At 38.6% G+C, this 144,179-nt stretch overlaps 6 protein-coding genes, 2 long non-coding RNA genes and 1 other non-coding gene across 11 annotated transcripts; 4 read left to right on the top strand and 5 right to left on the bottom strand.

Annotated features, from left to right (window-relative positions):
• Window positions 1-50,352: 50,352 nt before the first annotated feature.
• LOC129446143 (uncharacterized) lies at window positions 50,353-59,766 on the bottom strand. Its single transcript, XR_012372319.1, has 2 exons — window positions 59,636-59,766; window positions 50,353-51,279 (listed from the first exon to the last, which is right to left on the bottom strand). It is a non-coding gene; the product is annotated as an uncharacterized protein (transcript).
• Window positions 59,767-66,254: 6,488 nt separating this feature from the next.
• On the top strand, window positions 66,255-90,874 carry LOC141369103 (uncharacterized). The gene is made up of 14 exons (XM_073874674.1): window positions 66,255-66,300; window positions 66,384-66,497; window positions 66,593-66,643; window positions 66,734-66,781; window positions 66,918-67,007; window positions 67,120-67,200; window positions 67,383-67,466; window positions 67,549-67,632; window positions 67,761-68,056; window positions 70,915-70,984; window positions 78,257-78,321; window positions 78,529-78,601; window positions 89,704-89,731; window positions 90,611-90,874. Exons 1-9 carry the CDS (start codon window positions 66,255-66,257, stop codon window positions 67,796-67,798), a joined length of 636 nt encoding a protein of 211 aa, XP_073730775.1. The 3' UTR covers window positions 67,799-68,056; window positions 70,915-70,984; window positions 78,257-78,321; window positions 78,529-78,601; window positions 89,704-89,731; window positions 90,611-90,874.
• LOC141368920 (uncharacterized) lies at window positions 74,928-78,063 on the bottom strand. Its single transcript, XM_073873752.1, has 2 exons — window positions 77,559-78,063; window positions 74,928-76,413 (listed from the first exon to the last, which is right to left on the bottom strand). Exons 1-2 carry the CDS (start codon window positions 77,977-77,979, stop codon window positions 75,524-75,526), a joined length of 1,311 nt encoding a protein of 436 aa, XP_073729853.1. The 5' UTR covers window positions 77,980-78,063; the 3' UTR covers window positions 74,928-75,523.
• On the top strand, window positions 79,959-81,566 carry LOC141369115 (uncharacterized). Its single transcript, XM_073874686.1, has 6 exons — window positions 79,959-80,073; window positions 80,147-80,448; window positions 80,859-80,897; window positions 81,009-81,082; window positions 81,164-81,241; window positions 81,356-81,566. The coding sequence occupies exons 1-6, from the start codon at window positions 80,031-80,033 to the stop codon at window positions 81,564-81,566; spliced, it is 747 nt and encodes a 248-aa protein (XP_073730787.1). The 5' UTR covers window positions 79,959-80,030.
• Window positions 81,526-84,287, top strand: LOC141369114 (G2/M phase-specific E3 ubiquitin-protein ligase-like). The gene is made up of 6 exons (XM_073874685.1): window positions 81,526-81,735; window positions 81,826-81,988; window positions 82,079-82,185; window positions 82,257-82,401; window positions 82,501-82,621; window positions 83,843-84,287. Exons 1-6 carry the CDS (start codon window positions 81,638-81,640, stop codon window positions 84,133-84,135), a joined length of 927 nt encoding a protein of 308 aa, XP_073730786.1. The 5' UTR covers window positions 81,526-81,637; the 3' UTR covers window positions 84,136-84,287.
• On the bottom strand, window positions 85,743-89,604 carry LOC141368919 (uncharacterized). Its single transcript, XM_073873751.1, has 7 exons — window positions 89,210-89,604; window positions 88,087-88,763; window positions 87,873-87,918; window positions 87,509-87,600; window positions 86,930-87,040; window positions 86,570-86,843; window positions 85,743-86,407 (listed from the first exon to the last, which is right to left on the bottom strand). The coding sequence occupies exons 1-7, from the start codon at window positions 89,303-89,305 to the stop codon at window positions 86,210-86,212; spliced, it is 1,494 nt and encodes a 497-aa protein (XP_073729852.1). The 5' UTR covers window positions 89,306-89,604; the 3' UTR covers window positions 85,743-86,209.
• A 19,272-nt stretch (window positions 90,875-110,146) lies between the features above and the next one.
• On the bottom strand, window positions 110,147-112,153 carry LOC129417086 (E3 SUMO-protein ligase ZBED1-like). The gene is made up of 2 exons (XM_055171540.2): window positions 111,136-112,153; window positions 110,147-110,837 (listed from the first exon to the last, which is right to left on the bottom strand). The coding sequence occupies exons 1-2, from the start codon at window positions 111,605-111,607 to the stop codon at window positions 110,359-110,361; spliced, it is 951 nt and encodes a 316-aa protein (XP_055027515.2). The 5' UTR covers window positions 111,608-112,153; the 3' UTR covers window positions 110,147-110,358.
• Window positions 112,154-116,540: 4,387 nt separating this feature from the next.
• Window positions 116,541-124,517, bottom strand: LOC141368918 (uncharacterized). Of its 2 annotated transcripts, XR_012372318.1 has the most exons (6): window positions 123,867-124,517; window positions 123,656-123,682; window positions 123,436-123,489; window positions 123,198-123,284; window positions 117,047-117,134; window positions 116,541-116,902 (listed from the first exon to the last, which is right to left on the bottom strand). It is a non-coding gene; the product is annotated as an uncharacterized lncRNA (long non-coding RNA). The 2 variants fall into 2 exon arrangements; XR_012372317.1 differs by lacking the exon at window positions 123,867-124,517 and having other exon boundaries at window positions 123,656-123,732.
• Window positions 124,518-130,552: 6,035 nt separating this feature from the next.
• LOC129446146 (uncharacterized) lies at window positions 130,553-138,420 on the top strand. Of its 2 annotated transcripts, XR_012372666.1 has the most exons (4): window positions 130,553-131,091; window positions 137,415-137,654; window positions 138,114-138,162; window positions 138,251-138,420. It is a non-coding gene; the product is annotated as an uncharacterized lncRNA (long non-coding RNA). The 2 variants fall into 2 exon arrangements; XR_012372665.1 differs by having other exon boundaries at window positions 138,114-138,420.
• The last annotated feature ends 5,759 nt before the right edge of the window (window positions 138,421-144,179 follow it).

Raw genomic sequence — 144,179 nt, 5'->3', positions numbered from 1 at the left:
TTACGAGGTGCAGCAAGAAACGACAAGTTTAGCACACATAAAAAACTGAAAGCAGCTGAGCTCAACAGAACTGCCCTGCGTATGCCTGCGCTTCGTCCATTAATTAGCAGGACAATTTATCTTTTATTTCTCAGCGTGAGAAATACAAGGTGTGGCATGTAAACTGACTGAAATGTGTGTGTCTCATGGGGCATGCGTGAGACTTGAGAGCCCTGATTAGATGTATTTCCACTCATATACCCAACAACTGCTGAACAACGCTGACACACAGTCCTCGTCTTTTACACCACTCTCCTGCCTCTACTACTGTAACTGACTGGAAAACCAAAATGTTTCCAAACTTGCGAGCTTAAAGAGGCAGGCAGATCCTATAACTCTTGTGAAATACCACCACTTGCCATACTCGCTGTTGCTGCTATCTCTGACTCACTCACTGGACCGTCAACCTGACAAAAAAATGCAGAGTGCCAGAGAATGTAGACGGGCTGTGATAGAGCGTATACATAGGCGGAGCTTGGCTGAATCGGCACCAATCATAGCTAAAGCGGGCTACAGATTAGCTGTCCCTAAAGAACCCGCGTATCTAACAGTATTTCCGCATTACATTAATTATTTTGCATGCAAGTTTTTTTTATTTTCATACAGTGTATTATCTGTTTAAATTCATGCACCGAACCGTGACATCCGTATCGATTCGGTTCGATATGAATACATGTACAGTTCCACCTCTAGTCCTGGAACTAAAATCGTTTACTTTTCCTGTGGTGCAAACACGCAAAAAAGTGTTTAGTTTCTTAAATAGTTCAGGGCTAGGCACTACAAAAAGGTTTCCTATGAGGACATCATATCTGTCCAATTCAAAGCAGCAAATTAGCAAAGAAAAGAATCCTTGTGAAAGATAAAACTGCCCTATATATTCCCTTAATCTACCAAACACACTGTTCAACTGTTTGATGTACTGATTTACACCAGAAAAGTGTAATATGAATAAAAGCACAAACATTAGACTAAAATCTTTAATCTCCTTAATGTACCTGTTGAGAAGAGTCATGTTGACCAGATTTATCAACCATCTCAGAACGTGACTGGAAGGAAGGATCAGAGTCACCAGCTGTCATCTGTAAAACAAAAGAGTTATAATGACAAGATTTTAAAGTGTGGAAACAAACACCATATGACAATAAAATAAGAACATCAAATTCAAAAGTAAAACATTTCTTCATCTGACATTGAATCATGGTATTTTTTTTTACAGATGATATTTTATACATATTGCCCATTTGTAGCAACATGGTCATTGTATGCAACACATAACTTGAAAGAAATTGGCTCAAGACTTAACCACCCTATTCTTTACTGTATACATTTTAGGAAATAAAAACTTGGATTTTTATTTAAAAAGTAATAGGGATCAAATATATTCATTTTTTCACAGCAAACTCAAATCTATTCAATCACCAGCTTACTTGACACATGTTGCAACGAGCTATTCTGTACACCTTTAAAAAAAACATACTTGAGATCTCCATGGGCAGTCATCTCCTCCATAATCATAAGTTATTTCTTCTCCTTCTTTAATGTCTTTTAGGGCAAACAAGCAAAGGTGTGGCTTCCCATTCACGTCAACTTTCTTCATTTTACAATTTGGATGTTTGTGGTCATCATTAGCTATCCGCCCAAATGATCCATCTTCGCTACATGCATCAATACTTTTAAAAATATTAAAATATGAGAAAATATTAAATACAAGCATTTACAGTATCACCATAAATCAGTGTCTTACTACAGGGAGTGCAGAATTATTAGGCAAGTTGTATTTTTGAGGATTACTTTTGTTATTGTACAACTATGGTGCTCTTGGTCAATTTAAAATGTTAACATACGCTCAAACCTGAACATTTAAGTAGTAAAAGTGAAATTTTGGCTTTCTTAAGAGAATATTTCTATGTACATCATTATTAGGCAACTATTAGTGTGCAGAATTATTAGGCAACTAAATGAAAAACAAAGATTTTACCATCTCACTTTTTTCACCTGTTAAAGTGAGAATAATAAACAAACTCTACATTTACAAAAAAAATTAATAAAACAATAAAGAGTAAAGAAATATATAGACTCAGTGACCAATATAGCCACCCTTCTTTTCGATGGCGGTCACGGGCCTTCCATTGTCGGATTCGGTCGGTTTCTTGGTCTGGTCTGAGCCAGCATTTTGTGCGGACGCAGCCACAGCCTCCCAGACACTGTTCAGAGAGGTGTGCTGTTTGCCTTCACTATAAATGTCCTGCTTAAGAAGGGATCAAAAGGTCTCAATAGGGTTTAAGTCAGGTGAAGAAGGGGCCATGTCATTAGTTTTTCACCTTTAAGGCCTTTACTGGCCAGCCACTCAGTTGAGTACTTTGATGCATGTGCTAAAGCGTTGTCTTGCATAAAAAAGTCTTATTGAATGATGCAGATTTTTTCCTGTACCACTGCTTGAAGAAAGTGTCTTCTAAAGATTGTCAGTAGGTCTGAGAGTTGTTTTTTATTTCCATTTTCAACCCAAAAAGGTCCAACAAGCTCATGTTTAATAATACCTGTCTGTGCCTGCCTGCCTGTAATGTAGAAGACACTTTCTTCAATCAGTGGTACAGGAAAAAGTTTGCATCTTTCAAGAAGACTGATTATTTTGTAAGACAACGCTCCATCACATACATCACAAGTAATCCACTGCATGGCTGGCCAGTAAAGGCCTTAGAGATGAAAAACTAATGCCATGGCCCCCTTCTTCACCTGACTTAAACCCTATTGAGACCTTTTGATCCCTTCTTAAGCAGGACATTTACAGTGAAGGTAAACCGTACACCTCTCTGAACAGTGTCTGGGAGGCTGTGGTTGCGTCTGCACGAAATGTTGCTTCAGACCAGATCAAGAAACTGACTGAATCCGTGAATGGAAGGCTTGTGACTGTTATCGAAAAGAAGGGTGGCTATATTGGTCACTGAGTCTATATGTTTTTTTATTTTTTATTGTTTTGTTGATTTTTTTTGTAGATGTGGAGTTTGTTTGTTGTTCTCACTTTAACAGTTGAAAAAAAAACAAGTGAGATGGTAAAATCTTTGTTTTTCATTTAGTTGCCTAATAATTCTGCACACTAATAGTTGGCTAATAATGATGTACATAGAAATATTCTCTTAAGCAAGCCAAAATTTCACTTTTACTACTTAAATGTTCAGGTTTGAGGGTTTGTTAACATTTTGAATTGACCAAGAGCACTGTAGTTGTACAATAACAAAAGTAATCCTCAAAAATACAACTTGCCTAATAATTCTGCACTCCCTGTATAGCATAAGGCATATAGTTTTTTGGCCTGTTGCACAAAGCTGGTTGAAGTGATTACCCCAGTAAGTTTGGATTTAGTTTTTTTTTTGTCTCAAGAAGGTGGATTGGTTTAAATCTGTGTTCTTTGCCATGGTAACTTACACTACACCGCTAACCTGCTGAGAGAAAGCAAACCCAAACAGGACCAATCAGCTATGAGCAAAAATTAGAACTATATTGTATGGTGGAACAGCACTTAGTTTGCAGCACTTCGACCTCTGGGGCAGTAACATCATCACTCCTGACTACTCCCCCTCTCGCTCAAACTTCCTAAGTCAGGAGTAATGATGTTACTCCGCGCCGAGGTCAAAGTGCTGCAAGCTAAGTGCTCGTCCGCAATATAATATAGTTCACATTTTTTATCTGCTTAAAACATTGCCACATTTTATTTTCTGCCACCATACTTACTCATGTAACATCCTTTAAATAGGGAAAACATGGAAGTGTTTGATGCTTTCTAAATTCATCCCTGTTTGGATCCTAAGGAATGAATGGGGCTAGGCTAAATGCTAACACATACACAACGCACTGTACAAAGATTAAGTGCACGCATTGAAAAAAGATAGGCATGTATTAATTAATCTAAGTTGAGGTAATTATTAAAAAACGGTGGTGTTTTCCTTTAACCCGAATTAAAACTAAACAATTCCAACCCGGGTTGACCACTCAAAACTTACTCTGCCACTCTGAGTTTGTTTAGTTTGCTTTGTGGAACAGGCCAATGATGCAACATGATCTCTTACCACCATAATTTCCCTCTTCATTTGAACTCAAACAAAAATGCAGCACAGGCTGCATGGTAGCGTTTTCTTCTCCTCTGCAGTTCTGCATCATGAGTTAAATCACCCCTGTACTCAACAACAAAATCCCCTTTGCAAAAGGGACCCTTTGCAAATAGACCGCGTCCTGCAAAATACAGCAAACACATTTTCACAAGTAAGAACATCTGGCAGATAAAGGATGCCAATTACACACAAAAATACAAAAATAAAGCTGCTTTACAATATGCTGCAGCAGGGGCTTAATAATACAAAGTTTTGCATCACATGCTCCTAAGATTATGATTGCATATGACAATAATAATTATTTACTGAAAATAGACATCAGACACCTACCTTTCACTGCATAAATAAAATTAACCTCTAATTTGAATGTTTTGTCAGTCTTCGACACAACATGATGCATGGCATCTTTAAGGGGGCTGATGCGTGGTGGCATTTCAGACTGACAAACAATCTATGTGAAAACAGGAAGACATGTAAAATTAAAGTATTATGTTAAAATAATAAGTATGTTACTTTAATGTAACACTGTATTGTATTATTGTAATGTATCAGCACATTCTAATGTAACCTTACTGTAAGACAAAAAAAATCACAACAGTAGTTATGTATCTGGCACAGTGCCAGACACCAACCAAACGTTTAGGCTGTAATTTCTCAGAAAACCTAAAATGTGTTCCTATATAAATCCAGGTAAGATATTTTACATGTAATATATGATACTGCACTTCTTACTCAGAACATTAGTCTGAGGTAGTAGAAGAATACATTTCAGAGTAATTCAATAGAAAATGAATTAGGGCCCGATTTTAAAGCTCAATTTAAGGCCAGTCAGCAGGAGGAACTACACCAATATGCATTGACAGAAGAAACCGAACTGTGTGTAACTACCATTAATGTGTTTTTTCATTTAAGTGATTACATCAGTGAACGAGGACATTCTTCTTACTGAATGTAAGTTTCCGTTAAATATGTGATGCATTGGGTCTTTAAACTTGTGGCAGTAAGCGTACTTGAAAAGTTTGAGAGCAAAAAGCCTACTTCCTGTTTGGCAGTTTCACCATCTAATTTTATCATTTCATAGTGACAACTGTTAATTGGCAGCAGGAAGCCGAAAATGAAGGGCTGGGATTTCCTGAACGCAAGCTATTTAGCATGCAGAGGGAGACAGGGATGCACCGAATATTGGGCCACCGAAAGACTTTTATCACAGAAACAATACGGCCGAAATGTTGTGATGACGAACAGAAACCGCGACATGAACATGCTTGTCTGAAGCAACATGTCTGCGGTGTGGATGTATTTAACCGAAAAAAGGCGCTAAAGTGATCAGTTTTCTGTACGCACAGAGGCACATGTGGTTGAATGTGTCCGGTCCAGACGTGATCATCACAGTATGTCCTTCAAACAAAAGAACTCTTGATGTGTAAACTTTAGAGAGAGTCGCGCTAACGTGTCTCATACTGTAGTTTATTAACATACATTTGGCAAATAAAGCACTGAAAAATGACGTAACGTTTTTATGTAGAGCGACTGTTTATGCTGCGCCGTTTGGGATTCGCCCTCGGTCTCTGTGTGCACGCGTGTTTAAAGGAGCATTTCACCCGTGGAAACATTCATCTTTATTAAAAGTGGATCATATTTATAGTCGAAATGTAACATAAATTTAGAATTTGGTGCCTGTTTTACCGAGAAAAGGAGTGTTTGTAGTCTCACCCCCTCTGCAAAGATAGAGGACTTCCTTCTTTCAATGATGCAAAATGATGATTTTTACATCATTGAAAGAAGGAAGTGTAACACTGAAATCCATATTTCTCCCGTCACAGGGGAAACAGAGGGAATGATGCATGACCATTCAAAAACATGACTGGGTTTCTAACTATACAAAGCTTAATGCAAATGGGTGAAGTGTCCCTTTAAATGCCCTCAATAGTGCACACACGAGAGAGATGCAAACAACCGTACATAAAATCTTTCTGTTATTGACAGGGCACATACAGGGTTTATACAGAAATCCTTAAGTTAAATTTACTACTTTTTACTACCTTTTTTACTACCTTCAGAATATTTTTTAAAACCATCACGACACTGAATTGCAAGTGTTAATCAGCGACCTTTCTATTATTTACACAGATTTTGACATATATAACATACAAAAAAGAATTAAAGTGAAAAAATTCTTCTGACTGAAATATTTTTCAGGCCAAGTCATATTCCTTTACCTAACACTTTATGTAGGCGAGACCAATAGCATTTTAAGGGGAGATTTTTTTGCCATAAATTCCATATTGGAGTCTCATGTGGCATATAGGTAGCTGTAGTTTGCAGGGCATTTCAGATTAAGGCAAAACAGCTAAATAACTCACTATACTGTATAAAAAGAAAACATGAATATCACCACCTTTAATGAATCTTTTATTAATTATTTATTAATTGTAAATGTATTTATTTAAGCATTTACTAATAATTTTTTAATCAAAGTTGAAACTGTTAACATTAGTGAATGCACCATGAACCACCGTCAATTACTGTAATGACATAAACAAGAATTAATTAATGATTATATACTCAATATTTTTCATTGTTTGTTTATGTTATATAATGCATTTACTAATGTGAACAAATACAACTTTTTCATATGATATTATTCAGTACACATAAACAAATAATCCAGAGTCTGTTCTGTTCACACAACAGTTTACAGTCACAGCTCTAATACAGTAAGGTTATGTGTATGAATATAAACCCTGAACGAGTAACTCGAGTCAAACTCGTGTAGAATTCACACAGGATGTCTGTAACCATAGTGACAGTTGTTAATTGAATGACTGTACCTTTATCAACAAATTATGATGTTACAATAGAGGCAGCGCTGATGTGCTAGTTTATGCGCAATGTTTCTGCTGTTTACTTTCTCCTAAGACCTAAATGGTCGTGTTTATATGAGGATATTTGCAAAGACAGGATTTTTGAGGCATATGTTATTTAAGGCCAATTAAGCGGCAAAAATACGTACAACACATGCTCAATGAGAATCGAATGCGCAGCTTGCGTGCTCCTCTGACACAGAAACAGCGGACGCACTGTTGTTTGTGTTTGAATGGCTTAAAATCACCTGTTTTTAAACTGCTGTGCTTAAATATATTTACAAATGTTACGTTTTTGTGACCACACGCAAATGCAACTGCAAGAACCGACAGGTGGATGACATCATAGTCCCGCGGAAGCATTTTGGAAGCAGGCTCCTCTTATGATTCCTCGTCAATCGCTCTCACGGGATTTGGATGCCACCACAAGTTTACCTACGAGTTTAACAAACCCGTTGTATCTGTTAATTCTAATAAACACAACGTTTATTTCAAATGGTTCACTTTATTCAGTATACCACTCGGTACACACGAGAGCACCGTGCAAAACAACAACACAGCGCGCCCGACCACACACTGCGCATGCGCACCCCCACACACTGCGCATGCGCCAACCTAGTACCCAAGTAACATGAACACCGTTTACCGTAAAGAACAGTATACAGGGGAAATGACATGTTAACAGTATCAGCCACTGGTTAAATCAGCATAGCATTAAAAAGCGTGCCGCGGATGATCAGTAACGTGAGAAATCATTTACCCCCAAAATACAGGACCCCTTACGTTAGTAATACTGTGCAAAGACACGCAATTACCTGTTTGGTTTTCTTATCCCACGAACTGAAAGGCTTGCCAATCTTCATCATTTCGCTAAGCCAAGTCAATCGTCTTTTACATCGATCTTCAAAACATCGGAGCCTTCCCGCATTATAAGTTTGACCATGCTAGCTGAAAAAGTTTTATCTCAGCTTAACGTGATACAGTCAGAAAACACGGAGTGGATCCGGTCCGTAGTGATTACAGTACGCTTACAGCGGAGAGAGGAACGTGATTTGGCTCCACTCCAGGCTTTGATCACATCCCAGAGACGAAAGATCTTTGATTATTTGCCCAGATATGCAGGCGATTTGAACTAATTTCCAGGCATCATAACATTACAAAAGGCAATCGAAAATTTACTACCTCGTCAGATGACGCTTACTACTTTTTACTACTTTTTACTGGCCTTAATTTGGCATAATTTAATTTACTACCTTTTACAACCCAGCGGAAACCCTGACATATAAACAAAAATAACTCACAGTATTCTTTTTCTAATAAAAACATTTGTTTATGTCTTAAGTAGGGCTGGGCCGATATCACTTTTTCATGTCTGATACCGATGTCGATACGGATCCAATACCATCTCTATCACTCTTTTAATTAATTAAGCTGCAAATAACACATTTGTTAGCCATAAAAATGTAAAGTAAATGTGTGAAGTAAACCATAACTTAGGTATGATAAACATAAAAAGTATCTCAAAGTCTCATCTATTGCTTTTGCTTAGCTACGGTTTCTACTTGCCGATTTTTTCAGCATGTTGCTTATGTCACGCTATTACGGCATGTTGCTCAGTAAGTCGCCTTTATGCCAAGTTGCCATGACAGTTAAGGTCTGTGTTGGTATCAGATCGGATTATACTCCCCGACTTCTACAATATTCAATCCGGCCGTTTCACCCATATTGGACTAATTTCGATACATAATCTTGGATCGGCCCACCCCTAGTCTTAAGTGTATGTATAGATTACAGTCAGAAACCAGTCTGTGCTTATTTGGTCTTTAAGAGACAGTAATCTCAATTAACCTAATCAAGTCTTTGTCATTAATGTTAATCACCAACCCAAGACAAAGAGAACATCACATCTGTGGCTCTAAAAATAATAGTATATTTAATTTATACAATAAAGACAGTGTTAAAGGAATATTCCATTTTCTTAAAAGAAAAATCCAGATAATTTACTCACCACAATGTCATCCAAAATGTTGATGTCTTTCTTTGTTCAGTCGAGATGAAATTATCTTTTTTGAGGAAAACATTGCAGGATTTTTCTCATTTTAATGGACTTTAATAGACACCAAAAATTAATACTTAACTCAACACTTAACAGTTTTTTTCAACGGAGTTTCAAAGGACTATAAACGATCCCATACGAGACATAAGGGTCTTATCTAGCGAAACGATTGTCATTTTTGACAATAAAAATAACAAATATACACTTTTAAAGCACAACTTTTCGTTTAGGTCCGGTCCAGCGCGACCTTACGTAAATGCGTAGTGACGTAGGGAGGTTACGTGTTACATATAAAAAACGCACATTTGCGGACCATTGTAAACCATAAACTGACACAAAGACATTAATTAGTATCATTTGACATACAACAACGTAGGAATGCTCCTCTTTCACCACATTTGTAAACACTGGGGCGGAGTTTCGCGTTCGTCCTCTGTGACCTCTTGACGTGATGACGTATTGCGTCGGGTCACGCTAGCGCATGACGACCAGATCTAAACGAGAAGTTGTTCTTTAAAAGTGGATATTTGTTATTTTTATTGTCAAAAATGACAATCGTTTTGCTAGATAAGACCCTTATGCCTCGTTTGGGATTGTTTATAGTCCTTTGAAACTCCGTTGAAAAAAACTGTTAAGTGTTGAATTAAGTATTAATTGTTGGTGTCTATTAAAGTCCATTAAAATGAGAAAAATCCTGCAATGTTTTCTTCAAAAAACATAATTTCTTCTCGACTGATCAAAGAAAGACATCAACATTTTGGATGACATGGTGGTGAGTAAATTATCTGGATTTTTCTTTAATATTAATTTAATTTGATTTCTGTACCTAATGCTAATTTCAGACCTTGATAATGTACAACTTTGTTCTTTTTTATAAATGTTTGCAATTTCTTTATTTGTTATTAGATTTTTCCCACCATCTTTTTGCTGATACGAAAAATAATCTGATCCGTGCCTCAAAAACTGTAATGTGATCCGAACCGTGAGTTTTGTGATCCGTCACACACCCCTAGTAAAGTTAGTACACAGTGATAGCCATAAATGCATTTGTACTAATAATTGGCATAATAATTTGTTTCGGTTTTCATGCTTGGTTTCCTCTTTTTCGGTTTCGGCCAAGAATTTTCATTTCGGTGCATCCCTAGAGGGAGAACACACTGAGACAGGCACACACACACACACACACACACACACACACACACACAGACACACACACACACACACACACACACACACACACACACACACACACACACACACACACACACACACACACACACACACACACACACACACACACACACACACACAGACACACACACACACACAAACACACACACACACACACACACAATACACACAGCACAGTCCTATATAAAATGTAAAATAACATAAACATTTAGTTCTGTTAGTTGGACCTAGGTGATGCTGTTCTTTATGTAACGGGCCTTTTTCTGTATTTTCTAGTGCCACAAGATGATTGCCAGCAAAAGACACACAGTGATGAAGGGATGTGCTCTCCTGAATGTAAGTTAATTAACACGCAGACACAGAACAGAGTCTGTAAAACAACTTTGTAAGCAATTAATGTGTCACACACAGACACTCAGTGTCTCTCTATCACAGTTGACGTCGGTTCTTTGTAGGGCTGCACGATTAATCAAAAAACAAAAAAGAATCTCGATACATTCATATTTCCCTTTATTCAGATGCTGCATTCACGCGTTCACATATTTACATTACAATCCAAGATGCTTTAATATCAGTCAAACTTGCTAACACACACTCATACAGGGTTAAACCAAACCTATTCATTCACCAATCAGACCTGATCGTTTCTCTCCTCTGTCATCTCATTTGCGGCGTTCCGCTGTCACTCGCGTATAACAAGACGGCAGACCTAAACACAGTCGTTTACTTGGTGGATTTGGAGCGGCTATTTTTACAAAAAAAAGGGAGGATAAACAAGCATCATTGTGTAAAATCCTGGTGGAGACGGAGAAAGTGACGATGCAACAACATTGGTTCCGAAAGAAGGCAAGGAAATGAGTTACCTCCGGACATTTCTAAATCGGAAGGCTGCAGCCTCCGGAGGTCGCATGCATGCTGTATACGTCATCAAGCCTGGTTCATTTGAGTTAACGGAGCATTACATTCGCAAGTCATAAACATACTTAAACAATTTATGATAAACTAAAAATAGTAGTCAACTTTATAACTTTATAATTGTTAATATTCTGAAATTAGACAGCATGGATTAAAGTTTTCCGTCACTAGACGGATTTCCGAAAATTACAAAATTATTAAATTCACTTTTCAAGACGACGTGTATTAATTGGGATGTGATCAAAGCCTGGAGTGGAGTCAAATCACGTCCCTCTCTCCACTGTAAGCGTTTTGTAATCACAACGCACCGGATCCACTCCGGGTTTTGTGGCTGTATCACGTTAAGCTGAGGTAAAACTTTATTTCAGCTAGCATGGACAAACTGATAATGCAGGAAGGCTCCGATGTTTTGGAGATAGATAAAGGTGTAAAATACCAATGGAGATTGACTTGGCTTAGCGAAATGATGAAGATTTGCAAGCCTTCAGTTCGTGGGCTAAGAAAACCAAACAGCCAGGTAATTTAAGTAATTTACGTGTCTTTGCACTAGTGGACCTGTATTTTGGGGGTAAATGATTTCTCCCATACGTAATCACCCGCGTCCCGTTTTTGACTGCTATGCTGATCTAACCAGTGGCTAATACAACGGGTTTGTTAAACTCGTGGGTAAACTTCATGTGGTGCCACAAGAACCAGGAGGCGGATGACGTCCAAATCCCGTGAGAGCTATTCAAGGTGTAAAAGAGGAGAATGCTTCCGAAATGCTCTCGCTGCATTTTGATGTCATCCACCTGTCGGTTCTTGTTGCATTTGCGTGTGGTCACAAAACCTTAGCATTTGAACATATATTTAAGCACCGCAGTTTAAAAACAAGTGATTTTAAGCCATTCAAACATAAACAACAGTGCTAAAAGCTTGCAAGTATTTTTGCCACTTTATATGCCTTAAATACAAATATGCGTCAAAAATCCCGTCTTTGCAAGTATCCTCATATAAACACGACCATTTAGGTCTTAGGAGAAAGTAAACAGCAGAAACATTGTGCATAATATAGCACATCAGCGCTGCCTCTATTGTAACATAATATTCTGTTGATAAAGGTACAGTCATTCAATTTACAACTGTCACGATGGTTATAGAGATCCTGTGCGAATTGTACAAGAGTTTGACTCGAGTTACTCGTTCAGGGTTTATATTCATACATAACGTTACTGTATTAGAGCTGTGACTGTAAGCTGTTGTGTGAACAGAACAGACCCTGGATTATTCGTTTATGTGTAACGTTACTGAACAATATGATATGAAAAAGTTATATTTGTTCACATTAGTAAATGCATTATATAGCATGAACAAACAATGAAAAATATAGAGTATATAATCATTAATTAATTCTTGTTTATGTCATTACAGTAATTGATGTAAGTTCATGGTGCATTCACTAATGTTAACAGTTTCAACTTTGATTTAAAAAAATTATTAGTAAATTATAAAATTAATACATTTACAATTAATAAATAATTAATAAAAGATTCATTAAAGGTGGTGATATTCATGTTTTATTTTTATGTAGTGAGTTATTTAACTGTTTCGCCTTAATCTGAAATGCCCTGCAAACTACAGCTACCTATATATGCCACAGGAGACTTTAATATGGAATAATGGCAAAAAATCTCCCCTTAAAATGCTATTGGTCTCACCTACATAGAGTGTTAGTTAGCCTGAAAAAATTTCAGTCTTAAGAATTTTTTTCACTTTAATCCATGAGACAGTCTTTGTGATGTGCAGCTTAGAAATGCGACCTCCAGAGGCTGCAGGCCTTTGTGTCACGGCCACAAGTTCCCCATTAGAAAGGGTTTTTTAGCACGAGGGGAACATTGTAACATGTCTGCGTTTCTTTCTGATGCCTCAATTCAATTCAATTCAATTCAATTTTATTTATATAGCGCTTTTCACAATACTCAATTGTTTCAAAGCAGCTTTACATTAATAAAAGCAGTAAAAGCATAAAAGCACAGAAAAACGACAGATAGCATAACATAATACACAATAGCATAAGCAGTCAAATTTGCTGCGGCTATGACGCGACATTATGAGCGAGCATATTACTAATGTAACGTCTAGAAGAAGAAGCTAAGTTAAGCCCAAGCAGGCTACCTCCCCGGGGTAAAAAACCCCCTAGGAGAAAAAAAACAAAACCCCCGGGTTGTTTAGTCGAGGAAATAAAAATAAAAGTCCTAGGAGGGAAAAACCCTTGGGAGATATGCATGTATATACACACATATTAACGGATAAGGAGCTTAAGCAGAGATTAAGCAGAGATTAAGCAGATATTAAGCGGATATTAAGCGGGTCCTGCCGGTGGTCGTTGGTCAGGCATCAGCTGGGCATCACATTGAAGGACGACCAGTAGATCAGAGGTGTGCCGACTTTCACATCTACCGGAACTGGGTCTGTTTGTCCCATTGTCCTCAGGGTCAATGGGACCCAGGGACGAGGCAGGGAGAGAAAAACAAAATCATATTAGCGTAGGGGCCGTTCACATGTAATGCAAGTGTCACACAGTGATGTGGTTGAATCATCTTAGTTTCAGACAGACTAACTATTGCAGCATAATTATATATTATCCACAGTTGAGGATTTTGCAAATTGGGGGCCCACTGCGACGGTATATATGGTAACTAAGGGTCACCTTCCAATTTTTAATAGAAAATGAAACCTGTCGACCCGTTTGACTAAGGCCGTAACCCCACTGTCGTCGTTAATGCAGGTTCAGTGGCAAACGGGTCTATATTGCATACTATTTACAAGATCACGAAAAACCGCCAACATCGCAACCTGACCATACGTGTCAACCCGTTTGACTAAGGCTGGAGGCCCCACTGTCGTCGTTAATGCAGGTTCAGTGGCAAACGGGTCTGTATGGCATACTATTCGCAATAGAAAGAAAGCGCCAAAATCACAACCCAACCATACGTGCCAACCCGTTTGACTAAGGCCAAAAGCCCCACTGTTGTCGTTAATGCAGGTTCAGTGGCAAACGGGTCTGTATGGCATACTATTTGCAATACAAAGAAGGCGCCAAAATCACAACCCAACCATACGTGCCAACCCGTTTGACTAAGGCTGGAGGGCCCCACTGTCGTCGTTAATGCAGGTTCAGTGGCAAACGGGTTTGTATGGCATACTATTCACAAGAACACGAAAGTTCCAAAATCGCAATTCGACTATAGGTTAAGATAAGATTTTTATTTATTTATTTGGTTGGTCTGTGTTATGACCGCGAGTGCTTTGTTCCGTACAGATAACTATTTCGAGTTAAGTACTTTTACTAGACAAATTATGCGAATGCTTTGTTGAAGAGAAAAGTTTTAAGTCTAGATTTAAAATTATCGACTGTGTCTGATTCTCGGACATCGGTTGGTAAATCATTCCAGAGCTTAGGGGCTAAGTAGGAAAATGACCTTCCACTTTTAGACACTTTTGATAGTCTAGGGATAATCAAGAGACCAGAATTTTGTGACCGTAGTGTGCGTGATGGATTGTATTCTGATAGTAATTCTCTAAGATATGAGGGTGCTAGGCCATTTAAAGCTTTGTAGGTGATTAGTGATATTTTAAATTGTATGCGATATTTAACTGGTAGCCAGTGTAAAGATGCCAGAATTGGGCTTATGTGGTCATACTTTTTAGATCGAGTAAGTACCCTTGCGGAAGCGTTTTGAACTAGCTGAAGCTTGTTTACTTGATTTGCATGGCATCCCCCGAGTAGCGAGTTACAATAGTCTATTCTAGAGGTCATAAAAGCATGGATAAGCTTCTCTGCGTCAGATGCGGACAGTATATTGCGTATTTTCGAGATATTTCTAAGATGGAAGAATGCTGTGCGGCAGACGTTGGCGATATGACTATCGAAGGATAAGTTGCTGTCGAACATCACACCTAAGTTCCTAACCGTGGAAGATGGCACCACAGTGCAGCCATCTATGTTCAACTTGTAATCTGACATATTATGTTTGTAGCGATTCGGTTCAATAATAAGTATCTCTGTCTTATTGGAGTTCAGCTTAAGAAAGTTATGTGCCATCCAGTCACTAACATCGCTAAGGCAGTCTGTTAGCTTAGAAAACGTGTGTGTTTCGCTGGGATGTGAGGAGATGTAAAGCTGGGTATCATCCGCATAGCAGTGAAAACTTTTGTTATGTTTCCTGATAATGTCTCCTAGAGGTAACATGTATAACGAGAACAGGATAGGACCTAAAACCGATCCCTGCGGTACACCGTATTTAACCAGGGAGTGATATGACTCTTCCTCGTTTACATAAACAAAGTGATAGCGATTGGTTAGATACGACCTAAACCAGGCTAGCGCCTGACCACTGATACCAACATAGTTTTCTAGTCTATTGAGTAAGATTGTATGATCTATTGTGTCAAAGGCTGCACTAAGGTCTAATAATATAAGAATTGAGATTTCACCACGATCGGATGTTAATAGGAGGTCATTTGTAACTCTAAGCAACGCTGTCTCTGTGCTATGGTGGGGCCTGAATCCTGATTGGAACTTTTCATATGTACTATTATTTGTCAAGAATGTGCGTAACTGGCTTGCCACTACCTTTTCTAATATTTTCGAAAGAAAAGGGAGATTTGAGATTGGTCTAAAGTTATTAAGCTCTCCCTGATCTATCTGCGGTTTTTTAATCAGCGGTTTAATAACTGCTAGTTTGAAAGCTGTTGGAACGTATCCTATTTCTAGCGATGAGTTAAAGATATTTAGAACCGGGGTTGACACTACAGGGAATACCTCTTTAAGCAGTTTTGTGGTAACGGGGTCTAATATACAGGATGATGATTTGGATGATGTAACTAGTCTAGAGAGCTCATCTATTGTAGTAGGTTTAAATGAATCAAGATGTTCGTATGGTAGTCTAGTGTTAAGTGAACTTACGGGTTGAGTGGTGGCTGCCTGGGTAGCTACGATGTTTTCCCTTATAGACGTAATTTTGTTAGAAAAGAAGTTCATGAAGTCGTTACTATTGTGTTGAAGTTTACTATTGGTTTCTGTTTGTTCTTTATTTCTAGTCAGTTTTGCAACCGTGCTGAAGAGGAAACGAGGGTTATTATGATTCTCATTTATAAGCCTGCTAAGATAGGTAGATCTGGCGGTTTTAATAGCCTGTCTGTATTGTTTAACATTCTCTTTCCATGCTGCACGCCATACCTCTAACTTTGTGCTTCTATAATTTCTTTCCATTTTCCTAGTTGCCTTTTTGAGTGCTGCGGTGTGATGATCATACCATGGAGCTGGCGGTTTTTCGGATTAAAATGTTAATCGTTTAGTCTTTTGAAGGTTTAGTGTTTAGTTTAGTGTTAAAGTTTTAAGGTTGGCCAGTTTGATAGTACAAAAGGTGCTGTTTAACAGCTAACAAATTTTAAATTACTCTAAATTTCAAGGTGTCTAAAATAAGGAAAAGAGACTTTTAAGTGCCATGAAACCCCTCTATCCCGTCCAGGCATTCCAAACAGAACCCCTCAAAGTAAGACGTTTTATGTGTCTGTACTTCTTACTCTGTGTTATGGTAGGCTAGAGGCTGAGACAGAGTAGTCACTAGAGTAGCTGGCCGTCTGTTTTGGTTTTAAAGGGCGTGTTGCAGGGTTAATTTCTCAAAGAATTTGTGCAATTTGCTTGTTGATAATAAACATTTAAACTGTTATCCATTGTACTTTATGTTGTTGGGTATCACATAACGGAATAAAATACGAAAAAGTACAGCGTTTGCAATGATTCTTCTTTTCCCCCACAACGCACTGCATTACGTCATGTTGGGGAGAGAATTTACCAAAGCCGCCTTGAGAGCATTGAGAGACAAGTAAAGTACAGTATTTAGATTATAGATTATAGCGCAGATTATAGATAAATACATAGACAGACAGACAGAGAGATAGATGGATAGATAGATGGGCTAGTATAGAGAGATAGGCAGACAGACAGATAGCATAACGTTAGCATAACTTTGTGTAGAACGTAAACAAACAATTAACATACTCATGTGTGCTGGTTTGAGGGGGACCATAATCCTGCCTAAAATGGGTGTATGCTATCTTCAGCACAAACGGATTCAGGCAGCATGACTCTAATTCTGGAAGCTGAGTGAGGCACATCACTTCTGGTTGCAGGGTAAGCGCCTCGAACAGCGACCAAAATGCACTCACTTTCCTATAGCCAGTAGCGGAGTGGCAATCGGGAGAGTCAGGAATTTCCCGGTGGGACGGTCTAATAATAGTTATACATTGCGAGTTATATTAGCAACACCGTCTGTCGGTCTGATGTGCGGCCGGTTCCCGCAGCCCGCTGGTCAAACTGTGCAGCCTCTCTGCTCAACAAAGTATATAAAAGTGCACAACCCGTTCGGCAGGTCCAACCATGTACAGGATTTCTAAAAATACGGGGATCAGTGAGTGGTCCCTCCCCAAATGGCATAGCCTGTCGTCCTTTGATGTAAAAAGCTGCTGAACGCCTGTTTATTGCAGTATGCGGTCAATCCGAGTGCGCTGCTGACCGCTGCTTCTGCGTATAAAATAATCGTGTGATTCTTTATGATTGCATAGACAATATATCAAACCATCCTTTAATTTTACAAAACAATATATTTTAGATATTATATGATAGACTAGTAAGTGTGGATTAAGGATGTTTAAAAATCTCTAGCCTGGTAGTCAGGACATGAATGGATAAAATCAGCAGATTTGCAAAGTTTTATTTATCTCCACATATACCATAAATAATAATTAGCATGGTAACTTTGCAGTATACCACTAATTGTCATGACTGCTGGGTGATCGATGGCTGTGTGTGGGATATATGTGTGTGTGTGTTTGTTTACCTGTGGTGCCGGTTCCTCGTGTGTTCACTAACTCCGCCCCCTTGTTTCGATGATTGTTCACCAGTGGTGTCTCGTTTACCTTTTCCTTTATATTGCACGTAGTCCTGTCTTTCGTTGCGCGCTCATTTGTTTGGTCACAGTCTTGCTACTCTGCCTTGTCTTGTCGGACGTTTCCCTGTTTCCTCTTCTAGTTACCCCAGGTTTGGATTACGGCATCCGGAGGCGCGTCTTCGCCTGGACCGCTCGCTTGTGGATTACACTTCACTCTATTGACTGTTTGTTTCTCGGATCAACTGGTTCGCCTCGTCATTAGGCGGTACACCAGCTGTCTCTGTTTCCCACCGGCTGACTTCATCACCCGTGAGTGGATTATACATTTCACGATTGTGGATTACGTTAACTCTAATGACTGTCTGTCTCTCGGATCTACTGGTTCGCTTCGTCATTAGGCGGTATACCAGTTACTTCCGGGTGGCTACATCTGCATCAGGATTCTTCAGTGGATTACCCCGTCGGTGAACTTGGATTTATCATCTTCCATCTCCGCCTGTCATCCGCCGTCAGGGCGGCGTGTTTCATCCCTCTGTCGTGTGGGTGACAGTGCTGGTGTTCTCGACGGAGAGCGTGGGTGTCTCTCTCTCTCTCAGATCTGTACTGGACTTTTGTAGTGCCGGCTCACTCTTCCTGCTGTGGGCGTACTTCATTCCCACAGTAGTGATTTCATCCAGAGTGAGTCGAGGGTGTATGCCGTGTGTGGATTACCAGTGACTTGCTCTCTATCTCTTTCATTTTTCTAAATAAACTCTGTTAACTTGCATTTGTCTCCGAAGTATTTCCTGACACTATTATATATTTCCTACTATGTATATATGATTTCTATATTATATATGTAAGTATTAAACGGCAATAAATGTCTCATCTATCTCTATGGCTCTGGCTGAGGCTTTCATCCACTTCTTCCCAACGTGATGTCATCGCCGAATTGCGTAAAAAACTTTAATACAAAAAAAAGGTCTTTAAGTCCATTTTTGAGACATTTTTAAAATGATATACATATCTTGAGTGATTTATGTACCCATTAAAGGCGGAGTGCACAATGTTTGAAAGCCAATGTTGATATTTAAAATCACCTAAACAAACACGCCCCTACCCCAATAGAATCTGGACCTTCTTTTAAAAGACCCGCCCCACACGTACCCAACCCGGCAAGGATGTCGGTTAGTAGACACGCTCCTTACTGCTGATTGGCTATAAGTGTGTTTTGGTAGTCGGCCCGTCTCCTTTTCCAAAGCGTTTTTCAAACATAGTGCACTCCGCCTTTAATCGGCAGTGGTGGTTAACCTGCAATGCGCCCTTTAAGGGTAGGAAGAAAAGTCTCTTTCTGTCTCTCTCACTCTATCACAGTTGATACCGGTTCTTTGGAGTAGGCTAGGCGCAGATAGGAATTTTCCTTACACAAACATGTTCTCAGGGCAGAAAGAAATATGATTGGTTCACAAGAATGACCAATGAAAGTGCTTTGTGTTTTAAGCCCTCAATGGAGCCTTCAAGGCAGCTTCTGCAATGAAGCAGTTCGAGCTCACTGTTGGTTTGGGTGTACTTTGACTCGGCGCAGTAACACCCTCCCTCTCCCATTATGAGAGTGAGAAGGGCAGCGGACTTTTCAGGCGAGTTGAAGTACTCCCAAAAGTGCTATTACGCCATAAAATATAGTTCCTCTTTTAAATCCGCTTAGAAAAGCGCTACGTTTTATTTTGTACCACCAAACTTGCTCGTATAACTACTCGTCTTAAATAGGAAAAACGTTGATGTGTTTGGTCACTTCTAACTTTATCTCTAAATGGTACCATTGAATGAATGGGGCTAAGCTAAATGCTATCGAAGCGTCGCAGCGCGCTCCAGCGCTTACGTGCACGCACACAGATGATAGAGGGATGTATCAACAATTCTTAGTTAAGGTAATAACATATTTTAATATTGAAAATGAGTAGACTATTCCTTTAAGTGAACAGCAATATGAACGTGATTTTACAATGCTAATGATAAGCATAAAGAAACAAATTTTAGCGTTTTTAATTCCACAAAGCATTAAGTCATGGTTGTTTTATTCATGCAAAGCTACGTCGTTATTGGGACCAGATTTTATGGATCAGCGTGACTCTGTGAGTTCGTCTCTATTCTTGGACAAGCTGCATACATTGCTTTTAATAAATTAACTTATTTAACATAACATACATTAATGCACAAATAAGATGTGTTATAAAAGCCTCATATGCAAAGTAAGTATACACAAAGACCTTTTAATGAAGTCGCGTCACTCCGCCTTCATATTTGCAGTGCACGCTGCTGTGATTTCCTCTCCTCAGATGCGTTCAGCGCACAATTCTCTCGTTTATCCGTCAATCCGATATTATAAAACCGATATCCGATCATCGGAAAATGCTCAAATATCGGGGAAAATATCGGAAAACAGATATATCAGTCGATCTCTAGTTATGATATGCTAGAGGCTGAGACAGCGTAGTCACTAGAGTAGCTGGCCGCCTGTTTTGGTTTTAAGGGTAGGAAGAAAAGTCTCTTTCTGTCTCTGTCTCTCTCTCTCTATCAAAGTTGATGCTGGTTCTTTGGTGTAGGCTAGGCTGTGCAGTGTACAAAAATGCTGCCCTCATTCATACGGTCATAGGGTATTTTCACACTGATACGTAGAACTTCCGCTTTCAGCGATCTTTGTGTACGGCCGCTTCGAACAAACAATGCCAATCCTACCTAGGTTTTCTTGGATTCCCGACTAGAAGTGGATGATGTGGCACTTTTTAACAACATTGCAGTGTTTCAAAGCAGCTTTACAAGAGAAGAAACCATAGAAAATGGGGAATTATTTATATATAGAATATAATGCAATAAAATAGAAATATATGGTATTTCTGCAAAGTTTTGTGTTCTTACAAATAACAAATAAAAAAACGGTATTAACTAATAAAATGGTATTAACTTTCCTTCGAGTATTAAGATGTATTAGTCAATATGATTAATGACAGGTATATTTATTTAATGTGTAAATGATTGTGTACTATAATCACGGGTTTTTGAGTTTTGAATTTTGTGTTAAAATGTTATGCAAGAAAAAAAAACTCAGTTGTCATTTGCGTGCTGTCTTTACTATTTGGTTGTACTCAGTGGCGGATGCAGAACGTGACATATGGGTGGGCATGGATTAAGTACAATTTGCGAGCCCTGCATAGGTTTGTTTTGTAGAAAGACTTTCTTTAAAGTGAATTTCGTTTTATATAAATTGTATGTCAATATTAATCAATGTTTAATCAAACAATTGCCTCGATTTAATAAATAAGAAGCAAACCAAGAACGTTGGGTGTGGTGTGGATCGAAGTGAAGCCACTATATATTTCCGCAGGCTACGTCTTTATGCTTTTAATGCATTTCTTAAATTAATGTCTCAATTACACAGTAGGCTTATAGAAAGTTATGATAGGCTATTTGTTGCTTAAAAGCAATAGGCTATATTGTATAAAGTGTAGCAATAAACGTGGCGTGACTTATAGTGCTGAGTTAGAGAGCTGGTGGGCTATATCAAACAACATGTGATCAGATGCTTTCTATTTTTTTACCTCGCTGTCATATTTGTTGTGTGTTTATGTTATTGAGAGGAAAGCGCGCAGCACATATTTATAACGTGTTTGTTATTCAAAATACGTTTTCCACTTGCTTGCAAGAAAAGTTCTCAAAGTGATCATGGCTGAAAGCTGCTTGGGAATATTTTTCTCATTAGAACCATATGTAACGCAACATTCAACTGCTTTATAATAGTTTTTAAATAGTTATTATCAGGCTTACTTATAATTTTACTGTTTTTAACATAACATGCTATAAAATACACCACATAAAGTAGTATCCATGTCTAACTATACAGAGTAGTATTTTTTTAGGGCCGGGACTCGATTAAAAAATTAATCTAATTAATTAGAGGCTTTGTAATTAATTAATCTAAATTAATCGCATTTTAATCTCATATAAATATTTGACCTGAGAACATTAAGAAGTATTTTTACATGGATTTTTATGAATAATGACTGAATACATAAGCTTAACAAAATATTGTTTATTTTTGTTCAACCAAGTCGTTGTACCTGGAGTCGGGCTAATGTCCACGCTAGCTGCTTTATGTTTTGCATTGAGATTATACTTGAGGCTCGATGTGCTGCGGTGATATGTGAATTCCTTTTTGCATATCTTACACACAACCATGCTCTTATCGACGCTTACCAGTGATGCGCGGGTCAATGTATAAACAACCCGCCCGCAACTCGGACCGCAAAGAAAAAATATATATATATTATACCCGACCCGCTTCCTGGCCCGCATTTCTTAAAGTAGTTTGTTTAATATTGCAGGGTTCGGGACTTCTCAGGTTTTGACTGTCTGTGTTCTGGTACCTATGTGCGCGGATGCCCCACCTCGCGTATAAAAACAACAAAACATAATATACTATATAGCCTATATTAAAATTAAAATATATAAAAATGTGCATAATATATTTTTTAAGTTGCACATCGTTTATAGGTTTCTTAAGTGGGATTCGGATGTGAAAAGCGCTGCATAATGTACGCGCCTTTAGTGTTACCATTGAAACTTAACTAAATAAAAAAAAAATAAGAGGTGATATATAGCTTTAGCCTACATAAATGCTTATTGCTTTAATGTTGCGAGTTCCTCTTCAGCTTTTCTTGCTGTTATGTTTATAATAGTTCATTGTTCAGAGTTCATATTGATTATCTTATAGTCAATTTAAAAATGTTCTTACAAACTGACTCTATTCGTTTAACTTTTTTCCTTTACCTGCCGTCGCTGTTCTCTGTGCGTGTCCTCCGTCAAAGTAGCCTATTAAAATTAATATGAAGTTGACTTTTAAAAGTCTTAAGCACACCGCGAATCAAACGTGCTGCTACAGTATGCTCTAAATGCGCGTGTAAATTTAACTTCTGGGCACTGCCAGGCTGATTTTTTGAAAAGTAAGTGATATAGGCTACTCACTGCATGTTTTGGCATTCGGTAGCATATGCATCAATGAGATGCACGGTGTTGCTTTTAATGTTCTTTTTAATTTATATTCACAAAACCTAACAACAAAACATTGTTTATAATTACGAGACAAATTATTTGAAACGAAATTCGTTTTAAAGTAGCAAACAAAACTTAAATTAAACTCGTAATAAACTAATTAAATTGAAACAAAACAACATTACAACAATATTTAAACCCAACAATACTCAAACATTTACATATAACAGACATTAGGATACATGTTAAAATAATCTGTAGTTTGTTGGTAGATGTTTATTGGGCAAAACCTCCGTTGCAAACCTCCATTTACCAGAATAAATCATTTTTACTTTGAAATTGATGCGTTGTCACGTTAAAATCAGCTGTTCGTTTAGGTTCCGTCTACTTTTATTTACACTGCATCACAACCCCGGAGTTCTCGAACTAAAACAGGGTCTGCAGCATTTACGAATGACTCTATTAATAAGTGCGATTAAAATGCGTTAAAATGTTTAACGCGTTATTTTTTGTGTAATTAATTAATCTTAATTAACGCGTTAAAGTCCCGGCCCTAATTTTTTTTTATTTCTGATTGGGCTCCGCGCCTGGTTGTACTGCATGTTGTCTGAAGCCTAATATGCGTGTCGGGCTAGCGGTTGAGGGGTGCGAGCAAACAAAACTTATCAAACAACGCATGAGTAAAGTATTGAGATCTGTTTCGTGTTTTTTTTTTTTTTTGCTTTTTTTTTTGCTGCTAACAACACATTAATTTTACCACGTTTGTAATTATCTTACCAATGACAAATAAATCAACTTTTTGATGATATTGTAATTATATGACCGTGACCTGTATATAAAAGGAATAAAATAAAATTTAATATATAGTATTACTATAAACGTTTGTGTTCTCAAAATAAATAAAAATCAGAATGTTATTAACTAATACAATGGTAATAAATTTCCTTTGAGTATAAGATGTTTAGTCAATATGATTAATGACAGGCATTATATTTAATTAGACATGACTTTCCATCTTATGTGAAAATGGCCCCTAACAAAAGAATTACGTGATAGCAGGTTTTTATATTACATAAAGAATTTGCAATAATACCATTAACAGCAGTGCAAAAACATCATTAGGTGCATCTCAGCACCATACGCTTATAAAAAAACTAGTGAGGTCTATAGCAATAAAAGGTATATTAACAGAAATTAATAAACCCTAAATAATCTGTATTTCTTCAATTGAGTTATTCACCGGAAGCGGCCGTGCACAAAGATCTTTGACAGCGGAAGTACTATGTAACAGCGTGATAATCCCCTATTCTGACTGAATCTGATATGATCTGACACTGATTACCTGAAAGAATCATTAATCTTTGTTTTAACCTTTTAATCTTTGTGTTTCAAGTGTCTGTGAACACAAACATGCAGCAGTGTCGTGAAACCCCTCTATCTCGTCCAGGCATTCCAAACAGGACCCCTCAAAGTAAGACTTATTTTAGTGTATGATACCAGATAACAGAAAAAAGTTCTTAGAACGTTCCCTGGAAGTTCCCTAAACGTTCTGCCAACATAAAAAGTGTCCAGTTTTTTTTTTAAGTTCTAAGAACGTTTCTGGATTGTCTGTTACATTTTACCATTTTCAAACGTTATGACAATGTTAGCCTATGTCTTAAAGTTCACACAATGTTAAAACAACAACTGTTTTTTATATTGACTATGTAAATGATAGAGAAACATTGCATTTTATTATTTTAAAACTGTTATAAAAGATTATTTCTACATGTTAAGTAAAAATATTGCTGTAGAAAACACAATTCACTTATTAGGTTTAGATGTTGATGTTTTGTTATATTTAAAGTCACCATGATGGTCATCATTGTTTGTTTTAGTTGGACTCTTGACCCTTGACTTTTTGATTGTTAGCTTTACTGTGGTTGTGTTAACTTTCTGTTTATAAAACACATTTGTTATGGTAATCTAAAGTTAATCGTGGAATTATGTGGTTGTTGGTATATAATGATAAGGGTCATCATATAATTAATTGATTTACTCATCAAAAGTTTCTTTTCTGTCAATAATATGTATGAAGTCCAGCACTTTCATAGCAGACTGTCATTAAGGAGTTTTAGAAAATTTGGACAAAAATTAGCTGCTGTATATTCGGGACGCACAAACATCAAGAATCAGAGTATGATTCTCAACGATGGTGACAAAGGAAATTGTAAAAGGTTCATTATTTATTCATGCTGAGAGTCCTGGATGAGATTTCTAATTTGTTAATACCCAGCACGCATTGCGGCATGAAGTTTTTCATTTAATTGTCACCATGGTTTAGATTCATACTCTGATTCTTGATGTTTGTACGTCCCAAATATACAGCGGTCAATTTCTGTCCAAAGTTTCTAAAAATGCTTAATGGCAAACTGCTGTGAAAGTGCTGGATCTCATTTACACTATTGACTAAAAGAAACTTGATGTACCAACCAATAGAGAATTGCACTAACTTTACATTACTATAACAAATGTGCTTCATACACACAAAGTAATGCAACCAGGAAAAAACTAGCAATCAAAAAGTCAAGGGTCAAGAGTCCAACTAAAACAAACAATGATCACCATTATGGTGACTTTAAATGAAACGAAACATCAACATCTAAACCTAATAAGTGAATTGTGTTTTCTTTAGAAAATATATTTAGAGAACATTCAGAAATAATGTTTTATAACAGTTTCTCTTAAATAATAAAATGCAATGTTTCTCTTTCATTTGCATAACAAGCAAAAAAGTCAATATAAAAAACAGTTGTTGTTTTAAACATTTTGTGAACATTAAAATATGGCATTGTCATAACGTTTGAAAATGGTAGAATGTAACATTTCTCTAACATTCAGACAATCCAGAAAGTTCTTAGAACATCAAGAAAACTGGACACTTTTTAGATTGACAGAACGTTTTTAAGATTTTTCAAGGTACGTTCTTTGAACTTTTTTCTGTTAGCTGGGATGTGTTTTATGTGTCTATACTCTGTGTTATGGTAGGCTAGAGGCTGAGACAGAAGTAGTCAGAGTAGCTGGCTGCCTGTTTTGGTTTTAATTTGGGTAGGAAGTCTCTCAATTATTTTTTTTAATTCACAATTGCTATATTGTCATGACTGTAAATCATACAAATATTGACAAAGCATATATACATAAAACTGTAAATAAAAACGAATAAATCTGTATAATAGAAGAAAATATGATCAAATATTACAACATGACTTTAAATTAACAGCGCAACACATTAGAACATTTCTGAACATTTGACATCACAATGTTTTAATGGTCATTGTGGTGGACTGTAGGGAAACACAGTGCTTCCCAATCCTGGTCCTCAAGACCCCCCTCCCAGAAAATTTTAGGCCTAGTCCACATGGACACGGGTATTTTTAAAACCGTGAGTTTTTTCACGCGGTCCGGCCGTTCGTCCACACGAAACCGCAGAATTATGACACTGAAACCAAGCATATTTCAAAACCCCGGCCAGGGTGAGCTTTTTAAGAAACCCCGGTTACAGTGGTGTCGTGTAGAGGGTAAAACTGGGGGTTTTGCCTTGCGACGTCAGAGTGTGTGCTGTTATCCACTGTGTTTGATGTCAAGCTTGTGCGCCGCTGAATGCGTTGTTGATGATTCTGTGCAATGGCGGATGTATCTTGCTAATAATAACTGTGCTAACAGGGCTTCTAACATGTATACAGATAGATGCTCAGTTATCTCACTATATTGTGGAACACGATTTGGGTTATATCCCCGCCTGCTGGTGTGGCATGCTCTTGACAGCGCTTGATAGCGTGCTTTTGCTTTATCGTGTGGATGGATATTTAATTTAAACCGAGCATGTGTGGACGGGATTTTTTTTTAGGGAAAACTATACCCTATAAATATACCCGTGTCCGTGTGGACTAGGCCTTAGATTCCTTATTTAAAACATCTGATTCAACTTATCAGCCTCCTTTCAAAATGGTAAACACGTCTCCCTAACAAGCTGATGAGTTCAGTCAGGTGTGCTAAATAAGGAAGCATCTAAAACTTTCTGGGGGGGGGTCTCGAGGACCAGGATTTGGAAACACACTGGCCCTCATTTATCAAAAGTGCGTACACCAAATTTCCAGCGTACACCTTGCGTACACCCAAAACAACGGTGACTTTGAGATTTATCAATATGGACGTTGGCGTACGGCACGCTCAAATCCTACGCCAGCTCAGGAGGTGGTGTACGCACATTTTGAGTTAGTGCAGAAATGCGCAAGCACTTCCTAACACCAAAAAACGCACTGACAAACTAAAATATATGATATATTATGACCCACTGTAAAAAAAAACATAGTAATTATAAACTTCAGTGTTTATTTTTATGCAACAATGTTTAATGTTTAATTTGTGAGACTTTACCAAAGCATTTGATTTGTATGCATATGTATTCCTTCAGTTGAGAGCCTGTGCGCTTTACCTGATGTTTCAGAGCGAGCATGTGAGCGGAGCGTTGAGCGGTGCGGTAATATTACCATCAAAGCGCCTTTCCGGAAATTCCGCTCCCTCAGCACCGCTCGTTGAACCCAGAACGCCCTTTGATAATTTGCTAGTTCGAGAATCTGTAAAAACGTCTAGCAATAAGTTATGGAATTCAAGCCTTATACTAGCCTGACGTTGCCATACTCAATTCTAGTCAGAATTTGAGTCTGATACCGCTCCATTGAGCTATAATTATGAGGCGTGTCTCAACCGAAAAATGCCTCTGCACTCAATTGGATAGACCTACGACCAATCAGGGCAACCGAGTGTGTAACGTATGTTGAAATTACGTCTTTGCAGCCTGACCGAACTACTAGTTATTTCGCTACAATGACACTAACATTGTGATTATACCGAGTTAGCGAATGTACATCAACACCTATTATGTTTACAACATTTCGTTTATATCACAACATGAAGTATTTACTAAGTCATAGAGTAAGACTATCTCTTACCATTTGTACGTTAGGTGAACTTCATCCACGACGATACCCATTACGTTTGCTTGAAAATATTGGAGCCTAGCATGTCCCTTGACTTATTCAGCAGTCACGATTCCGGGCTTCCGAAAAGAAGCTGGCAACGACCGCTAATTATATCCATCTCGTCGTGCACGCTGAGTTGCATCGCCGTGATAACGTTAGCCATTTCAGTTGCGACCAACTTTTGCCGAATAGGACATCAACAAATGCCCTGCTCGCGTTTCTCTGTTCCTCTTTTAAAATCAATGCTCTGTCGATATCTTTTAGTACAGACTCAATGTCAGAATCCACACATCTGAACTCTACAGCGGCAGCCATTCAACACATGCGCTCTTTGGTGACGTGGTTCATTACGTTACTGTTGATTATCTGTCCATCATCGTATAAAGCCCGCCCTGACAATTTGATTGGTTCGACCAGCACTTGTCCTAAAATAGTAGCTCCTCAACGCAGAAACCCCAGACCCATCTTCCCGTTTACAAAATCTTGTGGGCGGGGCTAAGATGGGCTGGCACCCAGGCTAGCCTTATACATAAATGTAAAGTAATAATCAAAGTTAAGATTGAGCAGGAAGAAAAAATTGAAAGGGACTGCGGAGAGACTTTAAAAAGTTAGCAAATATTCTTCCTGGAATCTGAAGCGGCACATTGCAAGAAAGCACAAGGATGTGCTACGAAAACATGGTAATGCAATAAAAGGTAAGCTAGTTACGTACCATTCAATGATAAATAAATACAGATGAGGTAAGGTAAAATGCTTGTGTTGAATGGAGCCGTAAATCCGATCATGATGACATGCGGACAAAATTATGGCCACGAATTATTTTTTATGCTACATTATGGACACTTCTTTTTCTTATTTAGTCTAAAGTATGGCCATACATTTAGAATTTGTTCCTTATATTCAACAGTTTGTTGTGAATTAATTATTATAATATTTCGTAATTACTATTACAATTATTATTACTTCAAATTATGAATTAGCTTAGTAAAACATGTGGATGTCGTGGAAACAAATTGTTAATTTGAATTATATCCGGAGCTCCGTATCAAACTGGATCTAAGATACAGCTAACGCCTGTTTCACACATACTCCGTATTCAGTGCGTTTGCGGTGCGTAATTTTTTACGTAGCCATGTTAACAGGTTAGAGCTTACACACAGCATACGTATGCGGTCCGTCCTGTCCGTTGCAGATGCGGTGCAGCAGTGCTGCGATCGTTTCGGCAGCGAGTCTATTTTTGCTGTACGGCACGCAAGCTGCACGCGCTGATTTAAAGTGATAGCGCATGTTTTGTGGTCAGAATGAACACGGATTTACACAAAAATGCAGTAATTTCACTCTAAATGGATGTGAATAAAGTTTTTCAGTAGTTTTTTTCTGTAATCTTATTTGTTTAATCCCAGTATGAAGCAATTAAGGCAAAACACTTACCACGAGTTGAAAAATGATATGTATAACATCTTAAATATTCTACCCCTTGCATATACATAAAGTATGCTATTAATTTTACCATTGTTTAATTATACTAACATAGTCTTTTAGTTTTTATTTGTAAAATCAATCTGACAAAAACCGTTTTGTCAGATTCGTTAAAATTATGGTTAATTTTTCTAAGGAGAACTATACAAAATGATCTGTTTGAAAGACGGGGAAGCGCACCTGTCAATCAGGGCTATTATAACAGAGCGAGGCGAGAGACGAACGTGCTCAGTAATATGGAATAATGTGTGGATCTTGAATGATTGTAAGAATACATTTGCTTTAAATATAATGTTTGTCATACAACGTTTTGGGAGATAATAATGATTTTTTTCAATTGTTATTGAGCTTCGTTAGACTTGTTCCAGTTATAACAGCGTGTTTGGCGTAGTTACCTCAGAGTTTATTTCAGTAATATTGCTGTTTTTCCGGTACAATTTGCATGTCACTCTTGCTTCCTTGTCTGTTTATTCATGTCATTATGCTGTTATTTTAATTATGTGAGAATATTTCTTGCCATATGAGCTTCATTGCCGTTATATAAATACTCTCGTCTATGCAAATATATAAATAGTAGGAAATAATGTAACCATGCCTGTCACCTATATTTTCTCTTCAAAAGTTATAATGCTAGTTTATATTTATGATATATGTGGAGATAAATAGACCTTTGATCCATTCATGTGTCCTGACCATTACACTAGAGATTTTAAACATCCTAACTAGTCTATCAAATAATATCTGAAGTATATTGTTTTTTGAAGAAAAAAAACACAGCAGGCTATTATATAGTTTATTGATGAGGCGCTTTTCAAAAGAAAGTGTCAATCACATGATCATTTGATACGCAGAAGCACCAGTTAGCAACGCACTGCAAACGGAGTATGTGTGAAGGCACAACGGATGCTTGACGGATCGCACCGCATACGTACTGCAATACGCACCGCAAACGCACTGCATACGGAGTATGTGTGAAACAGGCGTAACAAACAACTGTATGTAAATACAGAACAACACACTACAAAAGTTACTACATCATTTTAAAATATTATTTAAAAAAAATTAACTGAACCATTAAGCAGACATAGAATTTAGATGTAGGCAACAGTAAATAATAATAATAATAAATAATTATTCTTCTAAATATCAATTAATAATAAAATAATAAAAAGAATATTACAAATTGTCATCCAATTATTAATGTGTCTTTAATCCCACTCTTTAAACTCCCAAATAAAACAATTTTGTTTCTTTTCACTTCCCCGGATTTTCTTCTTTGCCGTCTTTCGTGTGTCAATGGCGTAAAATGAGGGCGTGGGGGAGGCGGAGACTTGAATTTATATGGGCGTGTTATTCTAATGACGATCGTTTTCAGCCGCGGCATTTATGAAGGGCAGATATTGCGTACACCTGAATATCAACGGTACGCACAGTTTCATAAATCAGGCGGTGAGAGGAGTGTAAGCAAAATCTTACGCCAACATATACGCCCGTTCTACGCAAGAATGATAAATGAGGGCCACTGAGGTCAGACAAACAAACTCACACAGACACGCACACACACACACACACACACACACACACGTTCAAACACATTTACCTGCTCTCTCTCTCTCTCTCTCTCTGTCTGTCAGTCACACACACACACACACACACAGTTTATTAAAAAAAAAGACACATTTCATACTTTATTTTTGTTAACATCTATATTTTTTCTGTTTTCCACAGGTCAAGGATTTGCCAGATCAACTCCTGCTGGATGCACAGGTATTTTGGGCAGGTTCTTTCTGCTGTTGTCAGTAAAATACTGTATTATGCGCATTGCTTGTTAATTGTTTTTTGTATATGTGGCATGACCAGGGGGTGAGAGGTCAGCTTCATGACGAAAGCAAAGATTTTGCATAAAATTCCGACTACGCCACCCTGGGACTCACAACCAGGGAAATATTCCTTACACCCAAAAAGGCAGTAAAGGCACACAAGTTTGTCCCTCTTAAAAGGCAGAGTGAGCAAGAGACGTGGGTAAAGTACAAAAATAGATTTTATTACACAATATTCGTTGTTCATGTCAATGAGCTAGGTGTAAAATAGACAGAAGACGACACTATTCAAAGCAAATCTGTCTCACTGCAGCAAAATACATAAAACAAAACAAAAGACATAAAAACAAATAACATAAAACATCACAATCACAAAGTTATACAGAAATACAAAACAACTTAAGGCTTAACAGTCCTCACTGCTAAAATGCAGTGCGTGGAAAGGAAGACAAATAATAAACTAATTGAAACAATACACAAACCTACAGAGCTAAGGTTACCCACCGGAGTGATCACTGGCACAAGTTGAACTCAAAAACATACACTTATGCACTTCAAAATGTGTAAGACTGCAAATGTTGAAGCAGTACCACCACCACCACAAGCTCTTTCACCCGGGGGGACCCCAGCTCCCTTAAATGCAGAAACCAGACAGTGTACAATCCATTGTACTGCGAGGAAGATGATGTCGGTTTTACAGTGGTGCGACAGCCGAACGAGAACCAAACACTCAAGAGGTAAACATAACGTAGAGCAAAAGGGAGAACCCTAAAGTAAACAAACATAACATTAAAAATCTAAACACATCATACACTAACCTTACAACTACGTGCTGGACACTTACCGCACAGTGGCATCACCCCAGACACATTAACGTCTTTTACAGCACCGTTTAACCTACAACAGGTCAACCACAGCCAACTGAGGGTACACAGTCATGTGAGCTACTAACAGCACAAGGGCACCAGTACGCTGGACAAACACACTAAAACCAACACAAACTAGTTTTAAATAACATACAGATTAAAACTACGAACAACACATTAACAATTCTCACCTGTCGCTATTGCTGCAAACACCCGGGGGAAAAACAGGACATGACGCATTCCGGGCAGCAGCCAATCAGCGCTTAAAAATGGGCTGCCCCTTCCTGATAGGTGAAAGTAGCTGTCAATCACAGGCAGCTCACCTAATCCTGCTACATATAATTTTGTATATTTTCTTCCTGTACTTTCCCCAGCTGTTGAAAGGCTCCTTTTGGAGCAGGTCGGAGAACTGCAGCTTAAAATGGATTACATAATCAAACTACTTCAAAAGAATACTTCTGTACCTCATGAAGATTTTAATTTGAACATGCTGCCACTGCTTACACTGCAAGACCTGGAGAACTTTGATGACCAACTTCGGGCTGATAGCACCTTTAAGAAGAAAGTGGTATGTCCCGTCTGTGTCTCTCTCTAAAGCACAAAAGCCCTTATTGATCATCAGATAAGACACCTATATATAGAGTATAGATATAGGAACTTCAGTCATGGATGTGGCCATGGGAAACCAGTGCTTCAAAGACATTGTAATACAGCAGGTTGTGAAATGGGATTAGTCAAATTTATCTTTTACTTTACAGATAACTAAACTGTCATTGTCTGGTGGCAAGAACTTAAAGGAAACAGTTTGGAGAGTTTGCACAAAAATATTTGATCAGAATCTTTCAACCCAGCTGAACTGGTGCGGTAGAGGTCAAAAGACAGGCCTTAAATCACGGCCAATTCATCAGGTACTCCTGAGTAAGTCCTACAATGTGTTGAAGCAACATTCTGTCACTATTCAACCCATATGTGGTGTATGTGTTTATATCAGTTGTTCTATATTTATACTGTCCTCACATTATTCTCATCCAAATGTCTTTTTAAGTTTTTTTTTGTAAAATGACTTTTCTGAATTGTCTTTATAGAAGCAATCAAATGAAGTTATAGATTTTTGTGCTATTGTCTTATTTTTCCCCCTGTTTTTTTGTTTTGTTTTTGTTTAGGTGCTGTGTTAAGAAATCAACAAAGTTCCACTGAGGCTGATATAGAGATGACCATAAGGAACTGGCTGTGGCTGAGCAGAGACAGGAATGGGGGGCGGCAAAGGCGGGGCGAGCAAGCATCTTAAATTAAATAATTGGAATGATTTTCTTTTAAACTGATTTTTACTATTTTAATATTTTTAAATTACTTAACTGTTAAGGGAATTTCTTATTTTTGTTGTCCTTTTTTATGTTAGTTGTGGAGTGTGAAAAAAATACCTCTTGCAAAAACAAAGTAAAAAATAAATTTCCAAGGTCATCTCCTGGTGCCCTCCTGTTTTGTTATTTCTCCCAGAAAACTCATGTAGCCTAATTTGAATTATCATCAACTTTATTTTAAAATCACTGATCCATTTTTTTTCTGTTAGACTGACATTTCCCAGGTTGTCAGATTGTGTATGAAATACACCCTTTACATAAACAATCACTTTCAATTTAAAACTTTTTTGTCATAAAACCTGGCAGCTCAAAAGGAAGCGGTTGCAGACTGCACAGCCACGGACGGAGTTTCACAGGCAACTAGCCCACTTGCATACTTTTCAACTACCTCTTGTCAAATTGTTAGGGAATACATTTTATGATTAACAAATCACATAAAATGTTATTGAGTGTTGTTGATGCACAATAGGAAACATGTGTCCACAATCTGACAGCAGTTAGCCTGCAGGGGTCTCTTTGTGAGCAAGGGCTACCACAGTGGATAAAACAATCTGGAGGGCTACTTTATTTTTTCTACTCAAAGCTTTTTTGTTTTACTTGCTTTTTCGTCAATGGAAGAGCGAGGCGGATCGCGCCGCATGGGTCATAATGTTTATGGCGGGTTTGCGTTGGCTCAGGGTGGGCGATCATTCTAAAGCCACCATCTTCCCGATATCTTGCCTATTAGCTACCAATCTCCATAACTGTGCATTCAGACCGCCACCGGCGAGAGCGTCAATAAAAGCTCTGGCTGCCCTGACAACGACGCTAAAGAAAAGTTGTAGTGGACGCTCTGACGCTCGAATGCATTCTCTGAACTCCTCTCAGGCGGAGGTTTCCGCCTTCCGATTGGTTGCCGGTGAACATTTCCGCCTTCCGATTGGTTGCCGCCGAACCGCGTCATATCTCATTACCATAAAGTTGAGCTGATTTCAACTCTCCTCGACGCTCAAGAGGTTTGGTTGACTATTGGCCCCTATGTCAGAGAAATCATCAATGGCAGTTTGTCTTCTGGTATTGTGCCATTTTTTTGTAAAAAGGCTGTTGTTGAACCTCTGATTAAAAAAAGTGGTCTTGACCCTACAACTTTATCAAATTATCGGCCAATTTCTAAATTACCATTCCTGTCGAAGATTTTAAAGAAGAGTGTATTTGCACAGTTGCAGCCTTTTTTAGATGCAAATTGCATTTTTGACACTTTCCAGTCAGGTTACAGAACCTTCCATAGCACTGAGTCTGCACTTTTAAAGGTTTTTAATTATTTATTTTTAATAACTGATACGGGTGATTCTGCTGTTTTAGTACTTTTAGACCTGACGGCTGCTTTTGACACAGTTGACCACACAATACTTTTATCTCGTTTAGAAAATTGTGTGGGTGTCAGGGGAACAGCGCTAGAGTGGTTCAGGTCATACCTGTCTGGGAGATGTTTTACTGTTAGACTGGGGGACTCCACTTCGTCCACCGCTCCTTTAAATTGTGGAGTCCCCCAAGGATCAATTCTTGGGCCCATTCTTTTTGCCTTATATCTTCTCCCTCTCAGTGTGATTTTTAAAAGACATGGTATCTCTTATCATTTTTATGCAGACGATTGCCAAATATACTTGCCACTGACTAAAAATGATCATGCTCCTCTGACACCCCTACTTGAGTGCTTAAGTGACGTCAAGGCTTGGTTAGCTCAGAATTCTTTAATTCTAAATGAGGGAAAGACTGAGATAATGTTATTTGGTCCCATTAGGACTATGATTGATTTGGGCCCCCTCAATAATCACGTGCATCCCATAGCCACCAGCCTTGGCGTCACTATAGACGGTGATTTTAAACTGGATAAACAAATTAACAAAGTCGTTAAATCATGTTTTTTTCATCTTCGGCTTTTATCTAAAATTAAACCTTTTTTAACGTTGAAACATTTTGAGCTAGTCATGCATGCTTTTATTTCTTCACGTCTGGACTACTGCAATTCGCTTTATACTGGAATATCCCAAAATGCACTTTCAGCGCCTGCAGTTAGTCCAGAACTCTGCGGCTAGACTTTTAACAGGAACTAAAAAGCGCGAACACATCACCCCCATCCTCGCCTCATTGCACTGGCTTCCTGTTCGATTTCGAATCGATTTTAAGATTTTATTGTTTGTTTTTAAAGCGTTGAGTGGACTGGCCCCGCAATACATCACTGCCCTCATCCAAATTTATACACCGGCGCGTTCACTGAGGTCAAATGGCCAGTTCCAGCTCGTGGTTCCTAAGTCCAGACTTAAATCCAGGGGGGACCGGGCCTTCTCTGTAGTTGGCCCCAGACTGTGGAACGCTCTGCCTCCTCTGATCCGTGCGGCCCCCACAGTGGAATGTTTTAAGTCTCGTCTTAAGACCCACTTTTATTCCTTGGCTTTTAACACAGCGTGAGTTATGTGGTCCTGTGTCTTTTATTATTTTGTTTTTATTTATTTATTTTAAATGATTGTGGTTTAGTATGTGTGTGCCTGTTTATTGTCTATCATTGCTACTGTACAGCACTTTGGAGACTGTTCTTGTTGGCAAAATGTGCTATAGAAATAAAAGTTGATTGATTGATTGATTGATTACAATTAGAAGCAATTTATTAACTATAGTGATGATAAAATGAAGCTGATAGAACAAGAAAGACTTAATGATGGTACTGATTTGAAAATTGATAACTGGTTTGCTTTTTTCCTGGGGAGCTTGGCTAACCAAAACCGATATTTCATGTTATATTGCAATTGTTGTTTTTTTCTTGCTCTTCTGTTGTGTTCTACCTATCTTCAGGTCTGTGGTGGCTAAGGCAACTGCCAAGCAGATGGCAGTACAAACAGGACTAAGTCTTCACCAAAGTCCTGACGGCCTAATGCTAAACATACATACTACATCGTTAGTTGACACCACACCACCAGCTGACATTACTTATGAAACTATGGATTAAAATGTTACATTCTTTTGTTTCTTTGTTTTCCATCTTTTTGTGATATGTTTGGTTAGTAAGGGAGCAAGTTTATAATTTTATTTCTTTTATTGTTTTTCAGTATTAGTTACAAATCATTAGTCCTGAGTAGGCAGGAAGTTAGAGAAATTTTGTTTTTAAACTTTGTTTTCATCTTTAATTTCCCCTCTTGTGTGGTGACTGTAGGTCCTGGTGTGTTTTTAGTAGGGATGCACCGAATCCAGATTTTTTAGGTTCGGCCGAATCCCGAATCCACCGTTTAAGATTCGGCCGAATCCGAAACCGAATACCGAATCCTACTCGCATCCTTATTCCAACACAGTAAAACACATTAATGAAGTAAAAAACGTCCACAGCAGTGTATTTTTCATTTTATTTAATTTTAGCTGTACATTATGCCACGATGACAAGTTGGAAAAACTATTTTGACAATTACCATAAGCCTATGCATAATGAAAGCGATGCGTTGCGACACGCTCGTTTTTCCAATAAGCAAGCAGCTCCGCGCTGAAAACTATATTTAACTTTGAGTGAGAAGCTCCGCTCGTCAATGTCAGTCTTCACACGGCCGTCCAATTACAGTGGAGGAGGGGCAGGACATTACCACAGCAACCAACCGGCTCACAGCTGAAGCATCACAGCCACCAAGCGCTCGGCTGAAAAACAGCTGGCATTTGGGGTCCTCAAGGCGTTTTCAGCGGTGTTTAAAAGTTTTGGTGTGTCCAGCTGACCGAAAGAAAAAGCTCATCTCCACGTCAGCACCCGATGTGTGTAATCAACGGCTGCGTGACGTCGACCAGCGTAGCGCAAGCCTAGGGTTCGGTTCGGTGGAAAAAAAATCTAGGATTCGGCCGAACCCGAACCCCGCCAAAAAGCCCAGTATTCGGCCGAATCCGAAACCGAATCCTGGATTCGGTGCATCCCTAGTTTTTAGAAATAAAATCAAGGGGACAAATTGTCTAGCTCGGCCGCACAACGGGGGACAATGTAAAGATGTAAAATATATTATATAATACACATAGACTCGTATTACGAAACACAGATATCGGAGCACAACTTCACCTCAACGACTACACTAAAGAGTGTCTCAGATAGCGCCCATGGTGACCGGAAAAGCTAGGGGTTCCTCTGAGAACGAAGGTCCATCATTGTGCAGTCGCTGGAAAATAATCGTTGCACTAAAGTTACACACATCACCATTATATTATGAAAAGTAGATTGTCTAGATATTTTGACTACTGATATACTACACCACTGAATTTTTACTGCTGTATTACACTACAGTTGTATCTCTCTACCTGCACTGAATCTTAATCTTTAATTAATCAATATATTTATCACTGATCATGATTACTGGCTTATTTTGATTGATATATTTTCTTTCAGCATTCTTTAGTAATGATAAGTCTTACACATTTTAAAATGACTGAATTTGATTTCACATGTGTCTCTCTTTTTCTTAATTACAAATAATGAGATATTAATTGTTTTTGAACATTTTCATTTGTTGGGTTCCTTTAGTATGTACAGGGTCCAAGAATCTTTTTTTCCTTCTTTTAAGCTAATATACTCACTAAAACAAACAAGAATGGTGCCATTTTGGGAAGGTTTTTGGTTTTTGTTCCCTTAAGGGAGTGAGTGCTGCATCTTAACTGCATCTGTGTTAAGATCTGCATGGAACTTTTATCCATGAAAGCTCTTAGCTAGTATAACATCATGTGTGACAACGTTCTGCTGCAGCACTCTCATTATGTGATGGTTTTCTTAAAAGTACCCCCTCATGTTTGATGGACTCAGGAGTCCATAAAGGGGGAATATATAGTAGTTTTTGTTGGGTAAATTACTGATCATATGCTGTATTAATATTATATTAGGCCTAAGGCCTGTTGTTTCTACACAAGGCTATAAGACACCCAGTTAAACTTTCGTTTTCTCAGTCAACTTTCGTTTCCTAATTAAAAGAGTCCAGGACTATACCCCGATTGTTCTCGCCACGATTAGTTTGAGAAACAAGGTCAACATAAGTGATAAAGAAGAGGACGCCATTTCAGATGAGTTATCTTTCGTTTTCTCAGTTTCCTAATTAAAAGAGACCAGGTGCTATCCTGCAACTATACCCCGATTGTTCTCGCCACGAATAGTTTGAGAAACAAGGTCAAACAACCAATAAACAAGAGTACGTCATTTTAGATTAGAGAATTCGTCCGGCTGTACTTTGCTACATTAACAAAAAGTTGGTTATGTCAGGGAAAGCCAAGGCCAATCGAAATAATAAACAGAGAACGTCACTTTAAGATTTAAGAAGTCCAGCTGTCATTTTAGATATGAAGAAGGATTCAGCTGCACATAAAACAAACAGATTAATTGTGGCAGACTGAGACCAATGAGAAGAGTATACGTCATCTCAGATAAGAAGTGTTTGATCTTACTGTATAAAAATGGAGTAAGATGTTGGGAGGGCAGATGATCTTTTAGCGCCTCTATGAGGGGTATTGAATGTCTCACTTTGTTGGCTCGAGCGAATAAAGTAATTTTTGTTTGGCACCTGGAACCTTTGTCTCCTGAGTATTTTTCTTATGAAGATTCAAGCTAAGACTTTTTGCCACAACAAATGCACTTGTGGTCACTTTATCAGAAAGTTGTCCATGTGTTGCCTTAAAAAATGTAATAATGGATATTTCAGACAGAAATTTAAAAATGCTCACTAATGATTGTAGAGTAGCCCACAGTAAATGAGAGATTTTCTTGCGCAGGAACTGCATTCACACACGGACATTCAAAGCCAAGCGATTAAGCATAATTCTGAAGGGACTATCAACTTTTTATAAAATGCGTTTGTGATTTTTTTTCCCGCATCTCGGGGCCCCTCCCAGCCCGAGGCCCTGGACTTAAGCCCAGGTAAGCCCATGCATTAATGCGGCCCTGCCCACGAGACTTCTTTTCAAAGTCAAGATTTGAAAGTTTCAGGGGCAGAGCTTAACAGTGTAGAGTTAACCAAGCAGAACATAACACTCAAAATTTTCAGCAACACTAGGGGGTATCTTTCACTATTTGTTGTTAAGATAACTCTTAAAGAGTAAATGTGGAGTAACATTAGGGCTTTTCACACCTGAAATTGTTAACCCTGGGTTATTAACTGAATCCTGGGTTATTTTTTTCATGTTTCACACTGTTCAAACTTAACCAGGGGTTAAGAGATAACCCTGGGTATTCATAATTTGACGTTTCACACTGTGCATTCCTAAACCCTGGGTCAGGAGTCTCCAACCAGTTTCAACACACCTGTCTGTTATTATCAAGCCTTGATTAGCTACTTCAGCTGTGTTTAATTAGGGTCATAACATTCTAACCCTGCTTCGTTTCACACTGCATGCGTCTGGCACCACAATGCGGGGTTAACACCACAAATGCGGTGCTAACCCTGCTCCAGAGCAGGGTTTCATAACCCTGGGTAAAAAGCGGTGCTATCACCGCTTTCAAATTATAGGTGTGAAACGCTCTTTAACCCAGGGTTAAAAGCAGGGTTTAGAATGAAGATAACCCAGGGTTAAGCGCAGTGTGAAAACCCCTATTGTGTATTTAACACTGGCAGTTTTACTGTGTAGACAAGCATAATTCCCATGTCTGTTTTTGTTAATTACAGACAAGGAGAAATACCAGGCTACACAACAAAAAGTAGAGTGCTCTCCACAAATGAATGGAGAAATGACGCTGCTTTTCTACTATCCACTCTAAATTGTCTCAACCTCCTCATGAAATGCAGCCTTTGCATCCCCTTTTTATAGATGGTGTCAATATTACTGTTCCATTTCAGCTTATTATCTACTATTGTGCCTAGGTACTTATGCTCAGTAACTATCGCAATTTCCTCTCCATTTAGTCTCAAACACAGGTGGGACTGGCTCCAATTTCTGTAATCTATTATTATTTCCTTTGTTTTGTTTATATTTAGAAGAAGACAGCTGGACCAACACCAGTCTACGAATCAATCCACACAGGCCCTATAGTTGGTCTCATCATTATTCTGTATAAGCCCCACTATTGCTGTGTCATCTTCAAATTTTATAGTAAAACGCTCAGATGTATCACTTCTACACTCATTGGTGTAAAGAGTAAATAATACTACTGAGATGACACTGCCTTGTGGAGATCTTGTATTGGTCTTAATTGGAGAGGACACAGCTTCATTCACCCTAACACAGTGGCCCTCATTTATCATTCTTGCGTAGAAACGGGCGTATATGTTTGCGTAAGATTATGCTTACACTCCTCTCACCGCCTGATTTATGAAGCTGTGCGTACCTCTGAAATTCAGGTGTAAGCAATATCTGCCCTTCATAAATGCCACGGCTGAAAACGATCGTCATTAGAATAACACGCCCATATAAATTCAAGTCTCCACCTCCCCCACGCCCTCATTTTATGACAATGACACATGGAAGACGGCAAAGAAGAGAAACCGGGGATGTGGAAAGAAACAAAATTGTTTTATTTGGGAGTTTAAAGAGCGGGATTAAAGACACATTAATAATTGCATGACATTTTGTAATATTTGTATTATTATTTTTATTATTAATGACGCTTAATTGATATTTAGAATAATAATAATAATTATTATTATTATTATTTACTGTTGCCTACATCTAAATTATATGTCTGCTTAATGGTTCATTTTAAAATATTATTTAAAAAAAACTTAACCGATGTAGTAACTTTTGTAGTGTGTTTTTCTGTATTTACATACAGCTGTTTGTTAGCTAAGATTCAGTTTGATACGGAGCTCCGGATATAATTCAAATTAACAATTTGTTTCCACAACATCCACATGTTTTACTAGGCTAATTCATAATTTGAAGTAATAATAATTGTAACAGTAATTACGAAATATTATAATAATTAATTCCAAGGAACGAACTGTTGAATATTGGGAACGAATTTCATATTTATGGCCATACTTTTGACTAAATAAGAAAAAGAAGTGTCCATAATGTAGCATAAAAGATAATTCGTTGCCATGATTTTGTCCGCATGTCATCATCAAAGAAAAACCGCCAGCTCCATGGTATGACCATCACACCGCAGCCCTCAAAAAGGCAACTAGGAAAATGGAAAGAAATTATAGAAGCACAAAGTTAGAGGTATGACATGCAGCATGGAAAGAGAGTGTTAAACACTACAGACAGGCTATTAAAACCGCCAGATCTACCTACCTTAGCAAGCTTATAAATGAGAATCATAATAACCCTTGTTTCCTCTTTAGCACAGTTGCAAAACTGACTAGAAACAAAGAACAAACAGAAACCAATAGTAAACTTCAACACAATAGTAACGACTTCATGAACTTCTTTTCTAACAAAATTACGGCTATAAGGGAAAACATCGTAGCTACCCAGGCAGCCACCACTCTACCCATTAGTTCACTTAACACTAGACTACCATACGAACATCTTGATTCATTTAAACCTACTACAATAGATGAGCTCTCTAGACTAGTTACATCATCCAAATCATCGTCCTGTATATTAGACCCCGTTCCCACAAAACTACTTAAAGAGGTATTCCCTGTAGTGTCAACCCCGGTACTAAATATCTTTAACTCATCGCTAGAAATAGGATACGTTCCAACAGCTTTCAAACTAGCAGTTATTAAACCGCTGATTAAAAAACCACAGCTTGATCAGGGAGCGCTTAATAACTTTAGACCAATCTCAAATCTCCCTTTTCTTTCGAAAATATTAGAAAAGGTAGTGGCAAGCCAGTTACGCACATTCTTGACAAATAATAGTACATATGAAAAGTTCCAATCAGGATTCAGGCCCCACCATAGCACAGAGACAGCGTTGCTTAGAGTTACAAATGACCTCCTATTAACATCCGATCGTGGTGAAATCTCAATTCTTATATTATTAGACCTTAGTGCAGCCTTTGACACAATAGATCATACAATCTTACTCAATAGACTAGAAAACTATGTTGGTATCAGTGGTCAGGCGCTAGCCTGGTTTAGGTCGTATCTAACCAATCGCTATCACTTTGTTTATGTAAATGAGGAAGAGTCATATCACTCCCTGGTTAAATACGGTGTACCGCAGGGATCGGTTTTAGGTCCTATCCTGTTCTCGTTATACATGTTACCCCTAGGAGACATTATCAGGAAACATAACATAAGTTTTCACTGCTATGCGGATGGTACCCAGCTTTACATCTCCTCACATCCCAGCGAAACACACACGTTTTCTAAGCTAACAGCCTTAGCGATGTAAGTGACTGGATGGCACATAACTTCCTTAAGCTCAACTCCAATAAGACAGAGATACTTATTATTGAACCGAATCGCTAAAAACATAATATGTCAGATTACAAGTTGCACATAGATGGCTGCACTGTGGTGCCATCTTCCACGGTTAGGAACTTAGGTGTGATGTTCGACAGCAACTTATCCTTCGATAGTCATATCGCCAACGTCTGCCGCACAGCATTCTTCCATCTTAGAAAAATCTCGAAAATACGCCATATACTGTCTACATCTGACGCAGAGAAGCTTATCCATGCTTTTATGACCTCTAGAATAGACTATTGTAACTCGCTACTCGGGGGATGCCATGCAATCAAGTAAACAAGCTTCAGCTAGTTCAAAACGCTTCTGCAAGGGTACTTACTCGATCTAAAAAGTACGACCACATAAGCCCAATTCTGGCATCTTTACACTGGCTACCAGTTAAATATCGCATACAATTTAAAATATCATTAATCACCTACAAAGCTTTAAATGGCTTAGCACCCTCATATCTTAGAGAATTACTATCAGAATACAATCCATCACGCACACTACGGTCGCAAAATTCTGGTGTCTTGATTATCCCTAGATTATCAAAAGTGTCTAAAAGTGGAAGATCCTTTTCCTACTTAGCCCCTAAGCTCTGGAATGATTTACCAACCGATGTCTGAGAATCAGACACAGTCGATAATTTTAAATCTAGACTTAAAACTTTTCTCTTCAACAAAGCATTCGCATAATTTGTCTAGAAAAGGTACTTAACTCGAAATAGTTATTTGTACGGAACAAAGCACTCGCGGTCATAACACAGACCAACCAAATAAATAAATAAAAACCTTATCTTAACGTATGGTCGGATTGCGATTTTGGAACTTTCATGTGTCTTGTGAATAGGATGCCATACAGACCCGTTTGCCACTGAACCTGCATTAACGACGACAGTGGGGCCTCCAGCCTTAGTCAAACAAGTTGACATGTATGGTCAGGTTGCGATGTTGGCGTTTTCTCGTGATCTTGTAAATAGTATGCAATATAGACCCGTTTGCCACTGAACCTGCATTAACGACGACAGTGGGGTTACAGGCCTTAGTCAAACGGGTCGACAGGTTTCATTTTCTCTTAAAGATCGTAAGGTGACCCTTAGTTACCATATATACCGTCGCAGTGGGCCCCCGATTTGCAAAATCCTCAACTGTGGATAATATAATTATGCCGCAATAGTTAGTCTGTCTGAAACTAAGCTGATTAAACCACATCACTGTGTGACACTTGCATTACATGTGAACGGCCCCTACGCTAATATGATTTTGTTTTTCTCTCCCTGTCTCATCCTCGACCCCGAGGACAATGAGACAAACAGACCCAGTTCCGGTAGATGTGAAAGTCGGCACACCTCTGATCTACTGGTCGTCCTTCAACTTGATGCCCAGCTGATGCCTGACCAACGATCACCGGCAGGACCCGCTTAATCTCCGCTTAATCTCCTTATCCGTTTATATGTGTGTATATACATATATATCTCCCAAGGGTTTTTCCCTCCTAGGACTTTTTTTATTATTTCCTCGGCTAAACAACCCGGGGTTTTTATTTTTTTTCTCCTAGGGTTTTTTTTTAACCCGGGGAGGTAGCCTGCTTGGGCTTAACTTAGCTTCTTCTTTTAGACGTTACATTAGTAATACGCTCACTCATAATGTCGAGTCATAGCCGCAGCAAATTTGACTGCTTATGCTATTGTGTATTATGTTGTGCTATCTGTCGTTTTTCTGTGCTTTTACTGCTTCTATTAATGTAAAGCTGCTTTGAAACAATTAAGTATTGTGAAAAGCGCTATATAAATAAAATTGAATTGAATTGCTTTCTTGCAATGTGCCGCTTCAGATTCCAGGATAAATATTTGCTAAGTTTTACAGTCTCTCCGCAGTCCCTTTCAATGTTTTCTTTCTGTCCGATCTTAACTTTGATTTTTACTTTACATTTATGTATAAGGCTTGAATTCCATAACTTATTGCTAGACGTTTTTACAGATTCTCGAACTAGCAAATTATCAAAGGGCGTTCTGGGTTCAATGAGCGGTGCTGAAGTGAGTTGAATTTTCGGAAAAAGGCGCTCTGATGGTATTACCGCACCGCTCAACGCTCCGATCCGCTCACGTGCTCTGCCCTGAAACGGCTTGCAACTTAAGGAATAAATATGCATACAAATCAAATGCTTTGGTAAAGTCACACAAATTAAACATTGAAGTTCATGTTGCAAAAAAAAACACTTAAGTTTATAAATACTGTTGTTGTTGTTTTTTACAGTGGGTCATCATAATATATCATATACTATTTTAGTTTGTCAGTGCGTTTTGTTGTGTTAGGAATTTTTTTCTGTGCATTTCCTAACTCAAAACATGTGTACACCACCTCCTGAGCAGGCGTAGGATTTGAGCGTGCCGTACGCCAACGTCCATATTGATAAATCTCAAAGTCACCGTGGTTTTGGGTGTATGCCAGGTGTACGCTGGAAATTTGGTGTACGCACTTTTGATAAATGAGGGCCACTGTGTTCTCTCCCTCAGAAAGGACTCAACCCACCTAATTATGTTATGCGTAATAGCACTTTTGGGAGTACTTCGACTCGGCGCAGTAACACCCTCCCTCTCCCATTATGAGAGTGAGAAGGGGAGCGGACTTTTCAGGCGAGTCGAAGTACTCCCAAAAGTGCTATTACGCCATAATATATAGTTCCTCTTTTTTAAATCCGCTTAGAAAAGCGCTACGTTTTATTTTGTACCACCAAACTTGCTCGTATAACTACTCGTCTTAAATAGGAAAAACGTTGATGTGTTTGGTCACTTCTAACTTTATCTCTAAATGGTACCATTGAATGAATAGGGCTAAGCTAAATGCTATCGAAGTGTCGCAGCGCGCTCCAGCGTTTACGTGCATGCACACAGATGATAGAGGGATGTATCAACAATTCTTAGTTAAGGTAATAACATATTTTAATATTGAAAATGAGTAGACTACTCCTTTAAGAAGTACTAAATACTACTTTTTAGATAGAGGGATGTATCAACAATTCTTAGTTAAGGTAATAACATATTTTAATATTGAAAATGAGTAGACTACTCCTTTAAGAAGTACTAAATACTACTTTTTAGTATACTAAGTTCAAAATTAGTGTGCGAAAATAGAGCACTTTTAGTATATTGTGGAAAAGTGTACTAAGTGTACTTAGATAAAGTGTATTTTAGTGCACTTTTTTCACCTGGGTAGACGAGAGTATTCATGGCAATAAATATCTTCACACATTATTTCTCAAAACTTTGACAAAGATTATTTTCAAAGAAACTGTATATTCTTATTCTCAGTTATTCAAAGATGCACACATTATTCCGCATATGATTTGAATATTAGACAAGAGTATATAACGGCAATGAACGTCTCATAGCAATAAATATCCACACATAACTTAACAACACACCATAATGAAATGAATAAACAGACAAGGAAGCAGGATTGACACATAAATTGTATTATTATTACCGGAAAAACAGCAATATTACTGAAATAAATTCTGAGGTAAATGGGCCAAACACGTTGTTAACAGCACTTACAAGTCTAAATAAGCAATAACATTATTATCTCTCAAAACTTTATATGACAAAAATTATATTTACAGGAAATATTCTTACAGCTATTCAAAGATGCACACATTATTCCATGTATCACTTTCTGTTTATGAGCACGTTCAACTCATATGATGGCTCGCCCTGTTATGTAATAGCTGATTGACAGGTGCGCATCCCCATCTTTCAAACAGGTATCATTTTGTGTAGTTACTCATTTAGGAAAATTAGCCATGATTTTATTATTATTATGATTTTTTTTTTTTTGGCAGATTGATTACAATTTGTTTCACCATAGTTTTACTACAAATACGAGACCCTACGAGTCATTTTTACCACGGAGGGCCGGTGATCTACAAAATTTCCCGGTAGATTTTTTTGGTCCCACTCCGCCCCTGGACTCTTAATTCATGATATGCTTGAGGTCACTGACAAATTTTCTAAGAAAGACATGTCCTTTTTATGGCATTTACATAAAACAAAACACAGACTTGATTTTACTTCGTAAATTCAAGATAAAACCAAGTAAAAACTTGTGACTTCCGTTGTTGTTTTGTTCCCTGCTCTGTGGCTCCGCCCTCCACGTAGTCACTATTTCACTACATCACAACACAATGTTCCTATGGCAATGTGTGCTCACTACACTAAAACTCTGTCCTAAAGGCAGTGGAGTGTAGCCTCTTATGGAACGGCTGAAATTCCACAAGGGGAGTGTATTTGTTCCTCAGACATTGCACAATAAACGTGACATCTGAATATATTCATTATAAGTCATGAATGAAAAGTGAGATTCGAACGAATGTCCGTTAGTGGACTAATTGTATACACTATTTATATCGTAATTCGGTCAGAAACGTCAAGATTGTTAGATGAACAAATCGTTTTGGATTAAATGTCTTGGATATTCCATTTCCTTGGACTTTTTGGGGTTTTATGAACAATTTGTTTTGGACAATTTCACCGAAGCGGATAAAGGGAAGACTTTGAAGGTAAGTAAATATCCTAAATCGGTGCCACCCGGTTCAAGTAACTAACAACTAGATTACAATTTTATGACTGCTAAAAATCATATTATGCTTTGTGTCTAAGCTTTCCAACGATGTGCCGCATGACCGTATATTTTTAAGATTTAATGCTTCAAAGTTACAATGATGTAATGCAGCCTCACGTGCAAGGGAGGGGGTGTACCAAGTACGGCACAGTGTTCCTTATCAGGTTAAGTTGGCGTTGTTACCGGAAGCTAACTGTTCTTTTGTATATAAAAATATATAGTTTGGATCACACTCCAATTGAAGAAGTTTATTTTAATCCCAATCTACATGAATATGAGTTTACCATTATAATCATATGCAATATGTGTGTCATGAGTTTATACGTCACAGGGGGTCTCACATGAGTTTACCATTATAAACCAGCTGTTCATCTACCACATTTAATGTCAAAGGTCACAGAGGGTCTTAGTATAATGAATAGCCTAGAGTCAAATAGGTCATCGGAAGGAGACACTGCATTGAGGAATGTCATGTGGTTCTTCAAGTTACAAGCCTGAACAGAAACATTGTTTTAAGCATGGAGGGGAGGGAACCAAAACCTATATATTTACCAAGCAATGGCTCAGAGGGTCAGACTGATTTTGGAGGATCCTCCCAGGACCACACTCTGGTTCTGGGGGGATTCACCAGGGCGGCTTCTGCTTTTTATTTGTCCGGAAAATAAAAGTATATCTCTTGAAATCAAAACCTAAGACTGAAGATTGTTTCATTTGAGGAAAAAGAAAACCACAACACAATCCAAAATTTGACAATGTTCAATGTGTTTAATCGAACAGTTGGGGCACCTGGCTGCCATGTTTACTGCTGCCTAACATCCAATCACAACAAACAGTCCTGAAGCATATTTGGTCTAGCACTGGGGCCCGTTTCAATAAGGAGGTTCAACCAACTCTGAGTTTAAACTTGAACTCTGAATTGACTTACTCTGAGATAGGAAACTCTGAGTTTTCAGTTACAGAACAGCTGATCCGAGTTAGTTTAATCAACTCTGAGTAGGTTAACTCTGAGTTAAGCGCGTGCAAAACCACTATGAAAAGCCATCATCAATGGAGCTCAGATATTACAATTTACCATGGCAACAGCACGTGACAAAGAGGTCTTAATCCTTTTTACTACTGAAAGTGTTGCTGTAAGTGTACAGCAACTACGAGCATATATTTTAAAGAAAAAAATATTTGTTGTAAATTGCTACTCTAGTAAATGTGTACATTTAATTTTTCATCACAATAAAAATATCAGAAGTAAATAAACTAAGGACTGTACGTTATTATATTCATTTTCATGCAGATGCAATCCCATGGACAAAATGATGACAGCAGCTCAGCTAAAAATGAAATTATGCATAATACTTTGGCATTAAAGGCTACGAACTTTACAATTGTTTGTCATGAATAAAACAGAATATACACAAAGCCAGTATTCGAATCATGTCGTCGACAGTACGTCTGCCCTAACCACTGCGCACAGCACTATCCACTATACCAGCGATAATGATCAGTGGACTCATAAGAAATGTAAATGTAACTGTTCAGATGTAAGAGCACGGCCACAAAGACTGATATTAGTCACTTAAGGATATTTATATATCTAAAATGACTGCAAAGAAAAATAATACCACTCACATAAATGCAAATGGATATGACAAAAAACACTCGGGGTCTCAAAATCCTCTCGCAACATAAATTTAACTTCCTACACATGAATGAAACATCATCATCTACAGGATCCTCTATAAAAGCACTTAAAATTTTTGTCTCTGCACCTAAATATATCAAATTGGCTTTACTAGTCATTTCAATATACTGTTTAATTTTATTTTTGGTTTAAATTGAAGTATATATATATATATATAAAAAGCACTAAGGTAAAATGATTTGCACTGGCAATTTGATTATAACTTAAAGACAGCTAAAAACATATTTTACAGTGTACATGATAAAAATGTGCACAATGAATGAATGTACTAAAGCAACTAACAAGATTAAACACAGCTACTCCTTCAAAAATGGGGAAGAGACTGCCAGAAACTCAGAGTTTACAGGATAAAACCTGCTCCCGACCAGGTTAGGTTCAGAGAAAAAAAAAAACAGGTTGGGTTCAGAGAGTAACTCTGGAAACAGACTCTGAGTATAAGTCACCTCTCCTTCTGAAACAGGCTTGACTTACCCCGCTGTCTCATGTTTAACCTACCTCTCATTTTTAAACAGAAAACTCTTGAGTTTCCCTCATTTCAGGGTTAACATATTCAGAGTTGTCACTTAACCACCTTTCTGAAACAGGCCCTGATCTTATGGCAGTTCCAAACAATATTAAATAAATGTATAATTTACAATTTTCTTTTTTTTCATAGTAATCCAGACATGGAAAACACTCAACTCTAAATTCCCTACTTTTCCAAAACACGTAGAAACCCTGTAGTTATTATAGTTTATATGAAGTTGTAAATATGGATATTTTTCTTACAAAATCACATCAAAGTCCTTTATTAACCCACTGGAGCCGTATGGAATACATATGTAAAGGATGGATGCACTTTTTTTGGCTTCAGAAGTTGTTCCCTGGTCCCTTATAAGTATTGTTATAAAGTTTGGAAGAGAATTAAATTTTTTATATAACTTTGATTGTGTTTGTCTGAAAGAAGATGATCATATGCATCTCGGATGGCTTGAGGGTCAGTAAATCATGGGGTAATTTAAAAAATGTTGAACCTGAGGATACTTATAGTGACTACTTTCAGCAACATGATATTTTATTTCCATAAACAGAACACGTGTAAAGCTTTTCACTGGCATGAATTTTTCTGGTGTCTTTTTAGGATCAATGCAGAAACAAATGTTTTTCCACAGTCGTCACAGTTAAATTATTTTTTTACATTATGAGTGCGCTCATGGACTCTGAGACTGGAAGCATGTGTGAAACTCTTTTCACACAAAGTACAGGTGAAAGGTTTCTCTCCTGTATGAATTCTCAAGTGATCTTCCAGGAATCCTTTTTGTATGAATCCCTTTCCACATTGAGGACAGGTGTAAGGTCTGTCACCAGTGTGAATTGTTATGTGACTCTTAAGATGAGCTTTCTGTGTAAAACTCTTCCCACACTGAGGACAGGTGTAAGGCTTCACTCCAGTGTGTAATGTTATGTGATACTTAAGAAGTCTTCTCTTTGTAAAACTCTTTTCACATTGAGGACAGGTGTACGGTTTCTCTCCAGTGTGAATAAGTTCATGCATCTTAAGAGTTCCTTTCTGTCTGTAACTCTTTCCACACAGAAGACAGATGAAGGGCTTTTCTTCAGTGTGAGTTCTCAAATGTCCCTTAAAGTGACTTGAATCTGTAAAACTCATTCCACACTGAGTGCATTTAAACGGCCTCTCTCCAGTGTGAATCCTCAAATGTCTATTAAGATCACTTGTACGTGTAAAACTTTTCCCACAGTGCTGGCACGTGTGACATCTCTCTTTAATTTTATTGCTATGATGTCCTTTATTTGTTGACCTCTCTCCACACTGATGGGAAATGAAAGAACGATTGATTCCTCTTTCCTTAGTTATTGTTTGTAAACATCCAGAAGATTTTTCTTCAGTGATGACATCACAAGGTTCTTGTTGTACCTCATCCACTACAAGTTCCTGAGGTTCCTCTTTTACTTCCATCGTTATCTAAAATAAACATTACCAAAGGTCAAAAAATGTATTTAAAAACAATCAATCAAATTCAATTTAGGTTTTAAAACCTACAGCACAGAGGCATAGCCGTAGCCAGCTATGAGGTCACAGAGGTCCGGACCTCTGTCATTTTTTCATATAAAAAATAAAATTTGAAGTTCTCTGAATGACTAATTAGTTTTTCAAAACGAATCCGCATATATAATTAAGTTTGTACATTTTACTGTATAGTTTAGTGTAAAATGACGAAGATTGGCTTAAGCTGCGACCACGCGGTACAGAATTTGCAGTGTTGCCAGATCCCATTGTTAAAAATCCTCTTTAGACGTAGTGTTTTAGCAATTAATGTGACACTTTGACATTATCTATAAAGTTGTTATAAGTTGTTAGGTGTAGGTTAGTATTAGAGATTTCTCTGATTTATTTCTGAAATACAAGGTTTGGACGAACTTTGTTTTTTAAGGCCAATTTTTGCTTGTTTTTCGTACTAATATCTGGCAACCTGAAAACTGAAAGTTATCAAATAAGACGCATCATTCAGCGTGAGCAGGTTATTGCTGATACTACATTCGGTAAGATAAAAGCAGTAATCATCATAATTGTGTCTGTAAGAGTATCAACAGTATCAACACTATCGATAAACAGAAAATAACGCTGGTACAAAGATGTAGAAGAATTAGGTTTAAATAAAATATGCCAAATATGTTAAAACACGTAGCGTAAAACGGTAAAGCTAATCTCAACAAAACATAAGCATTAAGAATTCTGTTATTTCATTTAATTTAGAAGTTAACCTTTAACAAAGTCATGCTGAAAACAAGAGCACTAAGCAAGTTCCTGTTTAAAATCTTGTAACGTTTTTGTTATATAATATTGCTTATTAAAATTATTACAAAAATAAACATTGCTGCATAAAAAAGTAATAAATAATCCAGCAGTCCCAGTCCATCCCCCAAAACAGAGTGTGTACCCAAAGTGTAAAAAGGTTAAGACAGAATATTTTAGATCCCAGGTAAAAATAAAGGATGCTTCAATGTACCTAAACCACTTATTTACTAGCAAGTACATTTGTAAGTTATTTAAAGTTATGCTACAAATATACTTATTAAAAGTAAAGTTGTACTTGAGCAGTACTTCAGTTTACCTGAAAAAGTAAGAATACCAGTACCAACTAGATTTTTATTGAAATAAATGATGTCTCAAACTAACACTTAGATGTTCTTAACTTAATTTTAAGAAGTACCAAAAACAAATGTGATATTTAAGCCACAAAATGAGTGCATGAAAATAGTACATTTACTAAGTGTACTTAAAAAGTGTATTTTATTTATGTGTACTTTTTTCACCTGGGATAGCATTTGTTAACTAGAGATGAGCCGGATACTCGGCTGAAACGAGTATCCGGTACGGATAAAGCACTTCTGCCGAGTACGAGTATTATACGAGTAATACGAGTCAATATCTGTGCTCGGATTAAATGAAAATCATCATTGGGTAGCTGATTGTGTCAGCGTTCTGTGATAGGCTAGTAGTAAAAGCGCCCCTCCCCTACAGATGTATTGTGTTGCTGTGTCCCGCTCTGCTCACTCACACACAGAACAGCTCACTGTCTCTCTCCCTCAGTCACTCGGGTTCACGGTTCTTTTCCATTAACGTTTAGGGCAGTGGTCTCAAACTCCCAGCCCGCCCTCTCTCTCTCTCTGCAGCCCGCGTCACCTTTTAAAAATATAACATTATCTGGCCCGCAGAAAGACTTTTATTCACTTTGTTTTATATTCGTTGGATTTTTGATTTAAACGTTCATGTGTTCGTTCACATGTCGCGTCTAACAACGCGTTAAAACGAGTCAAAGCATTACTTTCCAAAGTGCTCGGGAGCGGAAGTTGCGCTCCGTGTCATGGGTTGCGTCACACGTTGCTACACCATTAACCGTGCGCTCTGTGAGGTCGAGGATAACGGAATGTGTGATCGGATTTTAATTCCTCAACTGAACCTCGCGTCAATCATATCATTGTAACCATGCGATCAGTTAATCTGGCCAGGACTTTGTAGTGTTTGTCCAGAGAAGATTTGTTACTTCCGGGTCGATACTCAGCTGTTACTCAGAGAAGATTGAGCTGCGGTGGGGTTAGTTCACATCAAGTTACAGCATCTAATGGAGACACCGCATATGGAGGTAGTAATGCAACACATTTTAAACTACAGATAAGAAAAGGGCCATCAAAGTGCCCAGGTTAAGAAAAGATGAGGAGAAATGTACAGAGGATAAAAGTATGTATACTGCTATAATGAAGTATATAATGAAGTATAATATTATGTAGCTTGCTATATACAATTACACATAGAGCAGTATTATTATTTTTTTTCTGTCCAACTAGCTTATGTAAAATTGACTACCCATTCAAAAGTTATGGGATCACTTTCACTTATTAATATTTTCCCACATATAATAGAAAATTCATTAAAACTGAAATAACATAATGAAGTCAATACTATGACTGAAAACAATCCAAAATAAAAAATAAAAAACACTTCACTTTAGTGGTAATTTTTTTTAATAGTTTATAAATGTATAAAGGGATGAAATTTGTTAGTTTAGTGCAAGGTTATAATAAGTCTTAGTTAAGATAAGGTTAAGAAAAGATTTACTTAGGCTACTTTTATAAAATAATGTATATTAAAAAGATAAAACCACTGCTTATATATTTTCAAGTATTATTATACATTAAATAATAGAAATTAAACATGAATAATTGTAAACAGAAATATTGTACTTTTTTGAACTTTAAATAGCTCTGCGGCCCCCCGATGAAATGTCAGTCTCAGAAATGGCCCCAAGCCAGTTTGAGTTTGAGACCCCTGGTTTAGGGTTTCTTCAGCTTTTTACTTTGGGTTCAATACGTACTTACTAACCAGCAGAGTTTTGGTAAAAAAATCTCTCATAAAAAAATAAAGGTATCTCATAAAAAAATAAAGGTATTAATCTAGTGTTATAAATATTACAAATTAATTATTAGGCCACACACACACACTCACCTGGTGTGGAAATAAAAAAATAAAAAAGAACCAAAAAAAATAAAATAAATAATAACACTGATCATAAAAAAATAAAAGTTAAAAAAGAAAGTTATGTTGTTCATTACATTTTACTTCATAATTGTATACTGCAGCACTGCATTGTTTTGATTTCATTGTTGCAAAACTTGTTCTGTAATGTAGTTCGTTTGCTATCGTGATCAAAACCATTGCTCTGAAGCTCAATCCGGATGCTGTCCTGTAAATATTTTTCTAATCCGCAATAAATCAACCCATATATTAATTGCATGCTTAAAATAAAATACTGGTTAAAGCCCCGCCTATCTCAAGACAAACCCCGCCTACTTCCTGGTTAGGCCACACCCACTCCGAATACAGATACAGATAATTCATATGCTTAACAGATATAGATAATGCTGTATTCGCTCATCCCTATTGTTAACTCTTAACACCCCACCCTGGACCTCAGTAATTGTCAAACCCTGGCTACGGGCATGCACAGAGGTCAACTGTCTGTTTTAATGTGATTGATGATAAATGATTGAAGATTATTTCCCTTAATACTGTAACCATAGGCGTAGCTTGACATTTAAGCTTGGGGGCAGACTAGTTTATCATAGAGTCTATACAGATTTTTATACAAACTAGATAATTAAAAATTATTAACATTTTTGTTGACTCAAAATAAAAGCCTGCATGTTAGATAAAAATTAAACATGATAATGGGTTGCAAAGGTTTTTGTAACTGTAACACACAGTTAAAAGAAAAGAATGGGGACCATTTTTATTAATAATACTATAATCAGTAAAATTACTCCCACTGTATTCGTTTACAATGAATTAGAGGTCGACCGATATGGCTTTTTCTCTGGCCTATGCCGATATTTAGAAATCAGGGCAGCCGATGGCCGATATGTTTGGCCGATTTTCTATGTGCATAATAATAAAAAGTTCTCATCATTAGCAGATATTTTAAATGTAAAAATGTCACTATTTAAGTCAAAGTATTTAAAAAAAATTATGACTGGTCTTTCTGAAGAGTTTTACAACCTCCTCTGCCGCATGCATTTATCAGACACAGATATTACCTGACACTCTGCTGTCATCATCTTTGATCAGTTTTTTACCATGGCTTTTACTGCTTTGTAGGATAAAATCGTTATTTGGTAGACCTGATAAATAATTTATTCATCATAAAGTTAACATAGTAAATGTCTGTTTTTTTAGTTGAGGACAAATCTTTCTAAACACATTTACATTCTCATTTCTGAGAGGCTATAAGTGACTGATTGTGCTGACAGTGACGTCTTGTGAGTTTAGTGTTGGGACAAATCTGTTGTTTCAACCGTTCATTCAAACGAATCCGTTCAAAGGAGTCAGTTCGCGAATCGGACGCTGTTCTAATCCAGGCTGAGCAGCACAAAACTGTAAACAAAGTGTTACTGTAACAACACGAAAAACATTTCCTCTGTGGATATGATTTGGTCTTCCGACCTTTCGCCATCGAGTCAGTTTTGTTTTGAGTAATAAAAGCAGGGAGACAGTTTAAAGACAGAAAGCATGCGCTCGCGGCTCTGTTCTCTCTATCACGCCAACAAAGATCATCATCACTCATTAATCACATGAAATGAGCCTAATCTTTGCACGGACAGTGCACCGCGAGACATAAGCCAGTCGCGCTGTTGTACTGGCTGCTTAATTCGCGCGATCTCGCCATCGTTTACTAAAGCTGTTTGTGAACAAGAGATGGCTGCACACACACGGGAGCGATCTGCTTGCAGCAAGAGGCAGCGTCACGAGTTCTACAACAGCGCTTAGGTGCCCGCAGATGCGCCTGCATATTAATCGGCCTTATTTATTTTTAAATATGCCAAAAATCGGCCAAGTAAACTCAATTCTTCACTTATGAGCAGTTTGTGGCCTAGTTGTATTTTAGTTTGTATGGGTAATGTCAGCATGATAAAGTTTGGCCCTTATAAGGGGACATTTTTTTCCGATCAGCTTAAATGGATTTGACACCCCTGATTTAAAGCATAAACAATGTGCAGTGCTCATGCTAGTGATAACATGGAACGTCGATGTACCCATTTACCAAATATTTGAGAATGCTAAGTTTTCCAAAAACAGCAAAAATGCTAAAGCTATAAACGACAAAGTGATCGAATTTATAGTCCTCAAAGACCAACCTTTCTCCATGGTAGAGGATCAGAGTTTTCTTTTCTGATGTTTTCATCCCTGCCTTGTACAATTTGGTTGCCATGTACATTCAGAATTTCGACAACAATCGACAACACAAGTTTCACCACAGACATTTGGACATCTGATGTTAGTCCGGTCAGTATGCTTAGCTTAATGGCTCAATGGTTGGTAGGGCTGGGTAATGAAGGTCGATACTTTTATGGTATCGAACGAAAAACTCAGATACTTTGAGTATCGAAAAATGATTTATCTTTTGGTGCCAAATTTCGATTCCAAAAGCCAAACGGCTGTGTCTGTGTGAGCCTGTACTTGCGTGTAAGGACCTAAAGCGCCAGCGATTGGCGGTCCACCACCACGTGTTGGGGAGGATTTCTGAAAATACTCACAGTCCAACTCGCAGTCACCCAACACAAGTGTAGAAAAGATGCAATATGAGTAATATACAGAAAGTATTTGTGACACTTGCGCTAACTCTATTGGTAAGACAACTATGGCGTGTTGTCTCCGTGAAAGGCACATCAACCAAAAATGGCACTTCTCCTAAAGTGACAGGGGTTTCAATTTAAAGCAGGCGCGCAGTCTGTGTCTCTGCTTGTTTTACTCGCGCCTGGTTCCGCATGGCAAGACTTTGTGCGTGCGTCTCCCACAACAATCTCGACAAGGTGGTTAAACTTGAGCCACGCACGCAGCTTGTGTGTCTCAATGCTTATGAAATACTCACGCCTGTCTCATCGCATCGCAAAGCCTTCATGCCCTCATCTCCCAAAATGGATGACGCGTTTAAACCTACTTTTTTACAGTCTATGGTTTAAACTTGACGCACACGCACATCCCAACACTGTTTACAAGCCTGACTCGATATTTAAAACAAACTAAAATTTAATTTCACCGGTTTGCTAATTTCACTTGAATTAAATGACATTGAACGCATTTTCTACTCTTTTTAAAAATCCCAAATTTATTTAATATTTTGATAATTATGAAGTTGAGTATTGTTTACAAAAAACAAACATGCAAACAAATCTTAGCCAGTTAAACTCAGTCACCATTTAAATATTTTAACTTTTTGTCAAAGTTGCAGCTATAATGAACCCACTTATTTAAATACTGTTAGTCCAAGCTACAGACCATTTTATAAAATAAAGCAGTGTTAATTATATTCTTAATTTCTTTATTTTTGTTTGACTTAATTTCATTAAAAAAACTGATAGGTGTGTCTGCTGGCGCACCCCTATCCAAAAAGCACAACCAGTTTTATTAATAGTGAGTACATTTACGTGCACAGAATAAGCGGATTACTATCAAAAATCTGCTTATTACAGAAAACTGTTTTCATGCGTTTACATGCAAATCAATAAGCCGGCTATGCAGACAACTGCGTTTACATGGGACTTGCAGAATTATCAGGTTTCTCGCAGGCAGTTACGTCACCACCTATAGTACACAATAGTCGTTCAAAAAGTAAACTAAAAAACTACCTGTGCCGATCCATTTTTGCTTACGCCGTTTATGGGCTTTCCCTGATAAGGGAACTACATGACCCCACGTGTTATCAGTTTATAAAGCAAAATCGCCTTAAGACGGTGCATGTAAACGCACTCAATGTTACCCTGAGTGAGAAGTGTTACCAGAATTTGTTTTAATTAAGGTGAAAAATAAAAGTTGTATGGTTAATGTATTTTTATTTATGTTTAAATGGATTTTAAAACATATGGTATCTAAAAATATCGTTAGAATCCGGGATCAAAACTGAGGTATCGAAATTGGCACCGGATCGAAAGATTTTAAACAATACCCAGCCCTAGTGGTTGGATGAAATAATTATTTTGAAAATTATAGTATAAAAATATGAACTTATTGGTCATCGGAATCGGCCATTAGGAGGACTTAATTATCCGTTATCAGTCAAATTTTCCAAGTATATATCGCTGCAGCCCGGAGACTGCAGGTGGGAGGACCTTATGCTGCAAGTAGGAGGGATTTCAGAAATGTGCAAGTAGGAGGAGTTTACGCTTCAAATGGGATGGTGGTGAATCCTCTGGAAGTTTGTACAGCCCACTTGCGGCTAAAGCTCCAACCACTTGCCGCTAACCCACCCATTTGCAGCTGGCTCCGACCTCCGTTTATACCCTTTTCAAATTTTCTCCTATCATGCATCCCTAGACACGACGCTTAAAATATGCATCTTATTGGCTCTTTAACATAGTCTGGTTCATTTGTAAATATTGCCCTATGAATGCGAGCCGAACTAAAATGAAATTGCAATAGTGTAGTGATTTAACCCTCTGAACAAAGCAATCAATTTACAGGTCTGAAAACACCCTAAAACTTGTTTTGAACAGATTAACATACAAACTATTTTTATTGGATTTCCAAACAAGAGATCACTGCTAGATGTGCTTATTTTATTTTTAGCTTTTATTTATTTTTCAAACTATTGTGTACTTTTCTTTCTAAATATGATTCAAACTAGCCTGTGAAGTACATTAGCGTTAATAAAAAAATAAACATTAAAGTGTTGTATAGGCCTACTTGGTGTTTGTCCATAATTACATTTTTTTTAAGTGTGCGGCAGAAAGTGAGTCCAGAAAACAAACGAGTGAAATGTAAATGATAAAACAGAAGATGAGGATAATCTTCTGTGGTGTTTGTTGTACACATCCTCCTTTAAAACTGAAGACTAAAATTTAATTAATTTTATCTTCTCTATAAGATCAACAGTAACTTAAATACGTTCATGTTAGTATTGAGCTTAACATCTGATCTGATCAGACAGTATGCAGTGTTTCAGTAAGGATCACAAATAACTTACAGTACAGAAATATAACAGTGACAGTGTCATTTAAAATACTCCTCGTGTGAAAGTGCATTGAAAAATTCACACTTGTTGATGATAAAGACTAAATTACTTTCCTCTTCTTCTCTATAAAAACAGTACATACATTCATGTTTGTCTTGAGCTTAACATCTGATCTGATCTGACAGTACGCATTGTTTCAGTCAGGATCACAAAAACAGTATAGAAATATAACAGTGACAGCGTCATTTAAAATAATAAAATAAAGTGCACTGAAACACTTGTTTAAATGATTATAAAGAGTAAAAGTATAGTTACCGATGCACGTGTGTATAAAGTTATTTTCCTCCTCACTGTTTTGCGTTCATCAGTGCTGCTGTTTCAGCTTCTTCTTCTTTAAGTTTTATGGCGGGTTGCGAAACCACTTCATAGGTGCACACCGCCACCTAGTGTGCTGGAGTGCAGAGAAAATGAACTAAGCACTCCTAAATCATATTAGTATTTAACTCAGTATTCCTAATAATTGTTTACTGGTTTAGATTTAAACATCATGTTCTTAGACATGTAATAATAACTTGCTCTCTTCTACTTAAGTTGTGAATTATTTTGCCCATATTAATGTTTTTTTTATCTTGTAATAACTGTATTACCTGCATGGGTTAAGCATTCGACTTAATCAATAGAATTTAAGATCATAAGAAATATTTTATTTATTATTTTATTTTATTTAAGCCTTAACTTTATATTTGTATTATATTTGTTACTTTTCATTCTGATGCAATATGTTAATAGGATCATTTATTGTTACCTTGCACTCAGTAACTTTATAAAGACAGTGGAATATAATGTGTACCTGCAAAGCAAGAGAAAATTTCCAAGGACTACTAAAATAAGATGGAGTGATTGCCATAAAGGTACATATTACTGATTTGAAGTGGAACTGGTGATTCTTTTATGTTGCTTTAGGAAAAAAACAATATAAAGCATGATTGCAAGATCAAGTTCATAAAGTAAGTACATAGCTTAAATGCATCTTCCCAGACAGCAAATTAGCTCTTACCGACGTTGGGGCGCATGTACTTGCCCGACATAAAGTGCCTCGGTGAGATGTCTTACTGTGCATTCACGGCGCATTCACACGGGGCGTAAGCGTTAACGCTTAACGGAGGGCGTGTCTGAAGCTAGCCCTGACGCGACCGTCATAGAGGCAACAGCCAATCACAGTGGACCACAACACTATAGTGACAGGACCATAAACACATAGTGACACTGACAGGACCGCAACAGAATACAACAAAAAGGCGGTTTTTGTTTTGACAGCTATGGAAGTTGGTTTGGTTGCGTTAGCGATTGGTGTTGGTGTAGCTTTGACAGCAAATACCCGCAGGCGACGACGTACCCGTCGTTGTTGGGTACATTCGATCCTTAAAAAGCGCCAAGAGCAGGGAGAGTATCACGGACTTGTCCGGGAGTTGCGTATGGATGAGAAACTGTTTGAGCAGTACTTCAGGATGTCCCCGGACACCTTCGATGAGCTGCTCGGCAAGGTGGGCCCTATCATCACAAAGACCCATTCCGTGATGCGGTTGCCAATTGAGCCTGCCCAAAGGCTTGCTATCTGCCTTCGGTAAGGATCATTTTAACTTTACACTTGCTGTAGACTCGTCGTTTTTATAAACCTATGTATAATCTACATAAAGTCATATACGAAAATATATATGTTGTTTAGTTGAGTTTTATAAGTCACAAACCTGGTAAAAAAACAATAGAAATGTATGAATTAAAAACTATTAGATATTTCCTTTCTAAGTTAGTGTGTTTTGGGCGTTATTCTAATAGTATTTATTGAGGGATTGGTTATAATGATTGGCTTCCTTCTTCCAGACTTCCTCCCACCAATAGAATCAAACACATAACAAGTAAAGATTTAAAAAAACTATTGTTTTCATTAAAATCAAAATAATTCCCTTAATTCAAGTACATTTATTAACACTTCTGTTGTGCATTCTATTGTTTTTTTCAACAGGGTAAGTGGTTTTAAATAACCATTATAAATAAACTCGTTAATTATGTCTAAGTTCAGCTTATTTCAGTATGTAAATACTATGTAAAACTGCATAGGTACAATACGCAGTACATACAAAACAGACACTGTACACACTGCTACTGTTTTTCTACCTTGTATGGTAAATGCATAAAATTCAGTAAAAGTAGATTATCTGATAGATATGTCCTTAGTAGGACACTGAACATTGATACACAGACAGTAAATCTTATTAATGTTATTGTTTAAATACCATATGTCTTGCTTTTTCCCAGGTACCTGGCTACAGGTGATTCATTTAGAACAATTGCCTTTAGTTACCGTGTTGGGCACTCTACTGTCTCAGGCATTGTGAGGGAGGTGGCCAGTGCCATTTGGACAGCCCTGGTGGAGGAGACTATGCCAGTTCCCAAAATGGAAGACTGGAGGGCCATCGCTGACCAGTTCAATGTGCGCTGGAATTTCCCCAATTGTCTTGGTGCCATCGATGGGAAACATGTGGTCTTACAAGCACCGGCAAATTCTGGGTCGCTTTTTTATAACTACAAAAGCACCTACTCACTGGTTCTTCTGGCTGTCGTCGATGCCAACTATCTGTTTCGGGTTGTGGATGTTGGTGGCTATGGCAGGACCAGTGACAGTGGGACTCTGAGAAATTCCTCATTCGGAGAGGGCCTCAGAGATGGCATGCTTGATTTACCACCAGATGCTGTTATCCCAGGAGCAGAGCAGCGGGGGCCTCTTCCCTATGTGTTTGTGGGGGATGAGGCTTTCCCATTAATGACAAACCTCTTGCGGCCATACCCTGGACATCACGTCCCACCTGAGAGAAGAGTGTTCAATTACCGCCTCAGCCGTGCCAGGTTGGTAGTTGAGTGCGCCTTTGGCATCCTTTCTGTTCGGTGGCGGATGTACCGCCGTGTCATCGCAACAAGTCCGGAGGTTGCAGAGGTGTGTGTGAAGGCCACATGTGTTTTGCATAACTTCCTGCGCATGAAGACACTGGAAGGAGGGAGATGTGCACACAGAGCTGAACTCACCATTGATCCATCTTCAGCTTCTGATGCCCTGAGAGATGCACCAAGGATGGGCTCCAACAATGCCACCCGTAGAGCCATTGAATTCAGGGAGACATACTGTGCCTACTTCAACCAGGAGGGTGCAGTGCCATGGCAGCCCAGTACATAGAGCGCACCAACGGCTCTTTTGAAAACCACAAAAGCTCTTTTAAGAGCTACCCATATGTCTTAAAAGAGTTTTTTCCAATATGCCATTACAGGAATGAATGTGTTGCATAATTATATTAAGTTTATATTTCATTACTGTGTGTCATAACCTACACAGCTTTTGCCTTTTTATGATTTAAATAGATTAATTACAGGAGAGAACATACAAAGTCTTGCACATTCCAGGTCACAGCAAAGTTCTACTAAAGCTGACATTATGGTATATCATAAGGTGAGTAAAAATGGCATCCATAAGTAAACCATAGCTGATTGTATTATGTTTAGACACACCATTAAAACTTTACTGTTGTAAAAATACTATACTTTATATATGAACAAGTGAAAACACAGTAGGCCTACCGCTTTCATTGAACATTTCAGAAATTTATTTACACAGTGTAGTGTGTGAAATAGTGCAAAAAAGGAAAATGTATATCAAAATATGTAGAAAAAGAAAATTGACAGAACAAATTTAGTTTTTATATTAAAATGGTAAGTGTTAAATATAAAATGTTATTTCATGCTAAGTTAAATTTAAAATGTAAGTAGAACAATGACAAAATGTAATTATGTTTGTGCAATGTTAACTGTTACATTTTAGAACAAAAATTCATTGAACAAACTCAGCAGCCTCCTGTTCAGCCTGAAAGACCAGCTGATGAATCTCAAAACGCAGCCTTGCCCTCCTTAAGACAGAAAGCCTTGAAAACGAGGGCAAAAGGCTTCTGAAGAAGATCTCATCTTCATTATCTGCTGCTGGTGTGGGTGGTGGCAGTGGTGGACGTGTGGCCATCTGTGCAAGTGGCTCGATTGCTGCCAACATACCTTTCTCAAAAGCAGACATATTCTGTCCATTTCTCTTTCTACCCCTGTCAACAACTACAGTTTTCTGCTGCTCAGTCTGCCTGGCTGCCTCGGTTTGCCTGCCTGCCTCGGTCTGCCTGCCTGCCTCCGTCTGCCTGCCTGCCTCGGTCTGCCTGCATGCCTCGGTCTGCCTGCATGCCTCGGTCTGCCTGCATGCCTCGGTCTGCCTGCATGCCTCCGTCTGCCTGCATGCCTCCGTCTGCCTGCATGCCTCCGTCTGCATGCATGCCTCTCTGGCCACCTCATCTCTTGTGCCTCTGGTTGTGGGGGCTTGCTGGGTGATGACCTGGCTGTGCTCTTCTGACTCTGGACTTAACTGAGGGACAGAACAGGCGCCGGGCGATGGGGACAGAGGTCGTCCGGGGATGCCGCTGGATGCCCCACGGTCGGCGAGAAACGGTGCAAGAAATCCCACCACCGCCACGAAACGCCAAGGATGCGCCGCAGACGACCCCGCACCACTCCTTTTTATGTCCCTCTCTTTATTTTTTTCCTTTCTGAATCTGTCTCTCAAGGACTTCCATCTGGTTTTGCACACTTCCTCTAATATTTAAAAAACAATTAAACAATTTCTTGAAATAAAACAAGTGTTGCTCAAATGTTTTGAATTTGTTTATTTATTAAAAAATAAGCACAGGAGTATAATACAAGTAAAAGTATATACACACACAAAACCATGGTTATTTTGTAGTTACCATGGTTTTACTACAGTAACCATGTTTTTTTGGTTTTACCTGTAGTAAAACCATGGTTCATTTTCGTAAGGGTATATGTTTATACACACACACACACACACACACACACATATATATATATATATATATATATATATATATATATATATATATATATATATATATATATATATATATATTAGGGGTGTAACGGTACGCAAAAATCACGGTTCGGTGCGAACCCCGGTTTTGAAACCACGGTTCGGTTCATGTTCGGTACAGTAAGGGAGAAATGCAAACATTAAACTGCAGGTTGTTTATTACTATAAACTTTTTTTTACAATTTGTTTACACTTTTTTAAACACTTTTTATTAAAATATAACATATAAAATATATATAAAATGAAAAAATAATAAATAAAAGACTACTGCAAAGTTCTTTTTTACATTATTTTATAACAGTAGGTAACTCTTTTCTTAACCTTCTCTTAAACTTTTTCTACTAAAACCTTGAACTAACAAATTCAATTCCTGAATACATTTATGAACTATTAGCCTACATTTTTGCCACCAAAAATTTCCTGTTTTGATTTATTTTGGATTGTTTAACTCACAGTTGAACCATCTCTGTATAAAAATAATATTACTGCTCTATGTGTAACTGCATAGCAAGCAACATGATGATATACTTATTATACACTCATTTTGAGATTAGTGAGCTGCATACATAGCCATCTTTGATCTTTTGCACGTTTCTCCTAATCTTTGCTTGTGCGGTCAATGTAAGCTGTGACTGTACTTACGAACCCCTCCGCAGCTGAGTAACAGCTGAGTAAGCCCGGGTTAAAGCTCTTCTCTGTCCCGACCAGCTGATCGCATTGTGACAATGATATGATTGACGTGATATGCAGATAAAAAATCTGATCACGCATTCCTTATTCTCGCTGTCACAGAATCATGTCTCATGAATGCGTAGCAACGAAAGACGCGCATCCTCTCACGCACTTTTGAAAGAACAAAGCAGCGCGTTGACACGCGTTTAACATGCGCTTTTAGATACGACACGTAAACGTTTACATCAATAATCAAACGAATATACAACTAAGTAAATAAAAATCTTTCTGCGGGCCGAATTATGTTATCTGTTTGACAGAAGACTTGCGCTGAACGCGGAGACTTCCGCCACTTAATATGTTCGTGCGGAAACGCACGTATTATGTTCCGCACAGGCGCACACAAAATGCATTCGGCCATTCGGTGCACGTGTGCACCGTGCCGAAAGCCCTGAACCGAAACGGTCCGGTTCGAATACACGTACCGTTACACCCCTAATATATATATATATATATATATATACATATATATATATATATAAATGTGTGTGTGTGTGTGTGTGTGTATATATATATATGTGTGTGTGTGTGTGTGTACATACATACATACATACCGTACATAAAATAAACATAAAATAAACTCATATTATATAATACAGAAAGTGCCTATGCTTTAACATAAATGGTCAAATTCACCTGCCACGTAAATGTAAATCACAAAATTTTTGTATAAAATCTAAATTAATATTTTATTTGGGATTTTGCTATGAGATCGTGTCAATTTAAATCCCCCATGGTTGACGTCTGAGGTAAAACTAGGCAATAAATAGCAAGTACACGGACACAATACACACCAGATTCACCAACTGCCTCTGCTACCTCTTTCCAGGCTTGATCCCTCCGGTTTGAGTCCCGGTAAGTAAATAAAGATTGGTCATATAAGACCGGGTGATTACCCACCGCAACAATTAATCTTTCTTCCATGGTCCTCTATTCTCCGTCTATTGCTTAAACGTAATTGGCTAGCGTCTGCACTAGGTAATTTGCATAGGGCGATTTGATTGGCTGCCGCACGCGTTGCCGCTTGAAAAGTTGAGAATTGTTCAACTTCTGCCGCAAGCAACGGCACTGACGCGGCGCCGACGGATCCACAATTCAGTTCGGCAACGCATGACGTCACCCATTAAAAGTGAATGGGAAGCGTTAACGCTGACGCCCCGTGTGAATGCGCCGTTACTGTGCATTCATACCACCACCGTCGAGAGCGTCAAAGTGGCCGGAAGTCATTCACTTTCAATGAGAGCCGACGCAAGCTCCGGCGAGCAGCGGCGCGGCGCGTCATGTACAGCGTGACGGCGCATTCACACGGGGCGTCAGCGTTAACGCGTCCCATTGAGTATTACGTATTCAATTCTTGATTTTTAGTAAGCCGACTGGAGTGTGAAAAATATAATTACACCTCAGCTCAAACCGAAGAGGAGGACACAGTCAGTCAAAAGAGAATGAAGAAAAGAAGGACATTTGAAGATTATGTTCAAGGTAATTTATTTGGTCCTATCTAAGGACATGCATTAAACAATGAGCGTATGATGTAAACAATCCCATATCATAAGTGACTAATATAATATTGGCAGGGTCAGATTTGTCTCCTGAGGAGGAGGAGTCCTTGCCAGACAAGAAAAGGGGTGAGTACAGTTTAAGTTGTTTGTGTAAACCGTATTGGTATCCATTGTTATCTTACTGTGATTAATTTCATTGTGCATGTTCTTGTCTAGAGGATACAGTGTTGCTTCCAGTTCCTCCGCCAAAGCTCTCACATAAGGGTGAGTGAAATAGCTGGGCTGGTCCAATTATATAATTCAGTCATTAAACTTCAGGGAATGGTTGGCAATATGAGTTTTTCTGTCATTTAAGTTGCTTTACTGCTTCTGGTTTTGGAATTTCTTTTAACAACCACAGGACAAAATGCAATGCTGATCGAGTTACCTGCACCCCCAGAACTGGCTAACACCACCATTAGACAATCAGAGAGTCCTGCATGTTCAGACAGTAATTTCATGTTTTTATTTATTCTACTTGCTCACAATGCAAATGGAATATAAAGTATTTTTAAGTCTGGGTTCAAAACAAAATATTTCAACCATTCCTGTTCCTTTTTCAGTTTCTGTGTGTTCTCGACCAACGCCTCACCCTTCACCCACAAGGTCTAAATCATCGGAAGCATTTAGTCCAGAGTCAGGCAGTAAGTCAGTAATTTTTTTTTTTTAAATTGGCTAGTAAATTTTTTTTCTTGTCCATGATCAATAGCATTCTTCATAGTTGTCAATTCTCCTACCTCACTTATTGACATTATTGCAGGAGCAAAAAAACAATTTCATTGAGCTTCAACGGAGTTGGTTTTTATTTGTTGTTTTTTTGGTTAAGGGTCTAGGCATTATAGCACACCTCAGCATGGAGTTCAAAACCCATCACAGTCCGGGAGCAGAAAAAGTCGAGCGTCCTCATCCAGTGAGTCTTTAAAAAGGATAGCTGTCTTTAAAATCTATTTCAATGAGCTTCAATGCTATTTTTTATGTAATAATTTTTTTAGGATCTATGGGTTCTTGCACACCTCAGCGTGGAGCTCGAAAGCCATCACACTCCGGGAGCAGAGAAGGTCGGGCATCCTCATCCAGTGAGTCCATGATCAGTTGCATTCCTTATAGTTGTCAATTTTACTACCTCACTTATTGACATTATTGCAGGAGCAGCTGTCTTTAAAAACAATTTTAATAAGCTTCAATGCTGTTTTTAATTTTTCAGGATCTAGGCATTCTCGCACACCTCAGCATGGAGCTTGAAAGCCATCACACTCCAGGAGCAGAGAGGGTCAGGCATCCTCATCCAGTGAGTCCATGATCAGTTGCATTCCTTATAGTTGTCAATTTTACTACCTCACTTATTGACATTATTGCAGGAGCAGCTGTCTTTAAAAACAATTTTAATAAGCTTCAATGCTGTTTTTAATTTTTCAGGATCTAGGCATTCTCGCACACCTCAGCATGGAGCTTGAAAGCCATCACACTCCAGGAGCAGAGAGGGTCAGGCATCCTCATCCAGTGAGTCCATGATCAGTTGCATTCCTTATAGTTGTCAATTTTACTACCTCACTTATTGACATTATTGCAGGAGCAGCTGTCTTTAAAAACAATTTTAATAAGCTTCAATGCTGTTTTTAATTTTTCAGGATCTAGGCGTTCTCGCACACCTCAGCATGGAGCTCGAAATCCATCACACTCCAGGAGCAGAGAAGGTCGGGCATCCTCATCCAGTGAGTCCATGATCAGTTGCATTCCTTATAGTTGTCAATTTTACTACCTCACTTATTGACATTATTGCAGGAGCAGCTGTCTTTAAAAACAATTTTAATAAGCTTCAATGCTGATCTAGGCATTCTCGCACACCTCAGCGTGGAGTTCAAATTCCATCACAGTTCGAGAGAGGCTTATTCCCCATGTCTCAAGCTAGTAAGTCCATGGTCAATATTTATGTAAGGGATCATCCACGGCTAGCCACCAGCTTTGCGTCGGGTGGTTCTTTGCCTCTACGTCGTGCATTAAAATCCTTTTATGCATGGCTAGTAGGGGTGGCACGGTTCACAAAACCCTCGGTTCGGTTCGTATCACGGTTCTATGGTCACGGTTCTCGGTTCAGTACTGTTCTTGTTGTTATTTTTTTAACACTCCAGAAATTTATTATCTTATTAATGTATTAATTATCCATAATTTAGGATACAGTATTAAAAAAAGTTATATCATGTAATCATGCACAAATTGAATTTGACTTTAAGCACATTATTGGGAACATCCCTGAGGAAAGCCAGGCGAGATTTTGACACAGCGAGAGGGAAGACATTGATGATTTCAACATGCTTTTCATTTATTTGGCAAAAAAGAGAATGTGTATTGCCATCTACATGAACTTTGTTTGCATTTTTAGCACACAAAGATAACTTGCATTTATCAAAATGCCAACTTCAGTGTAGCTTTAAGATTTATCACTGAGAGGCTGCTTAAATACTGCAGAGTATATGTGGGCGAGAGAGAAACATAACGTTTACACCTGTAATATTTAAATCCGTCTCTTTTGTCCACTTTTGACCATTTCTGTCCTGATTACTTTAAGGGGCAGTTTATGAAATAAGATCGCGCAACTTTCACACGCTAGCAAAATGAAACTACGCGGAATCAGCCGCTTTCGTTTTATCAACGAAAGGCTAAAAATAGCGCTGAATACGAAAAGACGTAAAACAGTGTTCATTACCTCAGATTAGATAAATGGTCGGAGAGAAAGTTGTCGCGCGTGTGGCTGTATCTATTGTTTTATTCCCGCTGTCATCATAGGTAACATGAAATAAAAAATGTTTCCACACACCAAACTTATACGACGCTGGGGCATCCTCCAACTCCGGGCAGACTTCTTTTTCTCTTTCCTCTTGCCATTTCTACACGTAACATGACCGGCAGCACTCACTCTCCACACCAGTCACCTCTTCTTTCGCGCTATTCGTGAAAGGGAAACACGCTATCTGGGGTCACATACAGGGCACGAGGCTACATACATTGCGCATGCCATGAACCGTACGACACACACATGCTCCGAACCGAGACAAGCGAACCGAACGGTTCGGATTTTTTTCATGAACCGTGCCACCCCTAATGGCTAGCCGTGGATTATCCCGCTTATACCATGGTTATTTGCCAAGTTAAAAACAAGTTAAAGCTGTAACTGATGTTAACAGCTTCATATTTTTAACAGACCTTTGCCTTTATTCAGTGTACCTCTGACGGCATTGCTTGTAGGGTGGCCATTAGTGCCAGTTCCGCCGGACACATCCCGAACATGTTTTCGGGTGCGTTCTCTGGAAGTCGTGCGTTGGTCGACCACATACGTCATCAAGGTTAATTATTCGGGTTCAATTTCAGAGAAGCAACTGTTACATTCCAAGGCAAGAATGAAACTACAATGATTGTATGTCTTAAAATAAATAAATCTTAATTTTTTAATGTATTTTTACCTGAAATGTGAGATACTCGATGACGTATGCGGTCGAGCAACGCTACTTGAACCGAAAACATGTTCGGGACGTGTCTGGCGGAACTGGCACGAATGGCCACCCTAACTGCTTGACTTAAGTCTTTATCACTTATGATGTTGTATTTTGTAATGTGATGGTTTATACCTGCTCTGAGACACATCAAACTTGCAACACTCACTGTATTCGTATCCAGCGGTATAAAACTAAGCCATAAAACTCCCGCAATGTCTCATTAAAAGAGAAGCAGAGTAGATCTCGAAATCACGATTGTTCTGTCTTTGGCGCAAAAAGTCACTGAAAAGGTTAACTGGCCATTTAGTTGTCTTTTTCCGATTGACCTCATCTTTGTCATTAGACTTTAAAGAAGAGATGCACACAGGTAACTTGCCCACGCACTCTCTCTCTCTCACTGATCTTATTTAGCTCTGGCGGTGTTAATTCTTTGTGCTGCTTTTTGCCATTCAACGTCTTCTCCAAGTCTGCGTTTCATTGTGTGCCTGCCGATTTCTCAAAATTGCCATATTCACCATACAAATTAAATGATATGCAAAATTCATCCATTTAGCCTACCTAAATAAACATCTCTCACTCAAGTGTAGAGAATTCTCACGCAAGTTTAACTGTGTTACTATGGTAACCAATGTGTATAGTAGCGGATTAATTTCGAACTGTAATAAAACTGACTGGAACTACCTGTGCATTAAACGGTTTTAATGCACACCTTCAAGCCAATCAGACTCGAGTATGTATACAGGCCGTGGTATAATATTGGATGATTTATCAGAAGTCAGTGCTTGGAAAGCTAGTTGAGCTTCTGGATGAGATAAAAAGAGTCGGAAGGCACTATGAGCCGCTGAATTCTTCTGTCCATGTTGCTAGGCTAGAAACCTTAGAGGATTTTGCTGAAGAAGAGGCACGTCTCAAGGACCGCAACCTCTGGGAACAAAGGGTATGATTTCTACAGAAGTTGGACTAAACTGTGTGAAAAAGACTAGACCTCCAAGTCTCCAAAAAGTCTAAAATATCTACATAGGCCTATTTCACAATATGGCGGCCGAGACCGGATGTAGGTAAAACGCATTTCCGGTCGCGCCGTCGCCGGCTAGGATCTCATTCATTCATTCATTAATTCATTATCATAATCATAATGGACCGCCAACAGCTCGTTTTTTCTCAGACATTAAATAATTTACCTAAAGTAAGAATAGCAGATGTTGTCCGTTTTGTTGATAGTTTTCAGGGAGAGGTAAGAAGGTCAAAATTAGATAAAGGGTACAAATTTTTTTTTGAGCAATTTATTTTTGATTATCAAGGTAGGTATTATGCTATGCAGTTATCATGGTTGAACGATCAGATGTTGTTTTATGGATGATTAAAAGTGTTCTTAATAAAAAATAATTTAAAAAACTTGTTAACTGTGTATTTGTGTGTGTTCAGTCACAAACATTATTTCAGGGAAAATTGTTATTAGGGCCAGGTGTTATAGGTCGTTACGAAAGCGAGAGGAACCACATCAGCTTGAGGTAAATAATAAGTTACTGGATGTAATAATGAATGGTTTGTTTTCTGATAAACAGATTTTGGGACAGTTTTGTAATAACAGCACCAACTGCAGTTACCATTAACATAACATAGCTTTTACACTATAATGGTCATTGTAACCCTTGTGCATTGTTTAGGGCATTTAAAATTATAGTAAAAAGTTGATACTATAAATGTACACACAAAATAAGTAAATAAATAAATTAGAATGATGTCATTGTAAGTATGAAATATGTTATTTTTAGTGTTCTTCCCCAGTAGATGGCAGCAAACGTTGACTAGACTGGGTCAATGCAAAAATGCAAATCTTTACATGGAATTGGACTAAAAATTTTAATATTGTACAAGTAGAACTATAAATATAAAATTTAGCTAAAAATACACATTGTACTGTTGGGAGTAAAATGGTTCAGTGTACTTAAATGAACAGCAAAACAAATAAATATGTAAAATACATGAAGGTCTTTCTATCACATTCTTCAGATCACACTTGAAACCATCACCCCACCTGAACTGACAGCATATACATGCTCATGTGCTGCTGGAAGAAGTTTGTGCAACCATCTGGTTGCATTGCTTTATCAGACAGCACATTTTAGTACGTTAGGCATCAAGACGGTTCCAGCTGCCATTGCGTGCACAAGCAAGGAGCAGTCCTGGCACAGGCCCCGCACACAGGTAAAATATAATAAAATAAGACAACAACTCATTTTTCAAACACATTTAATAAATCATCACTTAATCATAAAGCTGTACTAAATAGTAAATCAACAGTAATAAAAAATGTATAGTGCCTAATGTGCAAATAAGGTTACATTCTTATGAAACTGTATATGTAATGTTTGTCAGGGCATAACTCCTGAACCAGTGGATGAGCTTGTGGTGCGCAAGCCAAAAGCCTCTGGCAGTGGCAGGAGCAGTGTCCAGTCAACACTGTATAGGGCATTTGGAGGTAATCTCCAAACACTAAAAAAACGTCTTTAAATAAGGTGACACTTAACACGCTGATGCATGAACATTGTGTTTTAGGACCTTTGCCTGACAATGATGTCCTTGCTGGAGCAGCATCCCTCATTTCTCTTCGGCCACAACCACTGATAGCCAAGATTGTTGATGGGATGTCTGCTGTAACAATGGTGTCATCAAAATTTGGAGAGGTCCCCAAAGGTTCACTGCTTTCTTACCAGTGTCCTGCTGTGCTGCCAAAAGATGTGGTTACTCAACCAAATGCTCCACAGTTCCCCCCATTACCTGTCCCACAATACACAATTCCTGAATACAATTTTGTTCCCGGCAGCTGGGCTGAACTCATGCATATGGAGAGTTTGGAGGTGACACCTGAAATGGCAAGGATCATTGAAGAGGGAACACGAGACCAGTCCAAAAGCCCCCTCTGGGTAAGCATGCGCCGTCTGCGGCTTACAGCAAGCAAGTTTCATGAAGCATCACATGTGAGATCGGAAGCCACTGCGAAGACACTTGCTGGACGAATCATTAAAGGTGCCCCCCAGACCAAGGCAATGCGAAGAGGACTGGAACTTGAGCCAGAGGTTCTTCGTCGCTATGCTGCCACCTTTGATGTAAACGTTTTCCCATGCGGTCTCGTCATCCACCCCCATGCTCCACATCTTGGTGCCAGTCCAGATGGCAAAGTGGTGGACCCCAATGAAGAACCTCCCTATGGCTTGGTAGAAGTTAAATGCCCTGATGTGGATCACATTGGAGAAGCATCACACATTGAGTTTGTTGGGGGACAACCAAAACTAAAAAGAAAACACACCTACCACTGGCAAGTTCAGGGTCAGCTGATGGTCACTGGCTTAGCTTGGTGTGATGTGGTTACAGATACTAGGGGTGACTTTACAGTAGAAAGAGTGTGGAGAGATGATGTGCTGATCCAAGAAATCAAGGCTAAAGCTGATGAATTCTACTTTGGAACATACATTCATGCTTTGCTAGGGAGAAAATAGGCAAGAAAAGGTGAATTATTAATATAGTTAAATGGTTATATCTGGTTATGTTAGGAAGTACAATCAGTTGAGTGGTCACGGTTCATTTCATCGTTTATGGTAGTAGCCAAGGATTTTTTATATAATTTGTTAATATTCAATTTAGATTAAAAATTGTTAGGTGTTAATAAAATCTTCATTTTTTAAACTAAGCAATGTCATAGAACACAGTTTACATGTTAAAACTGAGCATTAAAGGAATAGTCTACCCTTTTGCCATATTAAACTATGTTATTACCTCAACCTAGATGAATTAATACATACCTATCTTTTTTCAATGCGTGCACTGTACAGCATGTTGTGAATGTGTTAGCATTTAGCCTAGCCCCATTCATTCCTATGGTACCAAAAAAAAGTTTTATTTTGTGGCACCATACTTACTGGTATAACTTATCATGTAACAGTCTTTAAATAGGGAAAACACGGAAGTGTTTGGTGGCTTCCCTGTTTGGTACCATAGGAATGAATGGGTCTAGGCTAAATGCTAACACATTCACGACGCGCTGTACAGTGCACGCATTGAAAAAAGATAGATATGTATTAATTCGTCTAAGTTGAAGTAATAACATAGTTTAATATGGCAAAAGGGTAGACTATTCCATTAATATTGATTAAAACAACAACAAAAAACAATCAAAAGTTAATGACATTGACCCTGTCTGAATAGTGCAACACATACAAGCTTACCAGAAAATAAGTAGGCTGGCTCAGTACAAGGTCTTCTCTGGTTCTGTTTAAGTAAATGAAGAGATAATGTGTGTTATAAAATGTGTGTAGGTGCATTACATTAATGCGAAGTTCTGTGTGACCACAAGTAATAAGAATATTGACCTAAATGCAATATCTTACTGGCTGTTGATGAGATGGTGGCTGATGTTTCTGGCTGTTGATGAGGTGGTGAGCCAATGTTACTGGCTGTTGATGAGGTGGTGAGCCAATGTTACTGGCTGTTGATGAGGTGGTGAGCCAATGTTACTGGCTGTTGATGAGATGTGTTCTGTTGTTACTGGTTTACTTGTTAAAATAGAAAAACCGATATATTGATTAAAACGGCAACAACAAAAAACGAGGTTTTCGTTTTTCCAATATTAAATCCAGCAAAAGTTAATGATATTGACCCTGTCTAAATAGGGTAACAAAACAAACTTACCAGAAAATGCACCACAGTGTCACAAATTCAGCTAGCTCAGGACAAGGTCTTCTCTGGTTCTGTTAAAATAAATGAAGAAAAAATGTGTGTAGGTGATACATTAATGCTGAATTCTATGTGACCACAATTAATAAGAATATTGACCAAAATACAAAATAAAGAGAAGATGGAAAATTATCACTATTACTTACATAGCAAGGTTGACTGAAAAGTCTTGCGGTAATAAAAAAAACTTCAATGTTAAAAAGATCGATGTTACTAGCTGATGATGAGGTGGTGGACCGATGTAACTGGCTGATAATGAGGTGGTGGCCGATGTTACTGGCTGGTGAGCAGGAGGAGCTGGGCCGATGTTACTGGCTGGTGAGCAGGAGGAGCTGGGCCGATGTTACTGGCTGGTGAGCAGGAGGAGCTGGGCCGATGTTACTGGCTGGTGAGCAGGAGGAGCTGGGCCGATGTTACTGGCTGGTGAGCAGGAGGAGCTGGGCCGATGTTACTGGCTGGTGAGCAGGAGGAGCTGGGCCGATGTTACTGGCTGGTGAGCAGGAGGAGCTGGGCCGATGTTACTGGCTGGTGAGCAGGAGGAGCTGGGCCGATGTTACTGGCTGTTGGTGAGGAGGAGATGTAAATGACGGGTAAGTAGGTGTTCACTCTGTCCAGTATTGTATCTCACCTTCCAGATCTAAAGGACCCTGGTAATTTGCCATCATGCAACAGCAAGACCACATCTGATTAACAGTGCCTGCTAAAGTGAGGGGAATTGGAGAATCCCAAATGTGGTACTCTTTTACTCGTCTAATTGCACGTTCAACAAGGATGCGAAGTCTGGCAATGGCCTGGGTTCTCTCAGTTTCCTCTCTGCTAAACTGGTCTCTGTGCTTGAAAGGGGGATGATTAATTTTGCCTTAACATCCTCCAGAAACTTTCCAATGAGGAAGCCCTTATCTGCCATAACCTCGTCACCTGGCTCCAGTAAGTTCAAAATCCCTGACTGCCTTGTCAACTCCTTGTCAGAGATAGAGCCAGTAAATAACTTGGATGCAAATGTGATTGCACCACAGGGTGCCACTCCAATTAAAGCTTTGAAGGTGGTATAGCTCTTGTAGGTTGAAAAGGTTTCAGAGTGGAGGGTAATTGCCTCTGGGCTCTCACATCTGAACTCTGTGCAGTCAATAATGACCCTCACATTTGGGCAGTACTGCTGGAACTTTACAGGCATTGTTCGCCTCACCTGGTCCCGGGACATCCATATTGGAACCGAACCCAACACAAGGTACAGGTAGTTTGACCATGTGATGGTAATGCGACTCACTGTAGAAGTGCTCACTTGAAAAATCTCGGCCAAAACTCTCTCTCTAAGGCCGACAGCAACTCGCAAACAAAACATGAAAAACTCATCAATGAGCTGCATCTTGCGCTGAGGGCTTGCCTTCACAACCTCTTTCTGTACCGTTGAAATTCCAATCCGCTTGGCTTTGGACCAGTATACAATCCTGGATGCAGAGGGCTCAATCGATCTCCAGAAAACAAAAAATATGTTTTTGTTTGGGAATCTTGTAAAGTATCTGAAGTCTTCATCAGACACACACCATTTTTCCAGCAAAGCTCGAGAGATGGTAAGGCTTGTCACCAGTTCCTCCAGCTCCTTTATTTTTTCCAGCGCCTCATCAAGAGCACCTAATTTAAGAGAAACAAAAAACTTTATTTAAAAAAGGGTTAAGTTACTATTACCGGTTTATGCAGTAATATAATAGTGAAAATATAACTACAAGTTCTTTTTTTTCACCCAAATATTCTCACACACCATAATTAAAAATGTAAATTTGCTGTGTTTTATGGAGGTTGATTATTATATTGTCACCATTGTTGTACATTTATTAATAACTTCAATGGTCTTTGCTAATTTCTGTACACTTTCATGTAACGTTAAACAACAAGATGGTAAACACACATCAGTAAGTGACCATTGACATCCATAGTAGGAACAAAAAATATGATGGAATTTAATAGGTACCGTCAACAGTGTGATTACCATCATTTATCAAAATATTTTCATAGTCATTTATCACAATACTTCCAAATTTTTTCCCTACAATGGAAGTCAATGGACACTATCTGCTGTGTGTTTACCATCATTTCTCAAAATATCATCTTTTGTGTTCATCAGAAAAAAGAAATTCATACAGGTTTAGAACAACATGAGGATAAGCAAATAAAAGAATTTTCAATTTAAGGTGAACTATCCCTTTAACGGTCATAAATCTGCAGGTGAAAAAGTATTACAGGAAATACTATAGTGTTTTTAAACCATACTATAGTAAATTGTAGTATACTGTATATTATAGTATTTACAACACTTTGTTAATGATTGCTACAACATACTCTGTATTAACTATAGTGTACTGATAAACTGTAATAAATACTCTAGGATACTTTAGTTTATACTAGTATAATATACCCTGTTGTAGACAATGTAGTACAGTATTGGATGAAGTACTTCGTTTATATTACTATAGTTGTTATGTTATCACAGCAACTATTAAATTACCACAACAAATTAATTCAAGTACATTACTATAGTATGGGTCAAAAACACTATAGTATTTACTACAAATTACTATAGTATTTTTTCACCTGAGACCCCGCGAATAATTTAATTCACTTTGCTGACATGCTCCAGTGTTAGCATAACTGCGATCGTAATTGTACACATGTAACCGAGACTATACAATTTTATTATATATACTATTTAATTGACAAGTAACTACGGTTTTATTTTAGTTATTTAGCTAACAGCATGCTAAGTCAGCTAAATTACTCACCCGGGGGAGCACGGCTATCGTAGTCGTGCACCAGCAGCGCAGTATCAACACTCTCCATTTCAACATCTGCTTCCTCCTGCTCACTACAAACACCTCTTTTTGCCGTCCGTGTCTGGCGTGATTTAACATCTCCCCAGTTGTTCCAAGAAAACCTGGAAGGCACAGCCTGTGGAGTAAGGTATTTGCGACCAGACTCGGGGTGGACGCGGACTTCATTCTCTGTGAAGTGCATAGCACACACAAAACTGCTGCCCCTTCTCACTGTAAATGATGCTCCCTCATCTCTTCGAATTGCCCAAATCCAACGCTTTTTAGCTATTTCATCGCTCGGAAAGCTGTGAAAGGACAAGTAGGGTTGTTTTTTTTTAGAATTTAAGCACAAAGGCACGCAACAAGACTGACTACTTTTAGTCTCCGCCATTGTTTTCGAAAGGCTTTCACCGGAATAGCTTTCACCGGAAATGCGTTTTACCTACATCCGGTCTCGGCCGCCATATTGTGAAATAGGCCTATTGTGCAAAAAGTATGCTTTTCGCAGCATCTGTTAACATGCACACAGCTTTATAGAATGTGTTATTGTATGGATGAGTCAACATGACTAGTTCTCATTTAAGCTCAGTCTGGCAACAGTCTGTATATTTCCAACACCATTGGTTTATTCATAATGTATTGAGGTGCTTTTCATGTGTCCTGTACAGGTGTCCCAGCTCTCAAAGGTGGGAGGGAGGAGTAACAAAGACTGCGTCCATAAAGTAATGGACAGGTATTAATCAACTGTCACATGCTCAGAATATAGAATGTAATTATGCAGTAAAATTTTTACTCATTGCCTGTTATGTTTACCCTCCTCTTAGCACATAAAAACAGTAAAAATGCAGAAAGAGATGACTCATTAGGAATAATGCAAGCATAGGAATGTAGAATGTAGGCATTGACCTCACTCACTATGATTTTCTACATGTTTTCTCAGGCTTTTCACCAATAGCCTAATTGCTGCTTTCAACATGAAGGGGCAGGGTCGTAGTGAGAAAAAAGCCTTCCAGGTATGGCGTCATTTTAGTGCCACAATTATGAGCGCGCAAGATCATATTTTGAGCACATGAAACTGAATTTCGCACGCGCGTGAACCGAGATTGTGAAGAAATATTCGTCTCGCAAATATAAAAGTGCTTCGCGCGAACGAAACTGCTTGTCTGCGTGTATTCAAAGTGCTCCTCCTCTCGCGCAAAACACCAATTTGCTCGCTCTCCTACTACCTCTCTGCGCGCTCTAAGATCCTTCAGCTCACGCGCTCAAAACAACTAGGCATCAGCGGTGTAATCGTTACAGCCAATCAGAGATGAGACAGCTAAATTCCGATTGGCTGGCTTGACACCCAATCACAAGATAGCAAGTTCGGCATCTTCACACTCCATCACAGTAGGGGGCGGTATGACATATGAAGTCGGGTCGCCACCCGCCATTAAACCCTAAAGAAGAAGAACGCCACATGCTCTTCAAACTCAAATACATAACTTAAAAGCCATGGCAAATCAACAGGGTAACAATAATATCCCACCGCGTCAAGTGAGTATATGTAGTGATGGGAGAAACAAAGCTTTTCGAAGCTTCGAATCAATTGAACCAATTGCTTCGAAAATTGGTTCAGTTTTTCGAAGCAGTTCGAAACACCACACACGCTGGCGACCCCTGCTGGTCAAAATAGTGTAAAGCAGTTATGGCCAAACATTTTACACTTTTTTTTTACAAAATAATAGCAAGATTTTTATTAAAATATGTTAAAAAAATTATTTAACTTAATTAAGACATAGTTAAAAGTGTATTCTGTGTTTTTAGTTTTATTTAGGGCAAACAAATCATTAAAACTAACTACCCTTTTAATTATGCACATTTTTGTCATTAAATCTGTCTATAAAAAATAAATAGACAAAATGGCATCATTATTAGTCAGAAGGATAAATGTTTTATGAACTTTTATAATAAAACTGACCCGAGTTCACCGAAACATATTAGAGACTGGTCATGTGATCAACTCCCCCTAGTGGTGAACCATCGGATTTTCGAAACGTTTCAAAACAATTATGACGTGATGAAGCCTCGTTTGCTAAAATCACGTGACTTTGGCCAGTTTGAAACACGCCCCGAACCACTGATTCGAAACAAAAGATTCGTATGTTTCGAAGCCTCATGAAGCAGTGCTTTGAAAACGACCATCACTAAGTATATGTACATAATAATAAACAAGTATCCAGCTTGTTAATTAGGTAGCTGTACACACAACTCTTTATGCACAAATCTTTACGCCAGTTTCTGTTTAACATCATGCAGTCTGCCATTAACGACTAAATTCATTACCCCATATTAACACATTAACAGCTAATCTTGTATAATGTTGTTCTGTCTCCATTTCACTGATTGCTTAACTTTTTTCTATTTAAGATCTCAAGAATCCTGAAGGAAACTTTTCCAAAGATGGAGGGCCTTTGTGGGGGCTGGCTCTTAAACAAAGCAACAGGTGTGCAAGACTTTGGCTAGTCTTACACTGTATTCACCTGCCAAACTATAATTCTGCTTTTTTGTTTTCAAAGGTGGTAGTGGTAGACGCAAGCTTGTTGTAATCCCTCCAGAAGCAGAGGGATATTCAACAAAAGCTCTGCGAGCTGTATCATCTGGTGGGAAAGCCATATTCTATATTGTGCCATTGCAAGAGTCATTAGACACCTCTCCACTGGCTCCTGATTCACCACACTTCTCAAAGATGCCGAAGACAACATGTTATCAATGTAATGAGGCGATGCCTCTGCAGATGTTGGCAGTGCACATTAAAACATGCCTAGGTAAATTGTCTTCAGATGAGGATCCTGGGGATGCTGATGATCCTGAGGATCAGGTGAGAACAACTAAAGTAACATCTGCACTTAACCTTGTGCAAGTGCAGAGTAACAGTGGTGCATCTCTGTTGCTTTATATACTTTTATGAGCTATGTTCTCTCCATCTTCTTTCTTGTCTATTATTCTGTCAGTCATATGCCACCCATATATCAACTTTATCCATCTGCCTTTGCCCATCTATCACTCTTTCAGTCACACTATCATTTACACTTTGCATTAGAAACAATTAACTATTGTGAAAAGCGCTATATTAATAAAATTGAATTGAAATTGAATAGAAATGGCACACAAAAATATGATTAGTTAAATGAATGTGAATGGAAGCAAAGGAGTTTTGACAGGGTTGCCACTACCTTTTTAGAACGTATATACCCATCAAGTTATAACTATTGTCTTTAAACACTACAGACCTCTGAAGATGTATGTATAGTGGAGGACCAGAGTAAGGTAAGCCTAGCATATTAATAATAATATTAAAGATGATAAAAGATTCTCTCTTTGGCCCAGTGTTCAAGTTTGTTATTGTAAAATTGTACTTTCTTATGGTGAAAAATTTAGGTGGCTTGTCCAATATGCTACAATGAATTTCCAAAAAAGGATATCACAATTCATGCCAGTTTCTGTGGAGAGAGGTAATTTGTATTCTGTTTTACTACATTTGTCTTTTATTTAAATTTGTTTGCAATTGCATTCTTGTGTTTGAATCCATGTAGTGCATGTGGAGTTGCAGCTTTATCAACTTGCAGTGATGAAGATTTTACTGCTCAGACACCTTCATGTACACCCAAAAGGTAAATGGTTAGCTGCTAATCAAATTACACCATTTACTACTGGGAAAGTCACCATACACATTACAGATCTTTTTTTAATTTACATTGCATATTAATGAATCTTCTGTTTTGCAGCCTTGAAGATGTTCTGGTTTTCCTTAAAAACCAGGTTGACACAACAACAGAATTCAAGGTATGTGTTGACAGAGAGGGCCTTCCAGAAAGAGGAATTATTCAATGGAAAAGAAAGAAAATGGCATCTCCTGTTAGTCTGCTCAAGGTGGTTTATATAGGAGAGTCAGGCATTGACACGGGGGCTCTGAGAAGGGAGTTTTTGACTGGTTAGTTTGTTTTTTTTTTACTTTTTAACCTGATATAACAAGAACCAATTAACAAAAGGCATTTGCTCTTTAAGACATGATTTCAGGCATTGAAAATCGATTCTTTGAGGGAACAGGGGACCAAGGGAAAAATCCAAAGTATTCCTTAACTGATCTTGATGATGATAATTTTAGGTGGGTTAATTATACTTAATTTGATGCCATGTACAAAAGAGTAATATAATTTCATTAAAAAAATTCATTGGGATGTTCTTTTGAAAACAGAATCGTTGGGGAAATATTTGCAGTTAGTCTTGCACAAGGGGGGCCTGCTCCTGCTTTTCTGAGGGAGTGGTGCTACAACTTTCTCTGTTCAGGAAAAGTTGACTTCAGTAGTCTGAGCAAGGAGGATGTAATGGATTTAGAATCATCTCTTCTCATCTCTAAGGTAAGATGACATTTGAACTGAGTGTTTGTTGGGTGTAAAACATATTTAACATAAATCCTAACCATCTTTGTAAACTGTTGATATTTGCAGGTTGAAGATGCTGCCGATACAGAATCTCTAATGGTTTTTACTGATGAAATTGTTAGTTGTGGGTACACTAACCTGATTAAGCTTGAACAGAAAGCAAGCATAATTAGGTAAGATGTTTTACATGACTTGTTGTATGTGTGTGGGGGGTGCAACTTAACATGGTATTTTTCTTTTGAAGGGCTGTTGTGTTGCACTCCACAACCAGACTGATTCCCATATTGCAGCAACTGCAGAATGGCATGAGATTGTATGGCCTGGTAGATCAGATGGGTGCCAACACTGAAATATTCAGAGAACTGTTTGTGCCAGGAAACATCACTAAAGTATGTTTTTTTTTATATTTTAGTTTTAATTCTTCTGGTAGTGTTTTCTGTACCTTATCTCTATACAGAACTTAAAATACCGTTTTTGTTGTTTTGTAGCCTGATGCTGATTTTATGATGATGAGCTGTAAACCACTATTTAGTGAAAAAGGAACATCTAAGGAAAGAAGTGAGAGGAAGGTTATTAACTTCTTTCAGGACTTCCTCCAGGAGATTGAAGGTAAATTTCAAAACGCATTTCTATTCAAGTGTCTTGTCTGTTTTGCTGTGCTTTTTTTAACAGAATGACCTTAAAGGGATCGTTCACCCAAAAATAAAAATTCTGTCATCATTCACTCGCTCTCATGTTGTTACAAACCTGTATATTTCTTTGTTCTAATGAACACAAAGGAAGATATTTTGAGGAATGATAGTAAACAAACTGTTTGTGGACCCCATTTACTACCATAGTAATATTATTCCTACTATAGAAGTAAATGGGGTCCACGAACGGTTTGGTTACAAACACTTCTCAAAATATATTCACTTGTGTTCCTCAGAACAAAGACATTTATGCGGGTTTGTAACAATACGAGCGTAAGTGAATGATGACAGAATTTTCATTTTTGGGTGAACTATCCCTTTAAGTTAGTTAATGGTCGATTTCGAAGTGACCTCAAAACATTTAAGAAATATTTGTTTGATTCAATGGTTTTGAAAGTGTTTCGAAATGGCCAAGTCACGTGATTTTAGCAAACAAGGCTTCATTACGTCATGACGGTTTCAAAACGTTTAGAAAATCTGATGGTTCACCAATAGGGTGCCTTGATAAAAAATGACCAGTGTCCAATATGGTTCATAAAACATTAATCCTTCAGACCGATAACGCTACCATTTTGCCTACTTTTTGTTTATAGGCAGATTTAATGACAAACATTTGCATAATTAAAAGGGGAATTAGAGTGTTAATGATCTGTTTGCTCTACACTGAAAACACTTTATTTTATGGCTTTAAGGTATTGCGGAGGATTTTCTTTTTCTGGGTGGATCATCAAGACTATTGGTCCTCCTAGTTGTCAAACAGGAGTGTTGCGCAATTGCTTTTTTTAAAAAAGTGGAGAAGGCGGTTCTTTTCTAAAATTCGAGAAAATCCTCCGCTACACCTTTTTAAGTTTATACATTTTAACATGCTTTTAGTTACATTTTTGCAATTATTGTGTAAAAAGTGTAAAATGTTGGAACTGAAATCTTGTTGCTTTTACAATGTTTTCACCAGCAGGTGAAAATGGCGCCATATTTGCGCATTTCGAGTGCTTGGAAACAGTGAATCAATTTTGGAAGGAATTGGTTCAGTTGATTCAAAAAGCTTTGTTTCTCCCATCGCTACCTTACGTACTGCATTGCTTTTGTTAAATATCTCTTTATTAAAGTTTCTCTTTCTGCTCCTTTTTTCTATTTGAAGTTGATGCTACCATTGCTGAGGCAGAATCAAATCCAGGGGATGGCGAACCCCTCTCACTCCAAACAGTGCTCCAGTGGATAACAGGGCAGTGCCACATACCCATCCTACCTGACGAAAAAAGACAATTTAAAATTACATGCACTTTTGATCACGATTGTATGGAAAGACTTGGCAACCACTCTGTGTGCTATCCAGTTGTTAGTGCCTGCACTTGCACAATAACATTCCCTGTGAAACATCTAAACACCTACCAAGAATTTAAACGAATCATGAGTGATGCCGTTAAATATTGAGGAGGATTCTTCAGAGTTTAGTGCGTGTTTTTAAAGTTTAAGGCACAACTCAGTTTTAGCACTGTTCATAACGGTTTTGTCGCACTATACAATTGTTGCACTTTAACATGCCTCTTGTGGTACAGCAAAAGTCAAGAGTTAGACTAAATGGTTTACAACAGGGGTCTTCAACTACTTTTCTTCGGGGGCCAGATTTTAAAATTGTAAATATGACGCGGGCCAAACTTTAAACCTATTTTTACTTTTGATTTTTTTTACTTTTACCATATATGTGTATGTGTTGTTGTCATTTTTGTTACTTTTGTTGTAGTATATTTGAAAAAAACATATTAAAAACATGCATTTTCAAAAAAAATTGAAATGAAAAGCCTTTTAATTACTGAAAACTCATATTTTCTTTATTAATATTTAAAAACAATTGCAGTTTAACATGTAAGAGCCAAATGTTAATAGTAAAAGTGTAAAAGATCAACACTCCTAAACATATTTTGTTTATAACTGTTTACTTTCATTAATTGTTACATGTCAAGTATTCACAACATATAGCCAGTCTTCTCCTAATGCCTAAAATTTCACTACATGTTTTCTTTTTTAATATTTTATAGATACATAGGCTAAACAGCCTTTCCATTGTACATTACAAACAGATATAAATGTCGGAAGTTCGCCCCCTAGTGGCAGTCGTAACGAAAATGTAGTTTAATCGTAAATCTGTCATGGGAGAGAACCTTTAATCTACGAATATATGTATAGTTAATAATTTACTTACCAGTAATTAAAGTATTCAAATGTTACTGATAAAGTAAAACAAAAAATAATTAATAATTTTAACTTTGCACACAGTTTTGATTGGAACACACTGAAATACATCACTTCCGGTCGCCGCGTCACATGCGTGGAGTCGCATAACGTTATTTTCTTGAATGCATCCAAAGCTCGAATTGGATCAGATAATTACGCACCCGCAGATGGTTGGCACCCCACACAGCCCCTTTCTGTGTTGTCTTGTACAGTGTAAAGGTAAAAGTAATCACGCTGAATTTTAAATCAGACTATGGTCGTTTCTCAATAAGGCTGCAGCCTCCGGAGGTCGCATTTTGCATACGTCATTAAGTCTAATTTCAGAATTTAACAATTATAAAGTTGACTATTATTCTTAGTTAATCGTAAATTGTTGTAATATGCTTATGATTTGTGAATGTAATGATCAGTTAACTTAAACTTGATGACGAATGAAGTCTGCATATGCGACCTCCGGAGGCTGCAGCCTTCCGATTGAAAAACGGCCAAAGGTGACCGGCGGGCCGGATAAAGATGATTGGCGGGCCGCACTTGGCCCGCGGGCCGCCAGTTGACTAGCTCTGGTTTACAATGTTTTATTTGCACAACTGACATGTCCATAACAGTTTTGTTGCACTATAAAATTGTTGCATTTTAACATGCCTCTTGTGGCACAAAAAATTCTGGGTTAGACTAAATAGTTTACGATGTTTTTTGCACAATTACTATTAAAGGGATTGTATTTATCAGAACAAAGAAATGTATACGGGTTTGTAACAATATGAGTGTAAGTGAATGATGACAGAATTTGTATTATACAAATTCAAAAATACAAATTCTGTCATCATTCACTTACACTCATATTGATACAAACCCGTATACATTTCTTTGTTCTGATAAATACAAAGGAAGATTTTTTTGAGAAATGATTGTAACCAAACCGTTCGTGGTCCCCATTTACTTCCATAGTATTCTTTTTTCCTACTATGGAAGTTAATGGGGTCCATGGATGGTTTGGTTACATTTTAAGAAATGTTTGTATTCCTTTGTGTTCATCAGAACAAAAAATATACGGGTTTATAACAACATGAGATGACAATTTTTATTTTTGGGTGAACTATCCCTTTAAAGGAAGTGTTCTGTTGTACTGCACATTGATGTGCCTTGACAAGTTTGTAGACAGATTTAATTGTTTTATGACAAATTGTGAAAAGTGTTTACCAACATTTCGTTAATATGAAACAAAAGGACAAAATAAAAATCAATCAAGTGTATGTGTGTAAGTGTTTTTTTATCAAGTTAATCTATTGAGAAACTGGACATACAAGTCACGACCATGACAAGAAGAGTAGGCAAGAGGATTAATTGCTCTCTGTAAGTCATTCAAGGCCTGCTCGTCAAAGGGGCATTCTATTTCAGGGACCACAACTGCACCTGTAGACTCCTCCTGCAGTACAACACTTTCCCAATCTATTCCTGGGTCTTGAAGATCCTAAAAAGTCATAGTAAAATATAAATTAATACTAATAATAAATGAGTTAAGATGTTAACTACTTCATAAAATATGTTTACTTAATGTTTTCTAACTTGGAATCTACAAATTGTCACCCAAAACAAACTCAACAGTTAAAAGAAACTTATTTTTTGGTGATACCTGAAGTCTTTCTTGTTCTTCCAGATCTTGTATATCTCCCAGATGCCACATTTGATCAGGAGTGAGATTTCCTTCTGTCCGAAGAGGGTGATTGTTCCATCCTCCAATGAAGGAATTAAGGTCTACCTTAATTCGTGGAAGAAAGATGTAATGCACCCCAAAGAGGTGTACCACGTCTGAAATGTCAAGTAGTCCATCCTCCTCAAGAGAGTGTAGAACATTGTAGTATTTGCTTGTGACAGCAACCCAGACGTCTCGCCAAAGGCGCTCTATCCTGAAAAGACAAGGAATTTGTTTAAAATTCCTGGCATTAATACAAATCTAAAATCACATATGCCACTGGTTTTCGGGGGAAAATACCTTTGATTGTGAACACTTTTGCCTGAAATAAAGCTTGCTCTGCCTGTTCCACGTGTGGAAAACATGTAACGAGCAATATCAACATTTTCCACTCCCTGATCTCCTCTAACCCTAAAACACAATAAGGATGGACACAAAAGATAACTTGCGTATATTGAAAATAAATTCATTAAAGCCACAGTTTACCCAAAAGTGAAAATGTCAATTTTTCTCACTTTCATGTTCTATACCTGTATAACTGACTTTATTTTGATGAACAGAACTGAAGATATTCTGTTAACAATAGCACACAGTTGATGGTACCCACTGACTTCCCTAGCAGGAAAAACAAATACTATGCAAGTCAATGGGTACCATCAACTGTGTGCTTACCATCATTTATCAAAATAAATATCTTCACTTGTGTCAACCACAATTTAAAAAAAAACTACATTTTTAGAACAACATAAGCGTGAGTAAATGATGACAAAATTTCAATTTTTTTGATAAACTATCCCTTTAATGCTATTTTGTGAATAATGCAAATCTTGTATTACAAGAACCCTTTATACATTTAACGGTTTCAGAACTGCAAAATACCTTAATGGCAAGCCATGGAGCTGTACAGATTTTAAAAAAAAATCAAGTGTTGTTGCGGCTTTATTGTTTGTAGCAGCATCCAGGTACATAATCTGAAATTATAAGAACAAATTAATCATGTCAATGTTAGACAGACTTTGTTAGACAATTGTTTCAAATCCATACAATTTCTTTCTTTTTGGAACATAAAATGATAGATATCAGCAAAAATGTTCCTTTACTTTTGATTTAATAATTTCTAACTAGCCAATAATGTTAAGAATGAGTTCTAGTTGTACTGATTATAAAACTTTAACAAAATTTGACAAATTGACAATTGAAATAATGAATAAATAAAAACAGCAATCAAATAAGTAAAAGTTACCTTCCTTGAGTAGCCATCAACTCCACCAAATACAACAACACTGTATCTACATGGAATAAATAGGAAAGAGTAAAATCATTATTAGGCTAAATATATTACAGTAATTGACTATAAATGTATGTTTTAGTATGTTCTAAGTGTTCTAGATACATTACACTCAAAGACTTTCATTAGGCCATTTGTAATCACTACAAATTTGAGCAATATTCTGTACCTGATCAGTTTATGATTAGTATCTATATGGACCAAGGAAAGAGGCCCTCGCACTGAATAGCTTCTTCTTACTACACATCCCAGCTGTGTGATCCTTGAAAAGATACCCATTGCATCAACTCTATGCATGGATGCCATCATTCTCCACCATTGAACACGAAGGCCCATTGAAACCAGATGTCCCTGAACCATGCGGTAACCAGCATTTGGCATCTGAGACTTGATAGTTGAAATAACATTATCCAGCTCAGGGTCTGTGATTGCACTGTATGTTCCTTTGACAGAAAGATCATATTCTTTCATTCTTCTGTGAACTGTCCTTTTAGAAACACCAAGGCATCTGGCAATGCAAGAAACAGGTAGATGTATATCCAGCAAATCTTTTAGCGTCTCTTCCTCAATTACAATTTTGGGACATCCGGGACCTGGACCACACACTCTTTCCACTTCCATAATTGGCACATCTGTAGCCTCAATCTCAGACCTGACAAGGTGATGAAGGTTTCGCAATCCTTGTAAAATTTCTGAAGGAATGTCTATCTGCTCAGAAAATGATTCCAGTACAACAAGCTCATGGTGACATATAAACTGCAAGTAATCGAGGTTAAGTGGTTGTTGGTTTATGGCAGACTGTAATTTTTGCAGAAGTCTCTCCAAAAACTGCTCTCTCAGAATATCCTGCATGACAGAGGTTACATAAAATTTTTGTCAAATTAAGTTACATTGTATGTGTATACACTCACCTTAGACTTTCAGTTATTCTTATATTTGCGTTTATCTGTTTTTGTTTCTTACAGAATTCATTATTTTCTATTAGTTAGATAACGTTCCACATAAATAGCTTTTTGATTCTGACAATGTTTACACTGTTCTTCCACACTCCTTAACAACTCAATTAAAAGTTGTAAGGGGAAACAGGTTTCCATCTAAAGAAAAAAATCTTTATAATACTGATAGATTTAAACGTCATTTCAACTTACAAAACCGGCTGTCGGTTTCAAATAATTACATGCCGTAATTTGCAGCACAGTAAGAACCACCACTGAAATGGGGTGTTTGGGAAACACTGGTAAACAACGTAATAATTACAGGACTTAATTTCAATTTTAAAGCAAGATACTTACGTGTGGTCGTTGCGAGTTGGCCATTTTATAGCTGTGTGTGTGTATACAGCGTTCTTCCTCTTTAAGGTTTAATGGCGGGTGGCGACCCGACTTCATATGTCATACCGCCCACTACTGTGATGGAGTGTGAAGACGCGAACTTGCTATCTTGTGATTGGGTGTCAAGCCAGCCAATCGGAATTTAGCTGTCTCATCTCTGATTGGCTGTAACGATGACTCCGCTGATGCCTAGTTGTTTTGAGCGCGTGAGCTGAAGGATCTTGGAGCGCGCAGAGAGGTAGTAGGAGAGCGAGCAAATTGGTGTTTTGCGCGAGAGGAGGAGCACTTTGAATACACGCAGACAAGCAGTTTCGTTCACGCGAAGCACTTTTATATTTGCGAGACGAATATTTCTTTACAATCTCGGTTCACGCGCGTGCGAAATTCAGTTTCATGTGCTCAAAATATGATCTTGCGCGCGCATAATTGTGGCACTAAAATGACGCCATATCCAGGATACTGTGTTTTACTCTGTGGTAACAGGTAACTGCATTTTTCATGTTTATACAGGTGCTTCTCAAAGTAGAATAGTGGAAAAGTCAATTCATTTTAGGAATTCAACTTAAAGTGGATTGTAATTTATAATGTTATTCTGTGTGTTTGTCTGTATGAGACTAGCAGTATTTTCAACATTAGAAGGACATACAGATCATATTCTAACATTTCATCATGTAAACTATATGACATTGATTCGTTTCATTCATTCGGGTCCCCCCATTTATTAAATCCTGGAATCGCCAATGCTGAGTACATATGCATGATTATACTTTTCAGAGGGCCAACATTTCTATATTTACAATCTTTTTTTTTGTAAAATTCTCATTTTCTAAGATTTTAAAACTGGGGGTTTCATATGCTGTAAGCCAATAATCATCCAAATTCTACCAAAGGCTTGAAATATCTCACTTTGTATGTAATGAATCTATATAATATATTAGTTTCACCTGTTAAAGGGATAGTTAACTTTAAAATGAAAATTCTGTCATCATTTACTCATGCTCATGTTGTGTATATATAGAGAAATGTTGGTAAACACAGCAGTAAGTGACCATTGACTTACATAGTAGGAATAAAAAATATGATGGAATTTAATGGGTACCGTAAACTGTGTGTTTACCATCATTTCTCAAAATATTACAGTGAACTATCCCTTTAAGCTGAATTACTGAAAATAGCTTTCTCATGACATTCTAATTTGAGAAGCACCTGTATATCTTAGCTTACCAATTGTATTTCTGTTAGTAAGGTATGTAAATCCATGAAATTGTTAATTGATAAAATGTAAATACAATGGGTAGTAGGGCCCTTAATGATGTAAGACGTAGTTTATTCATGCACAATCTAATATATTTTCTTTTGCAGCTGCAGTAATGAAGTGGAGTAAAACTGCCACAGAAGTGGAAATTAGGGCTGCCTTGGCCGAGACACTTAAACATGCTCCAGGTAGAGCTGGGGGTGGAGGTCGCAAAAATTAAGAAAGAAAATGTACATTAGATGTCAGAGTTGTTTTGACTCTTGGAAAGTGAACTGTGATGGTTACAGGACCGTTATTGCAGACTGTGAAATCTGTTGTTTAATTTGCATTATTTGAAATGTGCGGATTCATTAAAGTTATAACCCTTTAAAGCTTTGTTTCATTTTTTAAAATGTTATTTGGTATGGTAATGTGGACCTGTTTTCAAAGTTGAAAAGTTGGAGTAATTTGACATCTTTTCAATGTTTATTTTCAACCTTAAATGGGCCAAAATTAGACATTGACGGTCGACCTGTTTTCAACGTTGTAAAATTGGACGACTTCGACGTCTTTTCAATGTTTATTTTCAACCTTAAATTGACCAAAATTAGACATTGACGGTCAACCTGTTTTCAACGTTGAAAAGATGGACGAAAATGACGTCTTTTCAATTTTCATTTTCAACCTTCACTGGACCAAAAATAGACGTTGAAGGTCGACCTGTTTTCAACGTTGAAAAGATGGACGAATATGACGTCTTTTCAATTTTCATTTTCAACCTTCACTGGACCACAATTAGACGTTGAAGGTCGACCTGTTTTCAACGTTGAAAAGATGGACGAATATGACGTCTTTTCAATTTTCATTTTCGACCTTCAGTGGACCACAATTAGACGTTGAAGGTTTACGTCTACTCAACGTCCAATAGACGACTTTTTGCTAGCTGGGTGTCTTCAAGAGCAAGTTCAATCCTTAACTCATTCACCGCCAGCCTTTTTGAGAAAAGTTGCCCACCTGCATTTTTGTGATTTTAACAAAAGTTTCACAAAATTCCTTGCAGGAAAAATTATCTTCTATAAATATATAAACATACAAATTATATCAAATTAAAGAACACACCCTTTGCTTTCAAACAAACAATAAACAAACAAACAAACAAAATGGGGAAAAAACGTTTCATTATATATTTACTTTTTCCACTTAATTTAACCACTGAAATATGGATATTTCTCTTCAAAAATACAACCTCCCGCCCAGGCGGGGAGGCCGGGGTGCCCGCCCGGGGCAACCCCCCTTTATTTTCCCACCTCCGCGCTCTCCCTCTCGGGGGAGAGGGCGTTTGACGACCGGCCTCTCTGAGCGTGAACCGAAAAAACTGACAACTCTTAGCGGTGGATCACTCGGCTCGTGCGTCGATGAAGAACGCAGCTAGCTGCGAGAACTAATGACATTTTGAGGAAAAAGCTTAAAAAATTGTGTTTTTGTAAAGGAATTTATGTTAGATATCAGACTCAGAATGACTATCAAACATAAAGGCATTTAAAATCAGTCATTACTTCTTTTTAACTTCCGTTTTTGATAAATTCGGTTTTGGCGCCATCCAGTGGATAAAAGCGGTAACACTTTCATTTTGAAATTCGTTCAGAAAGGCATATTAATTAGTTAAATATTAACTCATAATTGACGAGATAACTCGTCAATGGCGGGGAATGAGTTAAACATCTCCGGTGCAGGGAGACTGAAGGTATCTTCAGTTGGTCGAAGGCAACTCATGTCTCCTTTGATGCTCACAAAGAGATGGGCTCACAGTGCATCTAGAGTACTATCAAAGTCACTCCTGTCATAGAGTGACACCTTGTATCGCCGTGCTGTTGTTATACCCTTTTCCTGAACATCCAGGCTTTCCTCAGGATCACCGTACCTGCATAGTGGCAGAAGGTCTTGGAGGTGTTTAATAGCAGTTGTGTAGGCCTGCCTTTAGCTCAGATAGCTCACTGTGTCACATCCGGTAAGTATGTAGGTGCTGAGGAATGTAAGATCTGAAGCAGCAACATTATAGTTCCCTGTCAGAGCTTCTGTGATGGCACAGATAGGAAGATATCCATCGTCTTCACCCACAGCTCCGGCAGCAGTTGTGTAGACCATGTGTGTGATGTAGTACATGCACATCAGGATCACATCTGTGTCAGTTGCAACCACTACAGCCCGTTTGTGGTGCAGAATTTGTACTTAGTATGCAATGTGAGCAAACATCCTGGTTTCTGCCTCCTCATGTTTCTCACAGGAAAGTTCTGGAAGCTCAACCTGACAATCCAATGACAAGAGGACAGGGCGACCAGGATCACAAAAGATTCCACCAACAATAAGTGTGCAGGAAGCTGCCCATGCTTCCCCCTTTCAGCAGGATAGACATCATATCGATCACTAACAAAGTGGATGCAGTCACACTTGTCTGGGAGGATTCCTAGGAGCTTCATCAGATACTTTCCTTGCAGTTCATGAAAGGTGCAGCTCCCAAGATGTTAGTAACATTGAATGAATGCCATTGCATATACTACCATTACAACAGGCTTGTCAGATGGGGTTAGATTGTCCACTTCCCCCCATGAGCTGCCAAGGGCTGTCTTGATTGCAGCCAGGCAGTCTGCCTTGTTTCCTTTCCTTCCTGCAGGATACACACTTATTCTTGGTGGAATCTTTTGTGATTCTGGTCACACTGTCCCCTTGTCCTTGGATTGTCAGGTTGCGCTTCGAGAACTTGAGGAGGCAGATACCAGGATGTTCGCTCACATTGCATACTCCGTACAAATTTTGCAACGCTAACGAGCTGTAGTTGTTGCAACAGACACAGATGTGATCATGATGTGCATGTACTACATCACACACATGGATGGGATGCAGGACCTGTGGGTGAAGACGATGGATATCTTCCTACCTGTTCATGCCACCACAGAAGCTCTGACAGGGGAGAATAATGTTGCTGCTTCAGATGTTATATTTCTTCTCATCAGCACCTACATACTTACCGGATGTGACACAGTGAGCTATCTGTACAGAAGAGGAAAAAGGTGGGCCTACACAACTGCTATTAAACACCCGACAGACATCCTGCCGCTGTGCAGGTACTGTGATCTGAGGAAAGCAGGGATGTTCAGGAAAAGGTTATAACAGCATTGCCTTCGCCGATCCCTGCATCAATTGGCTGTGTGTAAGTGGGCACACATGGTTCAGCCTTCCCAGCTGCCACTGATTTTGGGAGACAATTTGTCAATGGCAAAATGGTGGCAACCATGATGCTGAAAGAGGCAAAACCTTTTGAACTCAAACACAGCAAATACTGCCGCTGCAAGAAAAGCATGCATGCCCGAGGATGCTCCTGTGCAAGAGCCAATGTGAAGCGTGGCATTGCATGAATCTGCACCAAGGATGTTTAAGGATTGAACTTGCGCTTGAAGACAGGGACATGTAAGTAGGCTGCGCGCGTGTGTGTGTGTGTGTGTTAGAGAGAGAGGGGGTTGCATCTTTTATCACGTTGCTGTATAACCCACCCTGTTGTTCATGTTTGCTGTCTCCTCAGGTGGTGAGGGTGAAGGCCTGTCCCCAGAGCAGTATCTGCAGTGTGCCACCCTTCTGATTATCCCACCTCACGTGGACCTGCATCTATTTAATTAAGTTATGTTATTTTTTTCTGTTAGGGAGATTTCACCCATGGAAACATTAATCTTTATTGAAAGAGGGTCATATTTGTAGTCAAAATGTAACATACATTTCAAATGTGGTGCCTATTTGACCGAAAAAAGACAGAAAGTGGCTTTAGGGTGCATTTGTATGGAAGACAACAACTCCCACAATGCACAGCTCTGCAAGCCACTCCCAAATAAAATAGAAACACATACTTTATAGTCAGACGTCCGTTTGTCCCTGCAGGCTTTGGCTGTCACTTCCGGTTGACCTTTGGTATTCTAAAATATGTATCCAGAACGCTGCTGTCCATATGCGGTGCGAAGCTTGGGTGGTTCACCACACAAACATCCATATCCTCATCTGATGTAGAAATTTCATCCAGAAGAAACTGGCATCTTTGAAATTCTCTGCAGCAGACGGACTCAATTTCTGTGTCCGTAGGCGCACAGCAAGAGCACAGGCACCACCAGTCCCTCCCAGCTCGAGTCAGTCCAGGCTCCTCACCTGCAACAGGCAGGTCTTCTACCTCGGTCTTCTACCTCCTGTTCCTCCATCTGCCTCAGCTGCTCTTCCCTGTATTGTGGCTCATAAAGAAAGCCACGAACATCCGCACCACGCTTTCGAAATCACCCTCTTCCATATCATATTGATAACCTTCCACCATTGTTGGAAAACATCAAGCCTGGCTCCACAGCATATTTTAGCTTAGAGTCCAAAAAGATGGCAGCTGTATCATTTATTTTCGTTTATTTTCGTAAGTCTCACCCACTAATCTGTAATAAGTCTGTAGCGTGAGTGGGTCCCACCCATAGCCCCCCCTGGAAAAATAAGGACAGAGTGTTTGTAGTCTTACACCCTCGACAAATATATAGCAATTCCTTCTTTCAATGACGCAAAATGACGATTTTTACATCATTGAAAGAAGAAAGTGCAACACTGAAATCTGTATTTCTCCCATCTCAAGGGAAACTGAAAATGATGCATGACCATTCAAAAACATGACTGGGTTTCTAAAGCTACACAGCTTAATGCAAATGGGTGAAGTGTCTCTTTAAAGTTGTAATAGTTGTCATCTGAGGCAATAAAATAATTAAAGTCATTTTGCTGTATTATATTTATTGTGTGACACATTTCCATTGGGAGAACAGGGTTATGTTGAAATTTAAAAGATCCCTAGACCATGATGTTTAATAATGTGGACATTAACAATCATGTTATCCAGTATGTCTTTCGGAATTTTGAAAGTAGCCAAAAATTCTATTAAGGTTCTGAGCCTGTTGATCACCAACTAGTAGTAAATAGGGGTGTAAATCGGAGCCTTCATGACGATTCAGTCCGATTCCGATTTCTTAAGCCAACGGTTCAATTCTTTTCAATACTTCAGAATTCCCCGTGATCCGATTCAATACTAGATATTTTTTAGGGCTGTCAAAGATTAATTGCATGATTTCATGAGTTTACCTGAATTTAACACTTTTCAAGTTTTTAATGCTCTAATCAGCATGGATTTGGTCAATATATATGCTATATGCAAATGTATGTTTACAACAGCCTGTTTTCAACAGAACCATCAGTCATAGTTTTATATATGATTTTCCCTTTAGAAAACCTTGTTCTTTTTCCATTTCTGTTTGCTGCTGCATCATTTGTGAAGTGTGCTGGCAAATTGAGTTGGGATGAGCAAATTTTCTAAAATTAGTTTAAAATTTATATTTTAACATTAAAAAACTTCAAAACAATACATGATTTGTTGGAATCTGACAAAACATGACAGAACTACACCTGTTTACGCAAAGCAAAAACAATATCACTGTGTTAAATTTATGTTTTTTTTTGTATTGTTTAATTTTGACATTGAGACAGACCGCTTTAAGATACTGTAGGCCAGGGGTCGGCAACAGGCGGCCCGCGGGCCAAAAGTGGCCCGCCAGCAATATTTTCTGGCCCGCCGGATTAATTTGAAGTCAGCTTTTTATTTTTTTTTTTTAATCAGACTTTTTTACAAAAATGGCCCCGTGTATCATTCCTTCATTCGTTTTTTCAAATCAAAACCAAAAAGAAAATAAAGAAAAACGACTTGTTTTTCTATTATTTATTTCCTGAACTAAAATCAAACGACTCGTTTTCTGAATGTGCGCTCAGATCAAAAATAAAAAAAGGAATGAAAACGGGTTCGGACAAATTTTAATTGAACACCTTAGCAGACATATACCAATGAAATAAATTTAAACAGATCAGGTACTAACAGATTACATTTTAATAAGGGTTTTAATAAGGGTTTAAATAGCAACCATGCTTTCCTGTAAGTCTCATTCGCTTACAGTCCGACTTTTGAACTTTTTTCATTATTATTTATTCGCGTATAACACACTGACAAATAGCAAGAATGTCCTGAAAAAAATGCGTATAATAGCTATCTTAACGGGCCGCTTTTTCTTGTTCTCTTTCTCTACCAGCGCATCCGCGATCATAACTGTCATTAGAGTTTGAGCATACTTCTAAAACACAATCGATCAAATAATTGCAGAGGTATGACTTCATGAATCATTTGCAAATTTACCTCGTAAATCATGTCAATTCATCACGCGTGAAGACGTTAAACTCCGTGACATTGCAAATTACTGAAAAGTAATTGCTGGCTTTTAGAAACCACTACAAAATATGATAAAAATAAACTCTTTTACTGCAGTAATATTTTAACTTATACACTTTTAAAGTAGATTTGAAAGGAATACTGTTGTGTTCTGCTACTTGAACTTGGGGCTCGAGCCCGACCTAAGGTTCGACCTGCCTTCGAAAACAGCAAGTCAAGTTCGTTTACCGTTAATTATTAAGACTAAATGGGCAGGTAAATTCGTTAAAAAAATGAAAGTAATCCGCCAAAATATGGTTTTACACGTCTATTAAAATAAAGCCATTATTAATTTTCCTAACGCATAGTTCTTTGATCTTTACCTCCGTTTAAAACGTTATAAATTTGGCAAAGGAGGATGTTCAGCAATTTGAACAGCAACTCCGCAACCAACTCGGTTTATGATGGTGAGAAATTTGAGTGAGAGGCTTTGTCCTATTTAATTTATTATTTATATTTCATTATAAATACAATGAATACAATGTTAAAATAATATTTTTATTGGCATGAACACAATTTTTGCATAACATTTAAAATTATCTGTCTCTTTTCCTTAGAGACATTTGAATGTGAGATTCTGGAAACGTGACGTTAAGTTTTGCGGACCCGTCAGGTCGGGAAAAAAGCGGGTAAACACAAAGTGTATGAATGTATGAATAGAACCTTGTTGGAGCTGGACAAAAAACAGTCCAGCGGAGACCTCCTTAAACCTTAGGTGTGTATGTGTGTGTCCCGGATAAATATGAATAAAAAATGGATTAGTTCAAAAGTCGGACTGTAAGAGTATTTCATGAGAGCATAAATGCCTGTAATATTACCACTATAGTACTTGATCTGTTTAAAATGATTTCACTGATATATTATGCCTATAAAGGAGTTAAATAAAAAAAAATGTCTAATCCAGTAATTAATTTTTTTTATCTGAGCACACAACCAGAAAACCCGTGGTGGTTAATTTTTTCATTTTTGTTTTTAATTTGAAAAAAAAACCGATTGAACGAATGATACACAGACCCATTACCATGTTTTTAGCAATTTTTAATGCCGTCTTTCGTCTTTTAAATAGGAAATAAAGACAATGTTTCTTGACAAAAGATCAGATAGCCTATACTAGGCTAATTCAAAATAAGACGTAAGTGTGCCAACAACAGTTGGCCCGCCATCTACTGGCTAAAAAAAATATTGGCCCGCGGCCAAAGTTACTTGCCGACCCCTGCTGTAGGCTAATACAAGGGTTTAATATAGCCTAATGTTACACAACAGATACTTTTCCTCAACAGTTAACCAATCATTCACTTCAGATATAACACATTATAGGTCATACCTGCGTGAATTCTTGTCAAAACATATTTTTAAAACTGTAATTTTAGATGTCTATATCAGGGTCACGAACTCGCGCGTTTGTGTGCATGTGTTACCCACACAGAAAAGAGAGATTTCTGGTGTCACATAAAGCAGTTTTTATTTTTGTTGTCACAGCTGTAGAAACAATAAACACAAAGGCAAAACTGTGAGTTGTTGTATGTTTCTATACTGCTGGCAGTGTGACTTCTTCATATGTTTTATGAAGCATATATTACACAACAGACGTTGCATATATTTCACTAATTACAAACTGATTTTACAAATTATAGATAAAGTAAAAACAAAAACATTTGTTTTTTCACTAAATGTATGAAATGCATAAGCCACATACTTATATAATGTTGCTACATAGCCTCCAACTTAAACCCATTAAACAATTAATGGTTGCATAATATTTATCCTTAACTGTAACATCCATTATTTAACAATTAATCTGTATATATATATATATATATATATATATATATATATATATATATATATATATATTTACTCTCAAATACCAACACATTACATTGTTTCATCTCCCTCGTGCGATCTTGGCTTGTGGCCAACTCACACGCGATATTGCTTTGAATCGCTGATGCGAAGATTTACGCTCTAATTTACATATTAATACACTGTAAAACATTATATAAACACAGGAACGTTATCTCAACCATGACTTGTGCAGATATATATCACAGATCTCACCTGTAGAAACAATAAACACAAAGGCTAAACTGTGAGTTGTTGTACGTTTCTATACTGCTGGCAGTGTGACTTCTTCATATGTTTTATGAAGCATGAGGCTGTTCTCTATCGCCCCCTAGCGTCACTCGCCAACCCACACAGATCTCAATGATATTTTAAAATGCACAAATAGCAAGTGTGAAAAAGCTAAACATCCTTTATATTAACATCTGCTGAACATAAATAAAATAAAGTACTAGGCAACTAAATTCCATTCCTCTACACCCTCCCCCACTTAAAAAAAATGTATTTCTACATTTTACCACAAAAGGATTATTTTTCCTGGACGACCTGGTTTCTGCTTCAAGACAAAAGGTAGGTTATCAGTAAGCATCAATAAAGTGCATTCATTTAGTCAGCCCCCTATTTACCATGGTTTACTTCTAGAAAAATAAAGGGGGTTACTTACTATTGTAAAGTTTTTCGACTAAGCACTTTAGCATTTATTCTGTCTCTTACTACCCATAATGAAAGCATATAAACAGTAATATCTATAATAGATAAATCTTACCATAAATCTAGACTCCAACAGTATTGGCCACATATTCACTAAATCTTGTCAACTTTTATTCTATTCTGCTTACTTTACAGGTCACCAATATATATCCTCTTCTTCTTATTCCTTTATTTGTCTCTAATTTACTGTCATATCTTCCATTTATCCCCAGGGCCTCCACAGGTTCAGTCCATCTGTGGGATGTAAACTTAATTCTTTCAGTTCTGAGGTTCTTGGTACCACCGTCGGTTCTCCCAGTGCATCATAAGTCAACATCTTTGGCTGGCGTCTCTGTCGTTGAGGGTAAGTGTATGATTGAGTCCTCTCCTGTTCACACTCTATTTCTCGATCCTCGTGTTCACACTCTGTTTCTCGATCCTCTTCTCCAGAGATGTTGTCCGTCTGTGAGATATTGTCTTCCTCTGCCGTCAGGATTTCCTGGTGTTCCATTTCTTCATGGACAGAAAAGTGCTCAGGGGATTCTGTTCTCTGTGCTATAGGTTCGAATGGTTCAGCCTCAGGATTTAGAGTGGTATGAGTTTCACTTTGGTCTGAGCCAGGTGGAAATCGATAGCGTAGTGCATATCTGTCATCATCATCACTGTCTTTTACTGTTCTGGCGATTCACTTTTCTTGGCTCTGCCCACGCTTCTACGCTTTTGCTGTTTCTGACTAACAGGATTTTCTACTGGTAAACTATCGCAAGGTAGCAGAAGATTTCTGTGTACTATCTTGCTTGGTCCACCGTTTTCAGGCTTGATCTCGTACACGGGACTGTCAGGGCTCTTCCTACTGATCACAGTGTATACACAATCTTCCCAGTGTGAACGTAGTTTTCCTGGCCCTCCTCTTTGACTGAGGTTCCTAAGCAGCACTCGGTTGCCAGGCCATAGTTTAACACCGTGGGCTTTCTTGTCGTAGTATTGTTTTCCTCTCTGTGCCTCTTTGTTTGCGGTTCTTGATGCAATTCCGTAGGCTTCCTGCATCCGGGTTTGCCAGTTTCTCACATAATCTGCATAATTCTGGTGTTTTTCATCTATTGGCAAGTTAAACATGAGATCGATGGGAAGTCTGGGTGAGCGGCCAAATAAGAGGTAATATGGGGAAAACCCTGTTGCTTCACAGCGGGTGCAATTGTATGCATGAATCACCTTAGACAGTGAATTTTTCCAGTCAGCCTTCTCAACATCACTCAGTGTCCTGAGCATGGATAAGAGCGTCCTGTTGAATCTTTCAACTTGTCCATTGCCCATAGGATGATAGGGCGTTGTGTGAGATCCACGTACACCACAAGTCTTCTGGAGCTGATTTATAAGGTGGTTCTCGAATTCCCTCCCCATGTCATGATGGATTTTCTCAGGAAAGCCAAACTTGAGAGCAAAATCTCCAAAAACATGTTGCACCACAGTTTTTGCTGATTTATTTCTTGTGGCATAGGCCTGAGCAAAGCGTGTGAAATGGTCCATCACTACAAGTATGTATTCATATCCATTCTTGCATGTTTCGAGATGGAGAAAGTCGATGGACACTAGCTGGAATGGGTATGTAGTTTGAATTGGGACCAATGGAGCTTTTGGAGTCCTGTGAGGTTTCTTCTTTTTTAAGCACTCACATATGCGCATCACAAAGTTCTCCGTTTCTTTTTGCATCTGAGGCCAGTAGAATCACTCACGTATTAAGTCTAGTGTCCTCTCCACTCCAAGGTGTCCCATCTCTTTATGTAACTCTTTATAGACAGTTTGGTGATGTTCTCTTGGTAAAACAAGTTGGTTTCTCTTTCCTGCTCTTCTGTAGAGGACCCCTCCCTCATCCAAATAAAGCCTTGTCCACTGTTTCAGCAACGTCTTAACATCCGTCGGCTCTTTCCTGAGAGTATGGCCAGATGGACGACTGTTGTTCCTTTTGAACATCAAAACACGGCTAATGACTGAATCCTGCTGTTGAGATTGCTTTATTTGTTCCAGAGAGAGACACTGTTCAAAAGGCAGTAAAACATCATCATCCACCAACTGCATGACCTGCACATCGATTGCATTTGTCCATAGAGGAGCATCATTCACAGGTAATGTTACGCCTTGCATCGCAGCACTGATAACATCTTGATTTACCTCTTCTGTGCACAGTTTCATGTACTGATCAATGTCCAGTGGCATTCTTGAAAGACCGTCTGCGTCCGCATTGCAGCTGCCTGGACGATATTTGATGGTAAAGTTAAAGTCAGCCAACTCTGCGACCCAGCGATGTCCTGTTGCATTAAGTTTGGCTATTGTGAGGATGTACGTTAGGGGGTTATTATCTGTGTACACTTCAAAATGTGGAACATGGAACAGGTAATCTCTGAAGCGTTCACAAATCGCCCACTTTAACGCTAGGAACTCCAATTTTCCAGAATGTATGTGGTAGTTTTTCTCTGGTGGTGTAAGTGTTCTTGATCCATATGCAATCACTGACATCTTCTCTTTACGTTTCTGATACAGGACTGCTCCTAGACCATCCTGTGATGCATCGCAATGGAGGACAAATGGCAGCATCAGGTCAGAGTATGCAAGGATTGGTGGCTGTGTTAAGTGATCTATCAAGTTATTCAATGCATCTTGGTGAGTCTGTGTCCAGGTTATGGGTGTGTTGGGTGGTACCTGTCCTTTTGACTTTGTACTCGCTTTCTTTCTCTTTCCCTTTGTTTCAACAGGTAGCATACTTTTTGGTGGTGCGGCTATCAGCTGGTAGAGAGGTCTTGCCAGACGGGAGAAATTAGGAATGTATGTCCTGTAGTAGGAAAGGAATCCCATCATCTTTCTCAAGTCTCCTACTGTCGCTGGTGATCTAAGCTTTAATGCCTGCACAGGTGCTATCTCAGCAGGATCCATCGAGTATCCCTCTTCTGACACGATGCGGCCCAAGAAACGTACTTTCTTTTTAAACAGCTCACATTTGTGGGGACTCAGCTTGACTCCATGCTTTTGATATCTCTGGAGTACTGTGCGAACATGATTCACATGGTCATTAAAGGAAGAGCTATGTACAAGGTTGTCGTCCAAGTAGGGTTGGCAGATGGTATCACGTAGACCTTCCAGACAAGCTTCCATGTTCCTCTGGAATTCAGCTGGGGCCGAACTAAGGCCAAACGGGATCCTGTTCCACTGGAATAGCCCCCATGGTGTAATAAAGGCTGTCAATGGTTGGCTCTCTGCGTCAAGGAAACCTTGGTGGTAGGCTTTACCTTGGTCCAAGACCGAAAACCAAGAGCTGCCACTCAGGGAGTCTAACATGTCCTGGATTCTTGGGATGGGGTGTCTATCAGGTACAGATTTGCGATTCAGCTCTCAATAGTCGCAGCATAGTCTCAGGCTACCGTCCTTTTTCCTCACGCATACCACTGGTGAGGAGTAAGGGGATCTCGATTTGCTTATCCACCCTTTGTTCAGCAGGTCCTGGAGGTACTCCTTCACTTCCTGTAAGAGGGGTTTAGGCACAGAGATGTACGTCTTTTGCACAGGTGTCTTGTCGTGCAGAGTAATGTGCATATGCAGTGAGGGAATGCAACCAACATCATTATCATCGGCGGCAAGAGCATTACACTCTTCTCTTAATAACTGTCGTACTACCTGTTGTTGTTCCTCAGTCAGGTGTTCAAGCTTTATTGGGGGATCCCACTGATTGGGTCTCTCTGTTTGGCCTGATGTTACACTCACTTCACAGGTTTGCATGAGATGAGGGTTTTGTTCACTCCCAGGTGCTGTGTGTGTCTCACATGCTTGTAAGGGCTCTGCTGTGGCTGGGTAGGCTGTCTTTATCATTTGGAGATGTCCCAGGATAAGACGTGGGGTCAGTTCAAGACACTGTTTGGTAGTATTGGTGACAGCAACTGGTACCTGGGTTGTCCTTCCTGCCGTCACTTTCACTAACCCTTCTTGGATCACTATACCCTCCGGTAGTGGTGACGGCTCACAGGGGACAAACAGTAAGGGTTTGTTCTGAAGCCTGTGCCCCAATGTGTACCCGTGCATTGATGGTTGTTATGTGTTCTGCTTTCAGCAGTACCCTTTGTTTCCCGGCTCGAACAGTTCCGACATTTACATAGGAGTTTGTTGTTTTTAACAGCTTAAGCATTGACTTTGCGGTTGTAATGGATACAGAGAAGGCTTGGCTTATCATGTGTGTTGTGTTTGGCTTACATCTTCGTTTTTCCCACCTGTTGACCATCTCCTCAATGACATTAAAGCCAATAATAGGGTTTTCAGCCACATTAGGGTCATTTGTCACGAGAATGGGTACTTGAAGGGCTTCTTCTGTGTCAATATCACTGGGAAGCCGAAATCCCACCTCTACCCAGCCTTCAAATGGGATCTCGGTGTTGTTTGCAGCCAGTCCTGTGAGTGTTCCTGGGCCCAGGAGTTCATTAATGGGTCGGATGATGGCATGTGGTAAGTATTGTTTTCTCCAATCAGCATTGATAATACTTGCTTGGGCTCCTGTGTCCCACAAGGCCTCCACTGTGATGTCATCCAATTGGCAGTGAACCAAGCATCTCCTTCCAATCAGTTTAAGAAGTTTTGTTTGGTCAGAGGGGGACAGATAACATACTGGTACATTACCATCAGGGGTCATTTTAACTGTTTGCATGCTGGACTCACTGTTGTTTACCTTTTCACAGTGTTGGACTTGAAAGGGTCTGAAAGCCTGCTGCATCACTGGACTTGGTTGGGACCCGGGAAGAGACTGGACTACTGCGGGCCCCTGTTCAGCAGTCCCACTCCATTTCCCGACATTGGTCGTCTTTGTCTGCAGCCTCGAGACAGATGTCCCTCTTGCCCGCACCGGAAACAGTGTCTGCATTCTTCACTTCTCTGTGCTTCCTGACATGACCGACAACTTCTTGGCAGCCCCTTGGCCCTCTCAGCTCTCTGTGGTAATGCAGCTGATTGCGAATGTGACCTGGTTGCTTCCATTGTTTCACGAAAGATCTTTGTCATTTCCATGACGTTTGCCTTGAGGTCTTCAATGGCTTTGGTAGTATCAGTGTCAGCATCTTTACCTCGTCCTTGTTTCTTTTTGTCCCTGACTACTGAGTTATCTTTTTCCCTGACTTCTACCTCATTTCCAAACTGCCTACTTTCACAAGGGTGCTCGACTGCCTGAATTTCACTTAGCTTAAGGGGCTTTGGTGTCACAGCCTTTCTCAATTTGGTTTGTCTTTCTAATTCTAAGTTAGCAGCTTCACCTAACTTCTCAATTAACACCTCATCTGTCACTTTTGGATCTTCAAGGTATGGTTTGATCTGGAACTTGACAGCATCACTAAAAAGTCCAGTCTCAAGTGAACGGAGGAACTTTCGCTGTATGAGTTCAGGGCTAAACTGTTCTCCATCCTTTTCATCTCCAGACTTCCAAAGCAATTTCTCCCTCAGCTCTATAGCTCGAAACAAATAACTCTGGGCAGACTCTTTGGGTTCCTGTGATATGTTCATTAGCCTGTGCAGCAAGTCTGATGAGGAGTCAATTTTGTAGTGCCCTCTCAGAATCGTCTTCAGTGTGGGGAGCGTAAGGTCTCTTTTGATCTCCAGCAGCTCTCTTAGGTGGAGGCCCGGACTCACAGCCCTCACGACTGCTTCGATGATTTCAGCCTCCGAGTAACCCTTCTTTAATCCAGACTCTATTTGATTGGTCAGACTGGTGTATGACAGCTTCTCTTTTTGGCCTGCTTCTCCAATCTGTCCAAATATTCTGAATTCTTTTCTCAGGGTCATCTCAGGCATCGAATCAGACTGTCGGAGTACGGTCTCCCTCCTGCTTGTTCCTTGTCTGCTGCTCTGAAGTTTCGCCTCCAAGGCCACAATCTTTTCCTCCAGCGTACGTCGAACATCATCTTGTCTCTTTTGTAGCTCTGCATACTCCTTTTTCAGTTCCCCGATTTCATCAGGTTCTGCAGGTGGGTTCTCTGGCTCTTCAGGCTTTTCATATTGCTCCAGGAAACACAGAAGTTCATTTAGAAATCCTTCATAATTTTCTTCTGTTTCACCTTCCTCAATTTCCTCCAGTGTTCTCTCTGCTAGTCGTATTAGTGCTCGCCTCGAGATGCCAGAAAATCCCTTTTCTGTTGGCTCACTGCATTTTAGATTGAGGCATACCTTAATGAGCTGTGATTTGTCTAATATTAGGAGCTTACACAGTCTTGAAGTTGTTCCATTTTTCTCTCTTTATGTTAAATTCAATCTTGATTTTAAATCGTCTTATCTGTTTAAATCTGCTCTCTGTATTGATGAATCTTCTCTTATTTACAGGTTCGTCTCAAGGAGGAGCTGTTTCCCTCTCACTGTTGACTCAACAGCGCCTCCTGGCTGGCTCGCCATGTTTATGTTACCCACACAGAAAAGAGAGATTTCTGGTGTCACATAAAGCAGTTTTTATTTTTGTTGTCACAGCTGTAGAAACAATAAACACAAAGGCAAAACTGTGAGTTGTTGTATGTTTCTATACTGCTGGCAGTGTGACTTCTTCATATGTTTTATGAAGCATATATTACACAACAGACGTTGCATATATTTCACTAATTACAAACTGATTTTACAAATTATAGATAAAGTAAAAACAAAAACACTTGTATTTTCACTAAATGTATGAAATGCATATGCCACCTACTAATATAATGTTGCTACATAGCCTCCAACTTAAACCCATTAAACAATTAATGGTTGCATAATATTTATCCTTAACTGTAACATCCATTATTTAACAATTAATCTGTATATATATATATATATATATATATATATATATATATATATATATATATATATATATATATATATATATATATATATATATATATATATATATTTACTCTCAAATACCAACACATTACATTGTTTCATCTCCCTCGTGCGATCTTGGCTTGTGGCCAACTCACACGCGATATTGCTTTGAATCGCTGATGCGAAGATTTATGCTCTAATTTACATATTAATACACTGTAAAACATTATATAAACACAGGAACGTTATCTCAACCATGACTTGTGCAGATATATATCACAGATCTCACCTGTAGAAACAATAAACACAAAGGCAAAACTGTGAGTTGTTGTATGTTTCTATACTGCTGGCAGTGTGACTTCTTCATATGTTTTATGAAGCATGAGGCTGTTCTCTATCGCCCCCTAGCGTCACTCGCCAACCCACACAGATCTCAATGATATTTTAAAATGCACAAATAGCAAGTGTGAAAAAGCTAAACATCCTTTATATCTACATCTGCTGAACATAAATAAAATAAAGTACTAGGCAACTAAATTCCATTCCTCTACACCTGTGCGTCAGAAAGATTGCTTTTGAGTCTTGTCACTCTTAATAACTCTTAACATCTATCAGGTCCAGAACTTTATTTCTCTTAATAATTATTTTAACATCAAGCAGTCTATTTTCTGTCATTTCTGCATGCTTTAAAAACGAAACCAAAAGTGAATGAAGACGCTTCTTTGCTTTAGATTATGGATTTGGGACGGTACACCTCTCAGGAAACGTACAGATAAGGATCAGTTTAGATGTTTAATAAACATTTGAGCATTGGATTCGCCAGACGAGAGTTTAATGTTCTTATTTTTATGAAAAGCTCTAACTCATCTAGACAGCGCGGGTCACTTGCCAACACATCCTCACTCCCAACTCGTAACATATTGACGCTTGGTCAGGAGCCCTTTGCGTCAATACTATACGCACCGGGTACCCCTTTAGCGTTATTTTTTGACGTCCTGGGTTTCCCAATGACTTCTATAGGAACGCCTGCGGCGTTGAAATTTGACGTGTTAAGCACGGGTAAAAATGAGAATAAAATAAGCATAAAAATAAAGAATTTGCTACAATAAACTAGTTATGGCAGGGATAGTCATACTGTTTTTAATGTGCTGCGATTATGTTTGGTCATTCAATGATTAATCATTGCAAACGCAATGCAATGCAATTAACATTTTACATTATATTTACTTAATTATTTGTTTGTGTGTTTATTTATTTATTGATTGGTTGGTTTATTGATTGATTTTTATTTTAGTGTTTTATTAATAAATCCAACAATTACTACCGCTGACGTCACTGTAAGGCGCGATCCATTGCGGTTTTACACTTGTGCCACTCGTCCCAATTCGCCTACTTATACTACGACCTAAAAGTATGTACTGTTTTTGTGAGGAAAATGTACATACTTTTTAGTGTGTAGCAAAAGAGTATGCACGTTCTGGGACGTACTTCGATGATGTCATGCAACTTGAACGAAAACGTGGTTGCCTAGTTACGCACACCTCAACTGTTAACAATATTTCATTCATTCTTATTATAACTTATGTCAAATATAATTTTATTTACTATTCCCATCTTTTTTCTCATCGTTTTTGTTCACACTACATTTTACGATGTGTTCTACCAAGTTGAGGAGTGAAGCAGAGCGTTATTAGAACCAAACGCAGGTCGTTTGTGAGGCGGCTGGTTCTGACGTTCATGTGCAATGTGTGTAACGAAAACTACTTATTTTTAAGTAAAAATATTAAGAAGTTTATAGTATAACTATTTTTTAACGTATTTTATAATTATTTTTATACTTATATATGACTCAAAAATACCCAGATGAAAATGAACCATGCTTTTACTACAGTAAAAGTAACCATGCTTCTTTCGTTGGACTAATAAAGTTAACATTTGTACAGCCACAGAGTGCTTCTATACTCTTTGGTATTACTACAAATAAGCAAGAGGGTCAGTGTGGTTAAGCTCCTCCCTCCCGCACGCAATGGGTTGAGGGCAATATTAGCCGTTAGAGTGTGCATTGATCTGCACTTCGAATTCTAACCGGAAATAGGAGACCATCCGGGTATCTTTGGGATACTCATTTCAACATACTACGATTTGGGACTTACTAATTCTAGTTTCGAATACTATTTAGGACGGATAGTATGCGAATTGGGACTCAGCATTGGTAAGTAGAACAGATACATCAATATAGATGGGAACAATCCTTAAATTTGCGTAGTAATAATGGTTCAATCAGGGTAAAAAGTTGTGTTTAGAAACTTTGGAAGTGCAATGTAGCAGTTTTGTGATGGAGAAAACAACATCAGATATTATAAATATATAACTTGCTGCACAAAATGTGTATAGGCTAACGTTAGCTAATCTAATTCAATTCAATTCAGTTCAAGTTTGTTTATTTCTTCATGTGTAATCATGCAAGGTAATATATCATAGGGGATTGTATGATTTTTAGTTATGTGTTTTTCGTTACCAGTAGCTCACAACAATGTACATTTTCTGAAGAACATTATTGCCAGATTGGTGTGTTTTTGTTCAAAATCCACACAAATATATATACTAAACACACAAATCCTACCAAAATTAAACAATACAAATTATTTTTTAGCTACAACAATATTGTGGCTCATCACAATTCAATATTCATATTTCATAATAAAGCAAATTAAGTGCACTTCTCCTAAGAAGGCTACTTGGTAACTATTTTCTAGGTCTGTCCTTTGGCACAACAGAAATATCAAAGTTCCACTTGTCCAAGTCCATTTTACCCTACATTGTACGTAAGAAGTACAATTCTGAATATATATTTTTTTCTGTTATCAGGTCCTTCAAATTTGTCAGCTGCTAACATTCTCCTTTATTTCAACACCATTTCTCACACACAGACACACACACACACACAAACCAAAGGCACTTTTAAGAGCCACGTCTGTCTTGTTAGTCTGTACTTGCTCTCTGTAGCTCACTTGCTTACTTGCCCATTTCTTTATCTTGTTCACTCTTTCACTCTCTTTCTCTCTCTCTCTCTCTCTCTTTGTCTGTTTACATCTGTAATTGTCATATCTGTCCATCTTCGTTGTGAGTCTTTCTGTCTGTTTGTGTTTCTTGTAGGGCTGGGCGATTTTGCCTTAAAAAAAATCTTCGATTTTTTTTTTTTTTAAGAAAAATCCGAGTTTCGATTCGATTTTCGATTTTTTTCAATGCACTTAAAAAATGACTGCAGACATCAGATATAGTGTTAAAAGTGCAACTTTATTGCTATGATTGTCCTAAAGAGTTTAAATGCGTATAATTCCAAAACAAAAAGTAAATGAGGCTCTGTCATTCAACAATTTCAAGCTTTAACCCAGGTTTAAGCAAAAGTGCAACAACTTCACAGTAGCTTAAATTTTCTATTCAAGAAATCTGATAATTACTAATTTTGTAACATATAACATTACAATAAAAAAAAATAAACTCTTCTCAGTATAGTGTGAACTTTAAATATAAACAATGAAATAAAAAAATAAACTCTTCTCAGTATAGTGTGAACTTTGAATATAAACAATGAAACATGCCTGTGGCAGACATACAGCCTGCTCAAAGAGTGAACAGATGTAAACTTTTACCTATAACAACAAAACACGTGCTTGTTAGATCTCTGAAACATTGTGCATGCTCATTCTAAACATTTTTTGCAAGAAAGATGAGCCTGTCCACAACCTCTGGCTTAAGGCAGGCCCGGTTGCAGGTAACTATTCCCCCACCCACACTAAATACCCTCTCTGAGGGGGCACTAGTGGCTGGAATAGAAAGATATTTTTTAGCCAGTAAGCTTAGCCTTGGAAAGTTGGGCTGATGCAGCTTCCACCATTCAAGAGGATCTGTGTCTGGCTCTATGTCTGGAATAAGGAAATACGTTGCAAGCTCAGTCTCAATTTTTGTTTTCTCAGATTGTGGGTGTGGCGTGGTGGTTTTTAAAGAAGGCACCCAGAGTCATTTTCTTTTTTGGTGGGGTGTTCTCTTGAACAGCTGAGGGACCAGCTTCCTCTGTGGTAGAGTTGCAGAGAGCAGAGATCTCCGACACCGCTCTTTTTTAACAACTTCCAGTTTGCTAGCATCAATGTAGGTTGTACGGAACCTCGGGTCTAAAAGTGTGGCTATGTCCAAAAGTTCCTCTTTCTCCAAATCTCAGTATTTACTTTCGAGGTAATGCATGATGTTAGCTTTGATTGTTTTTGTTAGCTCCAAATCTTCCTCCTCTGGCAGGAGACTTGTTTTAAACAAATGCAGCACTGGTTTGATGCATGACACACTAACATATGACTCCCCTGACAGTGCATCAGTGAAGTCCTGGAGAGGTTTCACTGCTTTGTTGGTGGCTTCTAATACTTCCAAATCTTGCCACGTGGGAACAAGATGACGCGTTTTCTTGTCCGCACCTAGGACACGAGTAATTGCCTTCTCTTGCTCGAGAAAATGCTCAATCATCTTTTGACGAGACCCCCAACGTGTTGGGGATTCTGAGATCAAAAGATGCTGGGGAAGTCCAAGCTCAGCCTGCAACTCTGTCATGTCTCGCCTTTTTTTCCAGCTGTAGGAGAAGGCTGATACAGCTTTTTTGCAGACCCCTATGGCCCGATCAATCCTTGGATCTTTTACAACATTCTCTGAAATAAATGTGAAAAGATATTTAGTATATTTTTGTCACTCCAAACTATATATTTGATTATGTGAGTTTTCAAAATTGTTTTGTACTTTTATCACAGTTTTAATAGCTGTAACACAGTTTAAAACATAATGTATAATGAATGCAGATTAAGGAAAAGTCAGGTTTATTTATGTAACCCAGTCTATGTGTGTAAACCAGTTGAAATATATACCATGTTCTGGCTATTAAATTATGAGCAAACAGTACCTTACAATGTGCAAGTATGTGCACCTATTTATTCTTACACCAACTCTTACCTATGGCGTTGTGGAGTCTGTGGCCAAAACACTGCAAGCTGGGCCAATTGTTGTCTTTAAGGGCTTTTATGATGTTGGTGCCACTATCAGTTGTCATGCAGACGAGTCGTTCCTCCGAAAGTCCCCAGGAGCTGAGAGCGTCTTTTAAGCCATGGGCAATTACGTCACCAGTGTGGTTGTCGGGGAAATACGCTGTCTGAAGGCAGATGCTCCGCAGAGTCCAACTAGTGTTGATGTAGTGAACCGTCAGACTCAGATATGGCTGCATCGTTCGGCTGGACCACAGGTCCGTTGTGGCCGAGTAAAACTGCATCTCCTCCAGCTCACTGCGGATCATTTCCCGAGTTGTATTGTACAGGTGAGGCAGCGCTACACTGGCGAAATACTTGCGACTGGGGACAACGTACCTCGCATCTAATACTTTAAGCATGTGATTAAAGCCTCGCTTTTCGACAGAATAAATTGGCAGCATGTCTGTGGCAATATAAAACGTGATCGCCTCTGTAATCGCTTTCCATCGCGCTCTGTTCTTATCATAAGGCACACAGTTTGTAAAACTCTCAGGAAGTGTAGTTTGCTTTTTAGCAGGTGTGCTAGAGGAGCCGTTTTCGCTACGAAGCCGGCTGCACTTCTCCCATTCTTCGCGATGTTTATTCTTCAGTTGCTGGAAAAGATTTGTTGTACTGCTGCTTCCAGTAGCAACAGCCTTGAAACATATTTTGCAGCAAGGCTTTGTCTGTGTTTTGTCTGCTGCATCAAAACCAAACCAGTTCCAAATTACGGAATTACCTGTGCCTTTTTTGGAAGTAGTTCTCTGCTAGTACTACACGCTGCCATGTTGTTTTGATTGTATTACGGGCTTCTTTTAGTATCTATGGTTACGCGGGGCGGGGGCTGGCTTATATTGCGCTATGGTAACGCACAAGGACGAAACGCTTAAAAGTCCGGAAAAAAACTCGAGTTTGCAAAATAAATTTTTTTTACACTACAAAATCGATTAAATTGATTTTTTGCCCAGCCCTAGTTTCTTGTTCATCACAATGAGTGATTCAGAACTCCAAGAAGAGTTATTGATTCTGGATACCCTGGATGATCATCATAAACTTAATAATGAGCTTCAAAGTCTTGATGATTTGCTTGGTGAGCTGCAGCAAGAGGAGGAGGCAGCACCACCACCACCAGTAAAGCCAACTGAACCAAGGGTGCTTTGGAGAAAAAGAGACATTGACGGCAACACTGTCTATGCAAGACCAAGGTCAAGCAGGAATCAGTCAAATCAGAGTCAGTATAATTTAACATTTTTCAAGATATTTTGAATATCTACATTGTTTACAAACTTATGAATGTTTTAAACAAGGGATATGTCAGGGAAACAATCAAAGAACAGCTCATTTGATTTTTACATAAAAATAAGTTGATTACATACTGTATTTGTGTAAAGCAGTAAAAGTAAACTTAGTTTGAAGCAGTTTTTCCTAGGGTCTTGTCAGTGACCAACCAGCTTCTGTCTTTTTAAATTATTTGCTTCTTAAGCACGCATTTTTACTTGCTTAAATGATCTATATGACACCATAACAGCTGACTCCTGACACCTTAAGTAATTGGACAGTCTACATGTGGGTTTGGGAAATAAAAGTCTGCTTGTTTTTCTCTCTAGCTTAAGTTATAAAGTGAGCTTATGCCATTTCAGGCTTCTAATAAGGGAGGTAAATTTGTGCCACTAAGCTTGGGACAATAATGTTGTTTTTTGTTGTTTTTGTCTGGTACAGCTGATCACGTTCGCAAAACTGATCCTCCCATGAATGTTTCTGACACTAACTGTGAGGTGACTTTTGTTCCAGAGACTGTTGGTGTGTACTTCGTTGTCTAAATAACATTTTCAGAATTTGACAGAATACTGGCCTTTTCACAGCCAAAATGCTGTGAAATGCTGTACACTGTAATATATAAGTGCTGTTTTAAATGTTTCATTTAACAGAGTGTTTTCTGCAAGATCTCCAGCACTCCCTTAGCGATACCTCAGATGATGAGGCATCACCTTCTGGAACCTCAACAGATCCTCTCCAGGCTTCCTCAAACTGGAGCATGCGACAGAGTCTCCTTTCAGAGAGTTGGAGGGCAGAGAGACCCCATCTAGTGAACATTACAGTTGCACAAGAAAATGTGGGAGCACATATCTGTCATCATTGTGGGAGCAATCCAGCTGTTGTCCGATGCGGTGACTGTCAACCCCGACCCTTTTTCTGTGACAAATGTGATGTGAGCATGCACACCATTCAAGTCCTTCACAACAGAGATGCCATGACAGCTGGATTCTTTCAATCATTGTCTCCACCAACTTTCATTGTGGATAAGGCGTTGTCTGATTGTGGTAAGTTGTGGTTTGTAAGTGTATAGTGCAACATAGATCTTGTTATCTTGTTTACTTCTTCAACGTCTTATTGCCATTTATCCATTACAACGTTTTATTTGTCAGTAATTACAAATTTTCATATTTTTAGTACGGCTTGTACCTGTGGAGATACCTGACAAAATCTGTGGTTGCTCTCTACGGTCATTAAAGGTCATCACAGGAAAGGCTGTTGCTGTGGTCACAATAAATGGTAAAAATAGTTTTTTTTTTAGAAGCATACTAAAACAAACATTTGCCTATGCTTAACTTCCCTTAAGTTTGGCATAGGCATTTTGTAAAACCGACATCTGGTCATCAAGTAATGTATGCCACCCTGTACAAAGACCCCAAACCCTGAATAATAATTGAAGGTTTACTTTATAGTGGATATGTTTTTGTTTTTTCTAGGACGCCATGATCTTAACATGCCTGAGGCTGTGAGGCATGTCAAGCCAAATGGGTTGCTGGAGTGGCTGACCTGATAAGAAGTGGCTACTGGCCTGCAACTCTTCATTTTGCCACAATCTATGCAACAGATGTCTTTATTTCATTTGAAGACATGAAGATGGCAGCACCAGGACTGTCATGTCAAGCTTTTTTAAGAATGTTGGATAAGCAAACTGAACACTTTGGTTTTGTCGGTGTTTAAATTAGTTTATTTTACAAATGTTTATTGTTTTGTTTTGTAGGCTGTAAAGCTAATGTATTTGTTTTACATTAATACAGTAGCTCTTACTTGTTCTTTTTTATGGAGTGGTAAGATCTCGCCTGATACAGGGTTCCTGCAGGTTTCACCAAGTCAAATTTAAGACTTTTTAAGACCTTTTTAAGACCATTATGAGTGAAATTTAAGACCAAAGCGGCACAATGATCTCAGAAATTCTCAAAACATTATATTTTTATTATATCTTTGTTTATTTATTTTTTTTTTTTTTTGACAAATAAAATCCACTAATATGGGAAGATCAGTATGGTCAGCTGCTGATATGTGGCTTGTTAACATGTTTTACACTTTCTCCACCCATACGTTATATGCATAAATATGCGCTATACCGCCATCGCATTTATTCCCCTCTCTAATTACACAATAATGAAATGAAAAGGAAATTTACTATTGAAAGGCTGTTCGTGGTTTGTTGTGTGTTGCAAACAAGGCCGTTTCTAAATCCGAAGGCTGTAGCCTCCAGAGGTCGCATTTGTAGGCTGCATATGAAAACTGTGTAACACTAAAGTTGACTCGTTGATGGCGCGGGACTTGACGACCTGACTGTTTAAGTTAATTTTCAATAAAGCAGTGTTGATTTTTTCGCTTCTGGGTCCTCTGTTTCAGAACCTTGCAAATGCTCTGGTAAGACACGGGCTAGTTGGTTAAATTAACACAGAAAAGATTTTTGCTTATAAAAAACTGCATTTAAGGTTTGTTTCTCGCCAAACCTACAATATACAGTCGGATCACAACACCTGAAATAAAGCTTATGGCATGAATTGCGTGGATTATAATAGCCTACATTTGTATCCTCTTTAAAAAATAATGATTAAAAACTGGATTGAAGAGACATTCAGTGAGACGCAAAGTGCAGAACTTTTCTTTTTAGAGGCCCACCCATCAAATACATTCTTCCTCCGTCACTGATTAGTTCTACAGCATTTTAATTTACCATTTTATTTTTTTCGGACAACCTTTTCGGGAATAAATGGAGGTAAGAAATTTAAGACTTGGGTTAATTAAATTTAAGACCTAGGGTGAAAATCTGGCCATTTTTAAGACTTTTTATGGCCTTAAATGTAACTTTTTAAATTTCAGACTTTTTAAGACTTTTTAAGACCCCGCGGGAACCCTGCTGATAGCTTTCAGTAAAGTTTTTTTGAAAGGAAGGCTGTGCAATATGAGGTGGAAAACATCTGCAAGGAAGAGCCCTCCCAGACAGCAAATTAGCTCTTACCGACGTTGGGGCGCATGTACTTGCCCGACATAAAGTGCCTCGGTGAGATGTCTTATGGAGATCGGTAGCTAATAGGCAAGATATCGGGAAGATGGTGGCATTAGAATGATCGCCGACCGTGAGCCAACGTAAACCCGCCCTAATTATTATGACCTATATGCGGCGCGATCCGCTTCGCTCTCCCATTGAACACAGCTGATTTTCGGCTGCATCGCTGTAAACGTCACAGCATGCTTATAAAGCAGCTGTTCCAGTGTTAAAGGGAGCGAGGCGTCAGGATCCCACCGTTATATAATTGATTTGTTTAGGCCAGGGGTCTCCATGGTGCAAGCACATTCTATTAGTCTCAATTGTAATATTTATTTATTACATACATATGTTTTATATTAACTTGGCTTGGTTTACGTATGTTAACATATTAAACAATACTAAAACATATCAAAAAGTAAAATAAAATAAAATCAGTAAGTAAAACAAAAAAGTTTTGAGTAGAATAAATAAAAAAGTAGCCCTCCAGATTGTTTTATCCATATTGTTGTAGCCCTTGCTCACAATGTTGGAGACCCCTGCAGGCTAACTCATTTCATATTGTGTATCAACAACAATCAACCCTCAATAACAGTTTATGTTGTGTTAATCATAAAATTTCTTCCCTAACAATTTGACAAGAGCTAGTGGAGAAGTAGGCAACTAGCCCACTTGCATGCAAGACTCCGTCCGTGGCTGCGCAGTCTGCAGCCACTTCCTTTTGAGTTGCCAGGTTTTATGACAAAAAAAGTTTAAATTGAAAGTAAGTGATTGTTATGTGTAGGGTGTATTTCATACACAATATGACAACCTGGTAAATGTCAGTCTAACAGAAAAAAATGGATCAGTGAGTTTTCCAGGAGAAATAACAAAACAGAAGGGCATCTGGAAATTTTTTTTTACTTTGTTTTTGCAAAGGCAGTTTCATTTATTTTAACACTCCACAAATTACACTTTGGGGTGGTTTCCCGGACAGGGAGTATCTTAAACCGGGACGAGGCCTTAGTTTAATTCTGAAATATAACTAGTTTTAATAACATGTCTTAATAAAAACATTACTTATGTGCATTTTGAAGCATCACAAAAGACACTGATGTATTTTATGATATGTCAGTGCAAGTTGTTTTCAGTTTGGACAGCTCTTACATTTATTTTAGTCTAGAACTAGTCTAATCCCTGTCCTTGAAACCGTCCCATAGCAAACTGCAACAAAAATAAGAAATTCCCTCCAGAATAAGTCATACTCCAGAATCAGTCCAATCAATTATTTCACTTAAGATGCTTGCTTGTCCCGCCTTTGCTGCCCCCAGACAGCCTTTGCTCAGACAGCCGCAGCCAGTTTCTCACAGTCATCTTTATATCAGCCTCAGTGGAACTTTGTAGGCAGGATTTCTTAACACAGCACCTAAAAAAATGTAATAATAAAGCAACAGAAAAAAATAAGACAGTACAAAAGTCTATATATCTTCGTGGATGGTTACAATTCAGAAAAGTCAGAGCATTTTGCAAAAAATAAAATCATGTTGCGTCAACACATTGTAGGACTTACTCAGGAGTACCTGATGAATAGGCTGTGATTTAAGGAGAGCACATCCCTTCATCACTGGGTGTGTCTTGCTGCCAATCATCTTGTGGCACTAGGAAATACAGAAAAAGTCCCGTTACACAAAGAACAGCATCACCCAGGTCCAACTAACAGAGCTAAACAAGTGACCCCACAGCAGTGGTTCTCAAACTTTTTCTGTCATTTTTGTCATTCCCCATTTTATGTAGGACTGTGCTGTGTGTGCGCTCTGTATTTTGTGTGTGTGTGCCTGTCTCAGTGTGTTCTTGATCTGCATGCTAAACAGCTTATGTTCAGGAGAGCCCAGCCCTTCATATTCATCTTCCTGCTGCCAATTAAAGGAATAGTCTACTCATTTTCAATATTAAAATGTTATTACCTTAAGAATTGTTTATACATCCCTCTATCATCTGTGTGCGTGCACGTAAGCGCTGGAGCTTAATGCTATCGAAGCGTCGCAGCGCGCTCCAGCGCTTACGTGCACGCACACAGATGATAGAGGGATGTATCAACAATTCTTAGTTAAGGTAATAACATATTTTAATATTGAAAATGAGTAGACTATTCCTTTAACGGTGTAATGGTTTTTGTTCTGTGTTCTGCGTATTTTTGTATTTTGGACTTTTATTTTGATATTCTGCTCTGTTCGGACTTTTATTTTGAAATCATCATGCCATGTTTCAGTTCACACTTCCTGTCTGTTTTGTATATAAGTCACTTCCTGTTCACCTGTTCCCTGCTGAATATTATATATAGTAAGCCTGTCTGTTACCTGTCTGAGACCTGTTACCTGAATTCTGTTTTTGTTATCTGTTTATCTGTTTAATCTGTTACCTGGATCTGCCTGTTTTTTGACCTGTGCCTGTTACCTTGGATTTTGATTGTTACTCTGCCTGCCCTGAACCTAGCCTGTATTTGGATTTCGATTATTGGATAACCTTGTTTGGATTTGTTTGCTGGCCCTTATTGGGATTTTACATAATAAACACCTTTTGCACATGGATTCATATCTCACTCGCTTTCATTAAAGCCACCCACGTTACAGATTAATCAGCCTCAACCAGAATCCAGCAAAGGATTGAAATTTCCCACCAGCAGCATGACTCCAGCAGATCAACTTGTTTGTCTCCGCCAGAACCACCGCCCCATTGAGAACTATGTAGAGGATTTCTGTGAACTATCATGTCAGGTAAACTTCAAAGATTCTTTTCTGAAAGACATTTTTTATTGTGGACTAGATCGAGACATTGCCCGTTCCATGCCACTCCATACACCACACTGGACCATTGAGATGTACATTGATCACGCTCTGTTATTGTGTGGTTCTCCGTTCACTGTGGGTGTGGTGGATAATGAACCAGGGAATATTCACCACACACCTAGCCATGTTCTGCCCGTTCTGCCTAAACCTGTTTATGTCCTGCCTGCTCCCAAAATGGCCGCCACCATGCCTGCTCCCAAAATGGCCGCCACCATGCCTGCTCCCAAAATGGCCGCCACCCTGCCTGTCCCTAAAATGGCCGCCACCCTGCCTGTTCCTAAAATGGCCGCCACCCTGCCTGTTCCCAAGAGGGCCACCATCCTGCCTGTCCCTAAAATGGTTGCCATCCCGCCTGTTCCCAAACTGGCCGCCATCCTGCCTGTTTCTGCACCTGTTTTCGAGAGAGCGACCACCATCCCTGTACCTGTGTTTCAGAGGGCCATCGTCACCACCACACCTGCACTTATGAGGGCTGTCGTTCACCCTGCACCTGCCGTCAAGATGGCCGTCTTGCCTGAACCGACTACCACAGAGGTATGTCTCATTGACTCTGTTATCTCTGAATTCGCCATAGCCTTGTGGTGCGTCTGGTCTGCCTTCTGTTTGTTTGTTCCCGAGGTTCCTCAAGACCCTGAATCTGATCTGCCCGTCTCATCTGATCTGCCCGTCTCATCTGATCTGCCCGTCTCATCTGATCTGCCCGTCTCATCTGATCTGCCCGTCTCATCTGATCTGCCCGTCTCATCTGATCTGCCCGACTCATCTGATCTGCCCGACTCATCTGATCTGCCCGACTCATCTGATCTGCCCGACTCATCTGATCTGCCCGACTCATCTGATCTGCCCGACTCATCTGATCTGCCCGACTCATCTGATCTGCCCGACTCATCTGATCTGCCCGACTCATCTGATCTGCCCGACTCATCTGTCCTGCCTGATTTGTCTGACTCACCTGATTCACATGATTCGTCTGGCTCACCTGGCTCACCTGTCTTATCTGACTTACCTGGCTCATCTGATTCACCTGGCTCACCTGATTCATCTGATTTGTCTGGTCCACCACCTGGGACTTCGCCACCCTGGGCTTTGGAAGCTTTTCCAAGTTTTTTTTTGGGGGGGGTAGTACCCGGACACAGGAAGGAGGCAGAGGACGCCGAGGCGGAGACCGAAGTGGACTCTGATCCTTCCTCTCCTTGTGTCCCAGGGCTATTCCTACCCAATGATCAAGCTTCATGTTGGCCCATTGACCCTGCTCCAAGCCTGCCCCATGACCCAGGTCCAAGCCTGCCCCATGACCCAGGTCCAAGCCTGCCCCATGACCCAGGTCCAAGCCTGCCCCATGACCCAGGTCCAAGCCTGCCCCATGACCCAGGCCCGCATCTGCCCCATGACCCAGGCCCGCAGCTGCCCCAGGACCCAGGCCCGCATCTGCCCCATGACCCAGGCCCGCATCTGCCCCATGAACCAGGCCCGCATCTGCCCCATGACCCAGGCCAGCATCTGCCCCATGACCCAGGCCCGCATCTGCCCCATGACCCAGGCCCGCATCTGCCCCATGACCCAGGCCCGCATCTGCCCCATGACCCAGGCCCGCATCTGCCCCATGACCCAGGCCCGCATCTGCCCCATGACCCAGGCCCGCATCTGCCCCATGATCCAGGACCAACCTGGCCCCACGACCCAGGACCTCCTGGCCACATGACCCAGGACCTCCCCTGAACTGCCCTGCCTTTGCCAAGAGGTCCTGACCCGCCCGCCCACCCTCTATTGGACTTTGTAATTTGTATGTGTTCTGTTGGGCTCCGGGAGTCGCCCTTTAGAGGGGGGGGTTCTGTAATGGTTTTGTTCTGTGTTTTTCTTGTATTCTGTGTATTTTTGTATTTTGGACTTTTATTTTGATACTCTGCTCTGTTCGGACTTTTATTTTGAAATCATCATGCCATGTTTCAGTTCACACTTCCTGTCTGTTTTGTAAATAAGTCACTTCCTGTTCACCTGTTCCCTGCTGAATATTATATATAGTAAGCCTGTCTGTTACCTGTCTGAGACCTGTTACCTGAATTCTGTTTTTGTTATCTGTTTATCTGTTTAATCTGTTACCTGGATCTGCCTGTTTTTTGACCTGTGCCTGTTACCTTGGATTTTGATTGTTACTCTGCCTGCCCTGAACCTAGCCTGTATTTGGATTTCGATTATTGGATAACCCTGTTTGGATTTGTTTGCTGGCCCTTATTGGGATTTTACATAATAAACACCTTTTGCACGTGGATTCATATCTCACTCGCTTTCTTTAAAGCGCCCCGTTACAAACGGTTGTCACTATGAAATGATAAAATTACACTGTGAAACTGCTAAACAATATACGGACTACCGGCACATCCGGGAACTTGACTGTAAATTTCGTCACCGCCCCTTTTCGGGGGATAAAAAAGCAGCGCTTCCATTGGCTTCCATTCAAAATAGCGGAACAAAGCAACGTTTTTACACAGCCGGCAGGCGTAAATAACTTATGAAATCACTCAGATTAAAAATGTTGAGTATTTATCTGTCCATCCTGCCTGCCATAGAGCGCGAAAGGTACATAAACACATTTAATTTGGTCAATATAAAAACATGTCCCTTTCATTCTCACAGCGTCCAATTTTGTGTAACAACGCCATCCAGTGATTGCTGGAAATATCACTAAGCCAGTTAGTTGTATGGCTGGACGGAAAAGTGCACTCATTACTCTAAATATAAAGACATAATAAATAAATACGAAGTAACTTTCAAATACGAAGTAAAATCATTCATTGCTTCCCTGTTGACTCGATGAGGTACGAGTTTAATGTCCGGGTAATAGACACCTCTGGCCAATAGGGAGCGTTGTTACACAAATTTGATGCTGGGAGAATGAAAGAGACATGTTTTTATATTGACCAAATTAAATATGTTAATTTATCTTTCGCGCTCTATGGCCGGCAGGGTGGACAGATAATTACTCAACATGTTTAATCTGAGTGATTTCATAAGTTATTTACGCCTGCCGGCTGTGTACGAAGGTTGCTTTGTTCCGCTATTTTGAATGGAAGCCAATGGAACGTCTAGTGCGATTTCCCCCAAAAGTGGGCGTGAACCTGTTCAGAGACATTCTATGACGTTGCGCCGGTTGTGCGTATGTAGGCTTTTTGCTCTCAAACTTTTCAAGTGCGCTTAAAGCCACAAGTTTAAAGACCCAATAGACCCATTTACTGTTTGTACACAATGGTGACGTGGCAACGTATGCACGAGCAGTTTGGCAACGGAAGTATGGCAAGAATCAGCAGTGAAGTAACACAGACAGAGAAAGTTATTTTAAAAAGTTGACTTATCAACTTTTTCAACACATCTACCAGATCCGTGTACTATAGTGGAGTGGATAGAAGACGTTAGCAGATAGCCAAATATAAAGTGGCCAGATACATATGAAGAGTTTGGTTCCAAAACCCAATAAATCCATTTTGACAAATTTTGTTAAAAACGTGTTTTCTATACCAAGAAAGTGACAAGATGAAAACCACTATTTTCTGTTACAAACTTTCACATAGCATCTTTAGGTTATAAAAACATAAAAAATTCAAATCCATAACTTGATTTTCAAAGATTTATTATAAAAGCTGATTATTTTTTCCACAAAATGCAATAAATTCATGACAAGTTTTTATTCAAAATGCTATAAATCTATTGAATCAATAGCCTTTATAAATGTGCATTCATCTTTGCCATGTTTTTTATTTAGTTGACTAGTGGTATACACTAATAAAAAATATAAACATTAATGGCATTAATCAAAACACTTACTTTGTGATATTAAGAACACAGTCATTGATGCGGTTATACTTTACTACGGTTATACTCGCTTAACGTTTTTCACAGCGATCAGCTGTAAAATGTTTTGGTCCTGCTCGATTATCGTTGACTTTGAGTAAAATTATGGAAAGTTTTTCATAAGATCCCCTGGGGTCAATGTGTTAGCATGACAGAGACTTGATGCTGTCGGCCCGGGCAAGCAAGCACCCGTCTCCCGAGTGTCTCTTGCGTAAATTATTAGATGTTGATGGCTTACGTTTCTTTCCCGTCACAGAAAACCATCACAGGTTTATCAATGCTATTAAAGTATTACTTTGTTTTTGTTTGTTTGTTGATCATGAAGTACAAAGTAGATGAGGAAAACTAGGATTCCGTGTACTCAGCGCGCCGCCATTGTTTGTTTACATTGCAATGGTGCGCTGCAATCTGTGGAGCGGATTTATGGCATTCTGTAGAAAAGGAGGAGTGGCGTTTATTGCATTTTGGGAAAAAAGGGAGAAAAGTTTACAGAATAACACAGCGTATATTGGATTTTGCGTAAAATTAAGAATTTACTTTTTATTACTGACCTGATATAATACTGATTCTGGCAGTAACTCATTTTTTTCGAAAATGGCATTTATTGAGTTTTGGAACCAAACTCTTCATATATACGTATATTAGTATATTATATTAGTACAAACAAACGCAACAACCAGACATTTGATGCTGGGAAACCGTTTTAATAAACTTTCTGAGTTGCTAACACGTTAGAACAACTGGCGAACAACAACACTGCGCGCGCAAACTATTTGATCACGTGGGCTGTAAAAGGGTCTATGCATCACATATTTAATGGAAACTTACATTCAGTACGAAGAAGGTCCTCATTCACTGATGTAATCACTTAAATGGAAAAAACACAAATGGCCCAGATCCAGCTTGATTTTAAAATCTGGCCCCAATTCATTTGCTATTGAATTATTCTGAAATGTATTCTTTTACTACCTCAGTATGATGTTCTGAGTAAAAAGTGCAGTATCATACATTACATGTAAAATATCTTACTATCGTTAGTCCTCTGATGGAGCCCTGGAAGAGGGTGACGTGGGGGCTGCTGCAAAGCACACAGGCCTTCGTTATTATTCGGTGTCACTAGAAAATACAGAAAAACTAAATTATTGGAGTGAACAGTAAGTCAAGTTTATCACAATTAGATAAACTAATGTCAGTGGGCTGAGTAATTGCTACACATTTCTACACACACTTGTCAGTGTTTTCATGGTCTGCTTTTTAAATGGCTTACAGTCAGGAAAGCCTTCAGTTCTCTGCGCCTCTTTCTGAATATTAACCGCAGTCTCTTGGAAAGACAGAAAACCTTGGTTTACTGATCACACTACTAATATAAACTCAAAAATCATATCTCTGGAACATCAAAGTATGGTATGTGCTGTGGACCTGTGGAGTACATTGTGTCTGCTTGAGTTTAGGGACCTGATGCATTTTACTATATAGGGTACACTTACCTTCACTCTACAATGATGTGGGATGGGCTGGAGGAGTTAAACAAAGGGTGGGAGGGTTAGCCAGCTTTCTTCATACTTCAAGAAGATTAAAAAAGGTTACAACAGAAAGATGATCAAAAAGGCACATCAACCATAAAATTTGCACCTTAGATATCTACATCTGATATTCACTGTATGAGAAGTGCAGCATTATACACATAAAATGTCTTACTAGGCTTGCTCCTTTGATGGAAACTTGGGTGGGCTAGAGAAGGCTGCTTCCTTTTTGTCACCGTCATGGCCATTTAAAAACAAGGATTAAAATTCGAAAAATGTTTAAACACAAAGATTACAAATTCTTATCAGGCATAATAACAAGTATGAGACTAAAGTCACATGACTGCAGTGACGTAGCTGACGTACGACGTGGCTGATGTGTTATTAGGTGCGTCCCCGCTTTTTTTTTGGTGTGCCCGAGCTTCGTTTACAGTCTGAGGGAGACAAATGCTGTAAATGTGAAAAAAAATTCACAAACATATCTGAGGATAACACGCCATCTGAGTCACAAGACTTTAGTCAGACACATGCGCTACACAACAGACATGGAAGAGAAGACAATGCTGAATAAATTCGTCATTTTTGGACCAAGATGTATTTTGGATGCTTCAACACATTCTAACTGACCCATTGATGTCAAATGGCAACTTTGATGATGTTTTTATTATCTTTCTGGACATGGACAGTATACCGTGCATAGATTTTCAATGTAGGGTCAGAAAGCTCTCGGACTAAATATAAAACATCTTAAACTGTGTTCCGAAGATAAACGGAGGTCTTACGAGTTTGGAACGACATGAGGATGAGTCATTAATGACATTATTTTTCATTTTTGGGTGAACTATCCCTTTAATTTTCTAATGGACATATGGAAACTTGGTGACACTTTACAATGATGGTGCATGAATGGTCATGTACTAATACATGGATTGGTGATCACTTTACTGTGAACTGATGATGAGTTGAGCTATGTGCTAATCAGTAACTAACCATAACTATGTCATGAGTCATATAAATTCATGCATGAATAACCGCCTCCTTGACTACACATTGGTGCATGTTTGTTGGTTGATGCATATATTGACACTTTGGGTAACCAAAATCAAACATGCTTTAGAACAATGGTTCTCAACCTGGGGTCTGATGCTTTGAGGTTATATAAAGATGCATAAAATGTTAAACTAATAATTTTATATGCACAATATATTTTTAAAATGCATATGCTCACAATACCAAGATAGAAGGTTGTTAAAGTATTTTATTATGTAAAATAATTGTTCCCTTTTTTGCTTTGGTGCTTGTCAATGTTGATGCAAAATCAAAAGAAAGGTGAATGTAAACTTTAGAGCAGTGGTCTCCAGCAACGTCTGTGAGGTGCCCCACCAAAGCATATTCTATTAATTGTCTCAATTGTAATATTTATTCATTACAGATTTATTGTATTAGTTTGGCCTGGTTTATTTTTCAACAATACCAAAACATCAACAAGTAACACAAAATAAAATAAAATTAACAAGTAAAACAAAAAGGTTTTAAGTAGACAATATCAAAAAGTTGCCCTCCAGATTGTTTTATCCATTGTGGTAGCCCTTGCTCACAAAAGGTTGGAGACCCCTGCTTTCGAGCCTAACAGGCTGCGCGCTCGTTGGGGCTCCGCCTCCGTAGTCTGCTGCTTTTTGCGCTGTCAAAATATTCCTGTTAAAATCACTCTGACCAGTCCTCAGAAATGACAAACGCGTTAACCAAAGTCACAATGGCAAATGTATAGTGTTCATATAGAGACCATCAAACCGCCAAATCATACCAGTTTATTAACCCATTAAAACGAGAACCTCTGCGATATTATCTTGATGTTATTTTAAACAATATTTATTTCATTTTTCTCATTGCATCAGGATCAGTGTTCAGCCAGTGGCGGATCTACGGGTGGTTTGACAGCTTGCCCAACCAGTCATATCCATGGAAAGCGCTTTGATTCGACCGTAACTCTTCAACCATTGGGAATATAAAAAATTTTGAATTGCTCCTATAATGCTTTTTTGACATTATATGGTTTATTACGGTAATGTCTTGCTTTCCATCCACCAATCGCTGCTGTTCTCTTGAGCGGAAGGGGCGGGTTTGAACAAAGCGCGCAAATTAGGGTGCACTCGGTAGATGATGCATGTGTAGTAAGAACGCGTGGATCACTGTGGTAAAGAAAAGCCTCGTTTAAGTTATGTATTATGAACTTATGAACTTATTTAACTTTATTTAACACTGATGTTATCTCGCTGTTGGTAGATCGGGACTCGACGGCCCGACTGGACTGTTTAAGTTGATTTTCAATAAAGCAGTGTTGAATTTTTTTTGCTTCTGGGTCCTCTATGTTTCAGAACCAGTAGGTAAGCCACGGGCGGTTTAGCTAAATAAATGCTTAAATAGTTAATCGTAAATTGTTGTAATATGCTTATGCCTTGCGAATGTAATGCTCATGAAATTAACCAGGCTTAATGACGTATGCAGCCTGCATATGCGACCTCCGGAGGATGCAGCCTTCTGTTTCAGCCATTGTAATACGGTTAGATTGAATAACGTCATTTGAACTTGAATTGACAGAACAGAGTCATTTTATTCTCCCTCCTCTGCCGCAGCAAACTGAGAAACAGACTACTTATAAACTAACATAAATTCATGATTTGTTAAGTATGATTAGGTCATGACTTTACTTTAAGGGGCACATCATTAATAACTCATCATTAACTTGTAATAAACTAACATGAATTAATGATTTGTTAAGTATGTTTAGGTCATGACTTTACTTTAAGGGGCACATCATTAATAACTCATCATTAACTTATAATAAACTAACATAAATTAATGATTTGTTACTGTATTATTGTGTAGGTAATGACATTTCTTGGAGGGGTACATTGTTAAAAAGTTATCAAGTACACATTCTATACATATTCAACTCATCTAAATCCTAATTTTTGGTGGTTTGTAAAGGAGAGGAGCAGAGGAGAAAAATGTGCAGGCATTTGGAAGGGGCAATAATGGCTTAAAAGGAGAACAAGAACACAAGACAGATACTGTATGTGCAATTTGATAATAAGACAAGCCAGTTCACACAATAATCATTATCTGTAGGCTAACACTGATTTAAATTGATGAAGAATAGCTTCTGTCACTCTTAATGGCAGCAGTGGAATAACTTGTAAGATTAAAATTGAAGGAGCTTATTCCTTGGTCAACTTGTCACAACCCCCTGTGCCGATGATCAAAGACTATTGTTACAGCCGTTTATCCAATACAGTGGGGGTTAAAGATGGTCTTCTGATTGGTCAGTTTGAATGTATTATGTTGGGTTTGGTCAAGTACAGTGGGGGTTAAAGGTGATCTTCTGATTGGTCAATTTGAATGTATCATGTTAGGTTGAGTCACATGGTCAAGAGATAGAGGATAAAGGTCAATGTTTTCATGAGCTCTGGGCCTTTGCATTTTAGCTTTTGCCTTGCATTGGCCTTTTCCCCTTTCCTTTCTTTCTTCACCTAAGTTCTGGGGTTCGGGCCATCAGGCCTAGATTTCAGTTCTCAAGTGTGAATCTCTTTCTTCTAAACTTTCTTTCTCTGTTCTCTATCTTATCAGGTAATATCTCACATACATTGGAAACAGTCAATTGTTTGTATTATTTACCATTTCATGCATTTATAGTGTAACCATTTCAACTGTAACTTTAAGTCAGTACTGTAATTAAACCTTTTCATTTACCAATCTGTTGTTTAGTTTTGATTTAGTGTTAATACTTAAACGCTCCATATTTCTATACAATATATTCGTACTCTAGCAACGCTCTCAGACCTATTGTGTCCGAAACCGGGGAACGATTGCAGTTTTGTTCTCCTTCCGAAACCTGAGATCCCTTACAAACTCATTTTAATTATGAATGCATAATTGTACATTTAATGATTAAGGTTAACTATAAATATTGCAAGAAATCCAGTGCCATTCAATTATAAGTTTGTAGCTCAGCTGCAGGAGCAAATGTAAACAGTTTTGCATTACAAACTTAAACATTTTGCATAAAAAAGTTATTTACGGTCTTCTAGAGAGCATGTTTGATTTGGGTTACGCAAAGTGTTAATTAATGCATTAACTAACAAACATGTATTAATGTGTAGTTAAGGTGGCTGTAATTCATGCATGAATTCATATGACTCATGACATAGTTATGGTTAGTTATTGATTAGTACATAGCTTAACTCATCATTAATTCATAGTAAAGGGATTATTAATTTATGTATTAGTACATGATTATTCATGTACCATTATTGTAAAGTGTTACCGGAAACTTAAAGGAACACGACGACTTTTGAGGGTTTTTAGCTCATTCACAGTAACCCCCAGAGTTAGATAAGTGCATACATACCCCTTTCATCTCTGTGCGTGCCATAACTCAGTCTGACGCACCCACCGCTAGCCTATCTGAGCATAAAGACTTAAAAGAAGTAAATGGCTCCAGCTAGCATGCTGCTCCCAATAAGTGACAAAATAACGGCAACATTTTCCTATTTATGTGTTGTGATTTGTTTAGTCACACCGTGTACAAACAACAAGGTCATGACACAGCCATCTTTTAATACATACTGGGAACTATATTCTCAGAAGGTGAAGAACTTGCTACTTGGGCGGAGTAATTGCACAACTCTGACCGAACTCTCTGCTCCTCACCGGGGGTTTCTCAGGTGCTGCTAGCAAATCACTGCACCCAAGTAGCCGGGCTTTGCCTTCTGAGAATATAGTTCCTTGTATGTATATGATTAATGGATGGCTGTGTCTCACATGACCTTGTTATTTGTACATGTTGTGATTATACAAATCACAACATATAAATAGGAAAAAGTTGGCATTATTTTGTCACTTATTGGGAGCAGCATGCTAGCTGGAGCCATTTACTTCAAGTCATTGTGCAAAGCTAAGCTAGCGGTGGGTGCGTCAGACAGAGTTACGGCACGCACAGAGATGAAAGGGGTATGTATGCACTTATCTAACTATGGGGATACAGTGAATAAGATAAAAAATATAAGCCTTTAAGGTCAAAATAGTTATTCAACTTGCCAGCTGTTATGTTGTTTCCAGCCATAGGTAGGAGGATGTTTTGGAAGGTTTGTTGTGCGTTTTCTTCTTTTTCGCCTGTGATGTTTGTGGTGCATTTTGGGTGTCTGATGAAGGGCACGATGCAGGGGATGATGATGGTGTTGATGGTGATCTAAGTCACGATGGTCTGTAAATGAAAAGTTTTTACAAAGATTAGTTTTGATGAGTAACATCAGAACACCATAGCCCCCCACTCTTACTTGTCTCATGTAGTATTCAACAAGAGTATTGTTTCCATCCTTTAGATGGGTTGGGTGATGTCCTCTTGAAAAAACTTTGGAGTATTACACAATGATGATGTGGCAACGTATGCGCACACAGTTGACTCATCGACTTTTTCAACAAATCTACCAGATCCGTGTACTATAGTGGAGTGGATAGAAGACGTTAGCAGATGGCCAAATATAAAGTTGCCAGATACATATATACGTATATTAGTATATTATAAGTGCAACCAAACGCAACAACCAGACATTTTGATGCTGGGAACCCATTTTAATAAACTTTCTGAGTTGCTAACAGGTTAGAACCACTGGGGAACAACAACACTTCCATGGCCGAAATGCGGTCTGGAGGCCACCAAGCCATGCCTTCATCGTATTTACCTGAGTGAAAAAAACAGAAAAGACATTTTATTTTGCTTAAATTGCAAAGGTTAATTAAAGGCTCTATTTTATGAATAGGTGTGTGTCCAAAAACACTTACTTACTATCACTTTATTACTTCATAACCACTTTGTATGACTGTCTACAGTGGCTGTGCACTTGTACTAAACTAAGCTCTTTGATTGACAGGTCTACTTTTAACGTTACCATAAAACGTACAACAAGAGCTGCCTTTAATTAAGCATGTCAGTTAGACAAAATCATTAAAAATGCATTTAGAGTGTGAGGGGTTGATATTATAAAATGACAGATGTCATTTTTGTGTAGACAAAAGACAGTCCGTCAATTTATGACCGTTTACCTGGCTGTTTACCGAACGATCCCCTCACGTCTAAAATACTGTCTAAAATAACTCACTTAAAAATATTTATTACGCGAACATATTAATAATAACTAACCAGGGGTGCGTTTCCCAAAACCATGTTGCTTATTTCCCATTGCCAACCAACGTGCTAACACAACAGGTTAGCAACTATGGTTTTGGGAAACGCACCCCAAGTCAACAGTTATAACAACAAACCAAGTTTAAAAACATGTAACGTTGCCTCCAACGCCAATTTCTGTCATTCGTTTATCGAAAACATTTCCACAATCATATTTAATCAACATACCTTCGCGCTTACACTGCCGGCTTGATGTGGTCCAACAACTGCGTAGATCTAGTGAAGAAAAAAAGCGCGATCGGCAAAAAGGTTGCTCACGGTTCCTCTGCCGATCTCCAGAGAGTAGTGGGCTGCAGACTCATCGCGCCGATCGTTTACCCACCTACATTTAGTCTGTGTGCAGGGGAAAAACCCCGACACTTTGCCGCTGGTGCCCTCCAATTGCCAACGTCGGTAAGACTGAATGTGCTGTCTGGGCTTCATCTGTCCTGCGTGCACACCATCTATGCTTGCATTTTCAGTAGATGGAAACCATTACCGTTTTAAGAATGCAGCTAGGTATTCCAAATTATGTATGTTATCTGTGTCAGATAAAAAAACTACAGATGTGGCCTTTAAAAATGCGCGTCTCTGAGAACAGAATGCTGCGGGCACTTGCGAAATTCTGCGAGATCCCGCAGAAGGGAGTAACCCCAGGGTGCACCCTGGACGATGGGGCGGGGCGACACTTCTTGGCGGAGCGACACGTGTGGCCCCGCCCATATTTGTTCCCCTGCCCTTGGCATTTTCCTCCGACCCAGCCGGGGGCAGTTAGCGTTGAGACGGTGGCAACAGCGGCAGCAGAGAAATAATAACGAAGTTGATTGCATGAGGTGAAAGCAAAGAGTATAGAAGTTTTTTGGTAGAAGTGGTCAGAAAAAGTGGAAGCAACGGTAAAATACATTTTTATTAGTAAAATGAGATGGAAAAATGTCAAATGAACGAATTTTATTTGTTTTATTGAAAATGATTTTGAACTGTTGCCTAAGAATCATATAGCACATCGCTTTCTGCATGGTAAAGTAACAGTCTAAATTATTTTATTGATAACGAGATATAGAATATGTATCTGATAATTGTTTCTTTGTAACAGGATGCCAATGTGTATGTTGCTAATTCCTACGTGATAGTGACCTGGCTTTCACTACATTCTTGTTTCCCTGGGTTGTCTTTTTCGGTAAGTTCTGGAATGTTGTATCTTATGAATGATTATACTATCACTGAATATAAACACAGGGTTTCTAATTTAAGACTTTTTAAGACCTTTTTAAGACCATAATGAATTAAATTTAAGACCTATATCACGACAATGAAGTCCAATTTTATAGTCCAATGTGAATGCATCCATTTGTTTTTTAGAACCTTTTATCTTTATTAACAAAAAATAGTATTTTCTAGGGGTGTGACAAGACACTTGCTCCACAAGATGAAACGAGACTGGTTCACAAGAATAAGATCAGACAAGATTTTTACACTTTGCTGATATTACAAGTTTTTCACCTAAAAAGTCATACGAAGTTTTAAGTAATCCCCAATGATAAAATATATGAAGAAAAATAGCATTATAATTAACTTAAATCAGATCATTTTAAAATGTTTTAACCCAGTGGTCTCAAACTCCATTTGCGGCCCGCCCTCCCCCTCTCTGCGACCCGCGTCAACTTTCAAAAATATAAAATAATCTGGCCCGCAGAAAGATTTTTATTCACTTTTTTTATATTCGTTTGATTTTTTATTTAAACGTTCAAGTGTTCGTTCACATGTCGAGTCTAACAACGCGTTAAAACGAGTCAAAGCATTTCCAACATGCTCGAGAGCGGAAGTTGCGCTCCGGGGCGTGGGTCGCGTCACCGGTTGCTACGCAGCCATGAACCGCACGCTCCGTGATGTCGAGGATCACTGAATGCGTGATCGGATTTTAATTCCTCAACTGAACCTCGAGTCAATCATACCATTGTCACCATGCGATCAGTTAATCTGGTCGGGACTTTGTAGTGTTTGTCTAGAGAAGATTTGTTACTTATGGGTGGATATCAGGGGCACGTTCAATCTCACACCGGTGCGCAACGTTTTGCTACGGTTTCCGGGTTGAACGACATGTTTCCTGGAAACGGTGTGCAACGGAATGCAACAGGTTTTAGAAGCGTTTTCTCTTGTTTGGTGGGTGTGTCAGAAATGTCGACCCAATCAGCGGCAAGATGTATAAAACCAGGCGGTAGTAAAGAGACAGCTTGTTCAATGGGTTCAAGTTGGAATGTTGTCTTTCATTCTGGATGGCAAGGTCAGTGACTGTAACACTGAGGGTATTTTACAGTATTAAACACACACAATTTCATCAGGCTTCAGAAACATTTAAAAAAGAACACAAAGAATGGCCTCTCAGCTACCGTAGTTGCAACTCTTGCGTCATTACAACAGGGTAGCAAATGCATCACCGTTTCTGTTTAATAAACGTTGTGCAACGTTTTGTCGGGGCTGAACGCAGCCCAGCTGTTACTCAGAGAAGATCGAGCTGCGGTGGGCTTAGTTCACCTCACGTCACAGCATCTAATGGAAACACCGCATATGGAGGCAGAGCGGTAGATGTAATGCAACACATTTTAAACTACAGATAAGAAAAGAGCCATCAAAGTGTCCAGGTTAAGAAAAGAGAAAAGATGAGGAGAAATGTAAAGAAGATAAAAGTATGTATACTGCTATATATAATGAAGTATAATATATTATTATGTAGTTTTCTATTCAATTACACATAGAGCCGTACTATTATTTTTTCTGTCCAATATATCTTATATAACATGGAATAATTCAAAAGTTATGGGATCACTTTCAATTATTAATATTTTCCCACATATAATAGAAAATTTATGAAAACTGAAATAATAAAGAACATAATGAAGTCAATACTATGACTAAAAAACAATCCAAAATAAATCAAAACAGAAACACTTACTGGTGGTAATTTTTATAATAGTTTATAAATGTATACAGGAATTAAATTTGTTAGTTTAGTGCAAGGTTTTAATAGGTCTTAGTTAAGATAAGATTAAGAAAAGATTTACTTAGGTTACTTTTATAAAATAATGTATATTAAAAAGATAAAACCATTGCTTATATATTGTCAAGTATTATTATACATTAAATAATAGAAATTAAACATGACATTTACAGAAACATTGTACTTTTTTGAACGTTAAAATAGCTCTGCGGCCCCCCGATGAACTGTCTGTCTTAAAAATGGCCCCAAGCCAGTTTGAGTTTGAGACCCCTGTTTTAACCAATCTAGGGGTTTCACTAACAATTATTTTGGTAAGGATGATGATCAAGTAATCTGATATTTTTTGGTAATAAAAATAGAGCTAAACGGGCCAAAGCATTTACGATGACAATAGTGATGAGACAATAATAATTGGTTCAAATAATGTATAATATGCATAAAATAAACACATGGTTTTATGTAACAACAATGTTAAAATATTAGGTGTGGTTACCCAGATTAAACCTGGACTAGGTCTTATTTATATTAGGACATTTAAGGAGGTTTTTTTTTAATATAACTTACAAAATACATTACTGGTGTGCATCTTGAGACGAAACATTGGCAGTGAAATATTTTATGGCAAAAATAGAAATAATTAAATTGATGAGACCAGGAGAAAGGGAAAGTGTAGTAGATCTACCCTCCGGAGCAGAGGGGGCGCTAATACCCCTATAAGCTAGATGCCAACCGCCATTGAAAGAAAAAAAGACGACAGGCTTCGTTCGTTTTTGGACTTGGCAGTGGAGCCAAACGTTTATCGGATGTCTGATGGAGCAGAAGCCGTGGTGCTTAAAACTGCTGATGCAGATGTTTAGCATGCCGTGGTGCTCTTTAGGGCTACTGCTGTAGGCACAACAGAACGGAGAAATGACGGATGTTTTTAACAGGTTTCTGCAGCGGCTTTATGTTTCTTACATTGCATGTGTGACACTAAAGCTTTGATGCCCATTGTTCTGAGTTTTAAAACTTTCTTGCAAAATAAACAACGGACCCCGTACGCCAACTTGTCTTACCACGGAGCAAAATCAGGGTTAAGTAACCAGTTTTCGTTAAATTTGCACTTCCCCATAGCTAAAACTCACACTTTTCTCCATTTGCTTATACCCAGTCCACGCACTTCAGCGAACTCCCCGCAAACTTGTGCTTTAGTAGATTCCACCTATTCAGTTTTTCCTGACACATGAGACGAACATGTATAAAACAGTTACAATCTTCTTGGTGGTGTTGGTTGGACAACATTTTAAGACCTTTGATACGCGGATTTAAGGCATTTTAATGCTTATTAAGGCCTTATTTTCATACTACGGAATTTAAGACGTTTTAAGACTTTTTAAGGATCCGCGGACACCCTGTTCACTGACCGAGCCGCTGTTTTGAGTCTGAACGAACGAGAGAGAGATCACGTTCTTAAACAAACTGAATGACTGGTACAAGTTACAACCTAATAATAATAATAATTTGTTACATTTATATAGCACTTTTCTCAGTGCTCAAAGCGCTTTACATATGAATGGGGGAATCTCCTCAACCACCACCAATGTGCAGCATCCACCTGGATGATGCGACGGCAGCCATCTTGCGCCAGAACGCCCACCACACACCCGCTTATCAGTGGTGAGGAGACAGAGTGATATAGCCAATTAGTATGAGGGATGATTAGTAGGTCAATGGGCAAATTTCGCCAGGATGCCGGGGCACACCCCTACTCTTTTTCGAAGGACATCCTGGGATTTTTAATGACCACAGAGAGTCAGGACCTCGGTTTAACGTCTCATCCGAAGGACGGATGAATGAGAGGGAATTGATACCCGGATTTAAGACATTTTAATGCTTATTATTAAGGCCTTATTTTCATACTACGGAATTTAAGACGTTTTAAGACTTTTTAAGGATCCGCGGACACCCTGAAACAACATATTTCCTATGCTCTGATTTTGATCTATATATTTTAGCCTAATGTCAGTTTACCAATATCCAATACTAAACAATGTGCTGTTGAATTTTGTTAAGTTGCACAATGCTATTAATTACATAAACCATTACAGAGATGTTTGTTCAGAGCATGTTCGTTATACAGATTGTCAGGCACAAAACACAGAAGAGATCCCAATGCAGTAAACAGAAAATGTTTTATTTAAACAATAATGACATCAAACAGACAATAGCATGTCTGGGCATAAAGCCACACCAGGGCAGACGGCTGAGACGGGGAACACACACAAACACCGGAGAGGGAAACCACACACGTTCGGGCTCCGGCCAGACAGCGAACGGTGGGAGAGAATATAGGGAACCCCGATACGGGACAGTATGCGTAGACCGCTCCCGTGAGCGCCGCGTCACGAGAGCCAAAGGGACAGGGGAAAATCCTGCGGCGGGCAGAGGGAGAGAGAGAGCGTTAGTGATGCTGACGAGAGAAGCTGGACAACTCCAGTGATTAAGGACCTCTCCAGTGGACAGCGACAATGCCGCGATGAGTCTCCGCAGTAAAGTGATAGACCAGTCTATAAATCCAACAGAGGTTGAAGACAGTCCGTAACAGGCAGCAGAGAAACAGTCCAGAGAGCTGTCGAGTAATCAGAGTCCACAGGAAAACTCTCGGGTAGCAGTGAGCTCAGACTGGGGTAGGAACAATAAATCCACAAACTAGAATCAGACACAAAACACGACTAGAAACTAGGGATGGCTCCCGCGAAACTGACGTTTCGACACTGTGTCGAGATCCCGAAGCGTAAATGTTTCGAAACACTGCTCCGAAATGTGATTCGAAACACCCATGTCACGTGATGAAGTGATTCGAAACACCAAGTGGTGCATTTCACAAGTATTTCGAAAGGTGGCGTACCTGTCGAATCTGCGTCGAATCTTAAACTGACAGGGTAGGAAACAAAACTGACAATACCTCATAGATGCGTTTTTGGCGAGATCAAATACTATAATTTACTGAAAAGTCATTTTTCCTCATATGTATGTAACACTTACAAAAAAATGCATGCCAGCAAAAGTGTCCCTTGTGTGAGAATATTTTCAAAGGCTGGAGAAATTACATGTAAAAAAAGAAGCTGGTTGAGTTTATCAACACAGAACAATTTATATATTTGAATAAAGATCTTTATATGTAAACAATGTGGCATATTATGGCTTGATATATTTTATGAATCTCTTACTATTTATTTGGTATATCTCTTTTCCATTTTTTTAATTAAATAGACCCGAATAGCCTATAGTTACCGACAATTGTGAGCCTAAAAGCTCATGTAGTTGTCAAACAGATGTTAAAACAACATCAAAAAGCACTTTATTGTGATAACGAAACGCATGCATTTCCCGGGTTCGATCCTATGATCTACGCATGAGAGTCGAGAGCACTATCCACTCTCCCATCCTATCACTTGTGTGTCAATCCAACAACATGTGGGATACAATTTGTCAGCGCTCATTTAAAATCTTGTCAAGGCTGCTTCATGTAAAGACATGCAAACGACCGCTAGGTGTCACTGTAGAGGCGGTTTCGGATTGATGTTTCGAAGCCTCGAAACATACGGCACAATTGATTCAACTGTTTCAGTGTTTCACGAAGCCTCGCTCTGCCCACCACTACTAGAAACTAGCGTAGCTAGAAATGGCGAGAACATACGCCATGACAGACGAGTCTATAGACAAACTTTGACAAACGAACTTGCCAAGACACACTAAACACACAGGGATTAAATACACAGACATGATGAGAGGATAACAAGCAACAGGTGAGGAAGATGAGAGGAGGTAATCACACTGAACAGGAACACCTGTGAGGGAAGCACACGTGAACCTGAAAAACACATACAAAAGACAACCACAGTACCAACAAGACAAAACCATAAATATATTTATATATATATATATATATATATATAAATAAATATATACAAATATATATACACATGAAAACAGAACACTAGACTAAACAAGACATAAAAACAAAGACTGGAAAATGCAAGGGAGCGGGGAAAATAACACACAATGACAAGAGAATACAAGGGAGCGGGAAAAAGTCACAAGACACGAGAAACGCGTGGTCTGATATGACAATACCAAAACCACGTTCTCCCACACAAAACATTGTACTGTCAGGACCCTGCCATACACAACTAGAAATAATTACCAAACAAGATTATGGCAGAGTCCTCACACAGATAGACAAACCAAAGACACGAGAAATGTATTTTCTTAACCCATATGCAACGAGCAGGATTTGGACCGTACATTGACACATTCAGGTTATAGAAATGTTATCAGAATGCGTTCAGAGATCATTCTGTTTTAAACTGTAATCACATATTTTTTGTTTATTGAAAATTTCATTGCATGAACAGTTATGTATCAACAAACCACATATATGACACTTGAAAATGAAATATAGATGTGTTAATTGACATTAAGGACTACATCCCTAAAATATTGGGTGTCATTTTTCTTTACAGAAACATTGCAAAACTCATCAACAGCAGAAATTGGACAGAGAAAACTGCCAATACATTTGAAGTGAAACATTTTATTTAAATGCTAACAAAAGTCTATTTCATTACATAAATTATAACATTTACAATAATTGATGTGATAGTAATCTGTAAAGGTAAAACTATGTGCTTGTTTTCATCCAAACCTCACAGGTAATCCCGAAGCAGATAGGTGGGAACCACTATGGGATTATCATACTAATGGTAGGTAAAATTTGAAGAGTTGAAGAGTTTCGTTGCAAAACAAGATAACCACAGTTTTTTTAATTGTTCAGAAATCTCGTTTTTTGGTTGTGCATTCCAATTAATTTCAATGCAACTGCAGTTGGTTTGTTTTGATTTAAACCTTCATAACTTAAAAAATACAGCTAAGTAGTACATAAAACAAAATAACAACATGATAACATAATAATAAACACGTTTTGACAAAAATGTTAAAAAATTGATTTATCTCGTTTTGCAACGAAACTCTTCAGTTATTGTTAAAAATTGTAAGTTATATAACCTGCTAATTTTCTTGTTTTTTTGTGGATTGTACACTCTGTACATGACAGACATACATGATTATTGTGTGTGTGTGTGTGTGTGTGTGTGTGTGTGTGTGTGTGTGTGTGTGTGTGTGTGTGTGTGTGTGTGTATTATTATTATTCTATTTTTTTACAGAATGATGCCTCTGATTAGTAGGTGGTGGTGTTCTGTTCTCCTGGACAATGTATGTAGCTATTAGAATCTTCGTACATTAAACATTACTCTGTACTATATCTACCAATATACCTACCTCTTGTCATTTGTTCTTTTAGCAGTCAACCACTGAGGGGGGGTCTTCACTATTCAAAAGGCAATGTCTTCAGGCAGAGTCCAGTGAATCAGGTTATTAGTGCACATACATTCATTAAGAACTAATAATAACATATGTGTGTGCATGCAGAGGTATTTTTTTCTTAGTTGTTACAAATACATAGTTGTTCAGATATGAAATTGAAGGGATTAAGTACAAGTACTATATCGGTCAGCACTGCAGATCATTTCATATTATCAGTTAACATCAGCATCAAAGAAATGTAATTACATTTCAGCTTAACTCAATTTCTGTTTGCTATCCAATGTGGATTCTGTTCACCATATAAGACAAATATTCCCAGATAGCACACGTACGTCGCGGAGACGTCTGCTAAATATTGCTTCATCTTCTGTAGATCTGCTGCGAACATTGAAAAGTAAGACGTCTGCAATATCTCTGCAAGACGTCTTGGCGATGTCTTGAAACATTCGGAATTTTTACGAGCTGCATGCATCTTCTGGAGATCTTGAATCCGAGCAAACGCAGACGAATCAGCTGACCTCAATGCTCAACTCATTTCATTGTTAAACTTATTTCTTGTTTAATTGTATTGAACACAAACAAAAGATAAAAAAAACTCAGCTGCATATAAATTGCCAGTTTTTTAAGAGTTTGGCATTTATTTAGCATTCATAAAATATTATTTTTATATACCCTACCTCGTATCACGTGTAATATAGAAACATGAAATCATACACGTATGTATACTGTATGCGTTTAGTCCAGTTTCACTTGCATATTTGGCAGTAAGGACGAGGGGACTCCTGCATTTAAATTGCGTTTATGCTTTGAGTACCTTTATGGGTTTTATTCTGCACTTAAAGAAAGTACCTTGTACACGGAAATAATCTTACTGGCAACATTTTAACAAATATACTGTAACCAATAATGGACAGCAGTCTCTGCACCGTTCTTTAACAGATGTCTATATAGATGAAGAAACCTCATACAATGTCGAAACACATTATACATGTATTCATTTGACCAGGTATTATCCAGCATCACAGCATGAATTGTTCTGACAAGTTTGTTTACCAAATAAAATGTATGAAACCTATGTACTGAATGTTCATTACATCCAGAGCTATACTGCAAAGCTATGACATTTACCACCTGTTCATTTAATCACTGCACAAGACCCAGAGCATATCATGACACTTTACATTTTAGACTTTGCATGTTCTACATAAAGAAGGAATTCTTTAAAAATGAATGAATTTATAATAAACCTAAAAATTAAAGCATTAAAAACACTGTGATGTAGTAAGTGCTGAAAGTACCATGTGAAACTGAATATAATAAAAAAAGAGAGAAAAGAAAAAAAGAAATTCAGACCAACATTATTAAAAGTGAAGTAAGAACCAGTTTAAATTAAATACAAAAAGAGCAATATAAAAACTAAATATGAGAGCAATTTTGTTCCTGAATTAGCCACAATTTGGTATGTTTTTTAAAAGTGAAAAACGTTGGAATACATTTCAAGTGGCCTGGCAGAGAATTCCATAATTTCACCCCTTTTATTGAAAAGGCAGTTTGGGCAAATGATGTTTTACGGTAAGGGATAATGCAATTGCCATTTAATGCTGCTCGGGTGGATCTAGTGCAATTTTGTTATTAGTTTGCAAAGAGGTGGAAGAGCAGTGTTATTTAGGCATTTAAAAACTAATTTAATAAAATGCAAAGAGATAAAATTATCAAAACTTAAAACCTTATATTTGCTCAAGATTTTGCAATGATGGTACCTTATTCTCTTCTTGTCCAGGATTTTCAAAGCTCGATTATAAAGACACTATAGAATTAACTGATGACTGGTGAGCTTGGGACCATGTAGTCAAGCCATATGATATATGTGAAAAAATCATAGAGTTTATAAAAATAAAAGCACAGTCAAGAGTCAAGCAATTTCGTATCATCCTAAAACAGCCCAAGTTTGCCCTGATGGTTTTACTAATTTTCTTGATATGACTTTTAAAGTTCAGTTGATAGTCTATAATTATTCCCAGGTACTTCACTTCAGATACTTGCTCAATAAGCTCCCCATTAATTTGTACATTCAATAGTTGTGTAACAGGTCGTTTTTTAATGGAAAAGCAGACAGAGTTTGTTTTTTTAGCATTTAAAACTAAACAAGATGAGGCCAGCCAAGATGATATTTTGTCTAAGTTGGCATTCAATTTATCAGCCACAATATTAAAAGTATTACCAGATGCATACACCACTGTGTCATCTGCAGACCTAAATCTGGACATACATTTTGCAAATCATTAATGTAGAGACTAAAAAGTATTGGTCCCAAACCCGTGCCCTGAGGGATCCCCATTTCAATTTTGAGAAAGGTGGATCTCACATTATTAATTGTAACACATTGTTCACGTTTTTTAAAATATGATTCAAACTAGACCTGTTTGAGTCGCGACTCACTCGGATCTTTAACCCGGATCTTTAAAATAACTCATGAGTCGCGAGTCTCTAGTGTCATTAACCCGGAACAGTTGAGTCCTACTACAATTCAATGTAAAACCATAAACAGCGCCACCACACACACAAACTTCTTTCAACATTATTGATGAGACTTCGCTCGCACTACAGATCCACTCGTAACCGGCTGATCTGTGCGAGAACTGACCCGAGATTCTCACTCAGAGCCGGAAACATTGAGATCCGCGCGAGCCGCGAATTGACCCGAGATTCTCACTCAGAGCCGGAAACATTGCAAACTCGAGTTGACCCGAGATTCTCACTCAGAGCCGGAAACATTGCAAACTCGAAAGATCTGCGAATCTGCTCTGACTCGAGAATCTTTCAACTCGTAACCGGCTGATCAGCGCGAACTGTCTCTCCGCCTCAGGGGGCTGCATAAGCAGGACACAGTTTTTTTCTATATTATTATGCTATTATTATTTTTTTAAATGGTCGACCATACACATCTACAGCGCCAGCGCTTGAGACTCCGCCCACCTGAGCAGCTCGTTTGGATTTAAAGGGATACACACAAAAACGGTGCATTTTTGCTCAGCCCCATAAAGTGCCTATTTTAACATGCCACAATAAATTACCTATATGGTATTTTGAGCTAAAGCTTCACATATGTACTCAAGGGACATCAAAGATTTATTTAATATCTTAAAAACGTCTTCTGGAATGTCCCCTTTAAAACAAAATCCCTGTACTGTCCCTTAATCCAAACAACATTGAAACATTAAGACATACACTTTTCCATGTATTTTCCAAATTAACGTTACACATGGTCACATTTGTCTACGCCAAGCAGTGAGAAAACTCAAATATTATATTTTCACTGACAAAACTGTGGTGTACTTACAGCATGATGAGTAAATAAATAGGTCCACTTGTAGTAACATTTCTTTCGTTTTTGACGGTTGGTAGATGAAAGTCAGTCAGCCTCCTCAATGGTAAAGACGCGTTCGTACTTACTTGTGAGAAAACACACAAATATGAATTAATTTTTCACTTACATAACTGTGGTGTAATCACAACAGAATAAATGAATGAATAAACGTGGTAATGTTACCTTTAAAATGTCTTGAATGATTGTTTGGTTGAGAACAGACAGACAGGCAGTCAGTTAACATTAGTCCTTACTGAGAGAAACACACAAATATGAATTAATTTTTCACTTACAGAACTGTGGTGTGGTGTAATCACAACAAAATAAATTAATGAATAAACGTGGTAACATGATTTTAAAGTTTAAAGATGCTTTAAAAAAGTTGAAAGAGACCTGTTAGCTGTCTGTGTCCTGGCTGCTGTTGCTCTGTCAAACTCCGTGAGAGATGTGGGGGATGGGCGCGTGTCAAAATTAAAGCCATTATTTACTTCAGGTGTGTGAGAGAGGGAGAATGTGTGATTCTGGTATTCAGTTTAAGTTCATTTTTAATGTAGTTCTTGTTCGGTTTAAGTTATGGTTAATCATTTGCAGTTTTTGAGTTCATATCACAGTTTTTATTAAGTGAAATTAACTTTTTAAAAAACAAAAAGTTGAATAAACTCATTTTATTTAGTGACTTACACTGTTGGGTTTTACAGTGTAGCAGAGCAAACAGAAATAAGTTACAGTAACAGAATTATTAAATTTATTTTTTGTTGCTGTCTTGACTTTTTTAAACTTTTTTTTCCTTTTGTTGATGTCTTGAATCCGGGATCACATCTTCCTTGGTGAAATCACGGCGACCTATTATGGTGGGGACATGGACCAGCTTGCTGAGCTGGTGGGGTCCTGGCGAGCTGGTGGACCACAATATATTGTAACATATTAAAAGTTGCCTGTTTATTCTGCATGTTTTGTTTTGACCTATGGCTATACATATATTCTATATGGTGGAGGTGATTTCACCAAGTAAGATGTGATCCTGGATCAAAACCATTGTTGGTCCGGGATCAACATTTTCATTAACCAATCAGATTGCAGGCATAAGATTAGTGTGCATGTTAGATTTTGGTTTAGGATTGGGTTAGGGGCTTTTAAGAAATACTCCTCAAACTATTATTTTACACCAGTTTGAGGGCTTAAAAGGGGCCATGGCGTGAAAAAGTTAGCATTGCCACTTTGTAGGTGTGAGAAAAAAAAGTTAATTAAAATTTGGCTTTCCTTATGATGTCATAAGGATATCTTATTAGAATAGTACCGCCCCCTTAATGTACACTATCCAACCACAGCACTGCCATTTAGTGCAAAGAGAAAGAAAGAGAGAAAAAATAATTCACAGCACAATTGAGTTTGAATTGCATCAAACCACCATCATTGTGATCAGTGTTTGCACTTCATCAGCTCATTTGCATTTTAAAAGACACACCCAAAACGACACATTTTTGCTCAAACCTACAAAGTGGCAAAGCTAACATTTTCACGCTATGACCCCTTAAAAAATGTTTAGGGTTTGAGTTAAGGGTAGCTTGCTGTATCTTTGATTAAAACGTTGATCCAGGATCAACAAAAAATGTTGATCACATCTTACATCTCGGCGACCTATTATATATGGTGGGGACATGGACCAGCCTGGGTGTGCTGGCGGGGACCTGGTCAAGCTGGTGGGGACCAGGTCGAGCTGGTGGACCAGCTTGCTGAGCTGGGGACCAGGTCAAGCTGGTGGACCAGCTTGCTGAGCTGGTGGGGACAAGGTCGAGCTGGTGGGGACCAGGTCGAGCTGGTGGGCCAGCTTGCTGAGCTGGTGGACCAGCTTGCTGAGCTGGTGGGGACCTGTTCGAGCTGGTGGACCAGCTTGGCTGAGCTGGTGGACCAGCTAATGACCAGCTTGGACCAGCTCATGACCAGCTTGGACCAGCTCATGACCAGCTTGGACCAGCTAATGACCAGCTTGGACCATCTTAAACCAGCTACCAGCTTAAGCTGGTTTTAGCTGTTTTTTCCAGCAGGGCTTCTAAAGATCTATGAAAGAGCGGCTTGCCGTTCTAACATCTTGTAAAGATCTGGGAAACGGCAGCTCGCCATCGTTCTAAATAACATACATCTTGTAAAGATCTGCTGGGTGTCTTGCAAACAGCTGGGTCGGACGTCTCGGCGACACCTTCCAGATGAGCAAACGCCCTAAATAATACGTCTTCCAGACAAAAAAGAAGACATCGCGCAGACACCTCCGCGACGTACGTGTGCTATCTGGGTATGATGCTGATAGTGTAAAATGTGACATTCAGAGTTCTGTTCTGAGTTTTTACTGTTTTATTGTGGTATATTCACGCCGATTGTCAAAACATTTTTACTTGGTTATTTTTGAGTTAGTATCTTGAAACATTAGAGGATGTAGAAAACAAAGCAAAAAGGACTAGCCTATGGTAAAATCCATAACCACAGATGATATTTTCAGAGAAGACAGCTCAAACATACCTTTTAGTCTAGTACTAGCATTGCA

The sequence above is a fragment of the Misgurnus anguillicaudatus genome, chromosome 12 (genome assembly GCF_027580225.2).
Source record: "Misgurnus anguillicaudatus chromosome 12, ASM2758022v2, whole genome shotgun sequence".
Lineage (NCBI taxonomy): Eukaryota > Metazoa > Chordata > Actinopteri > Cypriniformes > Cobitidae > Misgurnus > Misgurnus anguillicaudatus.
The sequence above is the reverse complement of the archived record's forward strand: the minus strand, read 5'-3'. Positions and strand labels throughout refer to the sequence as shown.

What these genes read in the sequence shown, in the direction of transcription:
- LOC141368919 (XM_073873751.1), bottom strand. Translation starts at nt 89,305, where the DNA reads ATGAAGTCGGGTCGCCACCCGCCATTAAACCTTAAAGAGGAAGAACGC. An exon ending in CTCCATGGCTTGCCATTAAG is followed by an intron (nt 87,041 to 87,508) that starts GTATTTTGCAGT and finishes ATTGTGTTTTAG; the next exon opens with GGTTAGAGGAGATCAGGGAG. An exon ending in AAAAGTGTTCACAATCAAAG is followed by an intron (nt 86,844 to 86,929) that starts GTATTTTCCCCC and finishes TTGTCTTTTCAG; the next exon opens with GATAGAGCGCCTTTGGCGAG.
- LOC129417086 (XM_055171540.2), bottom strand. Translation starts at nt 111,607, where the DNA reads ATGCTGCCAATTTATTCTGTCGAAAAGCGAGGCTTTAATCACATGCTT. An exon ending in CAGACTCCACAACGCCATAG is followed by an intron (nt 110,838 to 111,135) that starts GTAAGAGTTGGT and finishes CATTTATTTCAG; the next exon opens with AGAATGTTGTAAAAGATCCA.
- LOC141369115 (XM_073874686.1), top strand. Translation starts at nt 80,031, where the DNA reads ATGGAGGGCCTTTGTGGGGGCTGGCTCTTAAACAAAGCAACAG. An exon ending in GCTCTTAAACAAAGCAACAG is followed by an intron (nt 80,074 to 80,146) that starts GTGTGCAAGACT and finishes TTGTTTTCAAAG; the next exon opens with GTGGTAGTGGTAGACGCAAG. An exon ending in CCTTCATGTACACCCAAAAG is followed by an intron (nt 81,242 to 81,355) that starts GTAAATGGTTAG and finishes TCTGTTTTGCAG; the next exon opens with CCTTGAAGATGTTCTGGTTT.
- LOC141368920 (XM_073873752.1), bottom strand. Translation starts at nt 77,979, where the DNA reads ATGGCGGAGACTAAAAGTAGTCAGTCTTGTTGCGTGCCTTTGTGCTTA. An exon ending in CGATAGCCGTGCTCCCCCGG is followed by an intron (nt 76,414 to 77,558) that starts GTGAGTAATTTA and finishes CTCTTAAATTAG; the next exon opens with GTGCTCTTGATGAGGCGCTG.
- LOC141369103 (XM_073874674.1), top strand. Translation starts at nt 66,255, where the DNA reads ATGAGAGCCGACGCAAGCTCCGGCGAGCAGCGGCGCGGCGCGTCAT. An exon ending in GCAGCGGCGCGGCGCGTCAT is followed by an intron (nt 66,301 to 66,383) that starts GTACAGCGTGAC and finishes CTTGATTTTTAG; the next exon opens with TAAGCCGACTGGAGTGTGAA. An exon ending in ATTTGAAGATTATGTTCAAG is followed by an intron (nt 66,498 to 66,592) that starts GTAATTTATTTG and finishes TAATATTGGCAG; the next exon opens with GGTCAGATTTGTCTCCTGAG.
- LOC141369114 (XM_073874685.1), top strand. Translation starts at nt 81,638, where the DNA reads ATGATTTCAGGCATTGAAAATCGATTCTTTGAGGGAACAGGGGACCAA. An exon ending in CTTGATGATGATAATTTTAG is followed by an intron (nt 81,736 to 81,825) that starts GTGGGTTAATTA and finishes TTTTGAAAACAG; the next exon opens with AATCGTTGGGGAAATATTTG. An exon ending in TGCCAGGAAACATCACTAAA is followed by an intron (nt 82,402 to 82,500) that starts GTATGTTTTTTT and finishes GTTGTTTTGTAG; the next exon opens with CCTGATGCTGATTTTATGAT.